At 41.2% G+C, this 128,853-nt stretch overlaps 9 protein-coding genes, 1 long non-coding RNA gene and 1 pseudogene across 20 annotated transcripts; 8 read left to right on the top strand and 3 right to left on the bottom strand.

Annotated features, from left to right (window-relative positions):
• Nucleotides 1–8,477: 8,477 nt before the first annotated feature.
• Nucleotides 8,478–16,392, bottom strand: flad1 (flavin adenine dinucleotide synthetase 1). Of its 2 annotated transcripts, none has more exons than XM_084944756.1 (11): nt 16,293–16,392; nt 14,869–14,961; nt 14,329–14,497; nt 13,435–13,812; nt 12,837–12,950; nt 12,292–12,559; nt 11,788–11,935; nt 11,319–11,417; nt 10,984–11,173; nt 8,932–9,005; nt 8,478–8,845 (listed from the first exon to the last, which is right to left on the bottom strand). In XM_084944756.1, exons 2-11 carry the CDS (start codon nt 14,874–14,876, stop codon nt 8,710–8,712), a joined length of 1,584 nt encoding a protein of 527 aa, XP_084800882.1. In that variant the 5' UTR covers nt 14,877–14,961; nt 16,293–16,392; the 3' UTR covers nt 8,478–8,709. The 2 variants fall into 2 exon arrangements, with proteins under 2 accessions (XP_084800882.1, XP_084800883.1); XM_084944757.1 differs by having other exon boundaries at nt 12,292–12,505.
• Nucleotides 16,393–25,200: 8,808 nt separating this feature from the next.
• Nucleotides 25,201–39,959, top strand: shc1 (SHC (Src homology 2 domain containing) transforming protein 1). 2 transcript variants are annotated; one of them, XM_084943152.1, is made up of 12 exons: nt 25,201–30,431; nt 30,658–30,728; nt 31,221–31,281; nt 32,759–32,878; nt 33,927–33,980; nt 34,359–34,410; nt 35,106–35,232; nt 35,322–35,469; nt 35,682–35,739; nt 35,992–36,108; nt 36,666–36,922; nt 37,024–39,959. In XM_084943152.1, the coding sequence occupies exons 1-12, from the start codon at nt 29,823–29,825 to the stop codon at nt 37,150–37,152; spliced, it is 1,803 nt and encodes a 600-aa protein (XP_084799278.1). In that variant the 5' UTR covers nt 25,201–29,822; the 3' UTR covers nt 37,153–39,959. The 2 variants fall into 2 exon arrangements, with proteins under 2 accessions (XP_084799278.1, XP_084799279.1); XM_084943153.1 differs by lacking the exon at nt 33,927–33,980 and having other exon boundaries at nt 25,203–30,431.
• Nucleotides 39,960–40,052: 93 nt separating this feature from the next.
• On the top strand, nt 40,053–41,462 carry lenep (lens epithelial protein). The gene has a single exon (XM_084943154.1). It carries the CDS (start codon nt 40,456–40,458, stop codon nt 40,648–40,650), a length of 195 nt encoding a protein of 64 aa, XP_084799280.1. The 5' UTR covers nt 40,053–40,455; the 3' UTR covers nt 40,651–41,462.
• Nucleotides 41,463–41,574: 112 nt separating this feature from the next.
• Nucleotides 41,575–52,245, top strand: pbxip1b (pre-B-cell leukemia homeobox interacting protein 1b). 5 transcript variants are annotated; one of them, XM_084943151.1, is made up of 11 exons: nt 41,575–41,700; nt 43,465–43,543; nt 44,786–44,861; nt 45,750–45,820; nt 46,345–46,738; nt 47,494–47,736; nt 47,916–47,939; nt 48,617–48,669; nt 48,890–49,003; nt 49,153–49,243; nt 49,587–52,245. In XM_084943151.1, the coding sequence occupies exons 2-11, from the start codon at nt 43,493–43,495 to the stop codon at nt 51,116–51,118; spliced, it is 2,649 nt and encodes an 882-aa protein (XP_084799277.1). In that variant the 5' UTR covers nt 41,575–41,700; nt 43,465–43,492; the 3' UTR covers nt 51,119–52,245. The 5 variants fall into 5 exon arrangements, with proteins under 5 accessions (XP_084799277.1, XP_084799276.1, XP_084799274.1 ...); XM_084943150.1 differs by having other exon boundaries at nt 49,584–52,245; XM_084943148.1 differs by having other exon boundaries at nt 49,153–49,387.
• A 1,600-nt stretch (nt 52,246–53,845) lies between these two features.
• Nucleotides 53,846–56,121, top strand: LOC146377739 (protein S100-A11-like; annotated as a pseudogene).
• A 953-nt stretch (nt 56,122–57,074) lies between these two features.
• Nucleotides 57,075–64,324, top strand: LOC146377738 (protein S100-A16). The gene is made up of 3 exons (XM_084943142.1): nt 57,075–57,257; nt 63,641–63,762; nt 63,873–64,324. The coding sequence occupies exons 2-3, from the start codon at nt 63,643–63,645 to the stop codon at nt 64,026–64,028; spliced, it is 276 nt and encodes a 91-aa protein (XP_084799268.1). The 5' UTR covers nt 57,075–57,257; nt 63,641–63,642; the 3' UTR covers nt 64,029–64,324.
• Nucleotides 64,325–65,898: 1,574 nt separating this feature from the next.
• On the top strand, nt 65,899–67,782 carry s100t (S100 calcium binding protein T). 2 transcript variants are annotated; one of them, XM_084943140.1, is made up of 3 exons: nt 65,899–65,970; nt 66,835–66,997; nt 67,095–67,782. In XM_084943140.1, the coding sequence occupies exons 2-3, from the start codon at nt 66,836–66,838 to the stop codon at nt 67,257–67,259; spliced, it is 327 nt and encodes a 108-aa protein (XP_084799266.1). In that variant the 5' UTR covers nt 65,899–65,970; nt 66,835; the 3' UTR covers nt 67,260–67,782. The 2 variants fall into 2 exon arrangements, with proteins under 2 accessions (XP_084799266.1, XP_084799267.1); XM_084943141.1 differs by lacking the exon at nt 65,899–65,970 and having other exon boundaries at nt 66,437–66,997.
• Nucleotides 67,783–68,174: 392 nt separating this feature from the next.
• Nucleotides 68,175–89,694, bottom strand: chrnb2 (cholinergic receptor, nicotinic, beta 2). The gene is made up of 6 exons (XM_084943137.1): nt 89,337–89,694; nt 80,305–80,450; nt 79,535–79,579; nt 76,586–76,695; nt 73,832–74,957; nt 68,175–70,491 (listed from the first exon to the last, which is right to left on the bottom strand). The coding sequence occupies exons 1-6, from the start codon at nt 89,386–89,388 to the stop codon at nt 70,342–70,344; spliced, it is 1,629 nt and encodes a 542-aa protein (XP_084799263.1). The 5' UTR covers nt 89,389–89,694; the 3' UTR covers nt 68,175–70,341.
• LOC146377735 (uncharacterized) lies at nt 89,076–100,293 on the top strand. The gene is made up of 2 exons (XR_014801607.1): nt 89,076–89,323; nt 98,327–100,293. It is a non-coding gene; the product is annotated as an uncharacterized LOC146377735 (long non-coding RNA).
• Nucleotides 93,730–101,262, bottom strand: she (Src homology 2 domain containing E). Its single transcript, XM_084943139.1, has 6 exons — nt 100,339–101,262; nt 99,791–99,917; nt 98,281–98,535; nt 97,657–98,038; nt 96,016–96,135; nt 93,730–95,335 (listed from the first exon to the last, which is right to left on the bottom strand). Exons 1-6 carry the CDS (start codon nt 100,783–100,785, stop codon nt 95,143–95,145), a joined length of 1,524 nt encoding a protein of 507 aa, XP_084799265.1. The 5' UTR covers nt 100,786–101,262; the 3' UTR covers nt 93,730–95,142.
• Nucleotides 101,263–102,665: 1,403 nt separating this feature from the next.
• Nucleotides 102,666–124,737, top strand: cgna (cingulin a). 4 transcript variants are annotated; one of them, XM_084943708.1, is made up of 21 exons: nt 102,666–102,877; nt 108,859–109,744; nt 109,882–109,952; nt 110,066–110,135; nt 110,231–110,326; nt 111,376–111,497; nt 111,685–111,796; nt 112,015–112,227; nt 113,701–113,849; nt 114,059–114,085; nt 117,728–117,848; nt 117,934–118,146; nt 118,319–118,540; nt 118,637–118,885; nt 119,021–119,191; nt 119,468–119,629; nt 119,924–120,097; nt 120,254–120,372; nt 121,102–121,210; nt 121,322–121,485; nt 122,968–124,737. In XM_084943708.1, the coding sequence occupies exons 2-21, from the start codon at nt 108,860–108,862 to the stop codon at nt 123,101–123,103; spliced, it is 3,585 nt and encodes a 1,194-aa protein (XP_084799834.1). In that variant the 5' UTR covers nt 102,666–102,877; nt 108,859; the 3' UTR covers nt 123,104–124,737. The 4 variants fall into 4 exon arrangements, with proteins under 4 accessions (XP_084799834.1, XP_084799832.1, XP_084799835.1 ...); XM_084943706.1 differs by having other exon boundaries at nt 109,855–109,952; XM_084943709.1 differs by lacking the exon at nt 114,059–114,085.
• Nucleotides 124,738–128,853: the final 4,116 nt, after the last annotated feature.

The following is a 128,853-nucleotide window of genomic DNA, read 5'->3' as shown; positions in this document are numbered from 1 at the left end:
AACACTGTACCAGTTTAAAGCGGACTCTCTGGAGCACTGTTCATTTGAAACACTAGGTTGATTTGGGCTCTGTAATGCTTTTGATTATGTTAATGCACAACTTGAAATCAGGGATAAAATAACATGAAATAATGCTGCAAGTTTTAGCAGCCGTCTACTTGCAAAGCATCAGAACTTCTTTTAATTGTTAGACCTTAATCGACTCACTTATAAGGCAGGTCAAGAACTGTGATCAGGAACTGTCAGCCAACGACTTTTCAAACCTTGTGGTAATACTCAGCAACCATAGGCTGAGAAACTGACTGAGGTTCAGAAAAATTAAACTAATTGATGCCTACAAAGCAGGGGAAGGCTATAAAAAGATATCAAAGTGCTTCCAGCTTGCAATTTCCACTGTCTGAAATGTCATTAAGAAATGGCACATAAGGGGAACTCTGGAGGTCAGGACAAGATCTGGAAACCCAGAAAACTTTCTGATAAAACTGCAAGACTGCCATGCAAAGAAGCAAAGAAAAAAAACATAGGGTTTAGTTGACGCATAAGTGGCGGTGAACCACTGTGCAGCACTGATGTACAAACAGGGGTTTATTTTAAAGGAAATGTAACCTCTGATCTCATTATAAAAATTCACGTCTAAGGTTTGCTAAGCACCTTGTTGAGCTGCTTTGAAAACAAGTGCAATGGACAGATGAAGTTAATCTTTCAATGATGATAAAGGAGCAGCATTTGATTAAACCAACACTTTGGCACCAAATAGGTAAAAATGGTTTGTTTCGGGACACTGAAAACGCTGCGCAGATACAGAAAAAAGTAGATTCTAGAAGGAAATTTGTATATTAATCTTCTTCAGTCGGCCAAAAAAATGAAACCGAAATCAGGTTAGCTTCTACAACTGGACAATGAAGCACAAACATAAAAATCAACTACTTCAAAAAGCACCACCAGAGACTTTTGAATGTCTTTTACTGTCCCGCACGATCCCTTGACTTGAAAATCATTCAAAATCTATGAGTAGATCAAACATTTGTTGTGCAAGAAAGGCTCAACAAACAGCAAAGGAAGAGCAAGCTCCTAAATCAAGAAGAGAAAGATTCTTGGTTGGCTACAAAACGCACTTGCAAGCTTTGATGTATAGTGTGGCTTGTATTGCCTTATAATAACAATAATAATGGCAGCTGCTAATTTGAATTACTGATACTAGACAAACAAAAAGTTCATTCTTTCTTATTATTTTCCAATAATTTATCATGTTACAAACTCAAAATGTCAAAAAAAAACACAGACAACCAAACAATCTGAAATGAATGAGTCTGTTGAAATAACACATTTGCATTTATGCACTCATTAGACTACTGAAGATGCTGCATCGCAGCACAACCAGCTGCGGAGAGCTGCGCCTCTCTAAACGCTTTTTGATTTTTTAGTTAATTTGATTTACTGCATCATTTATGATAATAACTGTGTCTGAAGCATTAAAAGACAAGCACGGTTTTATGTCTTTATCTGTGTGGGGGCTTATTTTGTTTGTTTGTTTGGGTTTTTTTTATTTTTGAATTAAGTATTTTCCAGCTTTGATTAATCTGTTTGGCATTTCAATTTCCAGTTTATGAGTAATTATTTTCGCTGTGGGTGAAAGCAAGTAGTTTATTCTAAACGAAGCGTGCTTATGTGCACTGGGTGTGCTTATGACATACTCTTTTTCACATCCATTTCACATGTCAGGTAGCCAATAAGAGAGTAATTATTTCTGCTCAATGCTCACAAAGGAGGTACTTACAGTGTGTCAAACAAATAGTGATAAATGTGGAAAGGTTCAGATGATGACAAAGAAGGAAAAATAAAATAGCTGTTTTGGTAGATTAAGCCAGATCATTTGTCAACACACAGACATGTGAAAAAATGTACAACGTAAGTGTGTATTTGGACAAATCAGCTTTCAGTTACACGTAAAACAGTGTCCGTTGCTAAACTCGACATACCTGAACAACACCACAAGGAAAAACATGTTTAATGCTGTGAAATACGTCTCACAAACCATTTAAATGTTTTCAAAAGTTGTTCTCATGCAGCTCAGGACCTCTAAACAACATGTACGGAAAAACACGGTGTAGTTAGGCTTTGTTTGTCAAATAATTTCATATCAAATCATTCAAATCGTGGCGTGATGCCTGTAACAGAACTAGTTCATTTTAAAAAGATTGTTTGTTTTTTAACTGTCATTACTAAAGGTACCTTTCAGGTCACTGAACATTTCTAATGCATTAAAACGTGTCTGATATTATAGTTAGACTTTTTTGACCGCATTTATTCATCGACTTATTTGTCACATCAGGGTTTTAGCAACAAAATAGTTAAATGGACACTTGTTTTTTGGTCTATATCTTTTGACTTACTTGAGCTACCCTAATAAGTCCAAAAGAGGACATCCTGGCCTTTCCAATGAAATCTCATGTGTTTGTGTGGCCTCTTTGAGCTCCAAATATGCAGGACATCACAAAAAAAGTTAAACTGAAAGATGCTTGTTTCCTCTGTTCTCGGGAGGATAATGGCGTCTCTGTCGGAATAAGAAAAAAACTGTATTGATCTGCTCAATTAATTTAGCTGTTTATCTTTTTTTAACTTGTAGTTTTATTATTCAATTTAAATCATAAAAAATGTCAAATCCATTCAATAATTATAAAAAATTTGTTATGCAACAATCCTTGCATATTACAGCTAAATACACTACACCTTTAGCTGAGACATTTTTGTTTATTTTAGGTACCTTGTATCAATTATCCATCCTATTTCAATGTCATTTATTTATTTATTTGTTAATTTTATATATAGATTTTCATACTATTGAATCAAATATGAACCATGTATACCAAAACATGAAAAACAAAAATCTTGGGGACATAAATCTTACCCCTGAATGTGCATTCAAAAGAGTTTTTCACAATTTCAGATCATCTTGATACTCCCCTGGAGTGTCACAGCAGACATGCTCAGTTTACAGAAGGAACAGACAAATTTATACAAAAATCTGAAAGTCACATTAACAGCGATCACTCTCTCACTGCACATGGGTCTGTGCCAAATGCCAGTAAATTGAGCATACTGGGAAAAGGAAACAAGGTGTCCCATTGAGGCAGACAATCACAGTCAGATCCTACCATCATCACTGACAACACAAAGCTGAGGATAAACTTCCCTACATAAGACTCAGGTTTGTACTGCTACAGTAGCAGCACTGCCATCACAAAGCAGTCTCAATTATTTTTTGTTTTGTGCATTTTGTTGACAAAAAAATGTGAAAAAAAAAAAATTTGTTTAGAGTTCAGAAATGTGTTCAGGGTGAACCTTCTGTTCTCTATTTCCTATCATTTTCCTTTGAGAAGGAATAGCTCTGAGTTCTTATGGGTTCATTTTTGTATTATTTTTTCATCTTTTAATTGCTTTTAATAGAAAAAGCAAGTACATCCTTGCAGGCTTGAAGGCCCCACAGTAAGTGGGCTTGCTGAAATCTTTGACCATCTTTATTTTTGCGTGTAGTGCCCTGTTCCAAAACCTTTACAACACTGTGTCATTAAAAACTCCACTTTCACAATAGTGAGAACATAACATTAGATTTCTTCTTTGTGAGACATTTCTGGGTGTGTTTTCTAATTGTGTACAAGTTTGAAACATCTACTTGTGGTTCAAACAGCCCCCAGGAACTTTCTTGATATGATGCAGAAATCCTAGTTGAGCCAATGTTTAGCCCATTAAAATGTTTATTCATTCAATTTTTCAGTTCAGTTAAACTTTTTTATTTAGTATGACGCCAAATCACAACAACAGTTGCTTCCTGGCTCCTTATACTCTAAGATAAAGACCTACAATAATACAGAGAAAACGCCAACAATCAGAGGTCCCCCTCCCTCGTGAGCAAGCACTTTGGCGACAATGGGAAAGAAAAACCTTTTAACAGGAAGAAACCTCAGACAGAACCAGGCTCGGTGACCAGTTGGGGTTAAGGGAAGGAAGATAGAGCAAAGACACGCATCCACCAGTTCATCCATCCTTCCATCTTCCTCCACTTATTGTCCCCCCACCACGACTCTGAGTAGGGCTGCCATAGAGCAAGAGGTGTTTTACACTCTGGACAGTTCACCACCCTGTCGCAGGGCTATGAGTCAGATAACCATTCACACCTATGCACAGAATCACCTGTTAATCTAACGCAATCGACTGCATGTCTTTGGGCTGTAGAAGGGGTTAGGGTTACTGGAATACCCAGAGATAATCCATGCAGACATGAGGAGAACATTCCAGCCACACAGAAAGACCCTGGGCCTTCTTGTTGTGAGGCAACAGCAACTGCACTAACCACCACACCTGTTTCTGTTTATATTTTGGGGGGTTGGGGTCATAAACCTGTGGCTGATAATACCAACAGTGGCATGAGTTGGCTGCAGATCCTTCTGGGGTTCTCTGAGAACACAGAATTTGATAAGGTGGCCAGTTCTGGACAAACTGGCAGTGATTTAATATCTACACCACTTGAGACACTAATTTTTTTATTATTCAGATCATTTGGAGATATTTCCCAGTGCCTTGCAGGATTTTTTGACATCCATACTTTATATCTGGAGCAAATAACACCGTCCATACCTTGGGTCAGAGACAGGTTAAATATGACAGAATCTACCTGTTACTATGATTGCACATGACATGTAATTTGTTTCTGTGTGTAGCATTTTTATCTATGAGGAAAGAGGAACAGGTGCTTGCTTGCTCAAATATGTTGAAAAAATCTGTTTCAGTTGGAGGTACTTATCTCGCCACATGACTGTAAATCAGAGTATGGTTGCCTATTATCATTCTCCTCCATTAATTTGCACATAATTTGCACACATTTCAGTTTTTGATACTAGAAGCTGAAGAAGATATCAGCTGAATGAGGTAAACACGGCTGAATTTTGTTTTCCTGCCTGATTAGGGATATGAAATGATACATTAAATTGGGCTTAGAAAACACATAAAATGTTTTCATAATCTTTCAAATCCAGTTCAAAAGCAGGAATCGTCTGACATCGGCTCGGACTTTCTAGTGCTAAACATCTCTCATCTTTCTACCGGCCCACATTGTGTTTAAGTTATTGCTGTTGAGTGCAAATGAGCTCCAGTCGGCTTGAGCTGAGCAGAATCTTTTTCATCAGTTTTCGGTGTGCTGGCTGAAGCTTCACAGACCCTGGTTCTTTACATTAAAGCGAGTCCGCCTTATGAAAAGCATTTCTGAATGCATCCCGTGTGTGTGTGTGTGTGTGTGTGTGTGTGTGGATATGAGCAGGGGGTCTTGGTTCTGTGTACTGGCCTGGAAGCTGTGACAAACTTAGGATTATGAAACTGCCTTTTATTTGAACATACCAAAACCAAGCACAAATGAGCTAAGTCAGTCACACTTCACATGGCAGCAAGCAAAGCCGCCTCCCTCCTCTTTCTCGCTCCCGGTCCCTCCCTTCCTTTCTTTCTCACTTACTTTCATCCACTTTTAATGTGTGGCACTTTGATACTGAACATCCTATTTCCCGTGTTCTGGTCGGTTGGCTTTACATGCAGATGGGCTGGTAATTTGCATAGACTCAAAGGTCTCCCTTCTCTCCTGATGCTTTCTGACAACGGTCTGTCTATTCATCCTCTGTGTTAAGCATCCCTCCTAGGACATCGCCTGAATTGCTGTCTCATGGTGCTTCAAGTCTCGTTTTACACTGCAGGAGCTGCTGAGGAATTGGATTAAGAACATATTCCTTTAGAGAAAAGCATCACAGTCACCTGAGCATCAGATGGATAGTTCACTCCGATATCAAAGCTTGCCACATGTTTTGTACAAAGTCACATTAAGTGTCATTTAAGTCATGCTGAGTCCATATCACACACACTGTTAGCTGTGTGGATCCTCTTATAAGTCAGTCCCACCTGGGGGATATGGAGAGAAACACTGGAGTGTACTGAGCGAGCAGCAAGATTAGCTTCTTATCCTCGCATCACCTTAAGCGGCTGCTCTGATCATACTTCTACCCCACCCACCCTAAAACCTGTCTTTGGAGGACCAATTAAGTTTAAATATGCACAGGGGAGAGGGTGGGAAGAAAACCACTTTATATTCCTACTTGTTCCCCTTTGTCTCAAATGGCAGAAAAGTTGCTTTATCAGAACGTCAGGATTATTTTATTTGAAGTTTTCTGGCTTTCAGATAAACCCCGTTCCTGGAAGAGTATTGTGAAGTACAAAATAAGATATTTATAAATATGCAGTTAAGGACCACAAAAAGGAAGAGGAAAAAAAGTATTTCACTCCAAAATGTTTTTAGGTCCCTTGTAGTCAATATGCATATCCTCTCACTGTGTAACCCAAGAGGTTTTTCTGACTCAGGCTTCTGGGCCAAAATCAAAGCATCATTTTGAAATTCATAAGAAAGACTGAGCAAGAATTCAGAGTCATAATACACAAGAAAGGAATTGAGTAAGAAACTGGTTTGGCTACAGTGGTGGATTGGTGCAGCCAAAACAAACATGACAGTTGAAAAAGAATGAAAATTAAATTTGAACCAGTGGAGGAAAAAGTACAGCAGTGATAAACTTTGGAAAAACACAAGTTCATTTTATATTATTGCCCGTGTGGTGGAAGAACTTTGATTTTCTGCTTAACTGGAAGTCTTCAATCGAAGTCCTGTATTCAGAATTTATATAGTAAACTACTTAGCAGTTCAAGCGGCTGCCTTCCTAACGTTCAGGGACCCCTCTTAGGGTCACAAACCTAATCTGAGGGATTGTGGGGTGATTAATGAGAGTGGAAAGAACAATGGCTCTGCCACACTTCCCTTCCAAAGGTCACCGTCACCAAGTGCTTGTTCATAGAGGGTTGTGTGGTTGTTGGGGTATCTTTGCAATTTTGTAGGGTTTTACCTTACAATATAAAGAGCTATTTTTGTTCCATGCATCCTCATGATCGCTAATTTTTTTAATTAATTCTTTTATTAGGAAGACTTTGCGCTTTGAGCCTTTACAAAGTTAACAAATGATTTCATCTAAGATGTTTATGGGAAAATTACAGAAATGTGGCAAGAGGCAACAGATTCTTTTTTAAATGAGGTCAGAAAACCAAATGAGTGGAAACCACTGGCTAGATGTGTTTAATTGCACTGTATTTTATTGGATTTTTCGCCTTAATTAGGCCTATTTACAAAAGTACACCACAATTCTTCTAGTGGACAACAGTAGGTTGTTACTTTGTTACTTTAACCAAAGGTAAAGGCAACGTTATTGTAACTTCTACAATATTTACAGGATATACACCAGATCCAGATATTGTTTCCTCCTAACACACAGCAAGAATTAATCAAAATAAAATGAAATTATTTTTTTTAAAAAGCCGATAGAAATATGAAATACAGATATGCAAGTAAATACGTTACACAAGATACATTCAAAACTAATTATTATATACAATTGTTGCCATTAATGTATAAAAGTATGAGATGTACAAGGATTTATATACATTTTTACACGCATAATTAAGGATTCAACCTAAAAGTAAGGTGGATATGTGCTACAAACACACAGGAGAAGTTTAAATAAATAGAAGCACAAATTAGACCTATTATATAAGCTGCATATACAGCTATAGTTAGAAGAGGCCTAACACAGACTGTAACTTAATTTTCTACCCCAAAAACATCATTCCAGACAATGTCCCGGTGTGTTTACCGCACCACCAAAACACACACCATTACATCGGTGCTGTGATTATAAAGCCGCTGTTCATTGCCTCTTTTATTACTGTTATTATTAATAAATCAAGCAAGCCGTGAAGCCAGGACAGATATGTTAGGAGGGGGGTGTATGAGGGACGGCCTAGAAGTGGTAATTGCTGGTGTAACAGTGTGTGCAGCCCCGCGGTGGCCTCGTAAGCGACCCGCTTTATTAGATCGGCCGGTATTGATCCACGCTGCGCGGTGTTGACTAATCTCCAGGCGGGGAGAGGGAGAGCGCAGATCGATGAGCCTGGATTCAATCATGTCTGGAAACGGAGAAGGTAATTTATTATAATCACGGGCACTAAATAGAAAACGTGAGAACAACGCGCCCATGAGGGCTTGAAAGAGAACTACAGCGAGCGGGTGTGTGGTGGGGAGATGCTCAGCTAAACGTGCTGCAGCCTGCAATTCTGGGTATTCAGTGGGAGACACGGATTAGCAAACGAGAGCCTGCTGGGTGGCCTTCATCAGGGAGTTTCTCAAATCTGGTGTTCTCTCCACGATGAGAAAAACCTTTTCACATTATTTACAAATACATTTTGATGGAGCCCGTCTTTCTGGGGGAGTGTTGTTATTGGATTTAGAGATAAGACAAAGGGAGGCATGAATAAGTTAAGTGAAGAGCTATATTGAATGCCCTGCAGATTCCCATTTGTATGTGAGAGCCCTCTTAAAGTAACATGACAATAGAAGAAAAAAAAAAAGGAGTGATGTTTTATTCAACAGCACAGAGAGCCATTACTTTAGACTCGTACATGTACACAAGCAACACACATTTTCTCTGTGATCTCATTCCGCAGTCAGACATGGTATTTTTGAAAAGGTCCTTCTTATGAATTAAATGAGGGTGGATGGTTAGCAGACATCCTTAAAAAGAAAAAATAATGGCTCCACCAAGAACAGCTTAAGTAAGACGAGCACAGATGGTTTCAAGCGCGGGAGTTTCGCTCCTCTTCTTCATTCTCCAAGAGGTAGGCTGGTTTGTATCGTGTCACCCCCCTGGCATCCACCATCTTCAGTGCCTCGTTTCGACAGGTGTTGTCCATACTGCCGAGTGAAGTGTACCTACATTTCAACAGAGATATTTTAGACCTAAAGATCTGCTTTTTAAGCTGTGTACACCTGAATAAAGACAACTAACACATCCTTACCCTTTATCATAGAGAATACAGTAGGGCACGTATAATGTCCTCAAGAATGCCCAGATGTCGTGATATGTCCAGTCCTGGAGAGTGTTAGAAAACAAATGTAATTGGTTTGCAACTGACTCCCTTTGTTCAAGCTATAATAACTCATCCTCTGTGGAGTCCTTTTAGATATACTCATGAGATGAAGCACTACATAAATTATCTTGAATTGAGGTCAACTGCTAAATGTACCTGTGCTTCTATGTGCTCCATCACAGCAGCTGACACAGTACTAGCATTAACAATAAAATCAAATAAAGCAGGCGACTGCCATGTCGCTTATGCACATCCATTCTTCAGCCAGACTAAACAGAAGAACAAGATGTGAGCTTGCTACAGCTATTCAGCAAAAAGCACTGCAATGATTTCACTTTTGTGACCCTTTCGTGTTGAAATGTTAACATGCATCCCTCACTCTGTGTTGGTGTTGCATTAGAAAGCCTTTTAATGTACTGGTGCACTCACATTATGTGTGAGTTTATTTAGGAAAAATAGTCGTTTAAAGCTTTACGAATAGCTTTCCCAGGTCGTGAGGTTTTGCAGACACATTATTTTACACCTGCTGTTTTAGACATGTGACAATCATGGTGACAATGTGGTGTCAAATGAATAAGTGAATAATAACTACCCGACCCTACAATCTGACAATCACTGGTCATGAAGGGAAAATGACTGGTTATGAGTGGTCACTGGGAAAATGACTGCTAAGGCCTGAATCACGCAGGTTTACACATCGGTCAGTGACATCTGTCGCTAGGAAAAATGTGTATTCTCCAATGACTTGACAAAAACCTCCACGTGACTGCTTTAATCACTACCATGTTGCTGTGGTCATACAGTGACGTACTTGTCTACAAATACAGTCCAGCTGCTCTCTGAGCTGTAATGAAACTTTGAAAAGTTTGACACGATCCAGAAACTGAGCTCTGGCCTTTTGAAATATGTTGGCACAACTTTCCCTTTGAAGGTGAATTTTCTCCATTTCCGATTTGTGTTGTACATTTCAACAAAACAAGTTTTACTTCCACCTTTACTTTAACTCGTGGTTGGCAAGTACTGCAGACAAACAAGAAAAATACTAGCAGCTTACCAGTGGTATCCCTCCTATTAGATACACCTATGACTTCAATTTCAAAATCAAATTATCACATTCAAAAGATTTTCAGGAAACTTGACCTCTGACCTTGAACTTGAGATCAAGGAGTCAAACTCTTCTGAAATTTTTAGCAGCTGCATCTATGGTATCAATTTCAAAATCCCACGTCACCTCCTTCTCAAGTAACACAAACTTGCATATTCATTGTGACAATAACCCATCAGCCTTTTACAGCTAAAGGGGTAAAAAGCTACATGGAACCGTGGCAACCTGCAAGTAATTAAATTCAATTGCTAAGAGTTTTTTGATGGAATTGGTAACAAGCAACTTCCAGGAACTACTCCCAACCAATTGGGAAATACACATTTTTTACTAGATGGTTGTATTTCATGTAAATATGGAAGAAAAGTCTTAATCCATCTGTACATGATGTTGTTTTCTGTTCAAGTATTTTGGGGTATTTTTAGCTTTATTTTGAAAGTACTTTGACTTCATTTGAGTCTAGAGAGAGATGAATTCAGTAAAGAGAGAGAAACAGCACTGCAACAGAAAAAGCGCTAAAAATGAAAACCATGAGGTATGATCTTATAGCCGTTTCCATTAGTACTTACTCGGGTCGCCTCGGTGATAGTATCTGGTATCAGGTACTTTTTTAGTACCTACTTGGTCCCAGTCTGACAAAAAGCCACAGACTGAGCAGCAGGTATACCATCGCTTTGATGTCCACCTTTGTTGTAGCGTTCGTGTCACGTACAAATGACATTACGGGATGTTTGGCCAAGTTGCTCTAACAACCCCACGCACATTTAGTGGTACTCGATTGTAAAGGAAAACAGATCGAGGCGAGTCATACCGCCTCACGCCACGTAGAGCCAGCATACAGTCGTAATATAACGGCATGCATACTGTGTGTCACTCACTAGTAAGGGGTTGACTCTCATGTAGTCAGGCCAGCCAGGATCAGTAGGACACATGGCTGTGAGTGTACGTGAATAAGGGTCGCTCCTCCTGGTCCCCATCAGGACGGCTTTTAGCTCTGGCCTTCGTTCCTTCACCTCGCTCAGTGCCTGGCGAATACTGCCCTCCACAGTGAACAGCTCCAGGCTATATCTTTGGGACATACAACGGCAAGTAATGAGATACAGTGGTGCCACACAGACAGGGTTAGGCCACATTTTTCAAAACAAGACCTGGACTGGATATATTAAAAAACATGACATCAACTGGATAGATAGCTAGATGATAGATAGCTCACCTTTTTGTTGTGTCCTGTAGAAATCTCTCCATTTCTGGGAATGGAGAGACAATACGAATATACAAGACTTTCACCTTTTCTTTAGTATCTGGATATCGGCTGAGAGTGACAGGAAGAGAAAAAAGGGACATTTTTTAAAAAGATAAGCAATGCTGGCACAGAAAAAGATCAGATAAGTATTTGTCATATCTCACAATCTGTCCAGCACAGGTCATGAAAAGTCCAAAAAAGTAGTCAGTCTTCTCCAAGATTTTCTCTAAGTGCTGCCCTCAAACTAGTTTTCTTTTTCCATTTACGTCCTGCTGAGATCTCACACCCCACTGTGCGCTAATGCTATCATTATGTTTTTAATTTGAATCTTCATTTTCATCTTTCATCTCTCAGGTCATTTGTTTTTTTCCCCCCACAGATTAAAAAAATCCACAAAAATGTTTTAATTGTCTCATCTCGTCTTCTCCCCTCCTGTTACCGTTTCAGTGCAGCATAGTAGAGATGGAGCAGCGCTGTGCAGTCTTTGCCCCCGTTAAAGCCAACACAGATTTGCTCTGTTGAATACTGATGGAGTGCTGCCTCTATTGTTTTCAGTGCAGACATGACTTTCTCACCCAGCTCTGTACCTGTGGGAAGGAATCAACCGTAAGAGGATGGTTCATAATTAATGCAGTCAAGCCGTGAGGCATCTTAGAAATAAGCCCACATTTCTACGTCTAATCCAAAGAAAAGAAAAAAAGCTGCTAGTAGTTTGTCATAGCTTAGTTATTGAAGCTTTATTGTAATCTATTCACCATTCTGTCTCACAGAGTTATATTCTTCTTTTTTATTATCCACTCTGACTTTACGACTTAAATTACTTTAATATTTTAACTTTCTTTATTGGTCCCAATGCCTGTGTAAAATGCACAAGTCAGTATTCACTTTATATCAAGATGACACATATTTAAGAATCATCTTCCATTACTCTCCGCACACTCACCACTGTTGGCCAATCCGTACACCTCAGCGGGGGCTATGGACACCGGGTCTGTGACTAAGGGCACCACGCTCCCCTTGGGCAGCTTGTCTAGCAGCTGTATTCGGGCTTTGTCCACCTCCTGCTGGCTGTCTGCGTCCAGGACCAGCCTAACTCTGTGATAGTTGCTCAACCAGTCAGGGTAGGAGCCAAGAGCCACCTTTCGGCCCCAGTCAGCCTGCAGTTTGGTCAGCACAGGTGCAATGTCTGTTTCATCTGCATCGACAAACACCTAAAAACAAAAAAAGCTAATGTCTGGTAAACTTAATTGTACTATTTAAACACTGCATTCAAATCAACTTTATTGTACTCAACTAAAAGTAAACTAAAAGGTAAAATACATTAAAAGTATCAAGGAAACATCAGAAATATAGAGGAAGTACTAAACTCTATTATAAACAAAAAGTAAAAAATAGATAAATACATAAAAATTTATTAGAAAAAAACAAAAGTATACTAATTCTGACTTGGACTGGATTTTGAAGTAACAGGTTTGGTTATGGAGTTACCTCGCGAGTGTGAAAGGTGGTCCCTGAACCAGCAAAGAGATGCTCCAGCCCATTGAAGGCCTTCTCCATTAAAGATGGGATCCCGGGAAAGATGTACACATTACGTACACTGACCTGGGAGAAAAAGGTAGACACATCAAATTGTAAGAAAAGATGTGGGGCGGTACTCGAGACATCATTGTTGAAACTATTGAGATATGATGCAGGAATGTTCTTCATTGTTTCATTTTAAATTCTCAATAGGATAATAATATACTGTACATTAATGTCTCTCAACTTGAAACACATTAATAAAGCACCAAAGACATTAACCTTAAAGAGAAAAATGTCCAAATTTAATGACCTGTGAGTAAGAGGTGTGAATGCTTTTCACGCCTGGTTTCTGTGTGTGCTCAGAGTATTTATTGTTTTGACCACTGCAGGAAGCTATTTTCACTCCTTCAGCAACTAGTTAGTTTGCAATCTGTCTTCTAAAGAAAACACCGTCACTTTTGTTTACCTTAAAGAAAGGTTATGGGTTGAACAGCACCATGTAGCTTGGATATATTTGAAGTAACTTTGTGTTCTATGAAAATTCCTCTGTACCGAGTTCACTCACCAGAGGGTAGCGGTGCTTTAGTCCAGTCTGAGGGTCAGTTCCATAGTTAAGTTTTGCTGAGCGAGGCACCATCGCCAGCTTCATAGCGGCACTGTTTTTCTCCCCAACCCCGAAGAATTCTTCAACCAGCTTGCTAAGGTCTGGATTGGCATATAATTCCTCGTGGAATGCTATGGCAACACTCTCAAAGGTGACGTCATCGTGAGTGGGACCTATACCCCCCGATGTGATGAGGTGCGTATACTGAGATGAAAGGAGGGCCACCTCTTTAGCAATGACTGCCTGCACATCCGGTATGACTGTTATGCGCTGCACAGACACTCCAAGCTTCCTAAGCGCTTTAGTTAGAAAGGCACTGTTGGTATCCACTGTGTGACCCTGAAAGAGACACCCACATGCACATCAGATTCAAGAACTTTTAAAAAAAAAAAAGAAACAAAAAAAAAAATAAAGAAAAAGGAAACTCCAAGGTCTTGCTTGATGAAATTCAAGGACTGAAGGCTGATTTTCAGGCAGAGAGATGTGACACTGGACAAAAATCAAATACTTCATGTTTAAATCATGATCATGTCAAGTCAAAAAAAAATAATAGTAAGCTTGTGATTTCAGAAACAGCCACAGCTGCCACATAACATAACCATCGCAGTTTTCCCCCCCTGAGGTCATGAAATGCACATCAGAGACTGGATAGAGGTCCAAACACATAGGGATGCAGATGACGGTATATGTTAAACATTGCACAATGCAAGCTCCTACTTCTATTACAAAAAAAACCCCCAGTTTATATTGATTTCCTCAATTGCACAAACTCCCAGTGATTTTCATTTGGGTGCTGTCACACACGTATAGCTTAAAAGCCACACAAGGCACAAACTTTATCAACACCAAAAGCACCTTAAGAATCTCATCTCCAATGATGAGAATGGCTGCAGTAGGAGCATCCCCGTTGGCTGCAGAAGACGAACTGTTGCTCTGGAGGTTTGTTGACATGGTTGCCTTGCTGAGATGAGCTGCCAGTCTCCTCACACGCACCACTGCTCTACTCAGCTTCGGAAAAGAAAAGCTGGGAACAATGGAAACAAATTAATTGAGTACTTCTTACTACAAATTTATACTAGGTTTATCAACACTCAGCAAAGTCAAAAACCTATCGAGTCAATAAGACCTCTTTAGCACAGTATGTAAGCATATGCAATATGGAATGCAGTGTGCAGTATGCTCAACTGTTAATATGCAGATGGGCCACAAATTAAAGGAAAAGCCAGCATGTCTTACAAACAGTGATTTCTGTAATACCATAACAGAGGAAACAAATGCACCCCATATTAAGGTCAAATATTCAAGATCTCCCTGTAATTTGTCAGCTATTTGTGCATTTTAATACAGCATCTGTATTACTTTGCTGCATTTACAGTGACAAGAAATGTTTCTTACATCAGCATGAATCCACACAGAGCATCAGAAAAGGCTTCACTGTTGTTCAGACCCTCTTCTCTGTCATAGTGTGTCCCCTAGCAGGAGGTATCTCTGGAAGAGGAAGGGTGTACTGTTAACATGTGAATAATTTGTGCATTTCTTCTGCATTTCCTTAACATTGACTCTCTCTTTTTTTTTTTTTTTTTTAATCGGCTATTTATTTATATAGGTCTTTTGATAAGGCTTTAAATTGGAGTTAAGTGGTTGAACTTGAAATAAGAAAAGAGTTGTATTTAAAACACTTGAATGATTAAAAGTCACTGGTTGCTAATGAAACTGTTTTATTTCTATTTAAATGTGTGTATTAACTGTTTTTCAGTTGTATATAACTAAATTGCAGTAGTCCTATGTGCATCATTAACAATAAGATGGTGACAGTTTGTTTTAATAGTTTTAATAATTTGTGTCTTTTAAGGTAGATAATCATTTGATGCAGATGAAAAACACATTTTCCATCCAGTGTTTGAAACGCTAGCAAACTGCTGACAAAATAGAACTCTGTGATAACAAAGCAAAAACATCTATATTACACAAATGTGTTAAAAAAAGAGAAATAATGGTACTTAAATCCACTGTTAAGGGATAAACAGATCCAAAGCAGGCATTTAATGATACTTCTAGGTGTCTTGTATGTTAAGCTTCACATTGTGCATTTGGTTTGGAGAGCAGCCTGGGAGTCACAGTTGCAGAAGAATAAATCAAACGGTGACTTCTGGTATTTGCCAAAAATTGATTAGGGGTAAACTGTTGTAGATGACTAACTGGCCTATGATCTGTCCAACACATGTCTTATGGACGATATCAAGTCAAAGTGACAAAGTATAAGGTAAAAAGTGTTTTGGGTGTTTTTTGTTTGTTTGTTTTTTTCTTAATAGTTTTTCAAGAGAGATCTGGAAAAGAGTGCAGAGATTCATTTTAGCCCCTCCGTAAATCCCGTTGACTACAGTCTATTAACCAACACAAGCAAACATATTAGACATTAAAAAACGTAGAAACATTAGTATTCGCTTTTTGACACAACTGCCTTGCACCTGCTTACACAGTTTGCATTGCGTAACATTTGTAAGTTATCTAAGGGGACGAAATTAAAGTGAACTCAGACATATTCATTTATGGCCATACCAAAAAATAACAGAAACACAAGGCAAATATCACAAGTGTGTGAGCGTGTGTAACACCTGAATGTAAATTCTTAGCTAACTCTAAGTCTCCTCGCTAGGTTACTTATGCCAAAATAAAGAACTACAATTTAAGTAGATGTGCACATTCAATTTTGTCTCTACTGTCGATATCTCTCGACGAATATGTTTAGTGTGAGGAAAAAGTCCGGGTGTTACATTTATTATTTGATAACCAACCTCATTAAAACCGAGGGAACTTACCCCTCAGCTGTATATGTCCGTGCTAAGCTCCCTATCACTGGTTGCTACAACTGCAGCTCGAGCTGTCGCTCAATGTATGACGTGACCTTAAAACCACACTACGGTAGCCAATCATATTTCAGGAGGCGGGTCTTAACGACCAGCACGTAATGTACACTAAAGTCATTTAAAGATGTGGCGGAATCAGCACAGTCAATGGGGAGTAATAAATGTCGCTTATCTACTTTAAAAACAAGTGTCAGCCAAACGATTAGTAACATAACTTTACTGCGGCACCACCACCCGGAAGAGGACGGAGAATCACTCCTTCCTTTGCCCGATTAAAAAGAGATTACTGTTACTCGTGCGCCCCTCCTGACTGGAGGAGTGAACTCCACGAAACCTAAATGCTGTTATTAAACTCATAATTACTTTTTTCGCCTGTGGGTGGAGCATGTTGGCATATATTTAACAGTTTTGTCTGCTTGTGGATGAAATATTAAACCGAAGTGAGAGACGAATTGATTCTCGCGCACAGCATTTTACTGCCTTCAAACACATTGACGGTTTAAGATATACTCTGTCTGTCTGAATTCATTAAAAATTAATCAATTTAAGCACTGATAATTCAACGTAACTCCTTGTACCTTTATGTCCGCTTAACCAGAGCGCGTACAACGCTAGATTTATGTATTTTTTTCTATCAGATCATATGACCTACAAAATAATAAAGTATTCTAGTGTTTTATTATTGTTCCAGTTATTATTATCTGTCTACTTTGCTGCTGTAATAATGCCCATTTCCCAGATGTAGGAGTAATAACAGCTATTTATCTTATCTTACTCAGCAGACTGGGATTGCAGAAGTCCTTATCAACGTGAAAAATAAAAATGCTTTGTGTGATACAATTATATGATGGGCTATCATACAATTATATAAAACTAGAAATGATTACGTGAATGGGCAATTCTGAGATGCAAGCACAACATTCTTAGATCCAAGCACAACTGTATTCGTTTTGCTTCCTGGAGGGAATGCATTTGAGTCAAATAAGGGCAAACTTGCTTCACGGGTACATTTTTACATGCTTCAGTGGGAAAAAAAGAAAAAAAGCGCACGTGTCAGTGCACCAACGCATGAACCGATCCACTGAATCAGCATGTTCTGAAACTGTAGAATTCAGCCACTCCTTTCCCTTCGTACGTGATAATATGTGTATTATGCATACAATCTGTGGTAAAGATCTAGTTCTTGGGCTTTAGTGTCTTGCACAATGTCATGTTTACTTATTGGTGGTACAAGGCTGCGGCCTGAAGAAAGTTATCTCATCACCAAACTGCTTTAAAAAAAAGAAAAGAAACGAGAATCATATTGAAATGTATGGACATGTATGGACAACACAAAAACGTGTTTAAAACATATGTGAACGACAGTGCGTATGTAGTCATGTCTGCGCATTCCACACAGCAAAATCTCCAGTGTTAAATTAACACTAGAGAGTGTCTATATGGGTCCACACCTCTGAGTGTTAAATACAACACTGTTGAGTGTTAAATTAACACTTTTGACACTGTTATATGTTTAAAAGTAACCTAGTCAGTTTTGAAGATTAACAATGGCTAACACTGAGCAGTGCTGATTTTCTAACACTGGAAAATAACTCAAAATGTTAGAAATATTCCAGTGTTAGAAAATCAGCACTGCTCAGTGTTAGCCATTGTTAATCTTCAAAACTGACTAGGTTACTTTTAAACATATAACACTGTCAAAAGTGTTAACTTAACACTCAACAGTGTTGCATTTAACACTCAGAGGTGTGGACCCATATAGACACTCTCTAGTGTTAATTTAACACTGGAGATTTTGCTGTGCACACTTTGCGGTAATAACACCTCAAAGCGGGGGCCAGCAGCTTATGCCCTGAGCTGATGCTGATGGTTTGTTTTGGTAGCGGATGCGGGTCATCGCGGTCTCTTTCTAAATGCTGGAAAAAGCAAAACTTCAGGCGGAAAACAGCTGTTCTTGCGCTGTATTTATCTACGGTAAAGTACATGTTCAGCTGCAGACTTATGGCTCGCGGTCAGGGTTTCCACTTTTGCGCAACCTACACTGAGTGGTCCAGGTGCAAAATGGTACGCGCGCGCGTACGCACGCACACACTCGCACGGGAGTGGGGGGAATGAAGAGAAAGAAAGAGAGAGCGAGAGAGAGAGAGAGGAGCCGGATGACGCTGCGTTGTTCGCGGAAGTGACTTCTGTCGTGATCGTGGAGGGGGAGGTAGGGGGAGGAGGCAGGGACGGAAAGGGAGAGGAAAGAAGAAGTTTAGAGTTTTCTTTTATGAAGTTAAGCATCAAATATACAAGGATCCCGGCGGACAAAACTTTCGACCCTTTGCCCTGTTATATGAAATTAAGCTGAAATTTGTGCAACAGCAGCAACAGAGCTTGGTGGGCAGGAGGGGCATTCAAGGGAAAGGGAGGAACAGAGCTGGTAAGTTGCTCGTTAAAGTTGCCCACACTTTTTTGGGGGGGCATGGTGCGGTCTCTGCGTGCTGTGCGTCAGCTATAGCACGTATGAAAAGTGTGAGGAAACTGATTATGTGCTAAATTTGTGGGGACACATAGTTCTGCCGGACAATTCAATGTTTCGTTGTTATGTTACGCCACGGTGCAGTCGAGCCTGTTGGGTTACTGTAAGAAATATGTAAATGGTTAGACTGGGGCGTGCACGAGTTAACTAAATGTTTAACTTCGTGCTTTCAAACTTTGTGTGTGTGTGTGTGTTGCCAGGTTTTATTATTAAAACCTGAAACCTAAGTGAGCTGTTGTTGGAGCCTCTGATAAAATAATGGAATAAGTTTACAAGAGAAAGTGATCAGAAGTCATCATTGTGTCCTCTGGACGAGCAAAAACAACAGAAAGCAGGTCACTCACATGCCCTTTCTTTTTAAGAGGCGCCAATAAACTCAAACTAAGTTAGACCTGAACAAAATAAGACAGTTATTTGAGGACATTTTTTGGTATAAAGGGCCAACTTTTTGCTGCTGTCGTCTTCTCCAACCTTCTTACTTTCCCTCTTTTGTATAAAAGCGGAAAAAAAGGTGTAGGACTCTTGCACCCAGAACAAGTTTTTTCCCATCACATTGGAGATTATTATGAAAGATACTTTTCACTACTCCTTCACTATTGAGCAATTTGTGTTTATTTTTGCTTTAGGGACTAAAGCCTATCCTAGCTTTGCTGAAATCTGCCTGATTTGCTTCAGGCTATAAAGTGTCAGTGAGATAAGCCTTAGGAGCTATCAGTACACACACGAACCCACTTGCAAATCTGTACAAAGTCAGACATTAAAAAAGCTTACTTAATGTTACCCTTTTGTGCGCATCCATGGAGAACGGTCACCAAAACGCACCTCAGATGTGTAAAACAGGGTCAGTGTGACAGAGTTAAAGTTTGCGGTAAACAAGTGAAGGGCAGACAGACTATTATAGAAGCAGACTCAAGGCTATGTGCTGTGATTGAGGTAGCTGAAAGCAGTGGGCTCAGTGCTGTTATCAGGGTCAACCATACCGCTCAGACCAGCAGCCGCTGACACGATATTATATGACTCAAGTTATCTCCACCGATGAAATGGAGGCCGAGGGAAGGTCCAGTCAACATCTGATCCCAAGAAGCGGTAGATTCAGACACATGTCAGGAGCCTGACAAATAGGCCGTGTGCGTCTTAGACCCACATAAACAAACACAGCACAGACAGGAGGACAGTCTGGGACACAAACTGTCAGCCAAAGTCGAGCGCCTCGGCCACTCCATCACACTCCAACGTAAACCAAAATCCACTTGATTAAAATTGGATCTGTCCAATTCCCTTCAAACCCCTCGGTCACCGGTAAAAGCCTTCGCCTTGATTGACTGGAGGTGTGACACTTGATTGTTACAGCGGTTTCAGCTTGACAGCTGTGCACGGAGTCCGTGTGTCTCAGACGCACAGCCAATTCAAAAATAAAGAATTAGATTTTTGTCAGCAGTGCAAATATTACCACAGATATTAGACTTGGATTTCGGCCTGTGGTGCATCACTATTGACAAAACACAGTGCTGAGGTGCTAAGCTCTTATAAACACTTCGAGACTGTCGACACTACATACGCTTTTTGTGTGGGTGTCTTGACCTGTGAGGATGTGTTTTTCTCAGGTTTCTTCTGTCTGGCTCATGTACTCTTTCTGTCTCTCCGACCATGTGGGGAGGGGGGGTTGTTTGTTCGCGTTTTTTTTCTATTTCCTGGTGTGTATGAGCGCATTCTGGAAACCAACTGTAGGAGTTTGTTTTTGAGGCCATAGCATGCGGTTGTCCGTCACTGCCTTCATACAATAGAGCCGAGTCTCAGCTGCGTTTCCTCCTGCGGTGCTCAGTCTAGCGCGACGTGCTCAGTGCTCAGCGCACTGCGTGAGCCACAGTTTGATTAACATCTCGTCCCGTGCGATGCTAAAAAACAGAAGTTAGTGCAGCTTCGGCGGAATTTCATTAGCAGCGTGATGGCTGCTGATGGTTTTTCTGAATTCTGTATGAGAGACTCTGGTTGTTGCATTTTTATATGCAGCGCGTTACAGTAGAGTGACTCTGTGGTGCCACGTATCTAAGTTGAAAGTCTGTTTGTGTCTTTATTGTGGTTTGTCTCTCTTTACTCAGAAAGCTGAGATTGCATTTTCAAACGGTGTCTCTTCTTGCAGATCAGGATTCCTTCAGGCTTGCTTCACCGGAGGTCTTCAGTATATTTTAAAGTGCATAATGATAAGCCTGAATGTGCATGCCCACAAAGCAGGCTAAATATGTATATATTTAACACAGTTATTTTCTCAGTTTTAAGTAAAGTTCTTGTACTCCAAGAAACTCCAGAATTTTGTACTATCTGGGGAAGACTCTCTGCTGGGTACAGCTTAACATAATTATCATATTTGATCAATCATCACAAAATCTGAATAAAAATAGCATTTTCTTCATTTCGGTGAGTAGTAATTGCATTTTAAAAGGGATTCTGCATCTTTTATTTAATCTTATTGTGGAATACAGCTATATAACGTTTAGAAATGTGCACCAGTTGTCTTTTGCAAGGTTAACATTTCCCAGTAATCACACATTTATGTCCGAATTAAACTGTAACATTTTCAGGCAAATCACAGGTGGCTGAGCAGAAAATGTGATGTTTTTAGATGGAATGATCCCACATCTTACTTTAGCTTAGTGTTAGTAGTATTGAAGTAACTCTTTAGGGTCACTTTAGGGTCAAGTTAAAATCTCCCAGCTGTTATTGTTTTGTAGCGTTGATTATTCTGTGTATCTGCTCCTCAGCATGCACTTTTCAGAAGCCACTGGTTAACATTATTCAGATACACTTGGACATAAAGCAATGTTTAAAGAAACAGCACTAAAATAAATCGACTTGGAAACTTGTTAAAATAACAGTAAAAGCAGCGACTCAGCAACATGTACTTAAATTAGATGACACAGTCTTAATGGGTGAAGTGGTGTGGTTGTCCAGTAGAAAAAAGTTTGAATCAAATTGCGTTTGCACTTCGCTTTCAGCTGTTCACCCCTGTTTGCTGTGTGATCAGAACTTTTGTTAATTGAGCAAAAGCAAACTGCACAAAGTTTGCAAAGCTATGACTTAAATCCGGAAACGTATGTTTGTGTAAAAAAAAAAAAACCCTGACCCAAGTATTTCATGCAAACTGAGGACTAAAGGTTACGCCAGACAATGTTCCAAGGTTCAGCTGGAACCTCAGTGTAGAAACACTGCAGTTTCTGACAAGTAAGCCGTTAAACCGAGAAGGAAGTTGTAAGTGGAAGTCGTAAGTGGAGCAAAGCAGAAAGTGGTGGCAGGAAAAGAATGATGGAAGGAGATAGAGATGTGGGAGTGTGGTTAGAGGAGGGGTGGTGGTGGAAGCACAACCCAAAATAGCCAGCTCACATGTTTGCTGTGTGCGTAGTGAGCTACGAAGCCGAGAGAAAGTACTCCTGTTGAAGCCGTGGCTAATCTAATGTTCACCCTCAGCCTAATTTTTGAAAATTTGATTGCCTTTTTCCAGTGTGCCTGCTTATTTGTGTTTACATTTGAGACTTTCCCGTGTGAGTTACGCTTCCTCCCTCTCTCCCTTCTATTGTTCATTCTTTACTCGACTCTTTACTGTCTGTCTTGCCTTGATAATGGGAATTGATGTTAGTCAGCATCTCTGGCAAGAATCCAAGAGAAAATGTCAGCATCGAGGCCCTGTTTACTCATCTTTGCTAAATTTTTTTTTTGACTAGTTCAAATAAGGATAAGTGAGGTGGGTCAAATCACATTACACACACACACGCACACACACACACACACGCACACGCGCACACACACACGCACACACACAGATATACAGTGTATGAGCAGACTGCAGATGTGGCCCTGCAGCGTGTGCATTAGATCCAGAGCTCTTTCTTAGTCTGTCTCCGACTGTTTCATCTAATAAACACTGACTAGCTGCAGTTTCCACAGACTTCTGCAGGCGCAGAACACCAAAACTCACACTTGCTAACTCGCGCTGGGCAAGCTGAAACACAAACAACCTACACATGCAGTCCTATGAGTTGATTCTTTTCATTCCACAGGGTATGTTTCAACACGCACAACGGATTTCTGCCTTTCTCCTTTCACTCTTCCTCTCTCCTTCCTTCGCTTTCCGTTACTTTATCCCTCTCAGTATCGCCCGGCCTCTGCCCTGTGTCAGTGTTGTGTGTCTGTGTGCTCGATATGAAGAAGGTCCCATGACTCTCTCCACAGCTGATGCTGGGAGCAAAGCATGCTGGAAGTCAAGTGGCTGGAAGGGCGCTGGTTGGAGCACGCTGTAATTTGCTCTTTGATTTGTGTGCGTGTGTGCTTGTCTGCGACTGTGTATGCTTTTGTGTACTGTGTGCTGATGTGCACCTTGGTGTTTTTAGGGCTACAGACTCACACGCTGCCTGTGCTGGCTGATGGAATATATGGTAAGGCATTAAAATGATACAAGCAGCTGATCAAAAAAACACATCGTGCCACAGTGGCAAAGGAGTTGCTGCTTCTAAATTTCTGATATGATATAGAAATGAACAGACTCTCACATCCAGCCCTGGTGGGCATATGTGTAAAATAAGCATTATTTGTTAAAGCACTGTAATTTCAGGGCTGCACAATTATACCAAGAATAAAATAAAATTGCTCTCAAAGATACTGAGGACACAAGAGTGATTGCAGTTGGTGTGCAATATTTCACCAATTAAGATGCCTCCTTTCCATTTTCATGAAATTATAATCGAGCGTTATGAAAGTGTCACATTTCAGCCTTTGATATGAAACAAACTGGAATGTTCTCTGACCCATTTAAAAGGGTTTCCAAGTAGCATATGCAACATAAAACAAAAACCTTATTCAAGAGATTTTTCAACAAAGCGCAGCCTTCTAAGAAGCAGAAAAATCACACGCCCCTCCTTTTTTACTCCTCATTTGCTGTCTTTAATATTGCACAAGTTTTCACCTGCAAGAAAGAACTGGAAACTAAAGTCATTTTGAAATCGTGCTTCAGTAATTGTACAGCCCTGTGCATGTAAATTTGTTGTGGTTTGAATGGGATGTTAACTTTATTTCCTCTGCAGTTTATTAGTTGCACCCAAATAAAACAAATGCAGTTGGAAGCTGTGAGATAAATCTTACCTTTATGAGCTAAAAAACCCATATCTATATTTTCAGATGGATATGTTTGGTTATTTTTGGAGGTTGCGGCTCCATGGAGAAGAAACTGGCTGAACTGCAATAGTTTTCAATTCAATTTTATGTATCTAGCGCCAAAACACAACAACAGTTGCCTCAAGGTGCTTTATATTGTACAGTAGATCGTACAATAAGTTTTAGTTGGGTGTAATGAATAAGCTGTCAGCTCAGTGTGGTTGCTATCTTTTTAATGTAAATTCAAGATGGCACCTGAACTGTTAATTCACTCAATCTAATAAGGGAGCACAAAATGCTCAATTAGGTCAACCCTAAGCCACAGTGTATCGTGTGTTTCGCTGGTTCTGGGCGTCTCGCAGGCTGCGGGTGGAGGGTGTCTTCTTCGCCAATCATGCCCATCACTACCAATCAGATCACGTGTATGATGACGAATGCTAGCTGCCTGCGGTTGTCTCATTATGAACCTTCACATCCTTGAGTGCACTGCTTGAGCTCACGATGATGGTGTAGTGGTGAAAATTGGTACTGCGGGGACTCTTTGGGGTGTCATTTGAGGACTCTCTGTTATCCACTCTGCCGGGTTCCTGTGTCACTCTATGTGTGGTTTCCTCTACTTTCCGCAACACTGCCTTCTCATCAGATGCGCTCGAATGTCAAGACCAATCTGTGGGATTTCTGCTTTATGTCTTCCAGTCTTTTCCCCTAGAGTGCTGTAGTCATGTAGTAACATTGGAAATATTTATCATCATGCGAGTGCAGTCTGCTTTCCTTTTTCCCCTCACTTTGTCCACTTTTATCAAGGTTATATAGAGTGACCTCATGTCACAGCACACAGAGGCTATCTATATCCATCCTTCCTCTCTCTCTCTCACTCTCTTCCCCTCACTCTTTAACTGTGTTTCTCAGGTTACCAAACATGAATAAGGGAGGAGCGTTGAATACCCAACATGAACAGCCCACCCTCCACATGCACACACAAACACATGTATCCACCATCCCTTCCCTTCTCTTCCCTTCCCTTCATTCCTCCTTCCCCATCCCCATCTCCATCTCCCCTTGGAGTGTGTGCATTTCTGAGTAGAAGTGCAGCATCTTGCTGTGCATACACATGTATACTGCTAAATGACTCTGGCTGCAGAGAGGAGGTGGGGGGAAGGGAAGGAAACAGGAAGGAGGTAGCATGGGAGAAAAGAAGGTGGGGAGGGCACAGGCTGTGGCGCGGTCGTGTGTGTGTGTATGAAAGAGAGAGACTGAGAATGGGAGGCAGCATCACCCACCCAGACTGGGAGGAGGGGAGGACAGACAGTGTGCTTGTGCCTCTAACAGACAGAGGTGGAAGGAAAGTGGGGATGAGAGACAGACGTGAGGGGAGAAGAGGAGCACAATGAAGGACTACCATCATCCATCCTGGCAACACTGCCATTTCACCATCTGCTGAAAGAGTGAGAGAGAGAGAGAGAGAGAGAGAGAGAGAGAGAGAGAGAGAGAGAGGAGGGACAAAAAGAGGAGGCAGCCAAACGGAGGAGAGGATAGATGGAGAGGAGCTGCCGGCAGTGACTTTGTGAATTAATCGAGCGGAAGAGCGGATCAGAGGAGAAGCACGTTTTTCGGGGAGTGGACGAAGGGAAAGCTAGGAAGAGGAAGGAGAGGACGAATGATCGGACAAGCTGTGGCCGTTTAAACATTAATGTGGTTCTTATGTGAATACGGAACCTAGCTTTAGGAGAATCACCGTGGATTATCAGTTGCATGCTTTATAAACCAAAAAAGGAACTACTTCGGTTTTTGTTTTGTTTTTTTGCCATTCATTAAAACACTTAGGGAAATTGATAAGACTCACTTTATACAGAACAGTTTAATTACTTTTTCTTTTCTTTTTTTGGAAATACAGACTCCCTTTGTGATTTTCTATTTTCTTTTCCTATCCTTCATGAGCGTAGGATCTACTCTGCAGGATGTTATACAATCATTCTAATCTTTGTTAGCTGCTGCACAGAATATTCAGGTTGTTTTTATGCAAGTTTTCTAAACATGAGTTGTCTTTTTGATGTTAATTCTTGGTGAAATTCTTGTTTATACAGTTATTAGAAAAGAGATTATTGTTCTTTGAAAACAGTGTCAGTTTTACATGCCCTAGTCAGAGTCGGTGCAAGCGACCGACATCGGATGTCAACATTGATTCGGTTTTATGGCTGGCGGGATGCCGGCCAAACTTTGATCATTTCCTGAACCATATTGATCTTTCTAGGAGTCTATAGTTTTTCTCCTGTTGGATGAAAAAAAAGAGCTCTAATGTGGAGCCTTTGATGGAGCTACTAATTGCTTGCAATGTGATTTGACAAAGCGGTTATCTCTTTGTCTGAAGATTTCTGCTGTTGTCAGGACTTCTCAGTATATATCCTCTGCAGGCATCTCTTTTAATGTCTGTTGCCATAGCAACGGGCAGCAGCTGCAGACAGAACAAGATGTAAAGTTGGTTTTCCTTGTCCTATCTTTTTAAACTGGTGCTGTGCCGTTAGGTAATTGTATATATTTACTAGATAAAACAAGATTAGTTCATTGTTTGTGTCAGTTTTTAGAGTTTTTGTTTCCCTTCTTCTCTACTAGACAGTCCTTGTCTTTGCGGAGCTCGGCCAGCTCCGGGAATCAGGGTTGTTTCAGGTCACCTGTCTCCCCCTCCCAATTCTCCGTGTTCGCCTTGTACGACTCATCTCCGTCCAGCCTGTCCCGATCTCACATTTATTAATGACAACTACCATTTCCATCAGTCAAACTGATGAGCTCTTATCAGAAATGACTGGATGAATTAGATTACAGTACTGATTTCACTTGTACATATCACAGCTGCGTGGCCTCAAGGCCACCAATCACCAGTCATTAGCTGTGTTTGTCACAGCCTTTTCCTTTTGCTGTTTGTCTCTAGGTGACTCAGGATTTCTCTTCCTGTAGAGGGTCATCTCCTCTGCAGTCACCTGACCTACACTGTGTTCGGTGCACTAAAACATCCCTGGGAAGAGCCAGGGTTAACTCTGCCCATAGAGCATTTCAGCAGCTCCCTTTTTTTTTAACAGCACCTGAATTTCTCTCCAGTATTAGCAAGTCTACTGAGGTTGAATAGTTTGCCTTTTTAAGTGCTATTCATCTCTACGGACTAAGTTCTGGTTTTATTAGATGCTTTACAGCTTTCTGGAGATCGTCCCAGCCTGTCTTGCAGTTCATAAGTATGACTGGATCCTCCATGGTGCTTTCTGGTCAAGACCAGATGGATGACTAGCTAGAATTGCTAGACAATCCCTCTGTGGTGCTAGACTGGTGTAGGCGACTGTTCCTTTGCCATGCATTGAGCGCCCACCACAAGCTTGCGGGCTGTCCTTCAGGCAGAATGAAGTTCTGAAATCTTAGTGTGAGGAGAAAAAAAATAATCAACCTTTTTTGCTTGGCATTACTGAAACGCTGGTGCCACTTTTACAGACTTTTGTATGTGTTGTGGAAAAGGTGGGTGTAAACCTTCTCCTTTGAGCGAGCAAAGGTCAACAGATTGTAAGTATGACTAGTGCCTCAGCAGCACTAAGTTGTAGGTCAGCCAGCCATCTTACTGCTGGACTGTAGGTGTAGCTTTGCCTCCTACTGAGGTCAAACTGTTGCAGACTGTTTTAATTGTGGGGCTCCGGTTTGTGAGAGACTGTTAATGTAAACAGACTGTTGTTTGCCTTCTAGATTGGACTATGCAGACTATGAGATGTGAGATGGTGTCTGTACAGTAGAGAGAGCTTACTTGCTGCTTGATAAGCCCTGCCTTAGATAAGGAAGGAATATAACTCTTGGCTCGTTCATATCATCTGTGACAGTGTCAATATTTTTCTCTCAGGTAAATAACTCTGTTCTGCGATTGCTATTTGAACTAGGCCGTAATAAAGTTACAGGGTGAGAACAGCCGTGCATAGAGAAATCAGCCTAACAGCAGTTTTGATTGAGCATTTCCAGCTGGGCGAGTGACTACATGTTGAACACTGGTGAGCCTCCAGCACCATTCAGGGAACCCTGGGTTGGGAGTTCAAACCTGACCAATCAGGTCTCATTACCATCACAACAAGACCACCGGTAGTCGTTATCAGCCAATGACCTACATTCTTCAGTGTCACATCACCACCGTGCTACTGCAGTGTGTGTCAGTGTACCAGACACAGGCAGCATCTCAGACTCAAACTACCGCTATCTAATGGTGCTCCAGGAAGAAAAAAATCAACACCCTATGTTGCCAGTTTTAGGGAACACACTTGAAACAAGACAGGCTCACTTGTTTTAGCCATATCAGGAACATCAGTCAGGAACAGATTCAACTCTGCCAGTGCAGTCTTAAGTACTTCACTTTTCGTCTTTAGGGTTTCTGTTGGTGTCAAAGGTTACCATGCCTAGCCTTTAACCATCTATAATCCTAAAGCTAAGGGAAGCAGAAAGACAGGGCTCAATATTATTTTTATTTATTTTTTTCGACTGAGGGACTGTTAAACGGGACAGCCTGGAGAACGGGCGAGCAGACGAGGGAGGGGGAGAGGGGGCGCGAGAGATCATCTGGAAGAGGAGAGAGGAAGTGGTGGCGCGGGAGAGGGCGGAGGCGTTGGAGAGACAGAGGCTGGCGGAGTACATAGTGTGGAGGAAGAGAGAAGACTTCCAGGATAAGAGAGGAGACAGAGAGAAGGGAGGAAAGAGTTCAGAGAAAGGGAAGGCGCCTGCGCCAGAGGTAATCTGGAAGAGAAGAGAAGAAGAAGAAGAAGCAGGGAGCGAGAGAGCGAGGGCCATTCAGAGAGGACATGAAAGCATTTGGAGGAAGAGAGAGAGGGAGTGAAAAGTAGGCGTTAAAGAAAGTGTGCTGCTACCAAGAGTTGGAGACTAGCCATACATCAGTAAGCCTCCTCTCTCTTCTTTAGCAGTTCTGGGCTTCATTGAGCTCTGCAGGTGCTTGCTGTCGTATCGACCAGTTGAGGCTGTGTATAATGTGTGCGTCGCTGCCGCGTTAGCATGCACGGCCCTCCTTGCAATCCCCTCGCTGGCTGCTAATAGGATTTTTATGGGCCCGTGTCAAGCAGGATAGAGCTGCCAAGGGGAGCTGCTTCACACGTGCACGCACAAGCGCATGCCAACACGAACATACACAGATAATCAAAGAAGCATTGTAGGCCGGCAAGGTTTATACTGCCTCACGCATGTAGACACATCACGTAGAAATGCGCACCCCCCAGAGCAGTAAGACATACACATGAGGGGGTGTTCAGAGAGACAATCACTTGTGCTGATTCTTCATGGTGCTGGTGACAGCTGAATTACTGGGCCTCACTCAGAGGCTATTAAGTTGGGACAAGATAGTCACAGATATTGTTTTACATCATGGCAAAACACCAAGAGCAACAGTCTGTGGACAGCTAAGAAGCTATTCATCAGTTCCTGGGAACTCAGAAAACACTCAAGTAAATTTCAAAATGAACTCATGACAACATGAGCTGCACTGGTGCACTAAAAAGCTTTTTTTGTCTGTGTTTTACCATTAACTGGGGCACCCAACGTTTCCTCTGTGCTTTTGCTCATACTGCTTTCATTGTGGATAAAGCCGTTTTTAAAGCAGTTGGGTTTTGGCTGCCTGGAAACAAGTGGAGGACACACAACCAGACAGATGGATGCAGCTCTTACACTGAGCAAGACAGACAGATGGCTGTTTGTCCTTTCAGAGAAAAACTTTGAATACTGAGACAAAGAGACTTTGAATCACGAGCGCCTGTGTGGACTTGCACGGATATAAAAACTGACACTGCAGATTCATTATGATTCAATTCATTATGGAGAAAACAAAGTACACCCATTTTCGGAGTGAATCACTGAGCTCAACTGACGAAACAAACTCCAATCCATCATCGTTTCCTCCTTCCAGTCCTGTCACCCCCCTCACACCCTCCCCTGGCTTACCTTCCTCTCTCTCTTCCTCATCTCTCACTCCCATTTTGCCCCCCTCCTCTCCCCAACAAGCTGAGAACAGCCCCACCACTTTCTGCTCCTTCTTCCCCAGAATGGGCTCTCTTCGTCTGGGTGTCTCAGCTACTCTTCTCCCAGGACTCAAGGCCTCAAGCAAATCACAGGGAGCTCAGGCACCTCAGGCACCTGTTGAGTCCTCTGGGGATGACAGGAGCAACTCTAGCTCCTCCCCACCACTTCATCACCCTGTTTCGCTTCTAACTGCTCCTTCTCCCCCTCCCCGACCTCCTCTGCAGGACATGAACCGGCTAGGAGGGGTGTCTAGGAGGGCACGGGTGGAAGGAGGGCAGCTGGGAGGAGACGAGTGGACGCGCCATGGCTCCTTTGTCAACAAGCCCACCCGTGGCTGGCTGCACTCAGACAATGTGGTCAGCACCACTGGTGTTTCCTACAGTGTACGGGTAAGTGGGTGGCACATTCTCAGTGGCCTCTAGCTTAAATGCAAAGTTGCACGTCACCCTTGCCAAGCTGTTTCTGTGCATATAAACCCTTCATTTTTAGAAACTGAGTCAGAAATGAGGAAAGGATACTGTTGCTTTCTTCCTCTGTTGTGTTCCTTTGGTCCAGTGGGACCAGGATGTAGGAAATGTCTAATGTTAATGTTTTGCCTTCCTGTTTCCTGGGCAGTACATGGGATGCGTGGAGGTGCTACAATCAATGCGGGCGCTGGACTTCAACACCAGAACTCAGGTCACCAGGTGAGATTACACACAGCTCATCGGCTGCAGGTTTGACCTTTCTCTCGTTTAATTTCTGCTTTGTTTCTGAGGGGGCGAGATGTTAAAAGTGTGGTTACACTTTGAAAAATGTTATGGCTCACACATACATCACTCACCTCGCATTTACTCCTTTGCCCGCTCGCTCGCTTTCCGTCCTGCTTCCGCTCCATTTTGCTTGCGGGGCTTGTTTCTTTCTGTTTTAGCATCTGACTACATCTGCCCGTGTGTGTTTGCATGTACACGCCTGCCGCTCTCAGAGCCCCCAAATTAGAATGTTCTGGAATCCTGGTGGTTTCCATCTGGTTTCCGCAATGATGTTTGTCTCCGTGGTAAAGACGAGCCCAGTCGCCAGGGACGATAAATTCTATCACCCACTGCCAGATCTCATTTAATATCCATAAATGTGAATCTGGGAAGGTGTTTAGGTTAATTACATGCCATTTGCAAACATGCATGTTTTTCATTTTTCAGGGAAGCTATCTCTGTGGTGTGTGAGGCAGTACCCGGTGCCAAAGGAGCCCGCAGGAGAAAGGTAGGCGCTACATACAGGAGCACACACCCATACAGAGCATTATTTATTTATAAGACTTAAGTGGACAGCGTTATGAAGAGTTTTCTGGATAAGAGCTAGATTTAGCTCGGTTGTCCACCCTTTGGTTAGTGGGCTATTTAGTCTCATGTATACACACAAATGCACAAAGAGCCATGTATACGTGATTTTAGAGGACATTACATTAAGTTGCATTCATAACCTGGAGTTTTTCCAGGTTATTACATACATACATACAACATATTACAATGTTATTACATTGATCCTGAACTATAAACATTACACATTTGGCACTTCCTGTTTTTCCATAATGTGTCTTTGTTAACTGATTTAGGTCCCCAAAACGTGAGTATAGCTGGACCACATGCACATATACAGAGTTTGTTTGGCTATCTTTATGAGCACATTCACTGACTTAATCCATTCCCTTGCCTCTTTATCTTCATAGAAGAGCCTATCCCTAATCTAAACCTAATTATAACCTTAACCTACACACAAAAATCAGGACCAACCAAAATGTCCCCACTTTTCCTCCAGTGATCTAAAAGTCAGTGGTTCCGTCAAATATAGTTTTACAAGTACACACATACACACAGAAATCTTGATTTGGGCTGATTGTACACTTCTGTGGTTAGCCGACTACTCACAGGTAATTACCAGTCACTCTCTGATCTCTCTTTTCCCTCCCTGTTGTCACAAGGGAGGCTGGAGAGGTGGAGTAGAAGCTTGTGTGGAGCCAGCGTCAGGCCAAAGGAGCACAACAGATTAGCAGACACAGCCGCCAGTCTGCTGTTTAAAGACTGCGAGTGTCTGTGCACAGTATTCCTGTAAACCTAAAAACATCCACCCAAACAGTCTATAAAACAGGTGGCTATATTCAGCTGCCTGCTGCTGTAGCAGGGTTTGACCAAGGAATGTCTGACAGTATAGCACAGCAGACAAAATACAGTTATAGGATATAAACTAGAATAGATTAAACTAGTCTAGTGCCTCTGATTTGGCAGGACTGAGGTTAATGTGGCCAAGCATGTGCTTCCTGTCCTGTTGCTCCTGCTTTTCTCACTGCACACTCTAAACATTTTGGAACAAATATGGATGAAAGCCATGAGAACAGTAGGATTTGGATAAACGTGCTGGCGCAATAATGCTGGCACAATAGTGCTGGCATGGTCTGTGTGATGCTCTTGGCCCAGGCTACAGTATGCGAACTGTCCTGTCTATTCCCAATTGGTCGCAGTTGGCCTTGGAGACAGGATCACTTTCACAATTGCAGCTGTTCTCCCACTCCCACACACACAGGCATTTCCACACATATGCCCACAGAGTCATGCTGAGGCAGGGAGCACTCAGTGGACTATCATGCTTTGTTGAATTTTTTTAAAAAACAAAACGTCCTGTTGCTTTTGGTTTGGGCACCTTGATTTGATTATTACTAAAACTGCTCTCTCTCCTTTTGCAGCCTTCTTCTCGCTGTCTAACGTCCATCCTGGGAAAGAGTAATTTACAGTTTGCAGGCATGACAATCAGCCTCACCATCTCGACCAGCAGCCTCAATCTGCTGGCCTCTGACTGCAAACAGGTTAGAACGAAGCTCTAACCTCAAGCTGCTGTTTTCTCAAACTCTACCCAGGCATTTCGTTGAGCTGTCCTTGAAAGCCAGTAATCTCGCTTTTGAGTCAGAAATACACTTGATTGTCTGAGCTCTCTGTTGTAGCTATGGGGCATGTTTTCAGGTACCCTGAGTGCACTTAGCCTGTGGAGTTTACCGAAGCAGAGTAAACCTGGGGATCTCTTTGCTTGAGGGATTTTTGTGTGGATTTTGTGATGTTTTCTTACTTCCGAAGACCAATCTACAGATGATTTATTTCAAAAATTCTAAATGTTTTTATTCTTTGCCTTCAGAGTTGCATTGTAATCATTCCCACTGCTTTCATCTTCTTGTTAATGGTGTAAACATGTTTAGTTCACTAAAATGTTAAAGGTGGTTGAATCTTAGTGATATAAACATCATTTTTTAAAAAGAAATTCTCAGTATTTTTCCATATGTATTATGTATTGTGACCTCCTGGAATATTCAGGAATTGCCCCGATATATATTTAGAACTGCTTCTCATTGTTTGCCTCATTTAGTCTGGATGCTGCACAAATCCCTCTTAACCATTGTCTTGATTCCTGCTTTACCACAAGGCAGGATGTGATCCTCCTCTTAGACCTCTAATGAGTTAATAGCTGCTGCACGATGTTTATCTTTGGGGAGATGGTATACAGTGGTGTAGTGCATTCGCATTAGCGCGAAGAAACATGTCATGCAGAACATATACCAAATCACAATTAAGGACTCACAGACCACACTCTGTGCTTGAAGCATTAGCAAGTGTTGATGCTGTTATTGATCTAACATGGGTGGTTGTTGCAGACTGTTAAAAAGGTGTTCCATCCATTGTCCCTACTTAGTTTTTATCTCCGCTGCAATTGATAGCGCTCAATGGAGGAAAGAGCACTTTTCTCAGTAATGATTCCACATTTGTCTTTTCATCCACATGCTTTCATTTCACTTCCCACATACTTCATGTCACCCACGTGCTCTCCTTCTCCCTCTCCTTCTTTCTCTCTCTCTTTCTCCACAGATAATCGCCAATCATCACATGCAGTCCATCTCTTTCGCCTCTGGAGGAGACCCAGTGAGTCAGCCAAACCCTGTTTCTCAGCTGAAATCTCACTCTCGCCTTTTTCCATCTTTCTTCAGCCAGCATGCTCTTCCTCCTTGCCTTCTGTCATTGTCTATTGCTCTGAATACCACTCACTTTATTGCAGCCTTACTGGATTGCCTGGACTGCAGTCCCTCTTTCCAGACATTATCTCTTTACTTCGTATCTTCTCTCTCTTTTCTTTAAGCTCTGTAAGTTTTTAACTTCTGCTGTGGCTTAAACACCAAAGTCTTCGCTTTACCTCTTTCTTCTTATTTCTCTTCTTAGCTTTTCTGTCCTAAACCTGCCCTTCACTTTTCCCTCCTATTGATTTTTCCCATTCTGACTGTCTTCCTTGTCGGTCTCCCTCAGGATACAGCTGAGTACGTAGCATATGTGGCCAAAGATCCAGTCAACCAGAGAGGTAAGTGGCAAAATGACAGCCTCACCAAGGTAGCAGCTGCCAGTGTAGATAAAATGATCCTTTAATACATGAGTTAGAGTAGTTGCTTTCATTGCACTGTGCAACTAGTCCTCTTTTTTTTTACTTTCAGCAAATATAACCAAACATTTTCATTAATGTATGAACTGAATTAATCTTAATATAAGTAAATCAAACTTAAATAGCTTTATTAGCTGTTTATTCCCCTTTGAATTTGCCAAATACCCTGCTAGAGCTAAGACATTACACACCCAGTGTGTAGAGAAAAGGCAGAAGTACATTTTCCACCAAATGTCTATTTTTGAAGTCCCAAAGTTTGTTTGCAAGCTAAATTAGTTAACTTGTGGCTCATTTCTCAGCTGAAAAAGCAAAAACACTCCTCTGTTTAATACTGAAAGTGAAAATCTTCGGGCTAGATTATTGACATTAAAGTTCTAACATGCAGTTCTTATAAAAACAAGGAAGCCATCCTATTGCTTATGTAATTTCTTGAGTTAAAACTAGTGTGTAAAGTGTATTAGAGCTGCTACATGTGTCCTACAGCATCGCACATAATAAAAATGTACATGCATACGTGCTTTTGTATTCTACCTGTATCTGAACGTATTTCTATGTTGGAGCACATGCTTCCTTCAAAAGAAGCCCGCTTATCAGCTTTTTGTGCCTCCTTATTGCAGCATGTCATATCCTGGAGTGTTCGGAGGGTTTAGCCCAGGAAGTCATCAGCACCATTGGTCAGGCCTTCGAACTGCGTTTTAAACAGTATCTAAAAAACCCTCCGAAACTGGTCACACCTCATGACAGGTAACTGTCGCTTGCACAAACCCAAACCAAGAGCTTGTATTTGCATATTGTCTCGTATAATTTGTTTCTGTATCTGTTCTCTGTGACAGAATGGCTCCATTTGATGGCTCTGCATGGGAGGAAGAAGAAGATGAGGCTGCTCCGCCTCCTGATGTCCCATACTATAATAATTTCCCTGGAAAACAGCCTCCCCCTGCTGGAGTGATTGACATGAGGACCCGGCCTGGTGCCACGCTGGTGAGAACCGTGCATATTAACATGAAAGAAGGAAGACAAGCATAACCCCCCCCCCCCAAAAAAAAAATAAAATAAATTAATTACTTGTGTCATTCCTAAGTGATAGATAAATAGATTGTAATCATTTCACTAGCCAGAAAATAACATTTTTTTGAGGATGCCCACATGGTGCATGCATTCAGCATTTGTTTGTACCCCCTCTGTGTTTGCAGCCTTATGGACAGCCGGGTCAGAATGACATTCATAAACAGCCTCTGCCACCCCTACCAGGTGAGCTCTGTCGCTGCCTGCATGTGTGCATCTCTTTGGACTTTATCTGTCGTTCCTGTCCTTTTTTTTTTCTTTTTTGGTTACTAACGTATTTCTTTATATTATTTGTTGTTAAATCATGAGAAATTGGTCAAACTTTCTCTCCGTTTTTTGCCCTGTTTAGTCCTGATAAAATTCTTAGAATTGCAAGGAAGTGAGAATACGTGGCAAAGTTCTTCCTGTGTTTGTGCAACTTTTACTTATTTTACTTAGTGGGTGCCAAAGAAGGTGGGCGGGAGATGTTTGATGACCCTTCGTACGTCAACGTAGATAAACCTCGTCTCCCAGCTTCAGCAAACGGAAATGCTCACAAAGACGCTTTCGACATGAGTAAGTGTCTTTTTGTGCGTTTTTGCTGGAAATCTGCTAAGTGAAGTTCAAATGGACTGAGTCCTGAACACTAGTGCAAATCATTAGCCTGTGAGAAAACTAAATAAGAAAGGTAATTTGTGATGTGTGTGGGTTGTAATCAAGATGACCAAAATTTCTGGCAATTGCAATCAGCTATTTTTCTTTCATGTGAGAAGAAAAGAGGGTTAATCATTGGGCTCGTGAGATGAGTAAAGTAGTTTGTATTTTACATTTCCATATGACTGATGCTAATTGGCAGTGGAGCTCTCCACAGAAGTCAGCCTCAGAGGAAGATAAGGATATTAGAATGTCTTTGTCCATTACAGGGGCAATTTGTATAAGATTATTGATTGACTACATAAAGCTTTTCACGGCAGAGTCCACAACTGTGTGCAGCATCTGTCAGAGTCAATGTGGTTCACTTCCCTATTTATCGGTCGTGCAGAAATGCAGACAGTGCTATGGGATCCTACAGGACAACATGTTATCCACAGTGAAATACAAAATAATACATTTCTGTGTGTTCATTTTTCAAGAGCCACTTGATGATGCCCTGGGGGTTTCTGGGCATGGAGGCCCAAACTCAGTGACAGCAGTGCCCTCTATGGTGCAGCAGTTACAGTCTGAAATCTGGTTCCACGGGAGCCTAAGTCGTAAGGAAGCAGAGAAACTGTTGACCCGAGATGGAGACTTCCTGGTGCGGGAGTCTGGAACCACACCTGGGCAGTACGTCCTCACGGGACAGCAGGGTGGTCAGCCCAAACACCTGCTGCTCGTTGACCCAGAAGGAGTGGTACGTCACGAAACGATCAAATTCATAACAGAGATTTCAGAGTGGAGTGTTATATTGGTGTTGAAGCTTACTCTAATTTATTCCCTTTTTCTTTTTTTTAGGTCCGTACAAAAGACCACCGGTTTTCAAGTGTCAGCCACCTGATCAGTTACCACATGGACAACAGACTTCCCATTGTGTCAGCTGGGAGTGAAGTGTGTCTGCAACAGCCAGTAGAGCGCAGGGCCTGACCTTACCCACACCAATGAAATACACCACCAAAAACATACACTCCTACTATTATATCAGTTCTGCACAACATACACGACCACACACACACACACGCTCATTTCCTTTAATGCACACAGAAACACTACACCTAACACACAATGATACATATGCACACACATTGCAAAGAAAGCCAAAAAAAAAATAGAAAAAGTATCACCAGTTTCTCTGCAAAATCACTCACTTGCTGCTGTTGCTATATTTCCTGTCCAAACTGTGATCTACGGTTCCTTCGCTGACATCACCGACTATCAGGCGCATTCCTCCAAAGCGGAGAAGCACTGCTGCAATTTCTCAGCCTACTGTGAACCAGGAAGGAGCCCTTTGCAAATTACAGAATGGGGCAGAAAACAAATGCAATCTTTTTTTCTTTTTGTTTTTTAAGAAAAAAAAATCTTTATGTGTAATTATGAAAGAAAAATGGAAACGTAATACTACATGGAATCGTGTACTGAAATGGCAGAACTGAAGAGTGTGGAAAGGAACATTAAGGGACATGGAGGGAGATCTTCAGTACTTCTAAGCATGTGCTTTTTTTATTCTTTCTGAAAGGAGGGACAAAAATCCTCCTCAGACTGTTGCTGGAGCATTTTGGATAAAACACAAACTGGATGGCAAGAGTTCTTTGTTTCCGAGACTGAACTAGGCTCAAACACAAACTCTCACAGCAATCCTTAGTATAAAATAATTCGGCTGGAGAATATGTGTACAGGTATACGAGTTTGGTTCCGATCTCATCAGAGGTCCACCCCCAACCCCAACTTCTCCTCTTTTAAGGACTTTTAAACCCCTGGAGGAAGGCCTGTATGCAAATCTAGGACTGCTATGCCAATGACCTTCATATACTGTATATTCTTTTTTTTTTTTTTGTATTTCTGTCTATTATCTTGGCACTCATCAATCAAAGGACACCCTGAGTACGCAAGGATCAAATCAGCTGTATCCTCCCAATCCCTTTCTAAACGCAGACGTACACACCTTTTACACAACTGAGTCAGCACCACCTGTCATGCCAAAGAACATGAACTTGGTTGAAAAGGAAGCAGAAAAGGAAGCCATGAATATTAACAACTCCTATTGATCTTGTGCGCTTGCGGCATCGGAGCAAATGTGTGTAGAAAGAAATGCATTTCGAAACGTGCCCGTTTTAGAGTGGAGAGGAACGATTGTGTGCATGGGGGTGGCAATAAAGGAGATTTTTTAAAAAATACATCAAAATCAACCACAACACAAAATTCACTAAGTTTGGAGAAGCTTAGATGAGATATTACTGAGCTATTGGTTTACATTAAACACCTTAATATGCGTTTGCATCGACAATCTATGTGTTATATCTTTTAAAGAATATCCTAATTGAAAAGAGCAGTTAGCGGGAGACCCCTTTGACAAGTGTTTAACAGTCTAAGCAATGAATTTCCTTCTGCAAAAACAATGCAAGTTATGTCATGGTAACTGGTTATGTAATTCTGATGTTTGTGTTTTACTGAATCGTTTGAGAGAATAATGAACGATTTCCAAACCTTTTATGCTCCGAGGTTAGATGGATATTGCTAACAATGAACTGTTCAGCCAAAGGTTGCTCCTCGGCGTGCTGTGTTCACAGACTTTTGAGGATCAGGAGGGAGAAGTTCACGTTATTGTTTACTGTTTTCCTCCTCCCTTACTTCATGATGTAGTTGTTTTTGGTTTATATATATATATATATATCTATATCTATATATATCTATATCTATATATATAGATATAGATATACCTTTTTGATCGTGCCTTGTTTCTTCAATGCAGTCATGTCACTCCAATGCAGTCACCTTATGTACTTAATTCAAATGTAGTCAGCTACAGGAGAATCTTACAAAAAAAGTCTCAGTTTATCAACAACTTTGCAAAAATGACACTCCGGTAAACACACGCAAACAGATCTAGTGATAGCAATCTCCTCTGATGCACGTTCTCGCGTTCAGCTTACAGTCACAGATACTTGATGTCACCATCTGGGGGGGAGTGGGGGTCGGGGTGGTATGGGATCGGGGTTTTTTCCTGATCATCTGTAAATAACATAAATTTTTGACTGATAAGCTTAAGTGATGGATTATTGTTTCCATTTTTTGTATATTTAATGACTTCTTTGATAAATAACACAGAGCCAGAAACCACAGCACAGAGGTCGCTCATGTAGAATTTGAACACGTCGAAGAGACCGAAGCCAAAATTTTAAAATTTGAGAAGGGATTTTTTTTTTTTCCAGCCTAAACCTTAACTATCTGTTAGTCATTAGACTTTGAAGTGGGCTAACATGTTGTAGAACATGTATGCGCACACATACCCGAGTGACCGCCGGGTCAGTCTGCATGTTCAGCTTTATGCAGGTCAGAAATAGGAAAACGGCAGAGAAGTTCTGCCATTACTGTGCGTGCCTGTTGTATGTGTGTGTGGGCTGGAACAGGCTCACTTGATGCTCTTTATCGTTAGTGAACTGGTTCTGTGTTATTATTGTGCATCACAGTAGCCTTTGTTGCATGAAAATCCTTTCAGAAAATTAGTTGTTTATTGTTGGTGATGGTGGTAGTGTTGATGATGCTGTTGTACTTTTTGGTTTGTGTTTTTAAAAAGCCAAAGGTTCCTTTTGAAATAGTGTGCACAGATAATGATTTTTATTACTTTATGTTTCTGTTTTAATACTTTTTGTCTTGTTTTGTTTTTAGGGAAATGTGTCTGTTTACACCTGTATTGGAAAAATATAGATTGCATATATAAATACATATATCACTTATCTGGCTTTGTGAGTTTGGCTTTTGCTGTGCCTCCCTCTGTGTACATCAAAAAAGTTCAGCAGAGACTGAAACAAAGCACACACTACGAGAAAATATGAGCGTTTGTTGTACGCTGACCCGAACAAAGAGTGTGGTGTCGTGGCGAATGTGTTGGAGCTACTGGAACTCTCTTGTTTGTGGCTGGAACAGCAGGGGCTTATTCAGGGGGGCATCATACGACACAGGGGAACTGAGTACAGCAAAGGTAAACAAGGTCTTTAATCACTCAGCGGGCATTTGAAACTAGAGGACAGTCCAGAAAATGCCAGATGTGGGTGGAGAGCGCTTGCAGTTTGTATAGGAGGTTATAAGTAGAGGAGTGACCCGTGCTGGGAATACGGAGCAGAGCTCAGCTGTTGCATGGGTCTCGTCTGACTCCATTTGTCACAGCTCATCTTCCAGTTCTTCTCATCGCCTGCCCTCCTCGTTGCATTTGTCTGGTCCCTCTGCAGAGCCATGCACCCCCAGCGTCCTCTTCCCCAGGCCATGCCTTCCGCCTCTCTGGGACAGCACCTGCGGGACATGGCCATGGGCCTGGGACGAGGCAAGAACTTCCTGGGAGGAAACTTTGCCTACAGTTTTATCCAGTCGGTTAAGGAATGCCTCTATTTCCTCCTCTGCTGCTGGTGCATCAAAGAGATCCTGGACTGACAGACTGAGAGAAAAGGGTATATCAAGTGGTAGAGCACAGATTTTTCCTTGTTTCTCCACTGGGTCCTGTATTGTAATTTCAACCAGCTTTTATTTCATCAGAAATGGGAGTGTTATATGGTAAAGCCTTGGCAGGTATGACTTGTTTTGAATGACTGTTATGTATAAGCTACATGCTTTAATTTATAGTGTTTAATAAATCTATCAATAATAATATCAAAATCATAAAACCACTCAACCCTTTAACATTTTTTTGCTTTTTGTTTTTCGGTGTCTCTATAGGAAGGGAGGTCTTTTGGGGTTCGAGGAAGCTTGCCAGCAGGTTTCAAGATGATACAGACTTTATATCCGGACTGGGTTAGAGTTTTCAGAATTGTACCCTGATGATCTGAGATTCCCAGGACTGTGGCTCACCTGATGTTCACTGTACAACACAAAGTGGTGTGGCAATAAATAAAGGAACTCATAAACAGAAAAAATTATTACCTACATGTCTGAATTTTTGCTTCTTTTCTTTTGGTCATTTGATGATTAGGTAATTCTGCACAGACACCTTTAAAGGGAGAAAAATGCTTTGATCTTAAGTGTCAGTAATATAGCTTCTATTAAACAGTTTTAGCTTGCATCTAATGTGACTCTTGGTATTTCTTAAGTGAGTGTGCAAAAGAGCATTATTATTATCGCTAAACTGGAGGCTCTATTTATGATGGAAACCATCAACTCAAGCCTGTCTAATGTCAGGGTAGCAGTAGCAGTAACCTGTAGTATTAATTTTACATTAATTCAGCCTCCATCACTTACATATTTATACATATATATATGTCAATCAACTTAGAAGCTTTCCAGCCGAAGTGAAGCGACAACGATATCTTATTGGATGAGCGAGAGGCGGGACTAGAGCAAACGCGTTCTGTGATTGGACGAGAAGAGCATGGCTCAGTAAGTTCTGGAGGCACGTTATAAGTTGTCAAGTTTGATGGGAAGAATCAAAGAAGTCCCAGCTTGCGTCTGTGGCGTCCTCTGAAGTCTAAAGTAAAGTGACAGACCACGGTAAGACCCACCTGTATTTTTGATTGTATTACAAGATAACGACGTATTTTCTAGTGTCGTTTCTTCTCCCTCTGTGTCGCAAACGTTCACCTTTTCCTGGTTGCTCGGCAGACGTTGAAGTGGAAACGTTTTTTTAAGGACTAATGTCAACAACTTTCGGCTTGTGAAGCCTTTAGTAGTCTACCAACAGCGGCCCTCACCACATGTGAGAAGTGATATTTCTGAGTTTAACCAGATGTTGTTGTCTTCTTTAAGGCCGTGTGACATTTCCTGTCGCAGGTTATGAACTTCTTCCAACTAACCCCGACCCTTTTTGCATAGTGATAAGAGCGGTCTGCTTTTAGCGGTGATGCTGTGTGGAGCTGGCTGTAGCTCGCAGCCCAGCGTCGGCTGTCCTCATGGAAAGTCTTGTAGTTTATCTCTTGACCTTTTTTGGTAATTTTTCCACGCAGAGGCAAAGACGCTGCAAAAAAAAAAAAGAAAAAAGGAAAAAAAGAAAAAAGATTAACAGTCTAGTCTCTGGAAGATAACACACACATGCAGATTAATGTCTGAAGAGATAAACTGAGATTAGACGCATGTACTGTGGAAGTATGATCTTGCACTGACTCCTACAGCTAGAGCTTAAAGATTAAATTAAATGCTATTCGTACCGATCAGTGAATAAGATCAGACCAGGATGTTATTTTTTTTTTCTCCCTCCCTTGTGTTGCATGTAAAATAATCCTTTTTAAAACTGTCCTTTATTACATTTCTGCCTCTATTTTATTCCCCATGGCCATCTTCTGCATGCTCCCTCTGTCTGTCTCTAGTCAATCTCATGGTAGCTATATTTAGCTGGCATCTATTTAAACCATTCCACTATATCCTCCACAATGCTCCTTGGGCCCCCGGCTAGATTCAGTAGGCTTCTCTTGGGAGGCACTCGATTAGGAGACCTAAATAGCAGAGCTGGGAGAGAATTGAATTTGGGGAGTGAAGTGTGTCATTACCCAGACAGTGTGGTATTAACTTAAGTGCCTCGTTCTTTCAGCATTCATACAAAACTAGACTGGATGCATATAAATATGTCTCGCTCTTATGCTACCTTGTGTAATTTGAAAGGAAAAGCTTTATAAAAATCTAATACCTGACACTTCCACCTAACAAGGAGGTGACACTGAAGTGGTTACATGGGAGATAATTTTCTCAACTACTGTGGTGGCAGCTAAGATGAATGATCTTACTGTAAAATAAGTGATTCCAAAGCAGTGGGCAGATATAGTGTACACCACAAATGTGCTCATTTGTAGACCTCTGTTTAAGAGACCAGTACCTTTGAAATGGACAGCCCATTGTAGTGCCGGCCTTAGTTACCCATGTCTCTGCCAAAACATTTCCCAGCTAGTCAAAAGCCAGGCTGGCCAAAAGGCTCACAACACACATAAACTACTAATGAAGAACTGAATGCTCCCAGGGAATTAGACTTCCTGCTCACATACAAAATGCACACACTCACACAAAGACCTCAGTAACACATTACAGTCAGACCTTTATTGGCAAAATGGGTGAGGCTGAGTAGTAGAGGCTTGTATTCAAATTGGGTAAACAACAAGCGTAAATTTCTTAAAGCTGCAGTCCTCATGTTGTTACTGTAATTGTAAGCTAGTGGCACATTGTTAGTTGTCTCTTCTGTAAGTCAAACTGTAAAATATGCATGGCTTTGATTCAGGGTGTACGTATATACGCTCTTCACATTGTTCTCTATGTTGTTCTTTGTTGCAGGAGAGACACGCAAAGTCTCTTGGGGGCCATGTCTGGCACTGGGAGTGCTAATAACAGCTGGACCATCCTAACTCCTGAGGTATCATCGCTCTGTATAGAGCACTGGAATACACAGGCTTTAAACAAAATGCTTTATTAAAAAAAAATTACTGGTCTCAGTTTATTTTCTTTCGGTTACCTAAATATGAAGTTTGTTTTCTGTACTAAGTCTGTCTTGATCTTTCTGATTTGACTAGTATTCGGGAAGACAAACTATTATAAGATCTTCTCATTTGTGAGCCTGTTAAAGAGGGTGATGCTCAGTCACTCATTATTGTTATTATTCCAGTAACGCTATCTAAATGAATATATATAAAGAATCTTGTTTTATCTTTAAAAGTTGTGGATTATGTTGCCATATTTTCTCAGTAAGGACTCGTCCATAACTACAGATAACACATGTTGTGGGAAATTTAGTTATGCTTCATAAGTCTGAAAGAAAAAAATACATTGTAATATTAGATTTTTAATTCGCTAAATATCAAAATTGGTATTGGTGTTGAAAATGAAACACCTGTGAGGTTTCTTTGATTTTCAAGTGGTCTTAAAAGTTTTTCAAGCTTTCTGAGGCTGCTTTTTCACTCATTTTCAGTCCAGTTTTTGTAATTTAATGATTTTCTTTTTTGTTTATTTGTTAAGCCACTTAACACTGAATCATTATTGCATCAACAACATGATTTCCAGAAAGCTATTAGGGGAAAAATTTGGCAGATCTTGACATGGTGTGCAGTGTATCCTGACACAGGACCTGAGAGCATCTTTTTCTTCACTTGATCACTGAAGCCTCATCAGAAATGGCCTCAGTGAAAGGGTAGCTGTCAAGAGGCCATTCTTAAGAGATGGAAACGCAGAGAAAAGGTCGAGATATGCTGGATTACACAAGAACTGGACTGAAACTTATGGCAGCAAGTCTTATGGAGTGATGAATCCAAATGTAAAATTTTATGGGTCACATCAAAACAGCAGTAATCCCAAACACACTGATGGTGCAGTAAAGGCATATTTGCATAGAAAAACACACAGTGGAACACTCAGCTATGAATTGGCCTCCACAGAGTCCAGACTTCAACATTTTTAAAGCAGCGTGGTATCATGTGGACAGAGAACAAAACAAAAGGCAGCCAACACCCAAAGAAGAGCTTTGAATGTCCTTCAAGAAGACTGCTTTTGGTTTTATATAATGTGTGTTTGTACATTGCAGTAAATGACTGCACCCTGATGGGTGGCTTAATATTTTGCACAGCATTGGATTGTTCTCTGACTGGGTGTTTGTCTTTCTTAGGAAACTGCTGCTGAAACCCTGAAGCCTGTGATAATGGGGACGGAGTACCATGGAGAAAGCCATACAACTGCACCAGGTGCCTTCACATCCATTCATTTTCTCAATTGCATATCCACATTAGGATCGGAGTATACCTGAAAATACTAACTTTTGTAGCAAGTGCATTTACCAAGTTTGGCAAACTGAATGTGCTTTCTCTGCTTTACAGGCAGTTTGTAAAGTGATTGCTTTGCACTCATTTGATGCTTTCCATGAGATGTGGATAAAGTTGTGAGTCTGGATTGACAAAGAGAAAGACATTTGGCTGGCTTTCTTGTATTTTTCCTTGGAAATGTTTTGTTTTGTTCTACCGCTAATGTCTTTTAAAGAGTGTTTGCATATTTAAAATGCAAAATTATACTTTTTTTTTTTTTTTTTTTTTTTTTTAACCTTTATTTCTGTTGATTGTGTGCAGAAATAAAGGTAAGTAAGGTTCCGAAGATGCATACATGCAAACATGGGTACTTACACACACATGTCAGTTGATTAATGCGAGCTGCTGTGCCTTGCACACAGAAAACATGAAGTGTGTGTTTCACTACATCAGTGTGTAGTTGGTGCTTGAAGAGGTTCTTTAAATGATGGTTTAGGTTTAATGTATAAATTCAATTTTTACAAGAGTGTCTCAAAAATAGTTTTACTGGCTTGATGTAATATTCTGCAGTTAGTGCATTAGAGCTTTGAGCCTTCCAGCTATTATTGCAAAGTTATTACCTAAGCAATCAGAAACGACTGTAATCAAAGAAAACAACTGGTAAAGCAGAAAAAATACACCTCATCACCACTGCTTTTCACCCTGCCTGTGCATACTGGGGGCAGGTGTTGGTGTCACGAGTAGGAATTGCTCCACTTCAAAGAGTCAGGATTGAAAAATGTTGAACTGCTGCCCTAAATGGCTCCCCTCCTGTGTCTGTGTTTGATCCAGGTTCTGGGGACAACAACCAGCCTGCAAATGGTGCAAAGTCTGCAGAAGGGCTCCCTGTGGAGAACTACCTAGTAAGGCAGCAATACATGCAATGTTCTGTTCTGTAACAGTACCATTTGTCACACGGCTTTGCTGAATGTGTAGCCTTGATTGGCCAAAGAAAGTATTCTCCTCTCCCACGTTTTAATTTTCTAATAATCCCGGGGCTTGAATGATTGCTAATTTTTGAATGCTCAAAGAATAAATACTAAAACTATTTATAGTGTAGTGAGAATGCTTGATTCTGATTGGACAGAATTTGCCTTTTTTTTTTTTTTTTTTTTTTTTTTTTTTTCCAGGTAGCAGCATTATCCTTCTCATTTGTTCCTCAGATTTGGAAAGTGACTCATTTCAGCTGTAGCTTAGAGACGGCGTTCTTCATGCTAAAGATAACACAACACAATATTTCTGTTTAAATAACATTTAAACCTTTAAGACCAAACTTGTATTGCTTGGCTTTTAACCAAAAGTGCCAAACTATAAGAAGTGCAAAAACTTTCAACTACTTTTTTTTTTTTTTTTTTTTTTTTTATAATGACCTTATTCTTATATCCAGGTACCAAAAGAAAAAACAGCAGAGCTAAGTGGAGGCTTGAGTGCAGATCAGCCCACCTCTGTGCCCACTTCTGTCACGGATAACCCCATTCCTTCCTCTTTGGAAGTCTCCAGCAACTTGAACCATGGCAGTGATGAAGTCAGCCAGGCAGGGGGCCTACCTGAGGGCCCGGCGCAGAGCAGCTCTGACCCCGATTCATACTCTGACTCCTACACTCATGTAGCTCCTTCCCCTGATGAGCCCCCACTCTTACCGTTGAGCACAGAGACTCTTGGAGGTGCAGAGTGTGTGCAGGTGGAAGGAACGCAGCATCTGCGAAATGGGGAGGAGCTAAAACAAGAAGGGGAGGAGTCAGATGCATATCTAAAGACAACTGACTTGGGAAAAGAAACGGGTATGAACAGGGCGAAAGTCGGGTCATTATTACTTTAATATTAGAAAAACTTTATTATGTGTATGTCACTGTATACATGGCATGCAGCCTTTCTCTTCTGCTATTGGAGACTAAGCCACATGTTCTATTTGTGTTTGAAGTGTATTTGTTGGAACACCTGGTTATGGACTTTTTCAGTATCTGGGCCAGGAGGTTGTCTGGAGAGGCTGTGTGTGGAGGGGAGCATGATGTGACAGAAACCTTTAGTTACATGACACCCTGCAGAAGTAAATTGGCTTCAGAGGGACAGGAACCACTTAAAATTTTTTGCAATGTAGTGGTTTTGGTTTGTGTCACTTTTTACTGCTGCACCATCAAATGATTGGTCTTCTTTTACTCTGTTCTGCACTTTTTTTTTTTTTTTTCTTACAATTTGTTTAAAAAGTAAAGTTCAGCATTAGTGATGTCTTTACAGAGCCAGTTATATCATTATTGCTCTTTTCTTTCAAAGCCAGACTGATTTGTTGAGTTTAAATATAAGAAAGTGGAGCAAATTAACCAGCATACCCTGCTTAGCTGCAGTGCTATCTTATATCAGCTATATAAAGGCAAGAAATATCTGTACTGCAACTTTGTGCTTAAAATAATTACTCTGCTGGGGGTTGAAATTTCTGATTGCATATTGTTGTGGTGTTTTCAGTTTATATTTGAGGTGTTCCTGCAACTTAATTATTGGTAGAACTACACCTTAATACTGTTTTCTTTCACCCCTCCAGACCCCCCTGCAGATTCAGAAGTGAGTCAGGAGAGGACCGAGAAGGCTGGTGAGGAGGGAGAGTCAGAGGTGAGGAAGAGAAGGTCCCTTTTAGCATCTCTGGAGCAGATTGGGAGAAGAGAAGAGGAAGAGGAAGTGGACGAATTTCAGCTCCCCCAGCGAGAAGACGACAGCGGGTTTTCTGTGAACAAGTGCATCCTAGGTGCTCTCATTCTGTTAGGCCTTGGCACCATTTTTTTCTCAGGTAGGCATGTTACGAAGGTTAACGTTTCTTTCTTTCTTTCTTTCTAATTAGATTTTTTTGGCAAGCTCTTTGCCTGTTTTAAAATTATATTTTAAAGGTAAAAGCTTAAAAGAATAGAAAGTAACTAACACTGGATTAGATGAAGGATGCTCCGAGACTGAGGTGTATTATACATGCAGGTATCTTCATGGATCTGGATGAGGGTAGGTTCTTTCTGTGTGTATGTGTGGGTCACTGATTTAATTAAGTCTCTGTTGGCCACAGCATGTTTGCATGTGTGAGGATGCATGCAGGAAAAAAGCCTTTGCATGTAATACTTTGCAGAAAAAAAGCTTTCAAAGTTCTTTACGCTGTTAAATGTGGGGTTTTGTCCTGATACTCGGTGTAGGTGTTGTCAAAAGACAACCTTGTTGCTTTGAAGGGACCAAGAACGACAGTTAGTAAATATTAGTTTTAGAAGCCTGTAAGCTCAGTTTGTCACCTGATTTTGACGTACAGTTTGAAAAGCAAAGGCGTGAGAATGAGGTAAAGGTGAAAACAGGATTCATGAGGACTTCACCAAGGAATCTATACATTTTTTTTCTGTTGCATTTACAAATGCATTTGTAATGAAGTGTATTATGAATGCTTCTTTTCTGCTCAGCTGAATTTCATTTTACTGTCAGAAACCTTAAGCATGTTGTTTCTGGGTAATTGCACTTTTTTTTTTTTTTTTTTTTTAAATGAAAAGTAGTGTGTGTGTGTGTGTGTGTGTGTGTGTGTGTGTGTGTGTGTGTGTGTGCATATACATATATATGTATGAGAGTTGTTTTTTTTTTTGTTTTTTTTGCATGCTATTTTTAATTTATTACTTGCATTGAAACTAATATTTGCGTTGCAGAGAGCGACTATAGTACAAGGGATCTGAAAGATACAGAGCTACCAGGAAAACGGGTCAGTGCAATGTCTACTCTCCCTCCACTGTGTCTCTGTTTCTTCTAGTCTAACCTTTATTTACTGTATAATGAGTATGGCAATTTTTAAAAAAAATTAATTTTACTGTACAGTGACTTGTTCTTGTTCTTTCCCGTTCCATTAACACCTCTTTTTCTTCTCCACTCCTCCACCTGGCAACAGTTATTTTGAGAAGACGTGTAATTCTGTTTGTTGACAGGAGTGGCTTAACCCAGAGGCTCCTCCGTCCCCACTAGATGCTGACAATTCAGAGCTTTTAAACAAGCTAGCCAAAGGGAATGAGCAGATTTCTGTGCTCCAAGCCCAACTTCAGGTGTGACTCCATTCTGTCTCTCACCTCGTCTCCTCTGCGTGTGTACAGTAATACACATGTATTTATACAAATGTGCGTCTGTGGATAAAGGTGTCAGTGAGTGTGTGGTATTCTCACAGGACCCTCTTTTTCTGTTCTTCTTTAAACAGGCACAGAACGAGGAGCTAAAAGTAGCCCAGGGACAGGCAGCAGAGGGAGCAAAGGAGCGGCTGAGGTGGGAGGCGGTGGAGAAGGAAAACAGTAGGTTGAAGACAGAGATGGCTTCTCTTCCTGTCCTTCAGAAAGAGAATGAGAGGATGAAGAAAGAGCTGGAGTCATTCCCGGCCCTACAGAAAGAACTAGAAACTCTGAGATCCACTGTGACAGAATTAAAAGTCTCCTCAGGTACAAAGGGAGCAAGGGAGGAAGAAGGGAGGGGATGTGGAGGAGAGTAGGAGATCTAGAAGGATGAGAGTTATAAGAAAGCTTGGGAGTAGATTAGTCATTTAGTGATTTGCTTTCTTCTCTCTGTTTTTGAAACGCAATGCACACTTGTATCTTTTTTTCTTTTTCTAACTTTGACTTTTTGTGGTTGCTCCAGCAGGCAGTCAAACAACTCAAGCCTCCGTGAAGCTCGCTACATTGCCCCCACCTGGTCAGCCAGAGGACAGCAAGCAGGAAACGGCTGGATCCACAGGGCGACAGACAAAGCATCCACGAGATGACCCAAAGCAGAAAAAGAAAGATGTGAAGAGAGATCGTTATGACTTGGGCGAGCAGAAAGAGGGAAAAGAGAGAAAAAAATCTGTAGGGATGGAAGGAGAGAAAAAGGGCCGTAAAGATGGAGGTAAAAAAGAATGGAAGAAGGAAAAACATGAGCAAGGAATGTTTGATAAGGAAGGTAGACAGAAGAAGCATAGTGAAGGGGAAAAACAGTGGAAGGAGAAAGACTGGAAGAAAGAGAAGACTAGCAGAGGTGATGAAGGAAAGCCATGGAAAGATGGGGAAGGAAAAAGAGAGCGGACAGAAAAGAGGGAGAAAAAAGAATGGAATGAAGATGTCGATAGGAAAAGACCAAAGCATGAGAAAGTGAATGAGGGTAAACAATTGGGAAGTAAGAAGGAGAACAAGCACTGGAAGGAAGGAAAGGATCATGAGGGGAGACAGAAAGAACAAAAGGAATGGAAGAAGCTGAAAGACGGCTTCAAAGAAAGTGGCAAAGTGCAGTGGGAAGATGAAGAGTGGAAGGAGAAAGGAGAGAGAGAGTGGAGAAGAGGCACTGAGAGGAATGATAAAAATGACAAACTTCAGGGTAAAGCAGGGAAAGAAAAGGATGAAAGGAAACGGTGGGAAGGCAGTAAAAATCATGGCAAAGACGGATCGAGGGAAGATGACAGGAAGCGATGGAATGAATATGAGCGGAAGAGTCAAAATGGGAAACACGATAAGGAATGGAAGAGCAAGGACAAGAAGTGGGAACAGTCGAAACGGGAGCAATCGAAAGAGAGAGACGGGAGGAAGGAGAAGAAGCCTAATGAAGACTGGAAAAAAGACAAATCGCAATTCCAGAACAGCAAAGATGTATACAAGGTTAAAAATAATCATGGCAAAAAGGAAGAACATCAGTACGGAGACCAAAAGCAGCCTCATACACACCGCAAACCCTCCATGGGGCAGCCTGAGTACTGGGTCCAGCAGAGAGAGCGTCTCCAGCACAGTCCTAAACCTCCACAGGAGTGCGACTCATTGGAGTCCTGTGCAAAGGCTGAGCGGCTGCTCCCTGTCCACTTACCCGAGTTTGAGGCCATCCTCCAAACCTATCTAGCTAAGGCAGAGCAGGCAGGTGTCGATAATTCCAAAAGAGAGGAGCTCAAAAAGCTGGCCACGCAGTTTTTTAAGGATGGCGTTTTTGTTCATGATCAGATGAGCTTTCAAGATTTTGTTGAAGATTTGAGCGATATTTTAGAAGACATGGTGGAAGAGGACGAGGATGGGGAACAAGATAGCGCCATAGAGGATGAAATGGAGGAGTTTGAGAGAGAAGTCATGAGAAAGTTTTCATTGCGAGGAGCTGGAGAGAAAGAGGAGAGAATCAAAGGGGACTGGAGAAAGGAGAGCGGACAAGGACGTGGCTGATGAAATGATAGAATTGATGGATCTGTCAAAAGTGGCTAAAAGGAGTCGGAGCGAGCGAGGGTTTACTCAAAGGGAACATTTCTTATTGGACCACAAAGGCTTAAAGTATACATTTATCAACCTGTCATGCTTTTTGCAGGACAACCTTTTGTGTTTTACCTCCATCTGCTGTCCACTTGTGGGTTTTTTTTGTTTTGTTTGTTTTTTTTGAGTGCTCATATGCAAACACTTAATGCACTGTTACATAGGAAGGGCTTGAACGTACATCGTGTGTGTGTGAAGTGCTGAGTCTGATATTTTAAGAATCTGTATAATACATCTTAGAGATGGTGACAGACAAATATTGCTAGCCTAAAACAGTCCCACTAAATGTATGAACATTTACTTACAGCTGTTTATTTGGGACCGACCACCTGCAGCTACTGTGAATGTCCGTTAGTGTGAAAGTCATTGCTATTCACAATTCTCTTACACTGTTGCTCTCATTAAGATTTCTAAAAGATGCTGTACAGTCTTATTCAAACACTACACTTTCACTATTTTCTGCAAGCGGCACTGTGCACTTTTAAAATCTGCTTATTCGCTGATCATGGCTGTTTTTGTTAATTAAACATGGACTGCTGAACGAATTGAGTGAGGGTCTGTGGTCATGACACTTGTGTTTGTACATACATTATGCTTGTGTTTAGGAACTTGCTTAAATCTACAAATGTCTAATTAACTTATTTTATAGGTATAATATAGAGAATTGATGGGCACATGAGATTTTGACATGTTGAGCATGTTTATTGCTGTTCAGGTGTGGAGCTTGTGCAGATGTCCTTAAGTTATTGCTTTGTGATGACTGTAACATTTGTTTGTGGTTGGTGATGGTACTTAAGAGATTTGTTTTCAAAAATACTTTCTTTATCTCTTTACGTGTGGATAAACTTATGAAATGTAGCAGATTTAAAGGCCTTCAGCACCATAGAGATTGTTTTTTTGTTTTTTTTTGTTTTTTTTTGTTTTTCAAAGGTTGCCACACAGCGTGTGGTAGCACAGAGAACTTTAAATGCCATTACAGTTGTGTTTTCCCATGTTCTTGGCATTAAAAAATAATAAATGTAATTCCTCTCTGTGATGAATAATACTTTTTGTCTTCCTTTAACTCACCTGTTTAGTCTTTAAAGAATACTTCCTGAAGTGTATGCTCGCTGTAACAAGTTCTCCATAGTGATGACAGATAAGCCACGGGCTCTTGCCACACACTGTATTTTTTCTACACTATTTACAGACTCAAACAGCTCCGACACTTTGCCCCAGCTGCAGCGCCACTGCCTTTTCAGTGCATTTCATTCGTGCGTCACTCCTCTGGGCCCACACCTACTATAAAGGAGGGATCATGATTAGTAGCTGTATGCCAGCCTGCTCCACCTCTTTGTTCAAGCTGTTAAACCACACCACATTGCCAAACTCATCTTATTAGATGCATTGAGCTCGGGGTGCCTTTGTTGCTGTGCCACACTGATACAGACAATTCTACAAGGTTGAGAACAAGAAGTTGTTTGTTAGTGAACATTTATCCTAATGTAGTCTGTCTGTACATCAACTGTTTCATTAACTTTGCTTCAGCAAAGAGAGATCAGCAGCCTTTATACCTGCTTTTTTTAAGTTAATCTTAAATAGAGAAGAAATTAGGATATTTTTTTAATCTATTGTCCCTTCCTATTGTGTACATCCATCCATTTTTCTTAACTTTATCCAGCTGAGTCATCTCCTTGTCTGATATACGCATTTCTTCCTTTGTCTTCAGCCAACAGTAGCATAGTTTCCGGTGGCATGCTCTTGGCCAACAGCACCAGAGGCGATCGTTAGTAGCCCGAGCTGCACCCAATCTGGTATGGAAATCTCATTCTTGATGATGTTTGATTTGGCAAAGAATGCCCTTCCTGACACAACCCTCCCAATTTATCCTGGCTTGGGACTGGCGCTAGGAGCACACTGGAATGCACCACCACGAGCACCCTCACCCCATGTCTAGGTTTGGAATAAGTCAGAGGACCTGGAGAGAATCTGTGCAGGCTCAGCATGGGGCCCAAAATAGCTGTGGATTTAAACACAGGACCTTCTTACTGTGAGGCCAACCACTGCATAACTACCTGCACTCCTGGGAACAAATGTGAGAAAGAATAGAGCAGTAGATAGTGACATATAGATTACTGTGATTTCATGTTATTCAGTCACGGAGTCTGTCATGTCAGTCAATCATTCTCTTTGTTTTAGACAGGAGAGTGGATGATGGACCTGGTTGAATATTACAGTTTTCCACATGTACCCTTCCTGCGTCAGAAACAGTCATGGTTCAGCGCATTGTCTGTACAACCCTGCAGAGGTCGTACTCTCAAGAGCAACATATCTCATAATTTCTTCAGATGGGATACTAACACTTCGACCTTCACTGTGACCTTAAACAAAAGTCAATAATTGTGACTATATTTCTCACCAATGTCTAATAGGATAAATGAATTAAGCTGTGAAATTTCATGTCCTAAGGGTCAAAGGTCAGCTTCACCACTACATGTCAATTTTCTAGAGAACATGTTTCAGGACAGTCTTTTACAAAATAACAGGCTGTGAACGTATTTACTTAAATTTGGTCAGAAACTGAACTGGTGACACTAATCTACTGAATTCATTTCATTTAATAATAAATGTGGACACATGTGGGCCTAAATTGATTGGTTGGGAATGGCCTACAACCCCAAGGCAGTAATTTAAGTTTATATTTAGCTTGAAACCTTTAGGCCTATGATGTTTGCCTCAAGGCCAAATGCTGGTGTTGTAGACTTAAGTAGCAATTGAGAACTTTAAGACAAGTCCTCAGACAGAGATACACCTGCAGCTACAGTCCCAGGATATCAATCTTAAAACAACTAGAAGCATTGGCCCACTGAAAGCACCGATGCTTTTATAAGACTGTGTGTAGGGAAGCAATTTCCAGCCCCCTCACTAAGCCATTTATTTTGAGTTAGTTGCCACACTCTCCTTCCCCAATGACAGCCAAGGGAATGGAAGGAGGAGAACTAAATACTGCTTTTTCAAGTATAAGGGGATAAAGATGTGTGTGTCTGGGTGTGTGCGTCATACAGCAGAGAAACAAAAACTAGAAGAGGGGATATTTGGATGATAAAGCCGATGTGCTTGTTAGTGCTAACTGCCTCCCTAATATGCCAATTGTGCACATCCTGTCAGAGCTTTAGAGTTTAAAAAAATTGTTTTATGAGGTAAAACCCAAGTGCCTCATTCTCATTCTCATTCAAAAGTTTCCATATGCAGACAGTATAATTATATACCTGATGTACTGCTCTACTTTTTGCTCTCCACAGCATTCTGCCCACATTTTCATACTCACAAGAAGCAAAGGAAATAAACTGTCTGTGCACTGGGATGACCCGCAAAAATGATTAAAAATAGTTAGCAGGCAGTGCAGAACGTTAATGTTAACCTCGCTTAGCTTCACTTCTCAGTCTTGTGGTGGTTTTCCTGAATGAGATGATGCATCTAGTAATCCATCCTTCTTCAAAGATTGGCTACATGCTGTGCGTGCATCTGAAAACACAGCTGCGTCATGGAAAAACATTTGTGGTTTCTTTGGAAATATGGTTTACACTTTTAACAATTCCAATGATTTATCTACTTAACCTGTCAACAGCAGGGTACAAAAGGAGAAGAAAGACGTTTGTACTCACCAAATACCTACACACACACAGCTGGTGAGTTTCCACTGTCTTTTATTCCAAATCAATGTTAGAATTCTGTTGAACTTCAGTATATCCTTTTAAAAGAGTCGGCCATTAATGCGCTGGTGTCTGGGTTCAAGGCCTGTGCTGGCAGGGATGGTTCCTCTGACACGCTGAGCAGAGATGAGTTTTACAGACTGGTGTCATCAGAGCTCCTTAACTTCGTCAAGGTAAAATCAGTGCACAGTAGTTTCATTTGTACCTCTTATTCATTGATCTAATAGTCACAGCAGGTTGGTTGCTTTACTTAAGTATCTATTACATTTTCTATTTCTATAGATGCCTGTTTTCTTTTTTGTATTGACTATTGGTTCAAAAATGTTCTGTACTTACAGACAGTTAATATGCGGATTTAGGCTGCAGGCTACTAACTGTTAGCACTTCTTGTACGCTGACTACGCTGAAAAAAAGACCAGATGCAACACAAAGTACCATACTTAGATATCAGTTTGAAGGCCCGCAGTTTCATTATTAAAGTATAATCAGGGAGACTCAATTTGCTCAAACTGAGTTTTGTTTCTCACGAAATTAATCATAAGGGGGAAGCTGATGTTATTAAGCGTTAGTCATCATCTATGTGAGCTCTCATCAACAGTTGCAGTCTTACTGGAGTTTTGAGTCATTTAACAGCTCTCCTGCCTGTGATCTTGACCATGAATGAGCAGTTACATCATCTCATATTGGGACAGGATATTACCCTCCATTTAATGCTTCACACTAAATGTCCCCCCCTCAAAAAAAAAAGTCTTGTGTTGTTGAGACTGTCTTGTCTGTGCTCTACGTGTTTGAAGGATAAAGGTCTGCTTTACCCCCAGTGTGGAAAATTCCACATGCTTCTTCTTGTTTGAATAGTTGTAATAATCGCAATGACCACTAGATGGGGACAGAGTCAATAGAGTTCTGTGCCAAACCACTTCTGCTGATGAAGCATGATTTTTTTTTTAAACTCGTTTGCATGCCAGTGTGTTCTGCTTGCCTCTGATCTCTCGCTCCATACACATGACCAGTGTTAACCGAATTTTTGCATTATCCACGGACTGAGACGGTTCTTTTTAGTATTGGATACATGTGATTTCCTGTTTTCCTGCAGAAAGCTGATGACCCTGCTGCCATTGATCAACGTATGAACTCATTGGACAAGAACAATGATGGAAGCTCAACTTCTTGGAATTCTGGCAGCTGATTGGGCAACTTGCGAGCAAGCATGGGAGGTTTAGCCAATAAGAGTGTCCTCGGATACTCTTTCTTTCGCAGTTCTGTGTGTTACTGTGTCGCCTGTGTGCCATGCAGTTAAAAAAAAAACGGGATTTCAGCCAGATGAAAAACACCCCAAAGCCCGTTTCAGTTTCACAGTTATGTGTTTTTTAGTCAATACTTTGTGTTTCATTTCCACCTCACGTGTTTGAAGAGGCTGTCAGGTAGATTCAGTCACTTTTACATAGCACTACACGGTTTCGGTGGTTTTAGAACAAATCCCAGCCCGCAGCGAAAACACACACGCTTTAAGCCCTGCGTGCTCACAGTCCTATGATGAAACTGCAGAATAGGAATGTAGTGTGTTACAGCCGTGTGTGTGTGTGTGTGTGTGTGTGTGTGTGTGTGTGTGTGTGTGTGTGTGTTTCTGTGTGCGCATTCCTGGCTTCCTAATCATCATCTCCCCTCCGGACGCCAACAGAGGTGGTGTTTAGGGAAAAATCTGAACTCATAAAAGAAATCTGAATAAAATGTAACAGGATAGTTCTGTGTTCTCTGCTGTCCAGTCTTTCATTCGTTACTTTGTATGTGTGTGTGTGTGTGTGTGTGTGTGTGTGTGGGGGGGGGGGGGGTCCTCTTTTTTGCTACATAACTCCATCTTTCCACTCTTTGAACCACTTTCAGGGTGTGGCTTGACTGCGTCTGTCTGTTCGTAAGGCTTTGAACACACACGCGCTTAAAACATGCGCGCGCTCTTGTCCCTACTTGTTGAGAGAAACTGTGCCAGAAAAAAAAGAACAATATAATATAATACATGTATATATTTAAAAAATAGCAAAGTTGCGGGTGTGAGTATTAAACAGAAGCAGAAAGTACGAATGTTTTTTGTAATCAAAAACGCTTTTTAGACTCTTTTGTGGAACAACGGAAATCTTTGTTAAGAAAATATTGCTGCGTTGCTCAAGCTGCGCCTCTTTCCACATTCCTCCTCTCCCAGGCACACGCCCTAAAACTGTGAAAAAAACTGGCTTGAGTCAGAAGTTAAATCACGGAAAAGATATGTGTAGCTGCTTAATCTAGAGGAAGCCTTGCGAGGAGGATCTGAAAGAAAGAAGCAGAGCATTTGCTGAGACAGTTTATATAGGCTTTTGTTCTCGCTCTCAAAGGTGAGTGCTTTTTTCTCTCTCCATTACGAGTTCTCTTCATTAATAAATTCAGCTGTTTCTTTTTTTTAATTACGAGTTCAAACGTTTCTACTCAACACAAAAAATTGAAAACTTGAACTTATTTTCTGCACCGTGTCATCAATTTTCTATTACTTGCCAGCCTCTCTATTGTCATTACCCAGCTTGGTGGCCACAGGGATCGGGTTCATCTTCTTGGTAATGTAACCCCAATCCCTTTACACTTACACAGAAACCGGAGTCTCGAGTCGTGTTTACTTATTTATCTGCTGTGTGTCACTCCTGCCCGTGGTCACTCTACAAATTGTGAGGATTAGTTAGGGCTAAATGTAAATGTGCGACGTGGGCAAGCCCCTAACATCTCCGTTACGCGCGGCGCTTACTAGTTTTGGCGTGTGCGCCGAGGCTGTTATCGCCCCGTTAGTCAATCATAATGTGACCGTTGTAACGACAGTCAGATTTGACTCTCATCACTGTGAATTATTAACGTTATGATAAGACTCCGGTAGTGAGACTCGAATGGCTTCGACCCGGTGTAGTAAATGAAGCGGAGGAGAAATAGCGACCTGGGCGATGACAGGTATGCTCACGGGGGAAGTGAGTCAGTCACACCTAGTGCAAACAACACGACCAGGGTGGAGCTGGTCACCCACAAGGATCAACGGTTGCTCACGTCGGTTGCCATCGCAGAAGAAGACAGAAAAAAAAAGAGAGAGATCCGTTTGGTCTGAGATGGGAAGCATGCTCAAACTTTCTCGGTTTTCGCGTTCTCAGTTTGTCTTCTTTAGTGGAGTAGTGAGGGGTGGGTTAGATGGACATACTGGGTTAAAACTGGTTTGCACATGACAAGTCTCATCTAGTTTCAGCGCTCATTACCTCACATTACCTCACATTACCTCCCTCTCTTTTGCTAGGTCTGCTCAATATTCATGTTATTCCGTTAATTCAGGAGTTCATGTAGCTACAGTGTGTATAATTTTAAGGGAGCTTAATGGGTTGCATGTTATAATACACCGGTGATATAAAAAAATAACTGCCATTATTAATTTATTTAATATTTATTGTTTAAAACTCGAATTCTTTTTTTTCTTTTGTGAGTTCTGGATGATTTTGTAACTTTAGGCTTCTAAAGATGTTTAAAACAGGAAAATCTAGCTCTTCTCTTATCTTACTGGTAATAATCCATGATGCTCACAAGCACATTAGCAGTTGCTGAACCACTCTGTGTAAAATGCAAAAAAGTGTCATTAAAAAAAACCCCTCATACCAACAATATGAACTGGGCTCCACTCAGGCTTTCATTCCACTACTTTCATTATTATTTTGCACACAAACAGACAAATATAGAGCATTTATTCAAATATATTCCTGGCTTTTAGTTTTGCTCTTTGCAGCTTTTTAAATTTTTACTCTCACCATCTCTTATCAAAGTTTGGTGGACACATGAGGTAAACTTTTAAAAAGTATATTCCTGTTCAAATGTCTGTATCAGATGTTGTTTTGTTTTTCAGTTTCCATTTAATCATTACAGTTGCAACTGACAAATCACTAGAAAACACATTGCTTCTGTTTGGCAACTAGCTGCCTTCTCTCTAATCACCATCTCCACACTCAGAGTTGGAATGTGTATGCACTAAGAGCTTGTACAAGAGCCACGATTGTCGTCATTACACGCTCCCTGCCCTTATCAGACAAACCCTACGGCCCTGCCACATGTTCCTTTCTACTCATTTTGTATTTTTGTGGCCCTGATGTCTCCGGTTCATACTGGAGCCTTCTTGGTTTTCTGCTAATCTTGTTACATTCAGGAGAGATGCTAATGGATTGTGGCCTGTCGAGCATTTTGATATATGGCCTGTAAACAGCCTGCTCCTGAGCTGTTTGACTTGTGGAGGATGTTAGGAAGGTGTTAAGACAATTATAGTAACGTATTAAATAATAATGAGCAGCAGGCTGATGACAGATGCTAACTTGAATGTTGAAAAGAGTTGTGTGTGTGTGTGTGTCAGTGTGTGCTGGCATGGCAGGGAGACATGAAACAAAATCCAGGGTTTGGGTGCCTGCTCTCATTCACCCAGTAATTAGGTTAATGCAACAGAAGTCCTAATTGGCATTGTCCTTCTTTAGATGAGTGTGTTTCTGCATATGTGTGTGTGCTTTTCCGTCTTTCTGCATGTCTATGTGTTCTAGTGTGGGCCAGATTAGGTGAGTAGTGTGAGCAGTGAGGCGTGACATCAGTGTCAGATGGGAGATTTACCAGCTTCTAAAGTTACCTCAGCGACATCACTCCAGGCACCAATGATTATTACCCATCCAGTGTCCACTGCTGCTTTGTGGTAGTTTCCAATACACACTGGAAATCCTGCAGCAAGGCCTCGCCCCCACGCTGCTGAGATACTTATCAATGCTGCTCAAGTATCTTCAGCTTTCATTCAGGGCTTTTGTTTTCTGCGAGCCATTGCCTTGGAATTCTACTTTGTTGAGACAAGAGAAAACTACACGGGAGTGACCTTAAAAGACCCCTGTGTTAGTCAAATTGTGCTTGGAATCATAATGTGCACATGCAACAGAAAATAACTGAAAATCTCTCTGATTAATCTGCATAGTAATTGTGTACTTCAGTCAAATTACTATGGTTATTTCTTTGTGTTGTTTTTTACATGTTATTTTTTGTTAGTTGTTTATTAGAGGTACAGGGCTCTGACGTGGCCCCAGATCTTTTCTTTTCTTTTTTTTTTTTTTTACCACAATTACTTGTAATCCTTTGCAGCTGTGAGCAGTTCCTGCATTTTCTTGGTGCGTTGCATTTTAAATAAAAAGCATGCACCACCAGCTCATTTGAGAATATATATACATATATATAAATATATGTATATATATCATCTCTGTGTCACATATGAAACCACAGACATTTTCACAGCAGATATTTGTCACAGTGGGGAAAGCACTAGTGTTCCTAATAATGGCATGGCTATGTTGAAATGTCTCAGAAAACCCTGACAGTGTGACAGTGAGCCGGGACCCTGTAACTGCAGTGTCTAAATGTTATTTTATCATCATTAATTACAGTATTTTAAATAGTTGCTTTTATTATTGTGCCTGCTTTTAAAAACAGACTAATGGAATTAATTAGTTGCATGCTTAAAATAGATCAGTAGAGTTTTGTTTTTTAGCTTTCTGTCATATTTCCAGTGTGTGCTGTGTTGATGTTGCTGTTTTTTATTTATTAGAGCTACCGGATTTGGCATCCAGTGAGATTGTAAATGGTTTGCTTTTGGTTTGCTTAGTGAGTGCAGGATGTGACGTTGGCATTCAGGTTATCTGTTAGTGTTTGGCTGACTAGTTGGGTGACATATTTCAGTGCGTACTTGTGTCCCTACAGTGCGCGGTAGTGTGTGCTGCTGCAGTCGGGCATTAGGCAGTAATCTGATCTCGCAGCCTCCTGTTCGCTTTTGGGGATCAGATGTCCACCGTCAGAGATCACAGCTCCCATTGTGTTTACCTTTAGAGACTCCCCATCTCTTCAGCCTCCCCTCACTCCCTCTCTTTTGCTCTGTTTACCTCCACCGGCATCCAGCCTGGGTCCCCTCATCGCTCCCCATTCCCCCTCTTCCCCTTCCGTGCTGACGTCAATTGTGTGTCTCACATTTCTCACATTTTTGACACTTACATAAACCAATTTAAATTTGCACTTTCAAAATCCGCTTGAACAATAATTTTCTAAAACTCTAAATATCAAACAAGGATTTGATATTTAGAAATCCTTGTAAAAATTGTTATTCATTAATTTTTTTGTTTTTCTTTGTTTAATTGTTTGCCCCTTATCATGAACATGGAGTCTTGCGTGATGACAGAATGATGTGATGTGATGAAATGATATTGGTTTCATTTTTGTGTAGATTTCTACTAAAAAAGTTCTTTTTATTTAACATTAAAACAGTTACGACTGAACACATAAACATTGTTTTTTAAAAAACAATAACCTCACATCGTTGAACTTTTTGATTAAAAAAGCAAGGCAAACGCTCAGAGGACGACATCCAGGCTTTTAAGGAGCCTGAGCTCAAGCAAGATGACAACAAGGCGGGGCTCTGAAGTTGTGGGAAAGGAAACATCAGCTCATCTACAGTGCACAGACCTTCACTGGTCTCAGCAGATTGAGGCAGCCTTCCTGCACGCTGTTTAACAGAAATCTCACATTATTCTTTTTCAACATCAGAGGAGAAAATTATCTCATTTGTTACTTCAATGGACTGCCCAGTCTTGAAGAATATGTCTCAACTTATTAAATTAGCTATAATAAGGACTCGGTGTATCCGGATCCAAGTCATGGATTGGTCTGTTATTTATTTGTTGTAACAATGCTTCTTGGGAAATCTTATACCATTAAAGTCTGTTCATTTCCCCCTAAATGGTACCACATTTGTTGACATGGGTTGCGCCCATGAAAAAGTTGCCAAATCTTCTCTGCTAATGCAAATAGCTTGTTCTGCTACTGACTCTTGTTTTGAACTTTTGGTACTCCAGTTCTGGCTATCAAGTGTCTAACTGTCTGTGATTAGCAGGCCTTGCTACAGCGGTCAACTGGTGTCTACTCCAAGCACGCCATGTTTGACTGATCTGAATTAGGCTTGTTCTATAGGACAACTTCAAGTGGGTGTTGCACAAAACCAACTTGCAGTATCATTTGGATTGTTCTTCAGTGCCATCTCCAAATTGAAGGCCAAGCTCCATCTAACAGGGTATATCAGAGACAGGCCGCGAAATCGACTTCCCAAGAAGGCTACTACATAAGAAGATCATTTCCTCACCCTATTAGCACTTAGGAACCACAGGCAGCCTTTAACAGATTTGCAGTCAAGGTTTGCAGGACGGTATGGCAGAGGGGTCTCTACCCAGACAATCCAGAAAAGACAGCACACAGCCAGTCGCTGGTCTCATAGAACTGCCAGGAGGCCTGATATGACCATCCTTCACCATTGGTGCAGCAACCATTCTGATTGCTGCACCAATAGGGTAGAGGAGGTGTGATTTTGTGAGGCAGCATCTCCCTCACTGGATAAACAAGGATTGTCGTCGTTAGAGGCACTCGCAATACAAAGATATCAAGATGAGGTTTAGCAACTGACCTCTGTGCTCGAACACGACAACGCTCGCTCCCACAGAGCAGGGTTTATCAGCGACTATCTGAAGAATTTGGGAGTGGAGAGGATGGAAGAACCTGCCTGCAGCCCTGACCTCAACACCGTTAAACACTTGTGGGATCAGCTTGTGCGTGCTGTTTGGGCCATAGCGTCCAACACAACCACACTGGCTGACTTGTGACAATTACTGGTTGAAGAATGAGATGCCATCCCAGACCAAGCTGGACCAAGTTTGTGAGCAGCATGAGGGGGAGGTGCCAGGCTGTTGTGGCTGTGTATGGTTCTTCCGTATGCTACTGAGGCCCCTGTTTGTTAAATGAATAAATTGTTAAATTTCCACATTACACATTGCTTTTCATGACCATGGGTCACTTAATCCCAGCTCAGGCTCCTCAGAAGCTGGTATGTCCTCTGAGCTCTCGCCTTCCCGCCCTAATGTCTCAACCTTGTCCACCTCGTCCGCTGACATCTGTAAGTCTGACTTCGCTTCTACAAGTATGAGTAAAGTCCTTCCTGCCTCACTTGGTCCTCTGCTTTCTGAATGGGACAAATGGTTAAAATGGGAGTTAGTAATTCTTGCTGTCCACTGCAAAGGACACTGAGTAAAAGGTTTGTTTTTAGGGGGTTAGAAAATACTGTACATTTCTGCAATCCTACTAATGTGAAGTTAAGAAAATGTCCCTAGAAAATGTGGAAGCTGCAATCTCCACCATTTTGAAAAGAAAGCACATGTTATCTGTTTGTCAAACTATTGCAAATGTGGCGTCAGAAGAAATCCCAGGATTTCCTCTTCACTTCTGTTCTTCCCACAGAGGATAAGAGGGTCTTAGGGGGATTTTTTTCTGTCTGGGTTTTGCCTTTTTAAAATCATCAGGTATTATAAATGACATGTTTGTCAATTTAAATACATCATAATATGCTTTATAATTTGGTTGTATAGAGTTAAAGGTCACGTAGTTGTGCACAAGCCTTCCACAAACTCACAGCTGACATTACTATTTTTCACAATCAGAACCAAACAAAGCATGAAATGTTCAATATGAAATAAGCGTCTCATCCACTCAATGTCCTGTTTAGTTTTTTGCATTATGATATTATTAAAGTTCACAGGAAAAGTATCTCATGGCACAATGTTTGAGAGTCTGAGAGTCTTCTAAGATATGTCTTTATCTGTCCTAAATTCTCATTTCTGCTTTGTCCTTGTCTCACTCTCTTATACAGATATGGAGTCCGCCATTAAGACGTTGGTGACCACGTTTGTTAAATCTTCCAGGGGGAAGGAGAACCTAGACAGCAAATCCTTCCAGAAACTGGTGGAGAAAAACCTCAGTGGTGTCATGGAAGTAAGTGTTTTGTGGTTGTCCGTCATGCTGCCAGTATATTAGAACATGAATTTAAAAGCAGTTGTAATCTCTAATCTCTTTAATATTTGTTTTTTTGTTTTTAAACTCAGGATGCAAGCAACTCCTCTGCTGTTAAGGAGATGCAGAGGGGACTGGATGAAAACAGCGATGGAAAGGTCAGCTTCGAGGAATACCTTACCCTGATAGGTTACTTGGCTAACTCCATGAGTCAGCGCAAGACTGAAAGCAATCCAGATTCATCGTAGATACTCTTGAAGTTGCAGTATTTGGAGAGGATCTGCATTCAGCCATTTTTTTTTCTTTTTGAGCTTATTAAATGTCTTTTTTTTTCATTTCCAAACATTCCAGCCACCATATATACATCAGATCATAATGATTTTTCTCTGAGATAGTTAACCGGCTATACTAGATCTTAATGTCTGTCCAAATGAACCTTTATGTAGTAACACTGTCACTGAAGGATTCTGAGCTGGTCTTTTTTATACCAATCCTGCATTTTATACCAATGTTTTCAAAATAAAAGCTTTATATTAAAATTAAATTGGTTTTTTTGGTCTGTGGTTGCTGCTGTTGCACATTTGTCAGTCTTTTAAGATTTCACCTTTGAACCTCCCTTTCTCATATACATTTCCTTTCTTTCTACATATGCAGAAGTACTTTATAAGTGCAGTAGTTTCTCTGTCATGATTTGACACTAATTGAATCATGCCCGCTCCTTTCCACAGATACCAGCAGCACTTGCTAAATATAGCTGCGACATCCCTGACTAGTCAAACTCAGCACCCTTTAGATGTATCACTTATTGCAACCTGATCCTGATATACAGTCCACACTTCCTATTGTGCACCACCCTTCACTCAGCAAGTCTATACATTCGGCGTATACAAATGTGCACACACACTCTGTGCTACCCCCCTTACTGGCACAGTATGATGCTCCAAAGACTCATTAATGAGAAGATGCTTTACCATCACTGCACTTTAAAACATGATCTCTTCATATGAAAAGCTTTAATGTTTAATTTTAAGCACAAGCCTGTCTATCATTCATTCAGAAACGCAATTACTTTCATGGTCTTTGGCTCTCGCTCTCACCATTATCCAGATGTCTCCAAGTCCGGTGGATGCCTCACACGAACTATTTAAAATATGTTTCTGTTCCAGTTCTCTGTTCTTGCTTCTCGGTTTTCTTCACGTGGTTTGTGCAAGGGTGGTGTGCAGCTTTAAAGGTGTGTCGTGAACTATTTCAAGAATTTTTTCTGTTCCTGTTCAAATATGTCTTTATTTGTGCTTTTTTTTGCATGTATGGTGTGTTTTGAAGCCAAAGGTGTGAATAGGCTTGTGAAAGTGCTCGTGTGTGTGTGTGTCCTTGCATTGTCATGTTCTCCTTTGTGTGGGGATTTCTCTGCATGACTGCCAGGTGCGATGGCTCCATTCATCGGTGCTACTCTGATCCTTCGGATAATATAACAAGCATGAGCCCCCGCCGCACCCCCCTCCTCCAGTGAACATCCTACCCCTACAATTAACCTAACAATGTTTTTGCTGCTTGAAACCGGGTGCTTTTGGATAAGCTATGGAGTTATTAATCTTTGCCTTGGTATAGCAGTATTTTAAGCACTTCCTGCAAGCCTTTCCTTTGTTTTGACATGAAGTACAAAGCGGTTGCACAACAGAGGAGCAGGGTAATCCACTATTTCAATAGCAACCTGTGACATGGTAAGCAATATGTCACTGTCACTGCACAACAGCCCATTGTGCTTGGAGCGCGCAGTTGGTCGAGTGAGTTTAGACAACGTATGAATATTTGGAAACAAATAGATCTTTTTTCCAGCACTTCTTCTCTTTTCAGTGAGTTTTCTTATTTCAGCACATTTGAGCACATTAGGGCAGGTTTGGCTTGTGGACTTATTGTGAATACCTCAATTTACCTTAAGTCTTTCTGTAGCTGCAACCGGCTCTTGTGTATGTCCAATTAGCGGATAGCAGGTGTCTCTGGCGTAAACAGAGAAGGTAGAGAGGAGAGGGGCAACAGGTGGAGGGGGTAGAGAAGGAGGAGGAAGGGGTAAGTGGGATGGGTGGAGTAAGGGATGTATTTAAGACGGTGTAGTCCTCATCCTCCTTAACAGTTGCGTTTACCTCCTCTCTTTGCACCTGAACCGCAGGCCAGCACTAATCCTCCACTCAGGTAAGAAACAGAGGGACAGATTTCAACTGTCTCCACATTTCTCTGTGGTCTTTTTTTCTAATTATGATTGCATAGTGGTGCTGATGCAGCTAGAGCATGTCTGTTAGTTCATCACTTGTCGAGTACCTTCGTGTAGAGCACTAAGGACAGGGAGAACTTTCAGTTGATTCACTGATAAGTTATAAAAATCAATTTCGCTGGTTAACTAGACATCGGAAAGACATAGCGTGCCAAAAATGCATTTCTAGTCATTTTTACATCCTGCTGATTTGTTTTGGGAAATAAAATCTATGTGAAAACTACTATAAGCTGTGATTGACAATTAGGAAAAGTCTTCACAGTTCACAGGTGATACAGGTTCAAGAAAGGTAAGGACCTACACCTGTTTGTGGTGTTTTTTTGCTATCCGGTAAAGCTAAAGTAAAAGCCAGATCAGGTTGCCACTGTGTGTCCCCGTTACATCTTCTCCAGTGGATGAGCTTTTTAACCAGCTTAGAGTTTCACTCTTATCAGCTGGCTCACATGTCCGGTTGCTGCTGACTATGTCCGGACTCCCGGAGGTTCAAAAACCTTGGCAGAGCAGGATCCTTTTATCTGTGGCAAAATCTTATCAGGGCCAGGACACGATGAAGAAACTGTTAAGCTAGATAAGGTTTCTGCCCAAATACTGTGTGCAAAACTCATCTTACTTGAATGCATATTTGCAAACACATTTAAGTGCAAAACAGAACGACAGACAGGCTTTTCTCACCTGATTTTTTTCTGCATTAGACTTCCATGCTTCCCCCAATGCTTGACAGAGCACATGTACTCACATGAACTGTTCTTACTGTATCTTCAACCCACCCTTCTGTTCCTCTACAGAATGTCTTTGCCTAACTCCGAGAATGCTTCCACCCTGGAGAATGCCATGCAGCTCATGATCCAGACCTTCCATAAGTACTCTGGAAATGAGGGGGACAAATATACACTGAGCAAGGTTGAGCTCAAAGAAATGCTTACCAAAGAGCTTGGCAGCTATCTGGGGGTAAGAAAGCACATGTTCATACTTAGGAAGAGAAGATGCAAATGTAGATTATGTGTACAGAAAAGACATTGCTTTTTTTGTATCTTGATACGTGCAGAATGCCCAGGATAAGGAAGCTGTGGAGAAGATTATGGGAGACCTGGATTCCAACAATGATGGAGAGGTAGATTTTACAGAGTTCATCATTTTGGTTGGAGCTCTCACTGTGGCCTGTAACGACTTCTTCCTGGAGTACAATGACAAGCAAGAGAAGAAGAAGTGAACACACCCTTCGCCCAGAGTCTTCACTTAAAAATCCCACATGTTCCAGGGAGGAAGCACTTAAGGAGAGAGAGAAGGCCCGTTTGGGACATCCTGTCATGGACCTCAAGTTCACAAACACACAGACACACACACACAAACAAACCTCTAATAGAGAAATAAATGTTGTGTTTTGTCTTCAATGTCTCTTGAATTCATTCAAACTGTAATATTACTGCAAAGTGAACATCTTTAGTGTTTCAAGAGCTGTCATTCTTGAATATGTGAATATCTCTCTTTCTGCTCTTTTCGTGCATCTTGTCACACATTTAAGTAAGGGATGCCCCCCTTCCCCGAAAAAAATAAATGTGACCTTTACTCAAACAAGTTGGCTATGCATTATTACAGAAGAGAACAAGAATGAACAAACAACGAGCACCAGGTGGCAGCAAGTGGTCCTCTGAATCCAGCGGTTTTGGTGCATTACTTCTAATTTGCATTGCCACATGGGTACAGCAGTTTGTGCCAGAGGTGGATGGATGCAGACCGGAGATACTATGTGGTATTTACGAAATACACATTCTAAGATGCTGTCTTTAAGTATTGCTAAGCGTAAGATATGAGAGACAGTTATTCCTGCTGTGGTGTGAATTATTCAAACTGGTTCTCTGCACTAAAAATGTCAGGTTTATATGTGTAGATAAGAACTACCTACAGTCCTGTTTTCACAGTAGAATAATCAGAACCCAGAGTGACCTTGACAGGGCTTTAAACACATTATTGTTTAAAAGCCCTGCTTCCTAAGAGAAAAAAAAGTACTGTGTGACTGAGTGTGTGTGCATTTTTGTTCATATAAAAAAGGAAGTTGCCAGCATCAGTGTTAGAAAGCCAGGAAATGTTTCCTTCTTTCATGTGAAAACATGTCACGCAGACATACTTTGATTAATCTGAACCTACAACCTTTATTGGACTGGTTAAGGTGTGCACAGGAGCAGATTTTAGAGTCAGGAAGGGGAAGGTGAAAGATGGGAGAGCATAATGAGAGAGGAAGTGAGAGAGAAAGGAAGGAGAGTGGAAAGGTCAAAAAGAGAAAGAGAAGAGAGTGGACAGCAGCACTTTCTCCGTGTGGAGACATGCAGCCTACAGTTTTCACAGGTCTCTGATAGGCTTTTCACACTTGTTCGGGATCTGCCCGGGAACCCCCGCGGGTAATCCCATCCGCCCTAGACACAGCAAGAGACGCCTTCCAGTCCAAAACTGAGTTGAGCTGCAGAGTTGCTCACACGACTGCATAAAGCCAGGAAACCTGTAGCAAATGACAGTGACCGGGGAGATGGCCTTTTTCCAGAGGTTTATCGTACCTTTCCATTGCACTAATAACAAGAGTCTTTTGTCTCTGCCTATCCTGCTTTTTTTTCCTCCTCGGCATTCATCCTTTCTGCTTGTGATTTTGCACAACTTATTGCCTTGCCAGGACTGCTTCATTGTTGCTCCTGTTGGCATTTTGCTCTTGTTTACTAAAAATTTAATTCCCCCCACCCCCACCCGACTGCATGTGTGCCTGAAAAGACCTTTTGCATCTTCTTTGTTGTCAGGGATCCTGTGAAGATTGTGGAAATCTGCCACAAAAAGAATACGGCACTAATGACTGGAAGTTAGCTGTTGTTCTAAGTGGACTAAATGTCAGAAGTGAGACCAGATAAACAGAGCGGGACTGGAGAGAGGACAGCAGAGATTAATTGAAAGGGTGGGAGGGATACATACATGTGTTATGCTCCTCTGAACACTGCATCTCACAGATGTACATGTGTACATATGTTCTGGACATTACATACATGAACAAAATCCACTGCAGAATTATATATTCAGGAGAGGAGTGGAGAGGAGAGGAGAGGAGAGGAGAGGAGAGGAGAGGAGAGGAGAGGAGAGAGGAGAAAATGACGAGCGAATGAGGCTTTGTCCTGCTCTGATAACAGAAAATGAACAGTTGTGACATGACTTAATATCCATGATACACCTCCCATCAATCCACCATGTTCCACCGCCCATCATATAGGAGCCCATATCCACACTCTTAGCTCAGCTTCCTCAATTTCTCAGGAGCTAGACTCGTCTCAGTGCAGCTGTGCACTCTGGCACAGCAGGCTGCGGCTGTTCTCTACTTACTGTGCACAACAGTCTGAGCAGAAAACCGTCCATGCATAATCTATTACTTCATCCCTTTAACTTTTATGTAATAATGCAACCTGGCTCTTTTCGAAGTACAACTACCTTCTATATATTTTTCCTTCACAATCTGTTGCTTTTACACATATTGTGTTAGTGTGCGCATCACAGGCTGTGTATTACAGTTTATATCACATTCTGGTTATATCTATACAATCATACAACACACCATAGTCTCTCTATTAGCATCATATCCTTGCATGATCTAATAAACATAGAGAAATCTTAATAATATATACTCAATGCTATACTGTGGTAAGCAGCTATGCTATGATAAAATATAAAATATACTGAATCAGTTTACTGACAGTGGATTTTTTTTTTTTTTTTTTTTGGGGGGGGGGGGGGGGGGGGGGGGGAGTATAAGAACCTTGATATTGATATAAACTTCCCTTTCCTCTCTGATACTGACATCAATCAACATAGTGAATAAGTAACGTCTGTCGTAGCTGAAGGCAGGTATGTCACGTGTTAAGCAGTCAGTGTAATGCGGAAAGTGTTAACTAGCTGGCGTAAGGTTCAACAAGGAATAACTCGGAGAATCCTCACTCCCTGGCTGGCTGAAGAGGGAAGCAGGGAGTGACCTTACCACCAGAAAGAGGTCACACCATTAAGCATCTGGACAAAAAAAACAACAACCAAAAACCTGCAGGTAAGAGTAAGATGGTGTTTTTCTTTATCTTCATAGGAGAAAAATCGTTTGTTGCAAAAACTGTTACTATAAAGGTAATGGATGTGATTGTTGTTTATTCCAGTTCCGGTTCCTGTACCATAGACACATTAAAACCCAGACCCACCCCCCGCCTCCGGCCCATGTCCTGCTGTGCTGATTGGTCGGGGAGCTGTCTGTCAGCGTGCTTGTGGCTGGGGAAAAATGGTCAACCTGGCATGTTGATGGTCTTGGCTGTGTAGTTCTGGAAGAGCGGCTGCAGGAACATGCCCATCGTGCCGAACACGCATACAAACACAAAGATCCACAGGAAGAGGCGGTCGATCACCATGGCAACATACTTCCAGTCCTCGCTCACCTGTGGTTGTGGAACAGGGTGAAGAGAAAGATTAAGGTGAGCAGACTCCCACTCTCAAGTCCAGTCATGCTCATTATCATTCGACCTACCCGTCTGCCTTTAACTAGACGCAACGTTAATGGAGGTGAAGTGTTAATGTGAATGGAGACTCGTTCAGCTACACAGCTCTGATGAGGTCTGACACGAGTCAAGGAGGAGGAGAAGGATGTAAGATACTGGAGAGAGATGGAGGACGGAGAGAAACAGAGGGTGTTCTGAAACTGTGACCCCTGTGATGATAACTTAAAGAGAGAGGGGAATGAATGATGAGCCATGCACTGCGCTGGGAATGGGAGGATTTTAAAGGCGATGGGATGGTAACTATATCAGTGATAGACAGAATTACTGCGGTTTATTAATTCCCATGTCAGACGCACGCTCCAATAAGATGCGGTCAGGATAAGACATAAAAAATAACACCCTCACTCTGCTGACTCGCTTCTTCTATTCCAGCTCTTTACCAGTTGTACTCTTTCTCTATGCACACGTCATGCTGCCGCTGCTGCTATAATTACATGTCTGTGTCGAATATTCAGAGGGTTACGATTGCATCACCAGATCTGTCTCCTTTGCTTCTGGCCTTTTGTACTAACCCCTGCATTTTAAATGGCAGTACTAAACAGCAGAGTCGCACAGCTCGGTCTTGACTATAACATGATATGGCACTGATCTGTGCTGCTCTGGATACTTTTTATGGCTGGTAACATATGCGCATAAAAGAAGATTATTTATGGCAGGATTTCACACGCACGGAGACATGATAATTTTTTTATGTTAATACACAGTTGAATCTGAGTAATAAATATGGAGGTATGTATTATCAGCCAATACTATTGGTGCTCATCTCACATTATCACAGGCTATATTAGCATGCATGGTGTCAGAGCTGTAAACTGCAGCACCACATCAAATACACTTTTTTAATGTCATTTGTTTTTGCCAAAATTGCTGTTTAAATTTACAGTATTACATTTTTTAAGCTAGTTGAATAGCACTAAGTTAAAAGCTGCTGCTCAACAAATAAAGTAGACAAGCAGCACAAAAGCATTTATTTGGAGCTGTGTTTCTTTTCATAAGGAGACAGTGAGCAAATACTAGATAATTTAAGCCCCATCCCCCCAAAATAACCCAATGACCAATTTTACAATACAATATAATTTTACAATATAAGAAAATATTTTTCTTTCACTGCTAAAAGGCTCTATCAGTCAAAGAAAGTGTCTGATTAAAGTGCTAAGGTCAGCACAAACAGTAAAATCGCAGTCTTTAAAAGCAGGGCAGCTACAGTGGGATAATAACTATCTCTGAGTCTGTGATTACACAAAAAAGACAGATTTACTGAGAGGAATAAATTAGTGTAGTGTTGCAATCACAGAAAACAGCACAGATGTGAGTGGACCGCTATCAGGTAATCAAAACTAACTGTCTAAACTATCTAAAAATAACATTTTTCCAGTTTTATAAGCAAAGAAAACGCTTTTTGACATCAATAATGCCCAGGACAGTCTATGAGGAGGAGGGCAAATTCACAGCTCAAAACAGAGTAGAAATGATTAGTCAGTGAATAATCTACAAACATTATACAGCAAGGCTCAAGTTGACTGCAGGATTTATGCAGAGAAGAGCTGCTTTATTACAAAATGGGTCAGTGTGCAAACCTGAAACCTGTGTATGACAGATTTCAGGTTTGCACAGGTTTGTTAGCGATGAAGCGGACTCCTTCCACAGCTTCCTCAAAGAAAACACAACATTTTCTCTTGTCCTGACCGATGCACATTTTAAGTTATTGTTACTGTGTCATGTGTGTAAATGCACATTACTCTTGCTTTTTCTATGTGACATATAAGCCTACAGGTGTTTATTAAAGTCAAAGGAAAGACTGACTCAGCGGCAGCTGTGGGCAATCAGGTTGTTAACAAAATAGGCTCAGATATTAAAAACGGGATTGGTTGGATTAGATACTCATTTGCAAAAGTATTGATCCCATCAGGGCGGTCTTTGCCTCCTCCAGATGGCACACAACTTTACACAGCTAGCATACAGCCCCTCACCTCACTAGCAGCTAAATTGATTTTCACAAATCTGAACAACACTTTATGAAAAACATGAAGTTGGTAAAGCTCCTGCTTCAACAACACTTAAGTGTTAAACAATTATTATAAAAGCCAACTTGGCCAGTGAACACATGAATGTTAGCCCTTTAACTACTAGCATATATTGGATAGCTACATTAGCCATGAGTTAAGTTATCATTTAAAGAAATAATAATAACTCAGGTGGTAGCTAGCAGCTATGGCTAATAAGAATATGAATAATTTAAAAGTATAACAGAATTCTTTTTTTTCTTAAAGGCAGACATTGAAGCAAAGACAAATCTAGCAGCAGTGGCACCCACCTTAACAGCTCAATTATATTTGCATTATGTTATATTTAAATTTTATTTTTGATATATAAATACAATTAAAATATGGTGCCAGGTGTGTTTTGCTCAGTTATGTTACTGTAAAGTACATATGTTGGGCAAAACATTGTTGTCATTGGCATTATTATTTTTATTCTTTAAGATCTTTATTTCATTTTATTATTTTTCCCCCTCTGTGGAATCAAATAGTTTAGTGGGCAACAAACATGTTTCTTCAAAATCCTGAACAGCATTTTGTAAAATTCTGATATTTTTCTAATATGAGGGAAATCTGAGTCCCATGAATAGCTTGGCAGACATGTCTGTTTATTCTATAATAGAGCCGATGCTAAAGAGAGTTTAAAATAAATTCATTAATTCACATTATTTTTTATGTTGCACAACTCTGTGTGCACAGTGCTGAGAGGCTCTTGTGTCCTCTGCAGTTTTCACTGTGGCCCAAATTCCCTAAAATACTGCAAATTGCATCTTAAAGTAAAGACATATTTCTGTAACACAAACATAGCCTTTATGCATTTTGCATTACTGAAATACCGAAATACCAGAAATATGTTTAGCTCAATTTTCCACTCTGAGTAATTTTCCCATAAATTTATATACAATAAGAGCTCCTCAAAAACTATTGTCCACACATTTCAGCAGCAAAGAGAAGATTTTTGATCCCAAAAGAGGCGTTTGCACTGATGCAGACAGTTAGCTAATCTGGTCCTAATTTATTTAATCTGTTGTCAACATAAAAATCTATTTTGAGCAGCTGTCAAATGCTATTTTTGCAGTTACTATGATAATGAAGTTTATTAACCAGCTATAAAACATAAACAAATCTAGTGCAACACTATCAGCTCCAGGCTCTGATATGAAGCAACAGATAATACTCACACTCTGATCATCATCCTCGCTCTTCATGTGATTTGCGATGAAGCGTACTCCTTCCACAGCTTCCTCAAAGCCTGGACAGGCTTGAGCCAGCAGGGCCTGGGTCAAAGCAGGACCTGCAGCTGCTTGCTTCCCTCTTGGAAGGTTTCCAGAGCCCCCTTCTCGACCTTCTCTGACTCTGTTTAGACCATCGATGGATCCCCCTCCTGCACCTCCCAGATCCCCTCCAAACTGTTTAACAGACGCGCGGTTCACATAGCACGTACAAGGGTCACTGTCCTCCTTACCAAACACCGTGGAGGTCCCCCCTCCATTCCCACCAGCATTTCCCAGCCCGAGCCCCACCATCAAGGCCCCTGCCTCTCCACTTCGACCACCCTCGCTCTGCTCCTGCGCCCTCCTCCTTTGACGCAGCCGCTGACGCTCGCAGCTGTTTCTCGGCTGGCGCATGAAGAGCAGGGCAGGAAGCTTGTTGAGGAACACTAGTTTAACCCAAGGGGGCATGGTGTGTGTGGTGGGAGAACGATGGTGCACATTCAGGACACATACACTGGTGACGATAGAGAAAGTGACCAGAACCATGGTGAACATCAGATACTTTCCGACCAGAGGAACATCCAGTGAAGTTGGTGGGACGATCTTGGAGATTAGCAGCAGGAACACGGTGAGAGCCAGCAGCACTGAGATGCAGAGTGTCATCTTCTCGCCACAGTCAGAGGGCAGGTAGAAGACCAGGATCGCCAGCGAGGTGATGAGCACACACGGGATGATGAGGTTGATAGTATAAAAAAGAGGCTTCCTGCGAATGATGAAGTCATATGTGATGTCCACGTAAGTAGGGTCAGCTGGGTTTTCATTTCGTCTGCCCGGCAGGGCGATGATGTCCCACTCTCCACTGGGGGTGAAGTCATCCATGCTGGCTACATCAGCGCGAAGCACCAGATCGATTTCAGTGCGGTCGTAGGTCCAGGAGCGGAAGCGCAGCGTGCAGTTCTGCTGGTCAAAGGGGAAGTGCTTGACCTCAATCTTACAGGCTGATTTATAGATTGCCGGGGGCAACCAGAAGATGCTGCCATCGTAAGACACCACTGCATTAGAGTAGAACGACACCTCGTACACCCCATCAGCACTAAGAGACAAGGTCAGAGAGGATATAGACAAAAACAGGAGTCAGACATAAATCCAGAGGCTGGTGTGATGATTTAAATAATAAAAGAGTATCATGAGGAGCCATGTTTCTTCCAGGCCTCTTGAATAGGGTAATGTGGTAGTGCTTTATCTTATTATGCAGCAGCTTCATTAGACCTCAACGACACACTAACGAATCTTGAAGTTATGGGTGTGACTTTTTGAGGTTTCTCTGGTTAGCAGAGTCACAGACTCCTTCTTATATTAACACACAGAAGAAGGATAAGGAACCAAATGAATGTGAAGTCCAGGCAGAAGACATCATTTTTAAGATAATCTGGGCTCGATTAAACAGCACATGTAAGCTACCAACTGTGAGCTGTATGAATTTCATGTCATCTTACGATCATGGCAGAAAAATACATGCAGCAAGAATATTTTTAACATACAAAAGAGGAACCTGCACGAACACATAGCTGCACATTTTCAGTGCACTATGACACGCTTCATCTTTTCTCCAAATGAAATAATAATATAAAAAGTGGTGTGGTAGTGGCATAAGCTGAGTTAATCCTCCAGTTTAAAGGACTGACAGTTGGACTCATCGGAGTCATGGAGGATAACACCCCAACCTGGGGTACACGGGATTAACGGGATCACTTTTCCAGAGTTAGTTGGGTCAGGGATCTTATAATCTTTAGTCAAGTAAGGCCTGAAGCAGGGAAAGAGGAGAAGGCCAGACAGATCGCTGTGCTCTGATGAGCTGATTTACATACTGTATGCTGACACTCAGTTTCCATTACATTAAGACCAGTGGTCTGCAACATCCCCATTCTCTCTCAGACATGCAGGAGAATTCTAATTAACAAAACATACGGATGAAGTTTACACGTTAATCATTTTGTGTAATACATTACAGTGAAGCTTATTTGGGATGTTATCATTTATGTACTATGTATGTGATAGTACACTCATTTGCACATGAGTGATTCCTACCGCTCATCTTGCCAGCTTGTTAAATGTTGTAAATTTGTATTTAGTTACCACAAACCACAAATTAATCGACACATAAAAATGTATGATGTCGGCACAGGAGTACTGGATGGTTTCTGGAATGCAGCTGATGGGATATGAACTATGCACAGACGGTAAGGACAGGAATAAGGCTGAAAGTCATTAAATTCCCAGCAGAAAAGTTTTGGTCTGGAGGTGCATAATAGGCTAAGTCAACCATGCGCACCCTGAAGACTTTTCATAAGGTAATCTGTTCTCAATTGCAGAATTAAAAGTGATGGCTGCATATTTGTATGACAGTGTAGAAGTAATTTCAAATCCTTCCATTGGTCCTAGACAGAAGTGCCACATTAAAAGACAGGCAATGGTAATTATCTAGACTCTCAGCGAGCACATCAAATAAGCTTCATATATTTTACAAGTGGAAAAGTCAGAAGACGACAGAAGTTTGCATTCTTGTGGAACAACTGTGTGCACCGACTCATCACTGCATTTGCTGATGTATGCAGTGCAGGTGACTCGTTCTGTACTTTCATGGTGCAGTGTATGCACTATCAGTTTGTATCTTGTGAAGGCTTTACAAAGTGAGGACAGGTGGACGAGAGAGTGACTCACTTGTTGTAAAGAACCACGTCAGGCAGCCAGATGTGTTTGGAGGGCAGCCTGACCTTCAGCATTCCATCAAACTCCTCGGGGACCCAAGTCAGACGATAGTCCTGCCACTCCTAAAGGCCAATAAAAACACAACGCTTAGTCACTCATCTGCCAACCACACAGCAGGAAATGACATCTTGAGAGAAGCAGAGAGGAGAAGGTGTGTCTGTTTGTCTTTTTGTGTTCGTCACTCAGTCACTGGTCAACATGACATGTTGCAATAAAGATAAGCCTAAGGTACGTTATGTGCTATCTGCCCAACCTGCACCTTCATCACACTTCTACCATTAGCCAGAGTAACACTCATGTCTGTCCTGACCCTGAATGGTCTTTAAAACACACCCGGCCGCAAACCACTCAGCATGATTATAATGCAGCAGCTGTTCCCAGGTATGTGTGTGTGGGTGCATGTGAATGCATCAGCAGACATCTGAGTCCTCTGTGCAACTTTGTGTAAAAGACAAACATTATCTTGTTTTCCATGTTGTGGATCAGACTTTGACTTTGCCACACTGAAGCCTCTGTGACCTGTTACCGCAGTTCTGTGTGTGGTATAACCAGGTTGGAGCTGTATTGCTCATGCTAGACTGTACTCTGTAACTGTGATGCATTGTGGTCATTACAGTTTGTCTCGGCTCACGACAGCTGTCCTTGGCACTCCTACTGTCTGATGGCAAAGAATCCATAGAGCACTGATGGTGATTCTATGCTCCGTTACACGTCATAAATCCTAATCTGGCTCATGTGTGTGTCTGTCTATGTGCCAGTGTGTGACAACCGTACTTAGAACTGCTTTATATGAAAAAGTTTAACACACACACACACACACACACACATATATATATATATATATATATATGCATGCATGTGTTCCTTAAGCACCGGAGACCTGGGAGTTGTTGTGTGCAGTATTTAGCTGTTCCTAGGACTGCGCTCTTCTGGACAGAGACCTCTGATGTTGTGCCTGGAATTTGTTGGAGCCAGTCTTGCAGTTTCTGGCTTGAAGTTCCTAATCCTTCTATTAAAACTGGGACCACTTTGGCCTTTACCTTCCACATCTGCTCCAGTTGTTCCTCCAGCCCTTGGCACTTCTCTATTCTCTGGCTGCTTCTTCCTGATGCTGCTGTCCGGTGGGAACACCGCACCTATCACAACTGTGGTCTTCTGCTCCTTGTTAACCAGCACTACGTCTAGTTGATTAGCCAGCAGCTGCTTGTCTGTCTGGAACTTGAAATCCCACAGGACCTTAGCCTGTTGGTTTTTTGTTTTTTTTTACCCACCTTTGGTGGTGTCTCCCATCGGGACTTGGGAAACAGATGTTCCTACACACTATCCCAGCCACTTGTTTGTGTCTTTCAGTGTATGCTGTCCCATATATTCCATGTCCACATGCCCACTTCTCATCAATATGTCCTTGTCCTTAAACACCTGACGTATGGCTTTAGCTATCTGCCTTGCATGCCCTGACCAGGTATTCAAAACTTGACCTTTTGTTCCGAATATATACACCATCAACAATGGCCACATTATACAGTTTTATAAACAGAAGAATTTCATTGAGTATACAAAATCATCCTAGCGTGGCTGAGTCTTTCTGAAGGAAAGATGGGAAGGGGTTCACAACTCCTAGTAAGACTATGTGGCCAAAGAGTTTTACAATATAAAATATTTTTGTGCAGAATTGGAAATAATTTGTGGAATTCATCGTCTACAGCAGATCAAATCAATGAAAGATTCAGAGAATCTGAGGGAAATCTCTATACTCAGGGGACAAGGACAAAAAACAGTATTATGTAATATTCACTGCACTGACTCCACTGCAGACATATTTAAAAAAGATCCAGAAACAAAGATGGCTTCTCTGGACAAGAGCTCACTTAAGATAAGAAGAGTAAGACTAAAGAAAAATATCCTGTGATCTTAAAAAACAAAACAAAACAAAATTTAAAACTCCTTTGGGAAATGAGTGTGCATCCTTAGAGCTATAGAAATAGATTACAGTCCTGCTGCTTATCAGCTCATCACAGTTACAATTTTGTAGTGAAACAAAGAGTTTAAATCCTTGGATTTTCTTTATTATTTATTTACAACCCATCTTTGCTGGTTTTTTGGGGTTTTTTTCAAAGTTGTTAGGTTTGTGAATCTCAGCTTAAGCCAGTCTTTGGTCATTTGTCTGAATATCTAGAATATGTTTATGTTGTTGAATAAATTATTAAGTATTAAGCCCAAATATCTATATACCTCAGCTATAAGAGGTCACGTATGACTTCACAGAACATCAAAAATCACAACATTAGCGCCGAAACATGAGTTCAGCTTCAGAAATGTCTTTCTGTACATTTCTCACTCTGGTAAATTCCCATCTCTTATTTTTCTTCTTCTGGATTTTGTTTGAGGACGAGCATGACTCTCTTTTTTGATGTCTCTCTTCACCAGTCCTGTCGACTTTTGTCTGAACTGAAGCTCTACATGATTGCTGGCAGGGTCATACTCAGCTATCCAGAAACAGCAACAACACGGAAAAGAAAAATGCATCTTTCCACCCCAGTAACTGCATCCGTAACTCGTGAATCGTGTACTATTGGTGTGATAACACTTCAGGAATTTGATTATCCAATGAAATTCATCACGTACAGTAGTATATTTTAGAGAGAGGAACCTTCAATGTGTGTGTGTGTTTGTGTTTATCTAAGTCACATTTATGACTACCGTCCAAGTCCCTCGCGGTTTGTGATTCACGTCCACTGACCTAGCTGCGACACTGTGAAATCTAAGAAAAAACACACCTAAAAATAAATATTTACTCATTGTTTTCTCTGCATTTCACTAAGCTTTCTGCCTTCTCTTTTTCCGTGTAGCATAATGTTGGGTACGCAGTGATTAGATCAGATGGGGAGTCAAAATTCTCACCTGTGTTAGCCAGACATTGGTGGTCATCACCTGCTCTCGTTCATGCTGCAATGGAACACATTCACATTAAAATCTGTAGTTTTATTGCATGAAATTATTCAGAAGCGGCTCATTGTTATTTGTATGTAAAAGCCTCAGTGAGGATGAGGTGTCCTGATTTGTAGTATGTTTAAACAGGGTCAAGCTTCAGAAAACATCCTTCAAACTCCATGTCCCAGTTTTGTAATAGGGGGAAAATAAATGTTGTTTTCAAGCTGAGGCCAAAGATAACCCTAATGATGTCTTTAAGATTAATTTCTCTTTAGAGAGCTCCTCCCGCGCCACAGAAGGAATCCTGTAACTGCTTTTATATATGCTGGCTAGAACTCATCACTATAAATCATCTTTATGTGCAACATCGGCCGTGCAGCCGTTAAATTTACAACAAAAAAATTAAAAAAAACAAATAAACCTGAGCAGAGAATTTCAGCCTCGAGACAAAAGCAACGTTACTCTTTGTCTGAGGCTTGTTTGCAGTCGTGGAGAGTAACAAGTACAAGTAAGCAGTGCCACAATATTCAAATACTGCTCAGTGTTGCTGGTTTGTCTGTGATTATGTTCAATTTGAGTTTTAAATCAAGATTCTGGCGTTTAGGTTACCAGGAGGAAAAACAGAAATCTAAATGAATCACCATTTGTGTTTATGTTGTTTGTTCTATTATCCAAATGAAATTCTAAAAATCACATTAAATCATGCACACAGATTCAATCCCAGACGTGTCCATACTCACAACACTAATGAGTTGGGCCAAAGACACCATCAGCTGCACAGTAACCAGCTCAGAGCCGTTAGTCGCAGGACGGATCAGTTTGTTATAATGCGCTGGGTTTAGGAGATGCTCCACCAACCGCTCCTCTGTGTCTGCCCCAAGGCCGCCTGTAATGAGAGCGCATCATCATCATCATCATCGTGTGGCTCTATCAGGAAGCACCAAAGTTGCAGGCATCTGTGTCTCACTTGGCCTTATTTAAAAGGTGTTTTATCAAATTGGATTTGCAATACAAACATACTGGAGCTTGAAGTCTGTGGTGCCGCTGTTTGTCGTAGGTGCTTCTGTTGAGAGCCATGCGGCCTGAGCCGTGACATTGCTCATCACCGGCGGCTGGAGGACGTCAGCACACCTCAATGCATAGATCTTACGAGATCTGACATCACGAGAATGAGTCAACCACTCTGTATGTCTCTATCGCTCTCCTTCCTGTCTCTATCACACACTTCGTCCCGCTGCTCTGTCTCTATGTATTCTCCTCTGCCCTGCTGCACTTCTCCCCAACTGCCACTCTTTTGTAGCTCTGGGTTATTTTCACTCAGTCTCTCGCGTCCCTTCCCCTGTCTCTTCCCCCTCCCATCCCTCCATCTGTAGCAGACTGTAGTCTTATCTGTGTGAGTGGTTGAATTTAGGCAGAGCTGTCACAACACCACACACAGGAGGGGAGGGTTTTCCGGGGGTTTTTTTCACTGAGAGAGTGATGCACTGAGAAAAACAACTGTTCTGCACCTCCTGCTTCCTTCCTCATTCCCTCCTGCTTTTCACTCCCTGTCTCTCTGGCATCTGCTCATCCCTGCGCTGCGTCTTTTCACCCTCACGCTCCACCCCTGAAGATAAACACAGGCTGCTAACTGTGTTGTCATACTCTCTTTTAAAGGCCGTTAACATTGCAGGAAAACAAACGCGTGAAAGCTGATGTAGGTAAAATTATTTCTTTTTAATGAACACAATGATATTAAAAAGTATACAAAGAGCTTAGACTCTCAATTTCTCCATGAATCTGCACAAAAATAAATCAAATTTGAATTAACTAACAACTGTTACAGTTCAGTTGGTACAGCGTAAAAGATTTCAGTCTTTTTGTTTTAAAAAATTGTACTTTAGCGCAGATAGAGATAAACATTCTCCCAGACATGACACTGTTTATTACCCATAGCAAGAATCAGCGAAAATAAAAGAACTGTTTTATACAGGGCTATGGAGTATTGGAAGTCACTGCCAATAGAAATAACATAAAAAACCACAAAAACTGTATTTAGAAAACTTTAAAACAATATTTATTTGGTCTGATTTTGATGCTTGCAATGCAACATGAGAGCTCAAAAGGTAAATTAAAATACAGAAATGGAAAGAAGACGTACCAAACTTCTTCTGAATGTTTCCGAGCTCCTCTGTGACACTCTGTCCTCCTCCTCTATTTATCCCCTGCTCTCCACCGCCACCCTCCCTCCCTCTTTGCCCTGTAGCGCTGCTGTGTTCACTGAACAGGAATGATAGCCTCTATCTCTGGATCAATAAGGGCTCTATTCATACCCCGTGACCTCTCGATGCAATCCCTCGCTCCCACATCCCCTATTTTTTAATCTTCTGCTCTTTCTCTGTCATCACATTTTCCTTAACACTTTTACCATCTTTTTCATCATCGCAGTCAGCCCGTTTCTTCTCCCATCCTGTTTGTTATCTCCATCTCGCTGTCGCTGACAGCCAGTGTACATTTATTGCCCTTTCCTTCACTAAATCAGCATCATCAATACAAGTCCTGTCAGCATGAGTGTTGTACTTTATTGTGCACAAGTGCTGGCTTTTTTTTTCTATGCGTGCATGTGTGTCATTTTGTGGACACACATTCATCAGGGAAATAAGCATTGCTGTCTGTGACAGAACCATATGAGTAATGTATATTATTCCCGGAAGCACAAGGCAATAACACTGTCCGATGAGACAGGAAGCCAGACTGGCAGAGGAAAAAAAAGAAGAGCACGGTTCATTCAACCATGCTCATACGTGTAAATGAAAGATTTCTGCTTACTATAAAAGTACTATGTAGTAAAATAGACAAAATGTAATTAATTATCTTAAAGCATCTTTGCACTTAAAAATGCAAAAGTCTTAAGTCCCCCATTTCTTTGTATTTTGCTTCAGTAGAGCCAGACTTTGTTAAAGCACTCATGAGCAAAAGTTCTCCAGGCTTTCTGAAGAGCTTTCAAAGTTTCTCTTTGAACATTGGCTGCTTTTTCATTCATTTAAGTCCAGTCCTTATACCTGACCATTTTTAGAAGATGTTTTTTTTTACATTTATTAAGCCACTTAACACTGACCTAAAATGATCATCACTATGTGCAGAGGAGCTTTGAAGGTCTTTCAAGAAGCCTGGAGAACTTTTCCTGAAGATTGGCTAAGAGAGTTCAGGCTGTGTTTAAGAATAAAGGTATTCATACCAAATATTGATTTGTACAAACTCTGTTTTTGCCTCATGTACTTAATTTAGACAGATAGATACCACAACACTTTCAGCACGCCATGTTTTACCACTTCTTCATGAACTAGAGCATTTACTACAGAAATAGCTTAAAATAACTAAACAAAAATGAGCATGGGGTCAGGATACACCAATATTTTATGGCACTGCAACTAATCAGGCAGAAAGATTCATCTTTTCTTATCTCGTTTTTTTTTTTTAATGTAAAACTACGCACACACTCGAGCCTGCTCACTGTGCAAACACATTAACTCGGCCGCTCATCTTCAACACTCAAATAATGCTACTAACCACAGACTGATGTGCCTCTGTCTCCACATGCTAAAGGCTGAACTGAGGGGCTCTAATGTTGTTGGTAGTTCAGGTGGCTTTATATTTGTTTTCCAGAGCAGATATTGCAAACTTAATGTGACATTATGAATATTTCAGCAGGGCTCCCCATTAGACCCGTAAGCTAGGGAAGTTACACATCACCATGCACATGCAAACACACAAACACGCACACGCTTCCGTGACAGGAGGACCGGAAGAGACAAGATGGTAGCCATTAGGTCAGATTGTTTTATAGCTATGTCTGCCCCTTCAATCCATTCGTCCTTAAAAATAGCCATTAATCTTAGCGTGCTGACGGACCTTTTGTGTCCCCAACAACTTGTTTATAAAATCTTTACTTTTGACAGCATCGGGTTACAATTTCTAATGCTGCTTAGAGACTAGAGTACACGCTGTAAAGACAAACGTGGAGAAAATGAAGGCGAGGCGAGATCTAAATTGAATTATCCCACTAAGACTATTACAGTGATGATCTCTATTTATACAGCTCGCTCAAATGAGAAAAGGTTGGAGGGAAACTGGGGTCATTTTCTGCCCTCCTTTCTGTCGACGGCTAAAGAGGCTTTTTGGCTGCAGCTGAAACCTTTTATGCTGAAATATTCTTAAGTCAATAATGGAGAGATCCACTGATGTACTGGCAACACCCAATTGGCTCTGTAGTGGCCATAGAACTGAGATATTAATATTGATCCTCCATCTAGTTGCAATATCAGAGCACAAAAACAGAGGCATTCCACTGTGGGCTAACTGCAGCCTGAAGCTTTATTGTCTTTCCACGCTGCGCACAAAGATGTAAAGTCAGTCGAGTTTGTTGTGTTTTAATAACCACAGAGGTTTTTCATTTTTTTTACAGAAAGCACTGACAAATCACTCCAGCATGTTGTTCTATTATTAGAGCTGAAACATTAGTTGATGCATTTAATCTTTGATCATCACATGTTATTAATTAAAAAAAAAAAACAGCTTTTTTTAAAGGAATTTTTTTTCAACCTTTTATTTAATAGATCCACGGATATGGCAAAGATCATAATCATGATTTATTTTTGACCAGCGTTTAGATCTTAGTTATATGGTTAGATCAGTGACTGACTTTGTAAACATGCAGTAATGAATAAAGACCTGTTTTAAAACAAGTGACAAACCATGCACAGTATTTGCTGTTGCTTCACGGCGTGACGTCTTGAAATCAGATTGTTTCTAGAGACGATTTAATTTGACCAAAACTTTTCTTTGCAGGATCCTGGCTTGAGCTAAATGAAACCTGCCAGGACTTGGCTGCGAGCGTGTTTGGATTTTAGGGAGGGGCAACAATGCACCACTATAACGAGCCATTACTACACGGCGGGATTTGGTGTAAACAACACGTCTTCATATTGTTTGTGACCTTAACATCTGAACATCTGAGCGTTGCAGCAGAAACTGAGACGCATCACACCTGATTTTTGTCTTTAGCTGACTCTAAGGGTCTTTACATTAGAATATAAAGTGGCTTGAGGCACTATATATAATAAAACTGAATTTAATTTAATCAGAAAGTATTTATTTGAGTTACTGTTGCCTTCCCATCAGTTCAAACCAGTCTGGTCATTCTCCTCTGACATCAAGAAGACATTTTCACGCAGAAAACTGCAGCTCATGGTATTTTTTCTTTACAGAACTTCCTCTGTAAAGTCTAGAGATAGTTATGTGGGGAAATCCCAGCAGATTGTTGTTGTTGTTTCTGAAGCACTGAGACGAGCCTGTCTGACACCAACAACCATGCCAAATCACCTTTCTTCCTCACTCTGATGCTCAGTTTGAACTTCAGCAGGTCGTCTCCATGCGAGCTATAACAAGCAGCTGAACAGGTGTGCCCAATAAAGAGGTGAGTGCATGTCACAAAACAAAAACAGGAACACAATAACAGCTGTTTTCTTTCATTTATTTTGTTTTTATAATCACTGGAAGCCAAAATGATAATCTGACATAAATTCAATTATTTACCCAAGAACCATTTTTTTTAATCTGAGTTCATTTTTAAACATTAATTTTTAAACAAATTAGTTGGAACCTGGATAAATACTAAGAGAAAACCATGCACAGATCAACACAGCTATTTAATTTGTTGACAAATTTAAAACAAATGTGTCCATGTATCATGGATACATAGATATACGCCCATATTTAGATTTATAGATAGACTGTTGTTGCTACAAATTCCATAAATATTCTAGCTATATACTAGAGCTATTAAAATGACATCTTAGGTTTGAATTTTTCTAATATATAGGTGCATGAGTGATATTAGCTCAGTGAATCACTGGGACAAAACAGAATATATTGCTGCTGTGGAAAGTGTTTCATTCATTTTGAAGTCACATCAAGGGAAATTTGAGGAGAATATGCTAAAATAGTTTAGAATAATGAAGGCTGCAAAACATCGCCATCAGAGGCTGCAGTTTAACTCATCCAGAAATCATACTGTAAATAAGCAGTAATAGCTTTCATTTGTTTATTAAAACGCATGGAGCTCAGCTGCTGGATGACAGGATATGGCCTTCTAACAGCGGTGCCTATTTCAGGGGCTGCAATAAAATGCATCACTTGAAATGCATTATGCCTCTCGTCGCAGCTATTATTTGCACTGTCGTTTAGATACTCATAAATCGCGAGGCCACGCTTGCACCAGGTCAGCGCCTGCAGCAAAAATGTGCCCATGAATAGATAACAACAAGAGGACTGACTGCAAAAATGATTCCACATAACTCTTGATGTCGCATTTTGTTGAAGTTAGAAAGTCTTTTTCATCTCTTATACTTGATTTTATTGAAAGGTGCGCGTCATCTTGAATACACTTCTACAAAAAGCTGCATCAGTGCAAGGTAAGCACAGACCTGCCTCGATTTAAGTCCACCTTTATTTTTTTAAATATTCTTAGACAAGGTCAGATTTAAAACTCTTAACTTTCCAAACGTCTCTTATCTGCCTCTTCTTCTCTGCTGCTTAAGTTTCTATTAAACCTCTGTGCTCTCCCTTTGCTTCCCTTTAATCTCCCGGGCCACACTGCTGTGTGCTGCTGCTGCTCTTGCTACTACTGCTGCACATTCATTCACATAAACACACACACACACAATCTTGCACAAATCACACATGAGAGCACAGGGTTTTACACATGGAATCACGCACACTCTCACATGCGAGTGCAGGCCCGTGCGGTGAATCCGCTGCACATTTTTTAATCACAGATGCTGCCCCTACCCGCTGATTTGATCCTGTTGCTGCTGTGTATTGGGAGTCGGTCCAACGAGATAGAGACAGAAAATAAGCAAGCGAGATAAAGCGCGGAAAGAGAAAGCGAGGTTGCGCGAGACGATAGGAGGGCTGCTGTCATGTGAACAATGAGATTCTGCAAAGATCAGATGAGGAAAATCAGTGCACCAAAAAAAAAAAAAAAGTGATGACAGACTAAAGTAAAGGAGCAGAACTTTCTAGACTGTAGCGCTAGCACAGAGATGATTTGCTGATGTGCATTCACACATAGCAGAGGACTACCGTTCCAGCATATGCATGCACTCATTAAAATATCTTTTAAGATGCAGAGACTGGGGGTGTTGTAGAAAAACAAATTTTTCTACAACATCTCTGGCTGATGAGAGTGTCGCAGACTCTGCTCCATATCCAGTAACCCCTGCATTAGGTCAGCTCAGCCCCACAGACTCTTTTTATTATGCATGGCCTGTTGGGGAAATGACAAGAGACATCCTCCTCACACAGCGAGATGGCCAAATCCTCACGGCAGCCTCTTAGACAGGTGGTGAAATGTCCTTGAGCGTCCTTGCACAGCCACTCAATACAAGACTCCTCCGTGTGTGTGTGTGTGTTTGTGTGTGTGTGTGTGTGTGTGTGGATGCTTATGTAAGTAAATGATGCCGTGGCTCTGGAGGTGTAAACCTATGACTTTTCTCCTCTTCATTCGATCACCACCTTTTTTTTATGCCGGTTATTTTTGTTGTGGGAAATGCATGGATTCTCTCACATGTCTCTTGCCTTGTTCACCTCTTATATGACGTGAACATTACAATCAAGGACAAACATGACTAAATAAGAACACCGAAATCAACACGTAAGCCTCAAACTAGGCAAAGGTTGTGTTTCCTAAGTATTTAACATTTGTGTGTTTTTGCTTGCTCGCTTGTAGGAAACTTCTTAAACGCCTTATAAGCTCCAGGTGTGTGTGTGTGTTTATATGTGCCCAGTGTGCATTTTTCTTCAAACATGTGTTTGCGTGTGCTTGTGTGTGGACAGAGTTTATAGTCTCTGAGGATGATGCTAATCAGATTTTCTCCCTTAAGGGAAGATGACTCATTAGTACTCCACAGCTTATGAGGCTCCTTAAAGTGATATTTCATGTTGGCATTTTCTTTTTAGTGCAAACACCTCTGTTTGAACCGAATATAGGGCAAGAATTGAATATTGTGCAAATTTACACCAGCTTCATACAAAAAAGCGTGTCCTTTGACATTTGACATTTTAATAATTAGCTCTATTCAGGCTTTTATTGGCATTTAGCTTGTTAGATTTTCACTGGAACTCATTATTTTCACTGTAAAACAAAGTCTGTTATTAAATGAATGTTACTCCTGATATTTTTTGATTATTTTCATGTTCTTTAGTTATCTTCATTTTATTGTATGTCTCTAAAGACTTTAGATTTTGTATTTTTGCTAACAAAATCGAGCATTAAATGTTGTTTCCATATAATCTTAAACTGATGCTTTAACTAGTATACAGCTGCTATTTTTACCAAAACCAAACACGATGTATGTTTGCTGTGTGTGCGGTGGGGACGTCTGCAACCGGTGCTTGATGTGATAAGTGGCAGGTTAATGTTGGTTGACGCACTTTATCTCGTACTATCTGTCTTCGTCATTTCCTCTGGATGCAGCGTGATGAACTATGGGTGTAAAGCTGTCTTTTTTTGGGGGAGGGTGTAAAAGAGGAGTCAAAGCAGCATGTTTTCGCCCTTGGTGATGATGAACGGTTAGTCAGTGCAAGGCAGATGGCCAAGCGTGTGCATGCGCGCGAGTGGACAGAGGTGTGTGCTGTGTGTGTTGCTGCACAGGCAGTCTTTTGCTCTGAGCTGCTGAGCTGGCCTCTGCTCTATCCTCTGCTGTAGATAGGTTACAAAATCTTAAGGCAGTCATAATTCAGCCACTGAGCGGATGTGTTGGAGCGACACCAAAATAAAGCCAACTTACAGAGGTAAAATATGTCCAAACAACCTAACAGCTTACAGTATTTACTTTAAATGTGCTGCGAGAGCCATAAATAAGATAACCACCCAATGCATACGCCCCATAACAATAAGTTTATCAATCTAAGCTGTTGTGCAAAAACAGAAGGCTTTCCCTGTGCAGCCTGATGACACATCATTTGCCCCTTGATGACAGGAAGAAGAAGTTGTTTTAGCCCAACATGCCTCTTATTAACCTGCCCACTCAATGCAAGACCTCAGTGTTAATGAGAGAGAAGGAGAGAGAGGCGAGTGAGTGATAAGATAATTTATTTCTCTCTCAATTAATTAGAAGGAATATGCTAACTGATGCCACAGTGGTTTAGCTGTTGCAGTAGGCTGGTAAATTTCTCATGTATGTTTATCACATGTTTTATTTTCAGTAGAAAAGATTAGAAGTTTGATTTAAGTCTTTTAATACGTATCATTTTCATCTGATCTACCAAAATGTGACTAACTCCACACTCAACACTGAAATAGCAGTAATTCCATAGAAGAACATCACACACGTCCCTAAACGCATTATATTAACCCCAACAGAATCTCAGGTTAAATATATCTTGTATTTTATATGCTTACGATGCAAGTGTTTTCCCCCTTTACACTTGCTAATGTATTTTCATTGTGCTCTATGGAGTGGGTAATATTTCTCCACTACATCATTCCGTCGCGCTCGCTGCTGTTTTAAAGAAAGATGGTGACACAGCAGTGAAAGAGTCGCTTTCTCCACCTCTGCCTCTCCCTAGCGTCTAACCAGTCCTTTTTTTTTATTGCATTCACTCCTTCATTACTTGGAAGAAACCTTTTCGGATTCCCTTAATGCACAGACGCGCGGTGTTTTATTGCCCTATGAGGGTGACGCACAAGAGCTTCGATGGAGCCATTATGTGGACAAGGTAGGCTACTCACCTCCCGCAATGGCGAGGAGAGCCAGCAGCAGCAGCGGCGGCCAGCCGTCCATCGTCAAACGTGCGTCCGAGCGCGCTCCGAGCCCGGAAAGGTGTTCACCGGGATGGAGAGGCCACCTCAAGCACGCCCGCAGTGTTAACTCCCTCTCCTCCTCACGACCCAAACCTTTCTTTACTGTCTACCTGTCATGGTGACGTCAGGGCTTTCCGGCGGTCCACACTCCTTCCTTTTCAGGGGAAAATATAAATATCTCGGCGGAGCCAGGTAAGCTCTGCGCTCGGTTGAGTTGTGTTGGCTGTCCGTGCTGAACGTTGCTCAGCGATGCGACGCGCTGGAAAGGCGGGGGCGGGTGAGGGGGGGAGCGCAGAGGAGCAGGGTGGGGGAGACAAGAGGAGAGGATGTGGCATACCTCTGACACTCCGTATCTCAGTTAGAGATGCCAGTGTGTTCCCCGCACAAAGTCACACATCACCATAATGTAATAATAAGCACTCCTAGGGTGTGAGTGCTGCTCAGTCTGACTTTATAGTAACCTTGTCAAACTTAATAGGATTTTTATGTTTAGTTAAAGTTCCAGGTCAAATATTTGTGGAGGTGGCAGCTGTGATAATTAAACATAAGCTATTAATGTGATTACATTGGCTTTGCTTATATTGAAAATATTAACTGTAAATGTAAATCATAAGAAATCTGGCTGGTGTATGTGTGTGTGTGTGTTAATTTGATGCTCTGGTATCTGCCACACCCCACATCTATCCCTATCCTCACACAGGCTCCCCAGGATGGTCTGTAGTCTGAAAGTTGAAGCTTCTGTGTGCCCTTCTCCTCTACCCTTTAGGCCACTAAAGTGACCTCTGATACATGTTTGAGCTGCACAGAATGAAGTTGGAAATGGGAGTTAAGAAACAAATGTGTCCAGGTATTGAGAAAGAGCTGAGACTCACAATCTGATGATAACTGAATGGGGCGATGAAGGGCAATGGGACTCCAGCAAATAATAAAAAAAATAGGAGGGGTATAGGAAGGAAGTCAAAAGAGCGTGGGAGAACAAAAAAGCCAAGTAAACAGAAGTATGGGTTGGAGGGAGGAGGCGGTTGCCATAGTGACTCAGAGAAACCAGAAAGCTCCAGGAGGAAGCGACCTGTTTCTCCTTCGTTTTGTCTATTTTCGTCACTGAAGCACACATACACACAGGTGAACACACGTGCACAAAACACATACTCATGCATAAATGCACACAATAGCAAACTCTTCCACAGTCCTCTGCATGTCTTTCTCTCTCATGCTATCTTTATACACTCTTCCTCCCTCCCTCTGCTGTACAGTTGTCTCCGTCCCCCCCCCCCCCCCCCCCCCACCTCTGCTTTGCAGCGAAATGAGCTGACCTGACAGTGCTCCTCCCCTCACTGAGTGCTGTGAGTCTCTCTCTGAATTATTTAAAAGCTGGGACCCCCACGAGTGCTTGTCTTCCCCTAACACCACCTCACGCTCCCTCTCTCTCGCTTCTTTTCTCTGTCCCTTCCTCTCCTGCTGTCATTCCGTCTTCTAGTGGCTGCAGTTACTTCCTGTGCTTCTGTCATGTCTGGGAAACACAAATCAGAACTATGAATCACACAGTGATTACCGGAACAAGACTCAACAAAGTCTAAGAAATTACAGTGGGGAAATGTGACTGCGCTTATAAAAACCTGTAGTATTTCTAATTAATATTATTTTTCTTTGCTATAAGTTTATTGTACTCTTACTAAACTGTTGTATCTCCCTAAGTGTCTGAGTTTTATAAACCAAAAATCTCCTCCTGCGTTTAATTTACTTTCTAAATTTATGTATCAGGTCTTGTCATTGACATAAGCCGGTTCTTGTCATTTTCTTTCACACTGAGAAATTTAACAAGTAGAAATAAATATGGTTAATTCACTCAAAATATTTTTTTGCTTACAATATTCTGTAGTAAATTAGAGGGTTCATGGTTATAGAAACCACTGGCCAGCTGTGGCCCTTCTGTTTGAGTTTGAATGTTCTCCCTGTGCCTGTGGGTTCTCCCCTGGTACCCTGGCTTCCTCCCACAGTCCGAAGGCATGCTTGTTAGGCTAATTGGTGTGAATGTGAGCATGAATGGTTATCTGCCTCTCTCTGTGTTGGCCGTGTGATGGACTGGCAACCAGTCCAAAGTGTGCCCTGCTTCTTTCCCTGTGACAGCTGAGATGTGTTTGAGCCCCTTGCTACCCCACACTAGAAAAGTAGGTGAGAGCAATGGGTAGATGATGGGTAGATACTATTTGAGTTGATATTTATTTTTTCCGGGAGGATTTGGGAAATGTATTATTATCACTACAAACACAAGATAATTCTGTCATTAGCCACGAGAGGAATTAAATTCTGTATAATTTAGAAATTATGAATAGCACAATACTTAAGAGGATACTAGAGGATGGGTACCCCTGTGGGCTGTGGGGTTAAGTTACAGATATGCAAACTCCACACAGAAATGCTCTGAGGCAACAGTGCTAACCACGGCACCACAATGCTTATGGAAGTGATGAATCATAAACTGGAAATATTTGGTTCAAGTCATCAGTATCTACGGAGGAGGTCAGCAGAGAGGTACAACAGGTACAACTACAGCAATCTGTAATACACGGCGGAGGCTCTGTCATGGTTTGGACCTGCATTTCAACCAGTGGTGTTGGAGATCTTGTAAAAATGTATTAAATCATGAAGGTAAAAAAGTACCATAAGGTTTTGATCCACTTTGCACTACTATCTAGAAAGCATTTGATGGGCAACAGTTTCATTTTCTAGCATGAGAATGATCCCAAACTTTATATACTCCTAATATACTGTGTTTGCACATGTTTCAATAAATCACTCCACATATTTCCCATTTTTTAGCCAAATATACAGAGGTGTGGCTCAAGACCTTCACTCAGAGAAAATCTTGGGTGTCCAGAATAAAGACTACACTGTAAAATAATCACATACCTGTTTATTTTGCACATTTAATTTCCACCACTGCTAAAGAAGACATCTTATATGCAAACAGCAAAGATCTTAAACTGAGCAGTGCACAATAAAACATGCCCATGATCACAGATGCACATATGCTTTTCACTGGGTACCAATGATATTAAAGGCCAACAAAAGGCAAACAAGCATCTAAGATGTTAAGCTGGATGAATACCAGAAACAACTTTCCCCAAAACAGACTCCCCAGAATCCTGCATCCAGCACCCCAGGCCTCTTGTATATTTTGACCTGCTCTGTGATTTAATTAAGAGGACATACAGGACTAACCACGACAGATCACATGGATGGCAGGAAGGGCAAAATAGTTAGTGCTGTCTGTTGTGTAACATTGCCATTTGTGACACACTGGGTAGCAGGATAGCCAAGATTAGGGACAGCCCTTGAACCGGAATGTCTAGGTTAAATAAAGCCTGTGGAAAACTGAGCATCTGAGTTGCTGAAGTATCAGCGAGTGCTAGATGTTTTGTTTTAGAGCAGACCACAGACTTTGGCCAGTTAAGGAGGCGTCACACAATCAATAAATTTTATTTATGAGCCAGCAGTAAATGGAGTTAATTAGTTTTTAACTTCTGCGACATTACATGTTGCAGCTTTCCATTCACAAACCAGGCAGTCTGTTCTGTGGGGGACCTTCGATGCTACTATGGCTACAATTATTCATAGCTTTCTTATATATATTGCAGCCTGTCTCTCCTCCCTCTTCCTCTCTCCTCCCTCTCATCATTCCCTGTAGGGACAGCACTACCTCACTCTAACTAATCACCATGGCAACATGGTAATCCCTGAACAGAAAAATGTCTCTCTCACACACACACGCAAATACGCACACACAGAGACAGAGCGGAACTGTGTGTACACATGGGTGCACACGCTCATGCTTGCACATGCAGTCATGCACACACATTCTGTAAGAGATGCTCATACAACTCAGCACACTGGTGTTTGCTGGTAAGACATATCTTAGCACAAACACACGCTTCCATGCGTCACTGCGAGGGTAAAGCTTTTTCCTGTTTTGTGAGTAGCTTCGCGTGTGTTGGCAAGGATTTAAATATGGCACCTTTGGGGTTGTGTGAGTAAATGCTATTTATGTGTGCACTAGTTACATATGCATTCTGGGTGTATGTGTGCTCAGGTTTGTCAGTAATTTGTTTATGACAAATATGTGCATGCATGCATGCGTGTGTGTGTTGTTTTGATTTCACACTCAGGTCAATGGGTTTTCTAGCTACAGAAGAACAGCCAGCAGATTTACTCTTGTTAGCTTCTCATCTCCGTCATATTGCCTTTTCCCTTGAACCCCCCGTCCTTTGACTTTTTGCTCCTGGCAATCTCTGTGTCTATGAATAACACTGTTTTTCTTCACTCAAAATGAATTGTACTTTATTTACCGAATAAATGTTTTACAGCATTAATATACAGATCACAACATTGCAACAGGGATGCAAAAAAACAGTGGATAGCCAACAATCGCTCCATACATGTAGTGTTTATGCACAGGTGCAGGTCATTCACAGCAAAGGAAGACAGATTTTAAGTCATAAAGGCTTCATACAGTATTTAATTGATTGTGAAGGAAGGTAAATAAAGGCTGATATTCACATATTTGCAGTAGAGAACACTTATACATACTAAAACCATTTTTGCTGACAGGGCACTTTAATGTGATAAGACTCCTCTCGCTACACCAGGTCTAATCATCCAATCAATAAAGCTCTTTCTCTTGACATTAGGAGTGGTCGGCAAATGTGCCCAGTTTTAAGAATAGATCAATAGGCTGATTGACATGTCAGATGGATGAGTGAATGTATTCCAATTGGGTGTATCGACCACACTGAGAGACTAACAAGAGTCGGCCATTTTATTAGGTACACCTGTCCAACTGCTTGTTAATGTATCTAATCATCCAATTGCGTAGCACCGACCAAATGCATTTAGGCTTGTACACATAGTCAACACAAGCTGCTGAAGTTCAAACTGAGCATCAGAATCGGGGAAATAGGTGACTTAAAAGGGTGACTTTGGTTGTGGCTCAAATATTGGTGCTTGGTAGGCTGGTCCTACTGTTCCTATCAGCTAACAACAGGAACATGAGGCTACAGTTTGCAGAAGCTCACCACAACTGGACAACAGGTTGAATAATGTTGCCTGGTCTGATTAGTCTCAATTTCTGATGATAGTGTCAGAATATAGCAAAACAGTGGGATAAAGAATGCATCTATCCTGCCTTATATCAACAGTGGATATAATGGTGTAATGGTATTTACTGGCATGCTTTGGCCCACGTAGTACTAACTGAGCATTGTTCAAACCATTAGAAATGACAACTCTGTTGCAACTCTGTACTGCAATCAGGTCAGTATGGACCAAAATCTCTGAGGAATGTTACCAGCACCTTGTTGAATCTATGCCATGAAGAATTAAGGCAGATTTGAAGGCAAAGGGGAGTCCACCTGAAATTTTATTTATAGATACATATATCATTTCAGGTGGTGATTACAGGAATCAAAGCCTTGTTGGTTTAAATGGTAAAAATATTCAGGTCTTTAGTTGCTTTACTTGTAGTGTCTGATTTTGACCACTAGGTAGCGCATGTTGGTGACAAAAACTATAAACTATAAGGGCAGAAAAGAGAATCCAAAGCAGCATGTCTTTGAGTGTGTGTGTGCACATATATCAACATATTTATGTACGTGCCTGTGCAGAGTTGTGTCTAAATGTCTGCGCATGTGTGCGAGTATGTGTGTTTGTGTCTGAGTGTGTCTTTCTTTGTGTATCTTCAGTGTGGCCTGGGCACAGGATGCTGCAGGGTCATGTGCTCTGCTCCAGTGAAAGGCAGTCTGTGTGTGCAGTAGTGGTAGACCAGCTCAGGGATATTGGAGAAAACGCAGCTGCTTTGATCCAGCGTGTAGCACAAGCCCTTACTGCTCTTAGTCTGGGCCACAATGATGTGCACGCAGCTTTGGCTGGTCCTAGTGGAACGAGACAGAGAGAAAGATGCATTTTAAAATGTGTATTTATCATCAGTTTTCTCCGAAGAGACAGTCCTGCACACAGATGACACAACCGGAGGAGATGGAAAAAAAAATGGAAATATTATCTCTCTCCAAACGAGGCTGTGCATTCTCTGAGTTCAGTGGATGTTTAAATGGGGTTAATGATGTGGACTCTCAAATGAATGAGCAGCGTACAACAAATGTGCACTGAGGCGCATGAGCACACGCACGCACACACTCCCACACACAATGGCACCACAGGATTTCAGTCTTTATCCTGGAGAACCTGTTCCTGGCACGCTTGTTGGAAGCGTCTACTCTACAAATGACACACATTCTCATGCATTAACACCTTAGAGGTTTCCACTACAATGGCAGCTATTGCAGCTCCTCAGCAGTGCCTCAAAAAAAAGCTAAAATCTGGCTTAATCAGACCTGGGTAAAATGTCAGTGAGAAACAACGCCTAAATGTATTTAATGGCAAATGAGAGCATACAATTTTAAGCTGTAAAATACATGTGACAGCAGAGGATAAATGTGCTGTGTCAATTTTTACAATTTTTTGCGTACAATCAAAGGAAGGAAATCGGAAAGATGGATTTGATTATGAAATCTATGCGCATTCATGACAATGCTGTATGACAGTGTGCACTCACTTCAGAGCAATAGAGTATTTGCTGGTTCCTGATTCGCTGTCTCTCACCAAGAAGCTGGCTTCCCTGCAGCGCTGCAGCTGAGCCTCAGCCTGCTGCCGACTCACACTGCCATGGTACCAGCTTGGCATTGAGGCGATGGAGGAGGGAGATAGCGGGGATCAGGGTGCGGAGAGAAACACAACAGATCAGTGACATATAGCATTGTGACATATGGAGTTAAGAGAGATGCCAAGTTCATGATATCACTGAAAGAGGAAAAAAAAGAAACAGATTGACAGGAGGAAAAAAACTCGCTGACAATAAATTACAGTCAGTGCAAATTAGACTGACAGGTATGTACTGCAGAAGGAATGAGTCAACAAAGTCAAAGGTAAATTGGAGACGCCAAGGTAAATAAAATGAACGTGTATGTGACTCTGTAGGGTGTCCAGAAAGGCCTATTAGGACACAAGGTGGTGTTGACAGTGGCCACGGGCAGGAACCATACATAAACAGGATGCCAGGAGCCAAAACACACTGACATTCAACCACAACATGAGAAGAACAAATGCTAAGTCCCATCTAAAAAGAAACGCCATGCTTTAATATTACGGGGAAGGAAAGTTTAGAGTTACAGTGAGACTTCTCTGTCTCACCTTAAGGTTGCACCTCTCATCCAACATTTATGCTCAGCGTCTCATCGGGAGGTTTGTTGCTGACTTACCCGTCTGGTATCAAAAGCTTAGTTTCACTAAGAATTATCTGCACTTCCATGTGTAATATATTATGTATCCCTGTATTTATACTGTACTGTATCTGGCTTTGCGGCTCTTCATGATGGAAATTTCCTTGATTTCTTTTAACCTTTACAAAGTCAAACTGATTTTCAGCCAAACAATTGGGTAGATGGAGGTGGGAAGGGAGGGCTCTTCTAAAAATTGTAGGCTTATCATAAATAAATTAAAAAATGCAGCGTGGAGCTACAGAGCAAGCAAATATGAGGTGCACTTTACCCTGATGATGCTTTGGGAAATGTGATTAATTTAAATAAAGACCTACAATGCACAGATCTGAGATAAAGGTGAGCAGATTTCTTAACCTGTCGTCTCATTTGTTTAATCCCTTTCAACCACTAAATCTGTTCAGGGATGTTGTAGTGGGTGCTAAATTTGATTTCAGCATGCAGAGGTGAGAGGTAGGTCACAGGTCTTTTAAAGAAATGATACATAAAAAGAAAAGACTCTTCCCTGGGGAATATTTTAGGCTTAACAGGTTGGATTTAAACCCTGAACATATTCACTTAACACCATGCTAGCTGACAAATAAGTTATCTATATCACTGTATATGTATATTTTACAGGGAATTTCCTTCTGGAGATGAAGGTCTAATAAATTTTATACAGTTATGTAATCTTTTTAAAGTACTGCAGATTTGTTTATCTGACTTTTTATTCAATGTAATTCTTTTTAGTATATTTTGTGTTTCAAAAACCTGTCTTAAATGTCTCTGTTAATGCACATAGTATTTTTGAACATGACAACACCGCCATGTAATAAATCTGGTGGCTTGCGGTCATCGTATTCTTCATTTGTTACTCAAAACTTTACTTGTTTCAGTCCTTACTTATGGACATAAATATGCCTTTTTCCCCCCTTCCTTACCTCTGCTTCTCCAGGGGCACGCTGGGGTCCATTTTGTTCGCCTCCCCATCCAGTGGGGGAATGGGAGAGGTAGGAGATGGAGGGGAAAGTTTGGTAGGGCTGGACGAGGGTGAGAGCTTGAGGGTGGGAAAGGAGGAAGATGGCTGTATAAGAGGGGCGAGTTTAAGAATAGGAGAAGATGGAAAGGAAGAGGAGGAGGAAGATGAAGGAGAAGAGGAGACAAGTGTTTTATGGCTCCAGTTTCTCTGCCTCAGGGTCTGCTGCTGCTGCTGCTGCTGCTGCTGCTGTTGCTGCAGCTGCTGCTGCTGCTGCTGCTGCTGCTGGCGACCAGGGGTTGAATTATTCTCTTTACTGAGAGAACAATCCACCGCTTCAAACTGAGCTAAAAGAAGCAGGAGAGACAATATCAACCTTTCATAATAAAGTTCTATCAAAGCATGCCAGTGATACCAAAGTAAACATATCTCTGGAAATTAATTCAGAAGGATTGTTTTGTTTCCTCAATAAAGTAAACACAAAATTGCTGTTATGTGTGTGCTGTACAAACAAAATCCACGTTATTCCTCCACACCCTAAACACTAAACCCCCCACCCTTCCCATGATCCCTCCCTCCTTTTCTCTACCTGACAGTGCTCTAACAATGTCCTCCTTTCTCCACTCCCACGGCAGCTCGTACTCTCCAGCTGGACGGACATCAGACTCCGGTCGTGTGACAGGGATCCACACGCCCTCACTGTCGCCTTCCAGTCCTCCTTCGTAGGGTATGTCATAGATGTTTGGGGGTGCAGGCATTCCCTCTTCTGCCTTCCCCTCGCTCTGGCCTCGATCCAACAGGACACACACTTTCAGGAGGTCTTTGGAGCCCCGTCTACGAACCTCTACAGCAGAATGGATATGTGATTAGCTAACTGTATATAAGATTTGATCAGCTAAAGGCACAGAAAAACAACTAAATTACAGTAGAAAGAAATTACAAATGTACTTTTAGTGAAATAATTTTAGAAAAGTTTAGAAACATCCTTAGTTTATTACAAGCTTTCACTCAAGTGCACAAATTAGGAGTTTACATCACACAGTCTATAAAGCAACATTGTGCCGATTACATATATAGACTCCACTGTTGTGTCCTTCATTTGCTCGTTTCTTTTAAATAAATCAAGTATTGTTTGAATATTGTCTTTTTTAAACATTTTCGGGGAATTTTAATTGTTATGTTCCTTTTTATTTTTTTCATTTGGTGCCCGGCAGGTAGCCTGTGTGTCTACACTATTGTGTGACCAAACAATGGATTTACAGGAAGAAAAGGTCAACACAGCCGTTGATTGGCTGACTAACCGGACCGCTTCCTGACTGTTGGGAAGTGATTGGGTGAGACCGGGGGGAAACCTGTAGGTTTTTAGGGAGGGGTGAGAGGGGGGCTTTCGATTCTTGTCACATACAGGGGACCATAGAGTAGCTGGTGTCTGTCTCTGTGTGTTTGTGTATGTGTGGAAGGGGAGGCAGGAGGGCATTAGGGCCAATGTCCTATCGAGAGAATGGGGCAAAGGAAACAGAGGCAGGAGACAGGAAGCTGGAAGAGGAAGCTGCACCCATTGTCCCTGCACAACACTGTTACTATAGCCACCGCCAGCGGGGAGGGAAGTCAGTAGAGAGACTGAGGATCTAGCTCGGCTCTCAGTCCCTTTAAAATGATAAGTTAACAAGAATGTGATGTGGTCTAAGTGCTGAGAAACTTAAATAAGATGTATAATTAGTGTTCCTTTATGTGCTCAGAATACATTTGGCTTCTCAAGCATGATATACAAAGTGAGGCAAAATGTTAAAAAAGTGGAATTAAGTTCTCAGAAAAACAAAAGATGGTCAAATAAAAGAAAAAAATACAAGGTGAAGGTGTAGGAATGGACATTGCTAGTGTTATTGTTGTGTTTCTATAAGCGACTCTGCCATTCTGTTTAAAGATGTGCTGTAGGCCTAAGTTCACGACTGAATTCTTCTGCTAAATTCACAAAAATATGTCGTTCACATTTTTGCTCAACTGCTGAGAAAACAGTCCAAATCTCTGGAAAGCCAAGAAGCACCTTCATAATAAAAATTTGGCTGCTGAGATACGAGATCATGTGACCCTGACCTCACCTGTGATGATGACCTGGGCGTCATAAGGCTCCATGTACCCATCATTCACTCCTGCTCTCTCGGCTTCTCTCTGCTCCTTGGTTTTCTCCGCATCAAAAGGATCTGCATAGTCCTCCAGGATAATCAGCTGTTGAAAAGGGAAAAGCACAATGCCGGCCTGCTACCTATTCAAAAGTCACAGAGACAACAAGCAGTGTGTGTGTGTGTGTGTGTGTGTGTGCGTGCGTGTGTGTATGTGTGTGGTGTCCATGACTGAGTGACAAGTAATGGAGGGACAAGCGGAAATACTTGTGCAAGGAGGTCAGCGCATTGTGTTTGCCTGTGTGATCTGAAACAATGAAGTGAAACTGTATTGTATTCTTTTGAGAACGATGGAAACTGAATACAGTGTTATGATCTGAGACATGGACGGAAAACACAAAGGAAAGCACTGACCTTAAGCCCTGTACTATAATGATGTTTTAATTAACTAATTCATAAATAAATAGCTGCTGAAATATGAAGACATGTTATATGTGCATGTTATATAATTTCTATAAGTTACTCACCGTTGTTTTAATGTCAGATCGTCCTTTCTCGTTCTCGGGTAGCTTCTGTTGACACATCCCATTGAGTTTGGGGGTCTTTTCTTGTTTGTCCACTTTGATCATCCTGCTGATGTACGCTTGAGCCACACTAGAGGTCCTGACCTGGCGGTTCTCATCCGATGACCCGGTGTCGCTCTTGGTGTTCTTGCGACCTTTTCCAGCCGTGAGACTGTCCCAGACTGTTCCACCAGAACCAGCATTGTTACGACCCAGTTCTGTAGCCGAATTCTTCCTATTTCTCCCTGCCAACAAACCCCCCACTCCCCCATCTCTGCGCTGATTTCCTTTCAAACTGTCTCGTGAAAATGAAGGTTTGGGTCGAGTTTGTGGACCAGATTCGGAGGCTGAGCGCACTCTTTCATTTCCGTTCTTCAGGTTGATGGGGAAATCTCTGAACCATTTTGCCATGGTTGCTAAGTTGATGACACTTCTTACTGATTTTAAAAGTTACTAAAAGTTACTGGATTTTTTCCCACCTCCTTGCATTAGCCTCCCCCTAAAAGTTACTTTTAGCCGTTCTCAACAGCTCCAACTTTACGCACACTCACTTTGTTCACACTTCGACTGAAGTAACTTTGATATGCAAGGGTATCTGACTAATCACTTTAAGCAGAGCCCACTTTATGATTCTATGCTGATTCCTAGCTCCTGCGACTCTCTCACAACTTCTGGTGCGTCTTAGAGATCATTAGCCAGCTGCTCTGTGTTGCTGTCACCCTGCACCTGCAGTAACAACTATCCCTGCAATTTGAAAAGTAACTTTTGCAGAGCATAAACTCGAAAGAATTGGAAGTTTTTCTTTGAACCCAGTAAAGATCCCATTCCCGGAGCGTGAGATGGTGCGTCCAGTCTGTCGACCAGCGAAGTGATGAGAGGAGTGAAAGGAGAGGAAAGTTGGAGTGAGCAGACTGGGGGATGTCGCTGGTTTCTGGGGAGGAGCTGCGCGCACAGGGCGGAGTGGCAGTTTTACTCAACAAGGAAGATTGTAAATCTCATGAAAACTTTTTATTTCCAGAACCCAACCTCTAAAACCTTTTTTTTATTATTATTATTCTTCAGCACACAATAAGTTTAGTAACTGTGTTCAGCTCAGCTCTACACACATAACATTGCAACAGAAAAAGATAACAAAGGACATAAAAGTTATATTTATTTATATGTTTTTTACACTCAGGGATGTTCCCATGATTTCTTAAATGGAAAGTTACACGGGTAACCTATTACAATGTCAAAAATTGTGCTTAAAATGGAAAAGTGAAGTTTAAATATGTCTGTAGGTTCTCAGTTATCCAGGTCATAGTAGACTGGACTTCATTAGGTTCATGAAGATGTTTCCCCTCTTGTGCACGAGGCTTCTTCAGTTCTGCCCTTTCGATGAGAGGCGAAACATGCTCATAAATCTAAAGAAGTCTTGTTGCCTTCTTTTCAAGCTCTCAATTTTTAATGTAATTTTGTTATATAGTGTCAATTCTCAACAATAATTAACTCAATGTGATTTATATTTATATAAAGACTCAACAGTATTAGTAAGAAAAATCCCAAGAATCACATGACCCCTTATGAGCAAGCACTTGGTGACAGTGGGAAGGGAAAAAAAATCACAATTTTGGTTGGAAGACACCAACCGATGCCATCTACAATCTTGTTGCTATGATAGCAAAGTGCTACAGCCCAGTGTAAGTTGAAAAACTATTTTAACAAACATTTAAGAAAAAGTATTTAACAAAATTTCGTGGGCTACACACTGAACTTACAGGATAGAAACAAATCAAAATGTGTCAGTCCTTTGCACTAATATCAATCTGATACAAATACCAGCGTTGGTATCGATACTATTAATACTAACTTAGTATAAAAAGAAAGAAAGAAACTATGAATTATAATAAAAAATAGCAACTTAAACCTAAGCGACCATCTTCTGAACAGACATATTCTAAATATATAGGTGTGTTTTTCACACACGCTATCTAGCAAACTGCCACCCTTGAGAACCAGCTGGTGTACGGCTGCGCCATCTACTGGTCAAGAGGAGAAATAAACGTTTTGAGGCACCTGCATCAATCAGTAGTCCTTGAAGAGTCTTGTTTATCTAGGTTACGCGGGTCATTATTTGGAAAAAAAAAATACAAGTTCCATTTTTCAGCAAAAAAGGTGAAAAAATGGTACAGAAACAAGGAATGATTGGCATGGAGGTTTCACCAATTACAAACCTAGACAGTATCAATAGCCCCGCCCAAGCCAGCGAAACGGTCCAATCGTAGCGCCGTGTTTGGCGGGGCTGGGCGGAACGTTTACATCCCTGACAAAAAGGTAACAGGTTGCATTCCCAGCAGCAGCATAATGAACTTGTTGCTGTGATAATTTCCGTAGGAGTTAGGTATTTCTGTTCACGTTTCCGTGTGGGCTTTAATGGATGTCAGTCAATATATCTGAATTATTATCGGCATACAGGAGGCGAGAGGATACGAGAGGAGCAGAAGATTAAGTTCAGAAAAAAGAGGTAAGTTCACGCTGGGTTTGGGACTTCTCATAGCCAGACAGCTAAACCAGACTGGCGCCGCTCCTCGGACAGTTACTTTGACGCTTTGTGGGTTTCTGGTGCTGCCTAACGGCACTTATTTTTGATTTATGGCAGTTATCTAATAGTTTATTTTGTAGTGTGTCACTGTGAGGCAGTGTAGCTGAGCAGCTAACGATGGTTCGAGAGAAACAGCGCTACCAGCTAACGTTACTCCAAGATAACTTTTGGATTTGCCCGTTAATGAGGGGAACCAAATGACAAATAAAACAGAATAATACGTCTCTTTAAGACAAATGTAAGAATAGCGAAGGTAGGCTTAATGTCAGAGGTTTAACTTTTAAAACCATTAAGTTGTTTAGAAATGAGCCAGGTGTTTCTGTTTCTGTGTACACCTGTGGGACCAGGCGATCTGTCACTGGAACAACGGTACAGGAGGAACGTTTTTAGCACATAGCTCAAAGGGATAAATGCAACTGTAGGGAAACCATTAAAGGATTGAACCCGGGTAAACAATGGATAAACATGCATTTAAAGTACACCTGCTTTTGTTCTCTTCACAGCTCATGTGAAACTGATGACACGGGCAAGAAGGAATAGCAGATTATAGTTTTGAGGTGGGGAAAGGCTCATGGATTGGGTCATGAATTTCACTAATTATAGCATTGAGCCTGCAAAGCTGCGGGTACAGTTTCAGAACTCGTAATGTGGTGGGAATGCCTCACATTGGACTAACAGATAAAGACCTGTGCCGTGTTACACGTACAAGCAGCTGATACACTCAAGTGTGCAGATAAAACGCCATAAAGTGAGTCTCCCACACTGACACACTTTCCGCCCCTGTATGTGTAAAGGACAGAGAGACCAGTGTCAGGAATTTGGAAACGGGAGGGGTGTATTTATGTGCTCCTACTTTTGTGTCATTTTTTTGTACATTGTTATGCCAATGAACTCCTTTGGCCTGAGAAGAGGGATAAATGGTTGTTTGTTTGAGGGTGAAAGAGGATGAGGGCTTGGTGTTATGTCAAGAATGTAATGGAGAGGGAGTATACTCTGAGGACTGAGTACCTGACTGTCCTTTAAAAGCAGAAGAGAGAGTACAGCACTTGTATCTCTGTTGCTTACATGATCACATTTGTGATTTGCAGGACAGTCCTGTAAAACTTTATGATTCACTTGGACGAAAAGGAGGATTAAATGTGTTTTTACAGCATCCATATGCCAGCTTTATAGCATGCTGTAAACTAGCTCTCAAATTGTCCAACTAGCAATGAGTTGATGACAGTTTGAATTGATTTGTTTTGTTTGGGGTTTTTTAAAGGCAAATATTTTCAGATGTGGTGTTTTGATTCTTCCTTGTTTAGTGTCCGGCTGTTTTCCATTGCTTTCAACCTCATTCAGCACACAGACGTTTACATTTTCATTCTTACAACGTTTATACAATGCTTACCAAATTTATTAGACCCCCGCGCATTGTAGGGTTTATGGCACATCTGCCCTAAATTAACAGTATCTGTAACCAAAATCATTTTTATGTTTCTGTTCTTTAAAAGTTCTTTAATCAAAATTCTGTTTTGGATGCAAAAATCTTAATTATTGCTTTATTTTTTATTTTTTACAGAAGTAGTAAAGCACATTATTATTTTTCTGCTTAAGATGTGTAATTAGAAAAACCTTTTCTGCCAAGTCCAGTTTTGTGGCTTTATGAGGACAGAAGCTCCGCCCACTTGCTCTTCAAACCTTCTGTTTGCTTTTGGTAGCCAATAAAAAGAAAGTTTAAAGGGAGAGCAGCTAAATGAATTGTTTCGGGTGTTTATTAATTGAGGAGTCAAACCAAAGACCAGTATAGGATAAACAAGGTTTGTTTTGAACTGTGACTCATGCAAAGCTGTTCTCGTACGAGAACGAGAGAAGACTGGCTTTACTTAAAAACATAGCACATGCTTACGTATTTGTAGTGCTTACGTTTTGGCATGAAGGATTGTTTTTACACCCTAAGGATATGTTTTTGGCACATGTTGCCATCACCCTTGTCTGCCATCTCCAGCTGTGTCATTTTTGGGCCAGTCTAGAGATGATGCTATCACATTAGCCATGTGGATTCTGAGTCAGCAGAGGCATGTGATTTCACACGTTGCCGTTGTTTAATTTTTCTCCTCACCCATTCTGATGTCCTAATTCTTTTTTTCTTTTCCTTTCCACCTTAGGTCTTAAAACGAAAGCAGCTTCAATTCAATTTACTTTTTGAGAATTGAGTTTGAGGCCACAGGCTCGTCAGCATAACTGCAGGGTAGCACGACTCTCATGAAATTACAAAAGCTCCAGATATAGCTGTGCAAGCAAAGCTGGTCTGTTATTAAAGTTGCAATACTCATAGTTAAGATTCTGGATCTCCAGAGTGAACACTGTTTAGTCGCTTATTGGGTAATGGATTGCTTTCTGTATTTGAAAAAAATAATTTCTGTGTTTTACAGACCTGAAACAATCACCTTAGGTGTGACATGTTAGTTTCACATCACGAGTTTAAGATCAAAGGAGAGCTTGTTTGCCATCCTACTCTCAGTATAGAAAGCATTTTTATTTAGAGTGCTGTGGAGAAAAAAAACTTTGGAGTGAAGCCTAGAAGCAAAATTTAAGTATTGAAAATGACTTCTTTTAATCAGATGGACAGTGTGACAGAAGAGAAAGGGGCAGGAGCAGCAGGGGTAGTTATAGCATTCCAGAATTGCTGCCCTCATTTTCCGCCCCACATCAGCTGGACAATGGGATGAGTTCTCCTTCAACCTCGTCCCGCTGTCGGAGCTGGAAGTGCCTTCCTCCTCTGTGGCAAATAAACAGATATTCTCAGACAGACACGTTTCTGCTTTACAGTTTGGTTTCTTTACATCAGTTTGGCTCACTTGTTGCTTTACGGGTCACACCAGTTTAGATGAGTATGTCCCATTAAATCAAAGATTACTAGTTAGTGCGCTATCTTGCGTGTCTGTGCTGCAGTCGTCAGTGGACCACACTTTTGGTTGACCTTGGTTTACAAGAGTGGGCTGAAAACTTTATGCTCGGCTTCACAAACTTGTTGTGACACACGGCGCTTCTTCTGTGGTTCCCAAAGGGTGAAAAAAAATCGACCAGCTGCACACAGATACCTTCGAAGGTCATTCTCAGTGACGTCACTCCATTCATTGCTGGGCCAGTCATTACCTTCTTATCTTGCTCCGAAACTGTTTCATATATAAAACCCCTTTTCATAGTTACCACTCCTGCTTGTCTCACTTCTATCTCAGAGGAGCTTGGCTGGTTTGTCTTGTCATACAGATTAAAAAGTTAGTATAGAAATTTTTAAAAAGTGTTGCAATAATTTATGGAAGTATGTGTCTGTGGAAATAGTTATCTATTCGATGGCTACTTTTGTAGCCAGTCCTTTGTAAGGACTGGAGGAGAGGGAGGGTTGTTTCGGAGGAACAGCTTGACTTTGGATTTTATCACACTCAGCACTGATAAGAAGAGAAAAGTGGAGTGTTTTTCTCTCTCTCTCTCTCTCTCTCTCTCTCTCTCTCTCTCTCTCTCTCTCTCTCTCTCACTCACACACACACACACACACACACACACACACACACACACACACACACTTCACCCTCCCTCTCTGTTTCCCAGCCCACTTTCTGTCTGTCACCTCCAAAGGCTGCAGACAGGAAATGGAAGGTGCAGAGCGCAGAGGTTGGGGGGTAGTTTTGTAATAGTTTGGGAGAGAGCTGAATGAACCGTACTATTGTGCTGTCCTGGGGGATGGGGTTTACTGGGTGACCTAAAACAAGTTATTATCAGTAGTGATGAAAAAGGCTGGCAGTGACTAAGCTTAAACAAGTACAATGAATGGAAGCATTATTTTAGAAATCCTCATTTTGTGTATTCAGGAAGTGTAAAAAGTTAGGATTAGGCAGTCAAGAAAAAGATGAATTGAGAAATTTCAGATATAGTTAATGAAAGCAGTAGTGACACTTGACTAGTTGCTGTAGTAGCTGTCTGTGTTCAAGGTGTCAAAGTTCAGTTGAGGGAATTAGCTTTAGATTTGGAAACTTCGAAGAGCTTCAGAAGGCTTAGTTGGTCCTCACAGGGGAAAGTGATATGTGGGTGTGTGCTCTCAGGTTAATGACTAATGGAGCGCACTGAGGTTAAAGTCCACATAAGCAGTAAAGAGCCAGAAAGCGCCTATAAATCTCAGAACACGTATTTTAAAAGGAAGTCTGTGTCTCTTATTTTTTACTTTTCAGAATTACCTGTTAATTAAAGTCTACTGTCTATACATTTGTTTTCACAATTTGAGGAATTTTAAAGCTGACACTAATATTATACTTGACAAACAGCAAATAACTATTTATATGAAGATCTGTTTTTAATAAACAATCAGTCTTATTATAGAACCATGAGATTTTTTTTTGACACTAAAAAATGGCCTTACAGTTTACAGTGAAAAATAATCTCATGTGTGCAGGTCAGGTGGATAAACGATGAGTCACAGTATCTTAATGACATCAAAGACTGCTATTTACTCAAAGTTATTATCAGCTGATGTTTGAGGTGTGGCTCTCGCCATATATTTTTCAGTATTACTCATTTTGCCTCAGCTAAACCCTGCATGTAGAAATCTCTTTCTATTCTGGGAAAAATCTGACACATGCACAAATTCCTCTAAGTTTTTCCCTCCCTGCTTCAATACAGTAATACAGCTGATAGAAGTAACCATCTTATCAGAATAAAAGCTTGATGTGCAACATTGTTATGTAGTCATACTTTGGTAGAGTCACAGAATTTTATCTAGAGGGTGGTTGTAACAAAGCAGGTTGTCCATTATTGGTGGTCCAGAAGTCAATGTCCTCATGGAAAGCAAAGTACAAGTATCTTTAATCATTTCCCTTTTAAAAAAAAAAAAATACATTCATATAAGGTATATATTGTTGTAACTGCACTTTTAAATCATATAGATGAAATATAAAAACATACAAGAGAGTAACTGGCAAAAAAAAACTGAGCCAAAAAAATCAAATGAAACAAAAGATCTGTGTGTCATGAGGGGGTTTTACCTAAAATGTGATTTGAATGAAGAAAATTTGGTGCAGACATTTAATATTACAGGTAAAAACATTAATGGAAATGCAGCATATAGAAATCAAAATATCAGAAACAGAGTTTGCATGTTGAAAATCATGAACATCTTCATTCATAGCTTTAACTCTCTTAGGTGAGCTTTTTTGCAATGTCTTGAAGTAGTCATTAAGAATAGTTCTCCAGGCTTCTTAACAGACATTCAAAGCTCTTTTGTTCTTTTCTCTGTTAAGATGATTCCACATTGCTTCAATAATGTTGAGGTCTAGGCTCTGGGAGGTCAATCCATAACCAATAGTGTTCCAATGGTTTTTTTTCCCATCCAGGTATGCTTTTACTACATTGGCAGTGTGTTTCAAGCTGAAAAATAAAGCTGCTGCCAGTCAGAGTAATTCTAGATGGTATTGCATGAAGCCTCATCAGTCTGACAAGGCTTTGGAAAGCAGTAGATGGATCAACTGAAGGGGTCAGATGCATCTTTTAGGTCCTGTATCAGGTCTTTGCTGACACATTTCTTCCTTTCTTAAGTACGTGAATTTCAGATACTGTTCAGCTGCCCATGATTGTTTTTTTGGGGGCCTGCTGCTTGGCAAAAGAAAAGAAAATGTTAAGGACTTGAGTGAAAAAGTAGTTAGTGCTCAAAGACAAAATTTGAAAGACCTTCAGAAAGCCTGGAGCGCTATTGTTCAAGGCCGTGTTAAGAAAACACAAGAATGTCTGGCTCACTGGAAGAAAAATATAAAGAAATGAGGGTGCGCTTAATACTTGGCACAGTACTGTTAGTCTCAAACCAGAATTTATTTATTTTTAATTACAAAAATATATCTAGCTACTTCTTATTCTTCTTATTCTACTATTGCCAGTATGACCACACCATCTTCAGGTCAGACGACCCCGGTGGACTATGGTGTCCAGATCCGCTTCATCAATGACTATCAGAATGGTGGAGGGCAGCCTGCACCCCAGCCCAAGACCAAGACTCAGACCACATCTAAATATGGTGTAGCAGTCAGAGTGCAGGGAATTGCTGGCCAACCATATGTGGTTCTGAAGGATGGACAAAAAGGAGATTCATATGGGGTTCAGCTCAAGACCGAGTACTCCTCCGGCTATAATAGCCTTCCTCGGAACAGAGGGAAGGCAGAGCCAGGAACAGAGGGAGGTTACATAGGAGGAGGAGAGCAGGGAGGGCTACTACGCCGGGCTCAGTCTCATGGGTCGCTTCTCGACAGGGATGGAGGGCCAAGTAACGAGGAGTATCAGTTATGTAGACCACCAGGAGATGGAAAGTCTGGTAGTTATGGGAATCTGGATGGAGGAATTGGAGTAAGGGGAGATAGAGAGCAGGGGTGGCATGTCAGTGATAGAGAGAGGGGCACTGAAAGAAATATCTGGCACGGTTCTTATCAGGCAGGGCTTAACAGGTCACTGGGGTCAGTGAGGGACAGTCCCGAGCCCCCTCCTCAGCCAAACGAGCTACACTCTAACAAGAGACAGACGTCTGTCAACAAGCTAATAAACAGGTTTGATAGTGCTAATGCTGGAGGCCAGCAGAGAGGACTCCCCCCTGCCCAGCAACGTCCAGGAGCTACATCTCCTCTCACCACCGCCAATCCCTACACCTCACCCCCATCGTCAACTCACAGCAGCTTGAGGTGCAGCCAGGGCAATGTCACCAAAATCCCTGGACAGTCAGCGAATCAGTGGGCCTCACTGGAGCCACAACGACCAAATCTGACTGAGGCACAAGTAAGAATTGGTTTCATTTGTGGTTGCACAATAAAGTAGATTTTCAGTGAGCTTTGACCACCGTAAACCGTGCACTATTGCAAGAGTAGTTTTCTGATCTATATCTTAAGGTGACCCCTGACCTTTTGCTGGACCAGGGTCAGAGTGCAGAGCTGAGCAGTGAGGAGGAGCAGGCCATGAAGACCATATACAACATCCTGAGACAAGGGTACGTGCTTCCATGTTATTAGCTTTGCTCGCATTCAGTTAAATAAAATGGTAGAAAAGCAAATAGTTACGTGTTTGTAAATTCATCATTTGACCAGTTTTTCATTTTCACAGGAGTAGTGAAACCGATGTCACCGTGAGGCACAAAGTAAAGCTCATCTTCCAGAACATTCAGCACCTTAAGGTTTGCTTGTTTTGAAAGTGTCAAATTCTATAAGGAGTCTTTCTTTTGCTGTCCACTGAAGAGACCGTTTTCATCTATGTCCACTATGTTGACAGCCCAAACAAAGCATGAGGGAGGAGTGGATGAGTGAGAAAAGAAAGCTTGAGGAAAAGGTGGTTGCACTACACACTGCACTGCTGGAAGAAAGGAAGGTAAGTGGAGCATAGAAAAAGAGAAGTAAGACAGAGATATTGATATCTATACCAATACTTTTATGTCTTTCTTGTAGTTTGTATTTTGTCCTATTTATTGTTTTTTGGTCTCACTGTGCTCCTCTTTGCTCTCTTTTTGGTCCCCTCACCCTCCAATCGGTCGAGTTTTCTTTGTGTTAAAAGGGAGTTCTTTCTCCCAAACGTTGTTAAGTGCTTTATCATCTGATTGTTGGGGTAGTCCCAACAATCCTTTGCAGTTCAATATAAATACCTTGAGCTGACTGTTTCAGTAAACTGGCACTGAGTAAGTAAATTTACACTAAACTAAAACTTCAGCAGTGTTAAAGTGACACATTATGATAATAATAATGAATAGGACAAATTGAGTCATAATGTGAACTTTGAACCGTATCTGTAGTCACATTATCTTCAGTTTCAGTGGAAACTGTGCACTAGATTTTAAGACGGTTCCTGTAGTTTCGGTGTCTTGTGGGACCTGACTAGTTTTTCTCAAATCAGTCTCCAGAAGGTGTTAACATTCAGAGTATCCTACCAGAGTAACTCGTTTTTGATTACACGGATCACATCTAGTGCTTCACATAAACACTCAAGCCACTCTTCTTGGAATGAGAGCAGCCACTCCACCAACCAAATCGACTCAGAAACTGTCCTCTGAGTTTTTGTGCCTTTTTAACAAATCTTACCAGGAGGACTGGGGGGTTCCTTAGCTTGGAGTGTGCTTCAGATTAATCCTCAGATTAATCCCTTAAGCTCTCTGGTCGGGTCAGCAACACACACACACACACACACACACACACACACACACACACACACTAATCTAAATAATTACCCATTATATGTTGTCTTAAGGAAGCTGGGCAGGTCTTAATCTCTAATAGCTCTTTATTACTTAAATCTTTTACACATATTGATTGGTGCACAAATGCAACCCTGCTTCAACATTTCTTAAAAGCCCATTGTTTATGCCAGCAGAGCAGACGGTGTTATGTTTCACTGCCCTCATTTATTCATCATGTCTGTCTGTGTAGGACTCTGTTAGCAATTCTGATCCTGCTCTGAAAGCAGAGCTGGAGAGTTGTCTGGATGAAAATCTGCAACTCCAGGAGATGCTGGACCGGAAGAAAAACGAATTAAACGAAACACAATCGGAGTAAGACCATAATAGCATGCACACACGCAAACACATTTACAAGGGAAAGCAGCAAAGGGCATGGTACTGCTACATGCAAGACAGTTGGATGACACAAGCAGCTACTGTAGCTTATTCACAAAACAAATGTGCCGGTTATATTCAAAGAATCCCTCACAGGCGTGTTTTTATTCTCATTTCCTTGAAGGCTGACTCATTTGCGTATGGATCGAGAAAACGCTGAGAAGCGGGTGAGAGATATGGAGGACCAGATGGCTGAGTTTCAAGATGAGCTGAGAAGAGAGAGCAGCAACAAGACGGTATCTCAGACATTTGGCCTCTCACACACAAACACTGATGCACCGGGATCGTTTATCTTACCCCACTTTTTAAATAAACTGCTGTGTAGCTTCTATTTTATACACTATTTTGAAAAATACTTTACTCTGAAACAGGAAGTTGATGTTCATTTAAGACATTTTTATGAGCGAGTGGTCAGAGTTATCAGGTTAATGCTGTATTTCCCTTGCATGTGCAGGATCTGGTTTCTTGTCAGGCGCAGCTGATGGAAGTTTTGCAACTAAAAAAGAAGCTGGAGGAGACACTGCGACAGAGAGAGAGGGAGCTTACAGCTTTGAAGGGCGCTCTGAAGGAAGAGGTGGCATCACATGACAAAGAGATTGAGGCGCTGCGAGAGCAGTACAGTGCGGATATGGACAAGCTCCGCAGCAGCATGGAGCAGGTGTCTCAGGTGTGCACTCACAGTAGCAAACTGAGCATCACTTACCGTTGGCATGTAGAAAGATGGATAAATACTTTATTGATCCAGGAAATTCTATTCTGTCATCATTATCCTGCCACGCTAATGCAGCGGGATAAAGAATAAAAGTTATGTAGGTACAAAACATTTTATATGTACAACCATGTTAAAAATAAAGAAGAAAAATAAGTTAAAAAACTGAAATTGGTCAAACAGCCTGTAATTCTTAAGAAACAGCAGCAAGGAGGTTGTCTCATTCTTTCAGCTGCTTGGTTTAGGGGTCACCACATTGGATCATCTGCCTCCTTTTCTATCACACCAACCTTCCGCATGTCCTCCTTCACTACATCCATGAACCTTTTCTGTGGTCTTCTCCTTCCTCCTCCTGCCTGGTAGCTCCATCTTCAGCATCCTTTGTACCACTATATTCCTCCTCTGCACATATGCAAACCATCTCAGCGTAGCCTCTCTTTGTCTGCTTGACCCGAGCGCTTCCATTAATGTACTCATTTCTAATTTTGTCCATTCTGGTCACTCCTAATGAAAATCTCAATGTCAGTGCCACAGTCTCCAAACCATACATTAAAACAGATCTCACTATCTTGTAACCTTTTCCTTTCACTCTTACTGCTATCCGCTCCACCTTTCCAGCACTCTTTTTCCTCTCTTGTGCACTGTCTGCTGCTTTGACCCCAGGTATTTAAACTCGTCTGCCTTCACTATATTTACTCCTCGCATATTCGCTGTTATACCTGCCTCTTTCTCATTCACACACATGTACTCTGTCTTGATTCCGCGAGCCTTCATTCCTCTTCTCTCCAGAGCATACCTCCACCTGCTCGCTACTCTTACTACAGATCAGTGTCGACTGCAAACATCACAGTCCACAGTGATTTCTGGCTGACCTCATCTGTTAACCTGTCCACATCGCAAACAAGAATGGCTCAATGCTGATCCCTGATGTAAACCCATCTGTCACTCGAGCCGTTCACCACTCACCACTGTCTAGCTGTCCTCATACATGTCCTGCACAAGCCTCACATACTTCTCTGCTACTCCTGACTCTTTGCTACTATCATATGCTCGCTCTCGATCCATAAGACACAGCACAGCTCCTTCTGGCCTTCTCTATACTTCTTCACCAACACTTTGAAAGCAAACATCACATCTGTAGAGCTCTTTCTCAGTATGAAGCCATACTGCTGCTTCTTTATATTTCTAAAACAAGTTGAAGGATTTTAAAACTGAAAATGGTTCATACAACAGAAAATGATTTAATTTCAATAGCCTTTCCAAGGACTGAGATGAAAGCTTTTCTGTGTGTTTGTGAAAGTGCAGCATTTGTTGAGGTTTACTTGAATATTTGAAAGGAAAAGCCATTCAAATGCAAAAAGAGTGATTTAACACACGCTACGAAAGAGAAATGACACAACAGGTGATCAGTTTTTCTGTCTCCTACTTAAGTCTCATGCAGGGATTGAAGCAGAGCGCTTGCGTGTAAATGCGTCAGTTCGCTCCCTGCAGCAGCAGCTGGAGGACTGTCGAGATGAGAGCAGCCACTGGATGGAGCAGTTTCATTCGACCAGAGACGAACTTCGAACAACTAAACAAGAGTGAGTCTTAATACATTCTGATGTAACAGTCGTATCATTCACAGTGTTTAGTCATCATTGCTGACCTGACTGTGACATTTCCAGTGTTCACGTGGACATGGATTTTTGTCATCATCTTGTCATGTTTTCCTTTGCACTCTCTTTACTAATGTGTTTCCATTCTTTCTCTCTCATTCTACCTGGTAAATGTTTCTCACCCCCTCTGTCAGAGAGACACCCAGCCACCCTGAAACACAGTGAGAGTCGCAAACTAAACAGTGTTTGTTTAGCTTTACTGAGCTGTAGATGTGCTGAACTGTGCTAACAACTGTCTATAGTGTCAAGGCCATTCGCTCTCAATAAACATATTTCATGATTTTATTTTTAGCCCAAATCCAAGTGTGTGTGTCTAAAACCAACAATCAAATATGGATCATATTTGTTCTACTTCTACTTTTAATGTAGATGATTGTCTAGTCACAATTTGAACCTTAAAAAATTCTATTTTCCTGTTCTTCGTTGTGTTGATATAGTGGGCTGAGTTACTGTAAAACAGTATCTAAGCATAAACCTTTAAACGGACAGTTAACTCCAAAATCAAATTGACATCTTTTGTCCGTGTCCATTAGATACACCTTGCTAATAACAAATTAGCACTTTTGAATCCTTTGTAGCACAGATTGATCAAAGCACTGAAACATTCCTCAGACATTTTGGTCCATGTCGACATGATAGCATCGCACAGTTGCTGCAGATTTGTCAGCTGTCCATCCGTGATGTGAATCTCCTGTTCTCCACATTCCAAAGGTGCTCTGTTGAATTGAGTTCTTGTAACAGTGGAGGCCACACTATTACACCAGCAACCTAAGCCTTTGATACAAGGCAAGCTGGATCCATGCTTTTCGTGTTGGACCCCAACATTTGAATGTCACAGCAGAAATCGACACTTCTCAGACCAGGCATCCTCTTCTGTTGTCCATTTTTAGTGAGCCAGTGTGAATTTTAGCTTCAGTTTTCTGTTCTTAGCTGGCAGCAGAGGCACCAGGTGTGGTCTTCTTTATACAATAGCCCGTCTACTTTAAGGATCAATATTTTGTGTGTTAGAGGCTCATCTCAGTTGTAATACGAGATTATCTGAGTTACTGCCCCCTTCCCACCAACCTAAGGAATTCTGGCTATTCTCCTCTAACCGCTGGCATCAGCAGGGCATTTTCCCCAGAGAACAGCCGCTCACTGGATATTTTCTCTTTTTTAGACCATTCTCTGTAAACCATAGAGACACAGAGTGCGGAAAATCCTAATAGATCAGCAGTTTGTGAAATACTCAGACCAGTCCATTAGGCACGAATAACCATGCTACATTCAAAGTAACTTAAATCATCTTTCTTCCCCGTTCTGATGCTGTTTCACCTTCAGTTTTGACCATGTCTACAGGGAGTGCAGAATTATTAGGCAAGTTGTATTTTTGAGGAATAATTTTATTATTGAACAACAACCATGTTCTCAATGAACCCAAAAAACTCATTAATAGCAAAGCTGAATGTTTTTGGAAGTAGTTTTTAGTTTGTTTTCACTTTTAGCTATTTTAGGGGGATATCTGTGTGTGCAGGTGACTATTACTGTGCATAATTATTAGGCAACTTAACAAAAAACAAATATATACCCATTTCAATTATTTATTTTTACCAGTGACACCAATATAACATCTCCACATTCACAAATATACATTTCTGACATTCAAAAACAAAACAAAAACAAATCAGCGACCAATATAGCCACCTTTCTTTGCAAGGACACTCAAAAGCCTGCCATCCATGGATTCTGTCAGTGTTTTGATCTGTTCACCATCAACATTGCGTGCAGCAGCAACCACAGCCTCCCAGACACTGTTCAGAGAGGTGTACTGTTTTCCCTCCTTGTAAATCTCACATTTGATGATGGACCACAGGTTCTCAATGGGGTTCAGATCAGGTGAACAAGGTGGCCATGTCATTAGTTTTTCTTCTTTTATACCCTTTCTTGCCAGCCACGCTGTGGAGTACTTGGACGCGTGTGATGGAGCATTGTCCTGCATGAAAATCATGTTTTTCTTGAAGGATGCAGACTTCTTCCTGTACCACTGCTTGAAGAAGGTGTCTTCCAGAAACTGGCAGTAGGACTGGGAGTTGAGCTTGACTCCATCCTCAACTCAAAAAGGCCCCACAAGCTCATCTTTGATGATACCAGCCCAAACCAGTACTCCACCTCCACCTTGCTGGCGTCTGAGTCGGACTGGAGCTCTCTGCCCTTTACCAATCCAGCCACGGGCCCATCCATCTGGCCCATCAAGACTCACTCTCATTTCATCAGTCCATAAAACCTTAGAAAAACCAGTCTTGAGATATTTCTTGGCCCAGTCTTGACGTTTCAGCTTGTGTGTCTTGTTCAGTGGTGGTCGTCTTTCAGCCTTTCTTACCTTGGCCATGTCTCTGAGTATTGCACACCTTGTGCTTTTGGGCACTCCAGTGATGTTGCAGCTCTGAAATATGGCCAAACTGGTGGCAAGTGGCATCTTGGCAGCTGCACGCTTGACTTTTCTCAGTTCATGGGCAGTTATTTTGCGCCTTGGTTTTTCCACACGCTTCTTGCGACCCTGTTGACTATTTTGAATGAAACGCTTGATTGTTCGATGATCACGCTTCAGAAGCTTTGCAATTTTGAGACTGCTGCATCCCTCTGCAAGATATCTCACTATTTTTGACTTTTCTGAGCCCGTCAAGTCCTTCTTTTGACCCATTTTGCCAAAGGAAAGGACGTTGCCTAATAATTATGCACACCTGATATAGGGTGTTGATGTCATTAGACCACACCCCTTCTCATTACAGCGATGCACATCACCTAATATGCTTAATTGGTAGTAGGCTTTCGAGCTTATACAGCTTGGAGTAAGACAACATGCATGAAGAGGATGAAGTGGACAAAATACTCATTTGCCTAATAATTCTGCACTCCCTGTAAAGCTATGAGCCTAAATGCATTGAGTTACAGCCATGTGATTGGATATTTGTGTTAATGAGTAGTTAAACGGGTGTACCTAGTAAAATAATAATAGAGTATATATCCATCTATTTTATTTGCTAATGTCTATGGAGAAATCATAACCATAAAACTTTTTTTTTAAACTCAGTCAGCAGTTTAATCTAAGAACTGGGGCAATTGTGGCTCAAGAATTGGCAGTTCGTCTTGTAATTGGAAGGTTGCCGGTTCGAGCCCCGGCTCGGACAGTCTCGGTCGTTCTGTCCTTGGGCAAGACACTTCACCTGCCGCCTACTGGTGTTGGCCAGAGGGGCCGATGGCGCGATATGGCAGCCTCGCTTCTGTCAGTCTGTCCCAGGCAGCTGTGGCTACAACTGTAGCTGCCTCCACCAGTGTGTGAATGTGAGAGTGAATGAATAGTGGAATTGTAAAGCGCTTTGAGGGTCTCGAAAAGCGCTATATAAATGCAATCCATAATAACTATTTTCACTTTTCACGTGCACAATCTGTATTTTTAAAAAAAAAAAAAAAAAAAAAAGCACTACAGAGGAAAAATGTGTAAATTAGATTTTGGCATAAACTGTCCATTTTAAGATGCTGAAGAGTGGTGTGGATGGCCTTATTTGTGTGTGTTTAGCAGAAAATATAATGTAGACTTTTTTTCTTGTGAATTTATTTGACTGCAATGTGGTAGCTGGAAATCAATTTATTGTGTCACTTAAAAATAATCTTTTAGCTCCATGAAAACACCAAAGCAAATTCGGATATATCAGAATGATTAACGAATACAATCAAACTGCTCTTGATCAGATAATAAAACATTATTTAAAACAATTATATATGGATTGATTGGTTAAGATCAGATGCACGTGCACATTTCTTAGACTCCTGCAAACCCGTCTGGAGAAGGAGGAATTTGAGGAAGAATTAAAGGAACTCCAAGACAAAATGACTTCCATGAAACAACAGACACCAGACCCCAGCCACACACAGACTCTCAGCCAGGTGCAGTAGACAAACGCTATACTTCATCTGATCATGGAGGCATTGCTGAATGATCTGTTTAACAAGATGTTACATTTTTGTTTAGGAGCTCCAGCAGTGCAAAGCTGATTTGCAGAAGGGCAAGTCTGAGGTAGAGAAAATGAGGGTGGAGTTTGACAAGAAGGTCATGGAGGTCATCTCTTTGAAAAAATCTCACCAGAACCAAGAGGCTGAACTGAAGTATGAGATTGACAGGTTGAAGGGCCAGTTACAGAAGGCCAAGGAGGACTTTGCTAAAGCACAAGAGAAAAATAAACGGGTAGGTTTAATCTCCCAGCAAAAAAATAATAATTTAAACTCCTGTTTTAATCATAAAAACTAGCCAGCTTGGTCGACACATTTCTCTGAATGTAGTAGTTTTGGTATTAAAATCATCTGTTTAAATGACTCTGGTTTATCTTCTGGTTTATCTTTTGTCTTCCTGCCTATAGCTGCCAGACCCAGCAACCATCTCAGAGCTAGAGCAGAAGCTTAATGAGGCCCAGGGTGAAGTTGCCCAGCTCAAAAAGAAGCTCTCATTGACTGAAGAGGAACTGGACACCAGTAAGGCACAGCTAAGCAGAGCTCACCTGGACATTAACTCGCTCCAAGATGCCCAGCAGGAGCAGGAGGAGGCGACTGCTCGTCTAAAAGAGAAAATCTCAAGATTAGAGGTAAGTTTGCATCCCTTACAGCACCACCCAGCTTAGTGATGCCTGGGAAACTGTTCACATTCAGGCTTATTTGGATGTCCTCCTTGGTTTCCTCAGGCTCAGCTGCAAAGCAATGCTACAGAGAGCTCAGAGGCAGAGCTCGCACTCCACACTGAGGTTAGTGGCCTGAGATCTGAGCTCGATGAGGCTAAGAGGAAAGCCTCCAGGCTGAGCCAGGAGCACCGTGAACTCAGCCAGCGTTTGGAGGATACAGAAAAGGACAAGGAGGCCCTCAAACAGACCATCAGCCAGCTTGAGGACACTAAACAACAGCAGGAGAGAGCTCTAGAGAAACTCAACAAAGACGTAAGAAGGATGGATCATTTTTATACCTGTGCAAATGAAAAAAGTCTATATCTTGTCCTCTCTGCTCACTGGAGGATACACAGCACAATTCATTCTGTTTTTGTTTTGTCCTGTCTGTCCCCGTCCTTCTGTCAGTATGACTCTCTAAATGTGTCCTTAAGAGAAGAAACGCAGGCTCTCAGGGTTCAACTGGAAGAACAGAAAGAGCGAGCACGCAAGGAAGTGCAGGAGGTGCAGCGTCACGAAAACGATGCTCACTCTGAGCTGGAAAAAAGCCAGATGAATATAAGGAAACTGGAGGAAGAGGTGTGTGCCTGTGGTTTAAGGACTTGTGTTTTTAACCTTTTGACTGATTTTCTTTTTTTTTTTTTTTCATTGTATTCATGTATAGACAGGTAACAAAGAGGGGAAAAAACTGTCTGATTAAGGCCCTGCATGGTGTAAAATGATCCTTCATTTCAAAGGGAATCAACCCAAACTGTTACGGCACTATATCCTGTCTGAATAATAATCAAGGGTTTAATTCTACTTCCTCTAGCACATGCATGACATTTCTAAAAAAAATCTGATCACTCTAACTAGATATCACGGCAGAAGAAGGAGCTGCTTCTTGCATGTGAGGAGAGAGACAACCACCAGCTGGATAAAGAGCTGCTCGCCAACAGGCTGCGCCACCTGGAGGGAGAGCTGGAGGCCAGCAAAAACAGCCACAATGAGAAAACCCGAGAGATTCGCATCCTGGAGGTAAGCGGCTCATCTGCTGCTCTCCTGGTTTGGGAGAATGAATCACTTGGGAGTGTAACCCATGGATACTGTGCTCACAGCTTTTAATAGTTGTGCTCTGCATGCACTGACTCTGTGACAGTCTGCACATCTATTACATTTATAAATCAAGGGTAGCATAGTTATCAAAATATGATAAATGCTGATTATTTTAATAAACACAAGTAGTGTGATTTATTTATTAGTTTGTGTTTTTTTTCCAGCGGTGTCTCCTCTGAGCAGCTTATTAAACTGATCTCTTCTTGTTTCTATCAGGACAAACTAAAGCGTTTGGAGGTGGAGGTGGAGGAGGAGAGAAGCAGTGTGGATATGCTGACTGATCGTGTGGCTCGCAGCAGAGACCAGATCGATCAGCTCCGCTCTGAGCTCATGCAGGAGAGATCCTCGAAGCAGGACCTGGAGCTGGACAAGAATGCAATGGAGAGACATGTATGTGCACATGCACCAAATTTGTGTTTGCTAAGTTAACCAAAGTATTGTTTAACTCCCAAGTATTATATATTTAATTATAAATAAAGCCTTTGGGGTTACATCCAACATGTCTATACTTTTTAACGTCATATTTGCTCATGTCTGTCCCTGCAGCTGAAGGAGCTGAGGAGTCGTGTGGTTGACATGGAGGGTCAGTCGCGTTCCTCTGTAGGAGTCTCCCAGCTGGAAAGCAAAATCCAGGAGCTGGAAGACCGTCTGCGGAGCGAAGAGAGGTGCAGTGAAAACAGCAACTACTGCACTCATGTTGATCTATATAGTGGAACTATTTATTGCTGTGTCTGAGAATGTTTTTGTAATGGATCTAGATTTGTGTATAGAAATGTAAAGAATGAGTCTGACATTCCTCTTACTCACAAAAGTGATTATTATGCATTGTTATTAGTGAGCCACCAGAGCACTGGTGACGTTTATGCTTAATGTGCCTCAGCATTCAGCGACCCTGCTCTATAATTTTATGTAGTCTGCCACTTCATTCCTGTAGTTCCTAGATGCTTCCACTTTGCAGAAATGATGAAATGTCACAGACCATTACAGTACCACACTCAGTTTCAGTGAGCTCATTTGAACAACTCATTTGTTCACAAATGTTTGTAAAAGCAGACTGTATGGTTAGGTTCTTGAAATTACACCTGTGACCGAGAACATCTGATTTAAACGATTAGGAGATGTGGCTTTTGTCCAAATAGAGTATGCTACTGTTTTTTTCCAGATGGCATCACAGGTATTAATTGATGACGATCATGAGTTGTTGTTCAGGACAATCCTAAAATCGAGTAAATTAAACGTTTCATTAAATTGGTTTTGTAGGTTTTCTAGGTCGTACTTGTTTTCCTGTCAAGTGATTGAGTCACTGTTTCTAGTTGTAACATGTAACAGCAGTGAGTTGGTAAGCGGTTTTGCTCAGTAGCTGAGAAGTCTTGCTTTCTTTTTCTGACTTCAAGAGAGAAGAACGCTGTGTTGGCAACACAACGTCGTTTGGAGAGGAAGCTAAAAGACCTCAATATGACACTGGATGAGGAAAGACAAACACACACTGAACAGAGAGACCAGGTATAAATATTTACCATGTGCTGAATGTAAATACAGAAATCCACTCACAGAAAGTGGAAAAGTTGAAACACATACTGGCAAACCATGCTTAAATGTCAACTGGTGTTGCAGCTTGCTCTGAGAGTGAAGGCTCTGAAGAGGCAGGTGGATGAAGGAGAGACAGAGCTGGAAAGGTTAGACGGAATGAGAAGAAAAGCTCAGAGAGACCTGGAGGAACAAATGGAGCTGAAAGAGGCTCTGCAGACCAGAGTCACAGCACTGGAGACTGAGCTTAAGTAAGCTTCCTTTTCCTGTCCCATTACTTTTGTTTCTCTTCCAATTTGTTACTCAATGTGAGCTTCTGGTAACGATTATGCAAGGCTCTTCTTGGCAGCCAGATTATCACAGCTGTGTGTGTGTGTGTGTGTGTGTGTGTGTGTGTGTGTGTGTGTGTGTGTGTGTGTGTGTGTGTGTGTGTGTGTGTGTGTGTGTGTGTGTGTGTGTGTGTGTGTGTGATTAAGTGAGAGAGACACCATCTCCTCCTACTTGCGTCACAGAATGAAAAAAAACTGCATTCACATGATGTAACAATCAGTGAACCCACATTGTTTAGCTGTGACACATTGATACAGACACATGGTAAAGAGTCACACAGCCTCCCTGAGGTGCAGCATTACACAGTCTGATGTGTGTAAAACATTCCAGCAATCAGCCACATGTGGATCGGCGATTTCATTAAACTAAAACGGTACATTACTCATATACCACAGGGGAAATTAAATTACAAACATCCTCTAACGAGTTCCAATGAATTGCATGTAGTTCTTTGGTTTTACCAGCAGAGGGCGGGGTATCACAACCACTTTAAGGATGATCAGACTCGTGCTCAGAAGTTGACACTCATCATGGACATGGACATTTTGGGCTTTTAAAGATTTCTTTGAATTGTTCTGTCTTCAATCGTGGATTGATTGTACAGCAAGCATCTTCAATGACTAATAAAAAACAACAAACGATTTTCTCTAATCCACACAGGCTCAAATGTACACATACACTCACTCAAATCTTTTAATACATGATCCTGAACGTTCTAAAATTTGGTAAGGCCTATTAACACTCATTAGTGATCGTGGTTAACTACAGTTGATAGTTTCTCTTTGCTGGCATAAAAATAATTTTTTGACAGATCTCAGTGAAAATCTAAGAATGAGAATTATGGATTTAGAAGGTCTCTTGGAGCCATTTCTAAACAATTGCAGATTCCAAGGTCATGATTTCAACCAATCATAATGTAAGCACAAGTTATTCAGCTCTGTCACCAGTTTTCCAAGAAGACCCAAACGGTTAACCTCAGATGACACAAAGATTTTGTTATTTAACCACAATGACATGAGGTATGTTTGGATGATTAAAGGTGAAGCTTTGAAACGTAAAAACACTGTACAAGCTGTCAAGCATGTAAACACCTAGATGGTTTAAACTTGGACACAGTTGTTTGTTCGAACAGGACAATGATCCCAAACATAAATCAAAATTGTTTTTTGAAATGGATAAAAAAGACAAACATTAGGCTTCTGGAATGGCATTCCCAAAACCCTGACCTCAACCGTATTAAAAGATTTTTACACTATGCCTAAAGGCTGTGTGGATTCCTGATGAGTGTATGTAAACTTCCTGCCATGACTGTAGCTGTGTAGACAGGTTTGATAAGGGAAAAAAGACTGACGGCAGCTGATTTTGTGAATGTGGTTATTGATAGTGATTATTATGTCTCACAGGAGGAAAACTCAGGCAGCAATACGCCCAGCTTTGGATTCATCAGCTCTCAGCTCAGACGATGACGACAGTCTTTACGATTCCTCCACCATCACCTCCATCCTCACAGAGAGCAACCTCCAGACCAGCTCCTGTTAAAGCAACGCTCTGGGAGCAGGTCGAAGGTGGGAAAATAAAACTCTGCCAAGACAATTATGGAGGAGAGTGTGCAGTTTATAGGCTTGGAGTAAAGCCAAAAGGCACTACAGACAATGAGGCAGGGGAACCTGGGGAGGTAATGACATATTGTGGGTTAACAGGAGATTTTTTTTATTTTATTTTTTTGCATACCAGTATGAATTGAAGGAAACAAAACATCCTCAACATTTGAGGGAATTTCCTTCAGCATTCAGTATACACAGGTGTCCTCCAGGGTACAGTTGAAATGCCTCCACTTGATGCACATTGTACACCAGCAGACATTGGGGACTAGTCAAAAACCTCCAGCATACAAAAACTTATCACTAACAAAGTCGGTATGTTAACTGCATGAGAAGAAATACAATCTGAAACTAAACAAAAAACAAGCAGGTTATGATTTGCATTTTTTTTGTTTGTTTTTGGTACAAGTTCATCATTCCTTTTTCAGGGATGAAGCCTCTGGTCAAGCACTTAAAGCTGATCGTCTTGCCTTGAGCGAAATCCTCATCATTTCCTTATTTACATGTTGGACTTTTTTCCTCTGCTGTTGTTCTACACAATGCAAAGAAATGACGTAGATTTACTAACAAACGTGGACCAAATGTTGACACTGCGAGCATTAATTGTAGATGCAAACAACCTCACATAGAAAAATCTTACATTTTCTGAAAGTTAAATTACTAACACAACCTTATGTGGATTGCACATTGTTGTTTCTGAATTAAAAAGTGATTTTTTTTTTTCACTGAAAACAAAAATATTTAGTTTTTGTTTAAATTTTTAGCTATGGAATATGTCCGATACATTTGAGACATTCAGTGACAGAATTCAATGTCAAATAATACACAGGGAAGCTGAATTGTACAATTATAACAAAATTGCCATCTTATATTTATTGTTTTGGGGAGAGACACAAATTCTGTTTGTGGTGTGATGGGAGAAATGGGAAAGTTCAGGTTAGACTTACCCGGTGAGTCTTTTCTGCATCTGAAGAAGATTCCTGGTTTTCCAGGATTTCCAATGTTTTGGTTTTGTGGTCCATCCAGACAGGAAACAGTCTTTTCACTTAACGACTGTCCTTTGTTAGAATATGAAATGAAAAAGCGTTTTCACTTTTAGAGCAAAAGTAGTGGCCAAAAATTTCAATTAGCCAGAAAATTAAAGCTGCGCAGCTCCTGTGCATTCCCTCATATCAAACCAGTTAAACTTATGCTGTATCTACTTTGTATGTAATTATAATGCCTTGAAGTTGTTAAAGAATCATCTGTAATTCACTTGACAATGAGTTTTGTAAAGTGTATTTAACATTTGTAGATTTTTTTTTTTTTTTTTTTTTTTTTTTTTGTAAACATTTTGAAAAATCAGTTGAAGTTAAAATCACTTTTTTCCGTAGTGTAAAACTGTTTTCAGAGAAACTGGAAAATGGTAATGAATATGATTTATTAAATGCAGATAAACATGTTGAATCAAAAGATGCTGGTACGCTGTCATTGTTGGCTGGAAACATTTAAAGCTGTCTGTAATTAAGTTTGTTTGGTTTTTTTTTGTATTGCAATAATTAAGCCACATTAAATCTATTAATTTAAATAAGACATGTTTTACTTGATCGCTTTTAATGAGCTGAGTTTCCTGTGCGGTTTGTTTTTGCACATTTAAGAATGCAGTAGCATTAACTATGCTATTAATTATTTGTCAGATTTCTCCTTGTTGTTATTATATTCTGCCTAAAATGGTCTTATAGCTTTAAGAAAACCTGCACAAAAATTTACATCAGAACATGCACTTGATTGGGAGAAGCGTATGACTTGTGGTACGAGGGAGAGTTTCCCAAAGTGCACAAACCCAGAGCCCTACTTCACAGTGAAAGTTTTTACTTGATAGAATTTTGTACCCTAGCCTGCCTTCCTTTCTGTGTGTCTCTCATTGACTGAGACAGCAGGGTCCATATTGTCATGATGGCATCATAGTGTTGCTGCACAGCCATGAAGAGATTCTCCCGTTCCACCACATCCCAAAGGCGCTCTGTTGGTTTGGATTGAGATCTGGTGACAGTGGATGCTATTTGAATACAGTGAACTCATGTTCAAGAAAACAGTTTGAAATGATTTGAGTTTTGTGACATGATACGTTATCCTGCTGGAAGCAGCCATCAGAAGAGCACAGTGTGGTCATAAAAGTACGTACATGATGAAGAACAATATTCAGATACGCTCTAAATGATGCTCAGTTGGTACCAAGCGCTCAGTGTTCCAAGAAAATATCCCCCACACCATTACACCAGCAGCAGCCTAAACTGTTGATACAAGGAAGGAATTTGTAACCGCAGACGTTAGCCTAAGGAGCTTGGAAAGAAAAGCAACTGGACGAAAATAACTTAAAGACGTCGAGTCGCTTTTCTTTCCAAGCTCCTTACATTACCATGACCTGGATGACAGAACCTTCACAGACACCTAGACATTAACCCTCAGCTGCCACATATAACACAGAAATCTACAAACTAACATTTGGCAGTTCTAATCTAAACCTGTTTGCAGTTGATAAATGCTGTCTGTATAGTATCACTTCCAAAGATACAATATCGCAAAGATTGCTCCTGTTTGTTTTGGCAGCAGCACCAAACTTCTCAGGAATTAAAGGTGTTTAAAGGAGTTCCACTGAAGTCTGTTTCCTATTACTGTTTGATAAGCGCGTATTTGGATCTGGCTATGATTTCTAAGCAGTTTTATTCCAGTCTGCTTCCAGTTCTTTTGGAGGAATGTTTTTTTTTAATGACATGTTGCCAGTGTGCACAGAAAACCACAGGTGTAACACAGTTTCTGTTTATTTCAGTTTACCTGCCCCAAGGCTCTAACACAGTGGCATAACTTACACTTCATTCATAAATGTTTTAACATAGCTGTACTTTTATTCTGTGGTAAAAAGTCTTCTGTGGCTGTCTTTTTTTTTCATCGCAAAGGTTCAAGTGTACTTAAATGCCCGTCTTTCCTTAAGTGAGTGAAGTAGCCTATACATCCTGCATGAACACTTGAGAGAATGACAGCAGATCAGATTCACACAGATTTTAGCTTGGCACTTTGTAGATTCAATAACAAACAGAACAACATCCATCTTCTGCCACTTATCCAGTTCAGAGTTGTCAGGAGGCTGGAGTCTGTCCAAGCTGTCATGGGGCGAGATCCAAAGTACACCCCTGATGTTCCGCTCTGTGGCAGAATAGAACAACAAGCTATAAATTGTTTTAAAACTGCACATTTTGCTTGTTGTAGAGGCCACAAATGAGTGTTGTTTTGACTCCGGGTGTCTCCTGTTGCATAACTGTTTCTGCTCAGCACGCCTGTGATATCCATCAAGCAGAGCAGAATCAACCACAGCTGCTGTGCTGATAAAAGATTTTATCAACACAGGCACACATCCATGTGATTACAGGGGTCAGTCAAATCTGGATGAATATTTTTTCTTTCTTGTCTGTTAGATTTCAGCTTTCTGACTCAGCTCATACATTCTCCAACACCCCAGAACAAACTGACATGCTGGCACATTGATGAGGCCAGTTAGAGAACAAAAGATGAGGCAACAAGCAAACAAGACTTAGTAACATTAAACTGGAAGACACTTTTCTCAGTTAAATCTGACATTTCACAAAGAGACATCAAAAGAAGAGCAGAAATCAACCGTGCGTTGGGCTCCCGTGCTCTCAGTACACTTATCATCATGTTTTTACATTTCTGGAACAAAAATGACAGTAATGCTCTAAGCCAAGCCTGCCTCTAACTTTGTTTATTGTGTGACTGGAATCATAATTTTTTTTTTTTTTAAAGAAACAGTTGCACGATTACTATCATCATCATAATTAACTGGTAGGCTCACTGCAAACATTACACTGTTGAAAGTGGACATTCACACAGCAGAGAGCGTGAAAAGCCCGAAACCAACCTGTGCAACACCCTGACAGACTTAAGACGAATTAAAAACGTCTGTTTGTCGAAGCTCTAACTGTGGAAATAGGATTAGGGCGTGCAATGCAGGTTACTACAAATAGGCCAGTGTGTTTGAGCTGGCACTGCGAATCTCCCAGTGATGCCCAGTGATGGATGGTTTGTTGGTGTCAGAAGCACCACTGGGTGAAGTGTTCCAGGAATGTACCGAGTCCACATGAAAACAAGTTCAAGGAAGCTTCTACAGAAGTGCAAATGAGTGAAATAATGAAAGGAGACAATCAGCAAACTCTCCTCACTATACTGGGAACAAATCTGTGGCTTTTGCTCTTTAAGACACAACATTTTATGACTTTAGGGGGTTTTTTTTGCTGCATTTTTAAAAAAGATATCAAAGTCAGCACCCTGGAGCGAACACTTCACCAACTCCCTAGGTTATTTATGTGTTTACATCCTTTTTGGCACATCGGCACACACAGACAGACTTTAAGTCTTGCTGATTTTTTTAACAAAGTCATTTTACCTCCCATGGAGCTATTGTGCGATTGATCTACAAAAGAGGTAAAATGCGCCTTTCCTTTCCTTCTCACTGGGAGTTGAACTTTAAAATATTTTCTTGGAACAAACTTATTGGCATGAAGTCACACCTTTAATGTTTGTACAATACCTGTTTTGCTAGACTAGAACATACTTTCCGTGGGTGGGATTGGGTTTCCATATGATTCCTGTTTTCCAGGACACAGCATTAAACCTGAGAGCTGATTTGCCAAAGAGCTGGGTGTGTTGGCTTTAGAAATCGTGGCGTGTTTGTTGTTACCTATGGCTCCTGTTGTTGAGAAAGAATGCAGCCCTGTCGAAGGTGTGAAAATATTTCTGTCTGCCTTCAGGGGTTTCACATGTAGAAACACAATAAAAACACAAGCAGTGAAATTGCCCACACACTGTGACTAATGTTTTCAGTTGTTCTGTTGTAATTGCAGTGCACAATTAATAAAAAGATAAGGAGTGGAGCAAAGACTGTCATCATGCAGGGCTTTAAAAATAACTTTTCTTGTGTTCAACACTAAATGAGGGCTGTGTCCAGATTCTGATATCATGATTCCACTAAAGCGTGTTATGTAAGTTTTCTTTTTTTACAAGGAAACTGACAACAGCGCCCAAATTCAACTTTTCTAACTAACTGCTCAAACCCACCTCCCGTATTTCTGCTTGTTATAATTTAGTAGATGATTAGCTCGTGATTTTGTTCCCTAGAAGTAAACATAATAAAAAAGACTCACTCCAGAGGGACTCATCATTTTTATCTGTGTGTAAGGACATGACCTGTGCATCCTCAGTGGTAACCGCAGCCCTCATGACAGGAAATGAGCCATTGTTTTCTGTAAGCTTCACTTTGATAATCTAAAGTATGTGACCACACTTATGGCGTCATTATTATTTTCATCAGTTTGTCAGCTCCTCTCTGCATTACACAGAAGTGCACTTTTAACCCAGTTATAGCAGGTCAGACAATGTTGTGTTCTTGTTCAGGTCACATGGTTAGATATCAATATTTTAAAGTCTCAATTTAGGAAAAACTTAATGCAGTCTTTTATATTTGAATTTTGGCTTAAACTCATTTTTTTAATGCCCCAGAACAATGTGTACAACTCAAGAAATACATAAAATGTGGACTTATTTTTAACTCTTTACACCTTGAAAGCCGACTGGGAATAACCCTCAAAACAACTGGATGTGCATCAGTAGTGAGTGTGATCTGTGCCTGTGCAGCTA

Source organism: Perissodus microlepis, chromosome 11 (genome assembly GCF_051167445.1).
Source record: "Perissodus microlepis isolate ML-2025 ecotype Zambia chromosome 11, ASM5116744v1, whole genome shotgun sequence".
Lineage (NCBI taxonomy): Eukaryota > Metazoa > Chordata > Actinopteri > Cichliformes > Cichlidae > Perissodus > Perissodus microlepis.
The sequence above is the reverse complement of the archived record's forward strand: the minus strand, read 5'-3'. Positions and strand labels throughout refer to the sequence as shown.

Excerpts from the sequence above, each read along its gene's own strand:
- s100t (XM_084943141.1), top strand. The coding sequence starts at position 66,776 with ATGTACTCACATGAACTGTTCTTACTGTATCTTCAACCCACCCTTCTG. Across the intron at positions 66,998-67,094 it reads AGCTTGGCAGCTATCTGGGG|AATGCCCAGGATAAGGAAGC; the intron begins GTAAGAAAGCAC and ends TGATACGTGCAG.
- she (XM_084943139.1), bottom strand. The coding sequence starts at position 100,785 with ATGGCAAAATGGTTCAGAGATTTCCCCATCAACCTGAAGAACGGAAAT. Across the intron at positions 99,918-100,338 it reads GATCTGACATTAAAACAACG|CTGATTATCCTGGAGGACTA; the intron begins GTGAGTAACTTA and ends CCTTTTCAACAG. Across the intron at positions 98,039-98,280 it reads CATTGTTAGAGCACTGTCAG|CTCAGTTTGAAGCGGTGGAT; the intron begins GTAGAGAAAAGG and ends TGCTTCTTTTAG.
- cgna (XM_084943706.1), top strand. The coding sequence starts at position 108,860 with ATGACCACACCATCTTCAGGTCAGACGACCCCGGTGGACTATGGTGTC. Across the intron at positions 109,745-109,854 it reads CAAATCTGACTGAGGCACAA|GTGACCCCTGACCTTTTGCT; the intron begins GTAAGAATTGGT and ends CTATATCTTAAG. Across the intron at positions 110,136-110,230 it reads AGAACATTCAGCACCTTAAG|CCCAAACAAAGCATGAGGGA; the intron begins GTTTGCTTGTTT and ends CTATGTTGACAG.
- flad1 (XM_084944756.1), bottom strand. Across the intron at positions 11,174-11,318 it reads CTACAGGACACAACAAAAAG|ATATAGCCTGGAGCTGTTCA; the intron begins GTGAGCTATCTA and ends TATGTCCCAAAG. Across the intron at positions 9,006-10,983 it reads TGAGAGTCAACCCCTTACTA|GACTGGACATATCACGACAT; the intron begins GTGAGTGACACA and ends AACACTCTCCAG.
- lenep (XM_084943154.1), top strand. The coding sequence starts at position 40,456 with ATGCACCCCCAGCGTCCTCTTCCCCAGGCCATGCCTTCCGCCTCTCTG.
- LOC146377738 (XM_084943142.1), top strand. The coding sequence starts at position 63,643 with ATGGAGTCCGCCATTAAGACGTTGGTGACCACGTTTGTTAAATCTTCC. Across the intron at positions 63,763-63,872 it reads ACCTCAGTGGTGTCATGGAA|GATGCAAGCAACTCCTCTGC; the intron begins GTAAGTGTTTTG and ends TTTTAAACTCAG.
- chrnb2 (XM_084943137.1), bottom strand. The coding sequence starts at position 89,388 with ATGGACGGCTGGCCGCCGCTGCTGCTGCTGGCTCTCCTCGCCATTGCG. Across the intron at positions 79,580-80,304 it reads TGGCCCAACTCATTAGTGTT|CATGAACGAGAGCAGGTGAT; the intron begins GTGAGTATGGAC and ends GTTCCATTGCAG. Across the intron at positions 76,696-79,534 it reads CCAATGTCTGGCTAACACAG|GAGTGGCAGGACTATCGTCT; the intron begins GTGAGAATTTTG and ends ATTGGCCTTTAG.
- shc1 (XM_084943152.1), top strand. The coding sequence starts at position 29,823 with ATGATTCAATTCATTATGGAGAAAACAAAGTACACCCATTTTCGGAGT. Across the intron at positions 33,981-34,358 it reads TCGCCTCTGGAGGAGACCCA|GATACAGCTGAGTACGTAGC; the intron begins GTGAGTCAGCCA and ends GGTCTCCCTCAG. Across the intron at positions 36,109-36,665 it reads CAAAGACGCTTTCGACATGA|AGCCACTTGATGATGCCCTG; the intron begins GTAAGTGTCTTT and ends TCATTTTTCAAG.
- pbxip1b (XM_084943147.1), top strand. The coding sequence starts at position 43,493 with ATGTCTGGCACTGGGAGTGCTAATAACAGCTGGACCATCCTAACTCCT. Across the intron at positions 45,821-46,344 it reads TCCCTGTGGAGAACTACCTA|GTACCAAAAGAAAAAACAGC; the intron begins GTAAGGCAGCAA and ends TCTTATATCCAG. Across the intron at positions 48,670-48,889 it reads CAGAGCTACCAGGAAAACGG|GAGTGGCTTAACCCAGAGGC; the intron begins GTCAGTGCAATG and ends GTTTGTTGACAG.